Raw genomic sequence first — 113,221 nt, forward strand, 5'->3', positions numbered from 1 at the left:
AGTACTTTGATCCCACCCAAATTCCAATACCACTGTGCATACTTTGTCTGTCTTACTTTATGAATCACTCAATAAAACACACCCAGTTTCAGATATTATTGGCAATGCTACAGTGTATGTACATTAAATCTCATTTTAAACAGAAACCTTGGAACCTGGAAAGTTTCCAGTGCTTGAATCCAAGAAGAATTTGAAATGCATAATGTAAAGCTTCTTAATATATCCTTCTGACACCCTTCAACTGTTCCCACAGTTAAAAAATATTACAGCTTACATTTGTACCTCAACCAGGCACCCAGGAGGTCAAGCCCTATATGATGGTTAAAGAAAAGGAAATAATCATTTTTATATCAAGTGAGCAAAGCTGATTTGGAAATTATTGTAAGAATCAGCCTAGTCAGGAGCTGCTTTAGGGCTGTAATTGCTCTTTCACATCTTGGCTAATTTAATTAAACAGAGAAACTATTTTTGGACTAGACAGTTCTTTAAACTTTTGATACCTCCTATTACAAACCATCTGGCCCTGTACATAGTCAGATTTCTTAAGTCATACTTTTTCACTGTCTTCAGAAATTATACATGGGGTTTTGTGTGTATCTGTATCCCCTATAGTTCTGTGTACATTTATTTCAGATAAAACACTTAATTCTTTGCAGTCCCTCCCAGTTCAATAGCTGAAAATTTCAGTGTACGAACCAGAACATCTCAAGAACCATCATTCAGTTCTTCTCTGTATTTTGGGTAACTTTTTGGTGGTTGTTTCCTCTGTTATAGAATTCTTTCCTCATAGTCTGTAATCCTTTTCTAACACTGTAAATAAGATAAGCATTGAGTCTTTTCGGATATTGTCAGCCTTCACTTTAAGAGGAACAACAGTTTCAGTTTTAATTAATTCTTCAGTGAAAGGACCTCTGCTATATTTTGCATATGTTTTACTAGTCTCCAAGTGTCATGCCACAGTCTGTCCTTACCTCTGAGCTCAGTGCTACCTGGAGTGTAATTACACAGTTGCTGATTGAGGTGGACCAGAAGCAGAATGAGCTCACATCTGACCTCAGAAGACTGAACAAACACATCTGAAGGCTCCCTCCCCCAGAGGTCTAAAATACACGCGTGTAACTGACCCTGAAATTCAGTGTTCTTCCTGCAAGAGCCAGGGTTATCTAAACAAAGGATTCTTAGGAAGTAACCTCTTGACTTCTCCACCCCTCACATTTTTAAGGATTGACAGGTCCTAGCACTTGCACAGACCAGGATAACAAGCCGTGTCCCATAACAATCCTTCCCAAACAATGCTTCCCACTGGCACCTACCACCCTTCAGATCAGCAAAAAAAGAGCTTGGCTGCCTGCATAGGCATGTACCCAGTCCTCCCTGACTAAATGGATTACACACTTGTTGGCTGAATAGGGTGCCAAGGAGACTTCCAGCCAGCTCGTATTCACGTGGGTTATGAAAGAGTGATACTCCTGAGTCCAACCTAAGTCCAGTTAAAATATGACAAAGGTCTGCAGACAAGGTGCCATACTCCACTTTTGCCAGGATTTACGTTTTATTTCTGTTTTATTTTGGAAAAATGCAATGTAAGTATAAGAAAATAAGTAAGAAGGTTCAAAAACTGTCAAGAAGAGCAGAATTAAATGTGCTGTACACAGCAGCTTGCTGAGAGGAGTTTGGAATGGAGGAGAGTGGGGAGAGCTGATGCTGAAGCAAGAAGAGAAAGGATCTTAGGGAGAGACCAGTTGGAGGGATGTGAAACTCATGGAAAAGGAGGTTTGGAAGTAGTGACAATTCAATCCCATTTGTCCCTTTGAGATATGTTCTGCGATTTTGGTGACTCATCTCTGGTTCAGAAGAATGTGAGCCATCAGCTCGCATGTGTACATGTGCCAATATCTAAGCAGATCTAAAGAGATGCAAATTTAAACTCAGTAGACCAGGAAACAAAGGAGTGAATAAATGCAAATATATTAATCTGAATATCAGGTTAGGTATTTCCAGGCAGGGACTAGTTGGGTGGGGAGGTGAGACTGCGTGGGCTGAGGAAAGGCTGGAGAGTCCAAGGGCTAATCTAACAGGGAGTGTCTGTCCTGGCATACAACTGAGAGCTGGCACAGTAGGGGCCATGCATTGGATTGCTACTGTCGTATATGGAATAGCCTCAGATAGCAAAAAATAGCAAAGATTTTTTTTTTTTTTGGTGTATTTTATTTGATGCACTAATTGTCATCTCAGGCCTGAAGCAGTATCAAGCACATCACTTTGCTCCTTTTGTTCTCTGTTTCTTTACCCGTAAGATGACAATAATTTATTTTCTTTCAAAATGATGTGGAGATCTAGGATGAAAGGTTGGGGGATAAGTGTATTTTACTACAATGGTATCCCAGCTGCAAATATAGGTAGTTGCTGGAATTTCTTGAAATTGCCAAAATTCACCTTGTTTTCTCTTATCAAAGCAAACAAAACAAAACAAAACAAAAACACAAAGACAAACAAACAAATGGTTCCCTCCCCCCGCCCCCCCCCCCCCCCCAAATCAACAAATTTCCCCCCAGACAATTCAGTAAGGAGAAGATTCAGTAGCCTTGTTCCCTTCTGATACGACAGTGAGATAGACACCTCTGAGAACCAGGAAATCCAGAGCTAAGGTAGAGCAGTACAACGTGAACTCTGCATTGTTTGATCACTGATTCAGTCTTCCTGTAACACACATATGCATGACACCATGATTCCTGAAGCAGAACATCTCAGAGCTGCAGCACTTTAAGTGCTCTTAAAGGAAAGCTTCCTTTTAAGTGCTCTTAAAGGAAAACCTGTGTCCAGGTGAGTGCTACTACATGAGGAATCCTGCACATGTGCTGCAGTCAAACTCTGAGACCCATCTCCTCGAAACAGCCCCTGATGCAGTAATTCTTTGTGCTATTTCACCGTCAACTTCAGCACCTGAATGGTCAGATACAGACTTTCATTTTCCTGCTATTGAGATGACAGAGCACTCTTTCTTTGGTCTTTGGCCAAAGGAGTTGTGGATATCAACACTCCTGGTCATGGTCTGAATTGAAAAATGAGGCATCAGGACTTGTCTCCTGACTTGCATGCCTCTCTTCCTTTTGCCTACCCAGCTGCTATCTCCATGTCACCAGTGCAAGAGATTTACTTGAAAATTAATGCCAAAAGCCACTGCAAGCTCCAGGTGCAGCCTTAATTCCACACTAGGACGTACCTCAGGTGGGTATTTCCTAGTTTTAAGACATTCAAGCATCACTTGAACTTTCCACAGAATTTGCTGTTGACCTGGAATGACCTGAGAAGCCCACAAGGCAAACTTTATATTAACCAGGCTCTTTCTCAGCAAATGTCGGTGTTAATTTATTCATGGTTGGCATTTTGTGTGTGGCATTTTGTTGTGGCCTTCTCTGAGAGCAGTGGTAGCTGAACTTTAATGCTAAGGTTTGCCAGTAGTCACCAGCTCAAACTCTTGCCCAGGAAACAACAAAAATTAAACAAAACTGAGTGATGCACAGTTAAAAACTTTTGCAACCACAAGGAATACAGATATATGAAAAAACCCAAACCAAAACAAACAAAACACCACCCCTCTCCAGTATTTTTATTGGAGAGTTAAAAAAGGAGTAGGGAAAGGAAGAAGAGAAGGAAAAGGGAAAGGAGAAGAAAAGAAACATTTTATGATGAACACCTCTTTTTAGCAGAAATGCTTTACTACATTGTCAAATGCAAATTGACTGTAAATCCCAGGCTTCAGCCACTGGGTTTTCACATGTATCCTATGTATTAAAGGTATGTGTGTGCTTCTGTATGTACATGTATCTTGATCTGTATATTTACTGATGGGCCAAATTTGGTTAAACACTCTGTAAAGAACAAAACGATGGTCCAGAAAGCAGAGAGTGAATGGTTGAACCATCAAGGACAACACATGCAGGCAGATGGAATCCTGGGGGTGGGTGGCCAAGAAGACAATGAGTCAGGATTACTCAAGAGGGTAAGCAGTTGCCTTGGTGCACCAGCAGTCTAACCCTGATCCATTTCTTGATAGGCTTCACAGGAAAAGAGAGTTTCACAGAGGAATCCAAAGGAGGATAGGGAGATGGCTGCAGATATTTATGGGAAGCTCTTCCCACACATGAAGGTAGCCTGGGAGAAATGCAAAACAACTTAATATATGGACATTGAAAGCTGACACTATCTGATCCGACCTGCTTCTTCAAGCAAATGAGCAAAAATAGATAAAAATACCTTAGATAATAATTAAAATAACATGGGTGAGTTCCATGTGCAGCAGTGTTTTTGAGCCTGAGGTCCTTAGACCCGGAACAGTTTTAAAAGAAAAGATATCACTAATCAAACTATGGAATAACTTGTTGCAAGTATGTCTAGGTGGATGTTTGGTATCTTGTGTTTAACATGCAAGTTTGAAAGGATTTATGTCATACTTTATGTAAATACTACACTTTTGCTTTATGGAAATGTCTTGCTGACTGCTATGGACTTTTTTGAGACATATCCTGGAGATAACAATGCAGGTGTCTTTTATCATGTGCAAAGGATCTTGTCAAGGAGTCTTCCATTTGTATCCTTCCACCCCTATCTTGAAGCAGTGGTGTAGTGTTTGTAGTGTGTTTTTTCCTTGAGATAGGAGGGTGAGAATGTGAGTTTATCATTCTTCAGTTCTTTACTTCCTAGTGCCTGTAAGGGTACTTAAGCTGACTATGAACTCCAGCACAAAATCTGCTAGAACTTTTTTGGTGTTACATTACTTGCTCCTTATCAGGTCTCATCTAATAAAACAAGGCTGTCATGAAAATTTTCTTCCATGTGGTATGCTGGTTTGGAACGGCCACTCATCTGCCAGTCAGCATCTGTCCTACACTTACAAGGTTCTCTGTCTGCCTCATCCATGACCAGTGGCAGGGAATCTTACCATCAGCTTGAACTTTGGATCAGACCCTGAAGAAGTACTTCTGGATTTACTGAGGCCAACAAGTTTAGAAATACCTGGTTACTTATTCATTAAATGGAATTTTTCATTGAGTGTTGGCATTAAGCCTTTTAGTTTGTTTGTTTTAATTAAATTATTTCCCCCCTACCATAGTGTTGTCACTGTATGAACCAAAGGTTTTGCCAGAGTTCCTGCTCATGGAGGGAGAGACCTTTCCTGATGGCTCCTAGTGATGATGCTGGACCCAAGTGTGCCTGAGGAGCAAAGTCTGATGTTCTAGAGATAACACTAAGCACAAAACCCCCTGCAATTCCTGAACAATTATATTTTTTAACACACTGATCCTTGTTATCTGTGCTATTTAAATACCACACGGTCCTGCATACAGAGAAAGAACCAACAACCACTAAAGATCACAAGCACATAGGAAGATTCAAAATTAATTTATATGATCTTATGTTCAGTATGACTGCTTGCAATTGTCATTGCTTGATTCAATAAATTCCACTTCCTCTCTTTAAACAAATACACACATAGAAATTTAAAAAAATCCTAAATACTCTAGAGGCAATTATATATGGAGCAATAATTAATTGATGATAGTTAATGCTATTAATACACTTTTAAGAGCACTAATTCTGGTCATTGTAAACCCAGTTCTCATAGATGTATCTCATGCTCTCCTTATGATTATAACCCTAATAATGCTTAAGGTAGCTTTGGTGCTCTCAGACCACAGTAATCTGTGGTTTGTGAGCATTAGTGCCCTTTCCTAAATGGTTGAAAAAAGGAGTCAGACCCCTTGATTCATTCAGTAAAACTAAGTGCATCAAATTTTAGTTGTGAGAGACATTCTTAGATTCACTTCTGCTGAATTCAGTGGGAGCAAAACTGATTGTGGTGAACAATGCACAGGAGATGCAAGAAAACTTCCCAGAAATAACTTGCAGTAATAAAGATAATAAAATGAGGTCTTGAAGTACACCTAACTTTTCTGTTCTAAGTCTATTGCTATCACATGCAGCATTGCCAGGGATTTGTGATGTCAAATATTTCCCCTGAATCTCTTCTTAAATTACACTGGCAGAGAATAGCACGGTTCATATAACTTAGTCATGGTGAATTTACTTGATTTACTCAGCTTTTGAGGTTATATATCTGAACAAAAGAAAATGTAAGATAATCAGTATCCAGTAGGCCCTAGTGGCTCATCCAAAGATTGAACAGGTGTCAAATAGGACAGAGCTTGTTATAAAAGATTATAAGGAAAGGGAGGTATGGATTTTAAAAGAAGATTACACATTTTCATTCACCATGGCAAATAGAATGAATGACTATGGCAATTTAATCCTTGTACAATTCACCAAATAAAACCAAAAATTGTTAAAAAGCAGCTTGCAAGACATAATATCAAACACAGTTAAAAACAGTGCTAATGAAATCGCATCTTTTTTTACAAGCAAGAAATAATTTATTCTGCTTTTCTGTGTATTAACAACTTCATCAATTATTATGGAGGCTTAAAACAAGATTGTGGAAGAGTCTAGTAATATTACCAGGTAGCACTAGTACCAGTACTGGTCCTTTCTTCTATCAAATGCCCTGGTTATTAACTGAATAGAGCATTTGTTTCATCCAACGGTTTTAATATTCGAATTTACAGTGGAAAAAATCTATTAAAACAGTTGAAATGAGAACCATCAGCAGTGACCAAAAGGTACAGCCAAAAAAAGCCGAAAACCATGTGCACCTTTGTGTCTACGTACACCTAAATTGCCTGTTTCTAAAGCAAAAGTCAGAAGGCAGAGCAATGCAGTGGGGCAATATCCTGTGTGTTCAAGCCATGGGATCCCAGCTGCAGAAACTTGGCAATTCACATGAGGAGGATGCTTGTGGGCTACACAGTGGCGGTGGCACGGCTACCTGTCACAGAACCATTAGCTTTGGAAGGGACCTCTGGAGATCATCTGGTCCAAACCCCCTGCCAAGGCAGGGTCACCTAGAGCAGGTGAGGCAGGAACACACCCAGGTGAGGTTTGAATGTTTCCAGAGAGAGAGACTCCATGACAGCTTGCTCCACTGCCTGTCACGGGGAACCACTGAAAAGAGTCTGGAACCATCTTCCTACCACCTGCCTTTGAGATATTTATATGCATTAATGAGAACCCCTCTCAGTCTTCTCTTCTTCAGACTAAACATTGCCCAACTCCCACAGCCTCTCCTGTGACTCCAGACTCCCAATAATCTTTGTGGCCCTGCACTGAACCCTCTCTAGGAGCTCCTTGTCTTTCTTGTATTGAGGAGCCCAGAACTGCACACAGCACGGCAGATGCGGCTTCACCAGTGCCCAGCCGAGGAGGAGGATCACCTCTCCGGACCTGCTGGCCACACTCTGCTCTGCTAGATCACGAAACCTTCCTCCCCAGGTAACCCCACGACGTTACGGGGTCTGGGAGCGCCCCCACGGTGGAGCACCTTGGGGGCCCTTCCTCCAAGTGACCCCTCAAACTCCACGGCAGGGGAAGCTCGGTGGCCTCGCCTCAGCCCGTCGGCGGGCGGCAGGAGGAGCCCGAGCCCAAGCCCCGAGTTGGCGGAGCAGCGCGTAGGACAGGCGAGCGAGCCGGCGCGTGTGGCCGAGCCCGGGCGCTCCGCAGCCCCAGGGCCAGCCCGGGCGGCTCCGGCCGTGACTCAGAGCGCGGCGAGGGGAGGCGCGGCCGCCTCAGCGAGCGAGCGAGCAGCGAGAGCGGCTCCGCCGGGCGGAGGCGGGGGCAGCGTGTCCGGCCCAGACCCCTCCTCCCGCCTTCCTCCGCCCGCTCCCTCCTCCCTCCCTCCCTCCCTGCGCGGTTCTCCCGGGGACGCGGAGAGGCGCCGCCGGGCCCGGGGCCTGGACCGCACGGGTGCCCGCCCTCTCCCACCGCCGCTCCCACCGCCCGGGCGCGGGCTGGATGTAGCCGGGCGCCCCGCGGGGGCTGCAGCAGCAAGATGGCGGGTAGGCATCGCCCCCCTCCCCCTTCCCGCACACGCCGCCTCCCCGGCGAGGCGCCAGCCCTCCCTCCCCTATCCCCCCTCCTTCTCCTCTCCCCCGCCCCGGCTTCGGGAGCGCTGCCCGCCGCTGTCCGGGCTCGGAACGCAGGGGCTGCGGGGCGGGTCGCGTCGGGGGGGCGCAGCCCGCGGGCGGGGCAGGGTCACGCGTGGCCCCGAGGCTCGGCGGCGCAGTGGCACATGGTGCGTGTGTGTGTGTGTCTCCCCCACCGCAGATCTGTCGCTGCTCGAGGAGGACCTGCCGGAGGAGATCGACGGATGTGAGTGGGGACGGGGGGGAGCGGCGGGGCGGCTTTCGGGCGAGGAAGTGGCTTCCGCGGGGGAGCGCCCAGGGTGCATTGTGGGAGGCGGCGGGGAGGAGGAGGAGGAGGAGGAGGAGGAGGAGGAAGAAGCAGCCATGGCCGTGCTCCGCGCTTCCCGGTGTCCATGACCCGGTCCCGGTCGCGCGTGGGGCTGCGCCGGGCGGTCCCGCGGGGTGCGTTGGGCGGCGGGCGGGGCGGGGGCGCCGTTAGCGGCCGCCCCGGAGGGAGCGAGGGAGGGGGGGAAGGAGGGATGGAGGCAGGGGAGGCTCTGCTTGCAGGGCGGCGTCCCCTCATGGCCCGGGCACGGCAGGGCGCCGCCGGGGAGGAGCAGGAGGAGGCTAGGGCTGCTCCATCTGCAGCAGCATGTGGGTTGCTCGTTCCTTTTATATCTCTGTATTTTGTTTTTTTTTTTTTTTTTTTTTTTTTTTTGTGTCCCCCATCCTTCCCACCCCTCCCCCTCAAGCTCTCTCTGCCTTGTGCAGGGTCTGGAGCACATGTCCTGTGAGGAGCAGCTGTGGGAGCTGGAGATGTTTAGCCTGGAGAAAAGAGGCTCCAGGAGGAACCTTTCTGCTCTTTACAGCTGCCTGAGCGGAGCTTGTGGCCGGGTGGGGGTCGGTCTCTTCTCCCAGGCAACCAGCGATAGGAGAGAGGCCATGGCCTCAGGCTGCGCCGGGGGAGGCTCAGGCTGGACACCAGGAGGGAGTTGTTCTCAGGAAGGGTGCTTGGATATTGGAATTGACTGGCCAGGAGGTGGTGGAGTCAGGGTGCTTGGATATTGGAATTGACTGGCTTGAGGTGGTGGAGTCGCTGTCCCCGGAGGTGCTTACGGAGAGTGGACGTGGCACTCAGTGGCATGGTGCAATTGACAGGGTGGCATTTGGTCACAGGTTGGAGAGAGGATCTCAGAAGTGTTTTCACACCTAGCTGATTCTGTGAGTCCTGACCCCGCTGGAGAGATTTGTGCAGAAGAGTTGATGTCAGCGTGCAAAGTCGCAGAATTGTGGCTGGGATGATGCAAAAATTACTAACTCGGGGCTGAGAAGCCTTAGCATGGCAGACTAGGATGTTACTCAGATGAGAAGGTGTCTGTTGATCGTGTCGATACTGAGGAGTTTCTTGGAAGCAGAGGAGGATGAATTTTGGGTGGAAAGTGAAAATGGAGGTAGAGGCAGGCGCCTGCCGTGGGTGTGCAGACCCCTGGTTGCTGCCTGAAGGTGTTGTGTTGTCTGTGCAGTCTGCAGGATATCCTCTCACCAGGGCTGGAGTGCAGGAAAAAACCTTGTGTTTTGTGGCTTACATTTTTAGAGGAGAGCTATTTAAACTTTTCAGGATTTAACTGATACATCTTCTTTTTCACATTTGTTAGCTGACATTTAGAAGGCTCCTATTGTGCTTTGCCTTGCACAAAGAGGGAGCCTTTCCCTCAGGCTTTTTTTTTTTTTTTTAATTCAGTGTGATAAGTCACTGTTTGAAAACTCTCTGTGATTACAGAGGACTTTTTCAGAAGGGACACACAACCAAAAAATAAGGTGCATTCTTTAGTTCCCACTTAGATTATGGTTTTAGTTGACTGTAAGAAAGGAATTAAAGTTATCTGTAGTCATTGGAGGGGTGACAGAAGCTGTGGGTTCCTGGTGCTGGTCTTACTGTTATGGTCTTCAAAAATGAAAAAAAAAAAAAGCTTGGAGATATCACTCAGTCCAGATGAGAGCATCCTGAAGGCAGAAACCATAGAAATATAAAGATTTGAAACCTCATTAAAAATTACTGAGGTTTTGATGGAAGTAGATAAAAGCAAATGTCTCAATACTTATGCATGGTATTTTTGGAGGAGAAAAACAGGACTCTCTATGAATCAATATGTGCTGTTTGGATGTAGTTCAGTCACACAGTGGCTTTTATGGTTCTAAATTGTACATGATTTTTTTCTTGGGTGGTGTCTGTGTGCCAAAGAAAAATAATGCAGATCAAGGAGACTGTCCATATCTAATCAAAAGTGCTGTTTCTTGTGCACTATTTGAAATAGCTGTGTTTTGTACCCATATACAACATGTCTTACACAATTATGGAAGTGTTTCCAATTGATTGGTTGCACATATGAAAGAGACTATTAAAAATATAAGACACAAAGTTGCAGCTCCTGCCTGAACCCCACCCTACGCTATCCCTCTGTTGTAAATATTTCAAATGTTTGCAGCTCTTTCAAGTAGCAGAGTTAGACACTGGTTTACAGGTGTATTACTGAAGTAGTAGAATGCAATAGTGATAAAACTGGAAGTGCTGGCAGCTTTTATGTCTGTGTGATTCTGCCAGCTGCATTCTTGCTAAAAGTGTGCTAAGCTATACTTAAAGACAAATGCGAGAGAAATACGTGCAGGCGTACCTGTAGTCCTGGTTGTATAATTTAGGAGGAGGAATCAGATAAATGTAAAATAGTCTGATTGATTGGCTGTTTTGAAAAGTGAGCTATGTTTTCAGTAAAGTTTTGGGCTTTTAGCTGATCTGTTACCAAGCAGTAGCAGGACATCTGTGAGGATGTGCTAGGAGTGTTTAAGACTGGATGCATGTGTCAAGGTCTGGTTTGGACATCTGAAGCTGGTCTCTGATTGTGCATATGACTCAGGACATTTCACTAGATTAGGTATTCATCTGTAGCTCGTCAGTGAGCCTACATTTGAGTCTGAATCATGAACATTTTTTTGTTGTTGTAGTATTGTTTTGGGTTTTTTTCCCTTTGGTAATGAGAATTTCCAGTGGGATTCAGTGTTTCCTCCTAAAGGAGGAATCATTAAGGTGCCTTAAGAGCTGTCTTTTGTTGGTCATGTTCTAAAGCAGTAGGAGAAAGTCCTGGAGCTGAGCAAACAGCCGTGCACAGTTCCTGCTGAAAGTAGTGAACCAAGCATCTGTGCGTCTTTTGGATAGGCAGAGTGAAGAACAGCTGGGTTATGATCTTTGTCTTCTGAGGTTTCTGGAGTCAAGTGTTTTACTGGAAAGTTGGAGTTTAATCAACAACTTGCACAACTGTACAATTTGTTCTTCTCCTCATTCATTATGCCAACTTGTTGTAAGCTAATTAACCTGAAATATAGAAGAGTAAAATATTATCTCTTTGGAGTACTGTTTTAATGGCTGCTTGTGAAACAAAGTTTACCTTTTCTCTGAAGAAAACTTGATAAATATTTAAGCTAATGAAACATTCCTAGATTTCAACAGGGAGCAGTAAATCTGCTGTTGGAGTAGTGGAGACCTTCAGAATATATGCTGTGGAAGGCATCTATTAAAAAAAAAACAACCTTCCTTTTGTTGATTTGTTTAAGAGGTCAGAGATTAAAAAAGAGCTTTTATAAGAAAGGCTTTCAGAGAGTGGTTGATAAACCGGCTGGATTGACTTTTAAATAATTAATTTCAGCTTTGGTTTGCATTTCTATTTTGAAAGCTTCATATTATTTTTCTGCTCTTGGTTGCTTGGTAACCACTGGAAAGCTCTGATTTTTTTTTTTTTGAGGTGAATGCATACTTTACGCCTGGTACATTAAACAGATGATTGCTTTAAGTAGTTACATAGCTTGCAAATGAAATGGCATTTCAGTATTTTGATTTTAGCTGATATTTCACTTCTGTAGATATAGCTCCTGATGTCAAAGGCTGTGATAATAATTGAAGAAATTCTGGTTCTTCAGGAATTCTTTAGGCAGTGGCTTTTCCTTGTTTGTTTGTTTGAAGTAAAAGGAAAAATAACCCAAAACCAAGACAGTGAGTGTACCCTGGCTAAACATACTGAATGCTAGAAAAGAAAAATTAATTCCTAGATGTGAGTTCTTTCATGAAAGACAACTTAATTGACTCTAATCCCCCTAAATAAGGAACATACAATTGCATTTCATTTATGTAAAGATAAAGCTAAGAAGAATCCATGTGTGATATTATCCATTAAAGGACAAAAAGAATAAAGGCACCTCACTCTAAAGACAATAGAGTGAAAATTAAAAAAATTCAAAGTGGAAGCCTGAGGAAGAATCTCCATCCCACTACTTGGATTGTTGATTTCCTCACTCTTCTGTCTGAAATCTTGCACAGTGTACAAAAAGTCAGGGGAAATTTGGCTTTTATTCAAATCTTTTGTTTTGTACCTACAAAATCAAAACAGAGTAGTATAACTGTCTAAGATAAGTACAGAAAAGAAAAGAAAATAGGCAGCAAAAATGGTTGAGAAGCGAACGTGGGCTTGTGGAAAATGAGGTGTTCTTTATGGCTCTTGCCAGACAGTTGGTGTTCCCCCTCCCCTGGCTGTTTCTGGAGGCTGAGCTGATCAGTCCAGATAAATGAAATGAAATGAAATGTACCATGATGCTGATGGCTTTCAGTCTGACCATTGATGTGTGCAGGATGTGTGCTCTGAAAAATAGAGCCATCTGCAATTAGGATTCAGATTTGGGAAGGGATAGCTTTATTCAACTCGTTATTTTAATTGTGATTTAAATCAGGAGAGAAAAGAAATTTGGATCTGATAACTGCTTTTAATACTGTTTTACATTTGTTTTTGGAAAAAGTCTTTGTTAGTGGTAGCTGATAGCTGTATTTGCATGCAGTGGCAGGACTTCTGGTAGTTGCAAGTATATGTGTATGCTTTGGTGGTTATGTAGCTTACCCAAATTCTGAAACTTTAGCTTTTACCATGCTGATAATGGTGAATTTCCTTTTTCTGTACCCTTAGTTTCCAGATGTTTTAACTAAAAATGCATAAGATTGAGTTTTAATATCTACACATTGTTTAGACATTTCTTGTTTAGAACTGTTAAAGGGGTTTTTCATATACATACACATATACAAACTCTTGTGTGTAAACTTGTTTTCTATAGCGTTTATTGCTTTATTTCTTTAGCAATAAGGTAGTTCTTGCAATTGGCAAATCTAATGTTACTGTTTGGATTTTACTAGTGGATGAAACAGTTCTAAAAACTAAAAACAGAGTAGTGATGATCCAACATAGCTCTATTTTTGAGTTCTTTCCCATTGATTAAAAAGGGAGGACAGGTCTTCCTAGCTTCTCCTCCCAGCAGGCTTCTCAGTGAGTGAAACACTTTTTTAGCTGAACTGAAGAAAATTCTCTTTGTGCATCTGCAGATGTCAAAAGCTGTTTTATCATTGATGCTATGTTCTTTTTCCAGGTGATGAGCAAATCATCTGGCATTAGCAGTGAGCTTGTGTTGGTTGAATGCTTTTAATTAAATTATTCTCTTAGAGTTAGGGTCGGGCACAAATCTCTTTCCAAATGAAAGGTAATTTAAATTTTTTAACCTTTTAAATGATAATATAAGTTTAAAAAAAAGTTGTTTTTTCCTTTGTTGTTGTTTTGTTTTTATAAAATCAGTCTGTATTTCCCTGGGGTGTCAAATCACAGTCACAGCTTGATGCTGTGTAGTAGTTTTTATTCTCTGGTAGTGAATTATGCTGGCATAACACGCATTCAGCGTATTAAAATTCACCTTCCCTCTCCCACAGCTGTACATAGTAATATCAGAAGCTTTTGCTCTATGGCTTCTTTGTTCCTTCACCACAGAATAAGAACTAGCAGATTTTGTTGTGCTGGTAGTTGTTTTGTATAGGCTGCACATTGTGCCCTCTTAGACTTTATTCCAGCTTTGAGTACAGCTAAATTTCCAACATGAGGTTCAGATGCCCTGTTGCAGTACTGACCTTGTGGTCCCATCAGAGTCTGAGCTCTGGTGAGAGTGCTGAGATAGTTTGAGTTACTGGGTTGGCATTTAAGCACTGCAGAAAAGTAATAACAGAAATTACTGGCAGACTTTCTGTAGTGATTGGAATCAGTTCTGTGGTGTGACTGAGATTCTGCTCCTTTGGGAATCCAATAACGGTTCCTTAATGCTGATGAAGCATACTTGTTTTCCCTGGAGAGCAGGGTTTCATTCTCCCAACACTTCAGTTCATTTCTTTCTCTTTTAATGTGGTGATCGACCCTCATAGAAGCTGGGAGACTCAGGTGGATGGCTGTGTCCCCATGGAATTCTGGTGCTAGTGGGCTCAGGTGGGTAATGGTTAGCCTCTCTTTCTCCAGCTACCTCTTAGGATCCTAGAGAAAAGAAGATGATGTGAGGAAGGGATTGTGCTTGATTTGATGTAGGCTAACGAACCTTTCTCGTGCAGCTGCACATTTTTCCTCCATTACACCTAGTAGAGGATTGAAGAAGTAATTTTCTAGGCTTTCAGCTTTCTGAGGCCACTAGCATCACTTCTGATGTGGGAATGTGCTTTTCACCAGCCAACTTTTATTATCCCATCTCTGGCAGGGATCCTCAGTTAAGGTTGCCAGCTTTTTTTTTTTTTCATTGTCTTATGATTTATCTTCCAGGGCTTTGGATATTCTCCTCCTTCTCCCTCTCTCTCCCACTTGCAGCTAAAAAACAGAGGGACTGAAAGAGTCACGAAGGAGCTGGAAATGTTCAAAATCCTCGGCTTAAGATAGTGAAACCTTGGTGCTTGCATTTATTTCTGACTGCTGACCTATTGTGGAGCTGGCAGACTGCAGTGTGTTGAAGCTGAAATGCTTTTCTTTCCTGTGTATACCTTTTGCTGCTAAGGCTTTCCCTCTGTGTGGGCAGGAGGTTTTCATTGCAAGAGTTATTACATGAGCAGAACTGGATGAGAGGATAGCTTCTGCTCTGAGAGCTGGAGGAACAGTTCCCTCTTTGGAAGAGCAAGCCAGGGACAGCTGCTCCTAAAGGTTCCCAGAATATGAATTCTCCTCTATCTGCTTTAGAAGGTACAGTATAAGAGAAACTAATGTGGCTGTTCCTTGGTTAGAGGGATGCTGCAGCTCTTTCTGGCAGTAGGGTGTTAAAACCCTACTGGATAGGTTAAAAAAGTGTCAGAATATGTTTGTGAGGGGTGTTTGTTTGCAACAGTGGAACAACACCACTGACACTTGACACTACTGGTTTGGTGGTTTTTCTTACTGTATTTAAGGTAAAGAAAATAGAGAGGCAAATAGTAGCATAAATATGGGTTATTCTCTGTACAGTTTCTGGAAAAGCTAAATAGATTAATGTGTAAAATCGACATGGTATGTGAGTGATATTGCAGGCTGTTGAAACATTTTTCTCTGATAAACAAATCCGCTTAGGGAGTTTTTTTTGTGTTGTTGCCATAGTGCCTGAGCAGTTCCCAAATATTTGAATGGAGGAGAGACTACCTTTTCCTTCCTCTCTAGCCTACAGGAGGAACAGCTTGATTAGTCTGTAGGGATGCCTGCTTGTGCAAGTAATGTTAACATTAAATTGCATTTAAATGAGCACCCGTGAACACCCCAACCATGTTCATACTTTTTCTCTAAGAGTGAATCCACTGCATTCTGTCCTGCTCAACCTTCTCCCATAGACCAGTTTTAGAATTTATACTGAGCACAGACAGGAAGAGTGTGGAGAGTTGCAACAGAAATTTCTCTATGTCCCCAGGAAACACAGATGATTATCTCACCTAGGGTTTTAAAAGCTGTCAAGCAGTGTCTCAAGAACATTGTCTGGGATTTAAGCAGAGAGAGGAAAAGTGCAGTTAGAAAGTTGAAAGAGATTCATGTTGCAAAGCCATGTTTTATAGTTTATGGATGTCTCAGTTGTAGGGCTTGCCTTCTCTGCAGCTTTCAGCCCAAGTAAGGGTATTTTAGTTACTGCAGTGATGCTGTCAAAGTCCCTGCACAGTGGAACAGCACTTGGTAGCTGATGTATTGTAACTCAGGGTGTCACATCAAGCATTGCAAAGCTTGCACAACACTTTGGAGTGTTTGAGCTTCAGCTGCTTGCTTCACGTCTCTCTTCCTTTTAGTTGGTCCAGTGTTAAGGCACATATAGTTTGAACTTGGTGGTATTGTGTGTACCAGATACCCAGTTGTGTGGCAGAATTTGAGCATGGCCTGTAGTGCAGTGAATGCACGTGTCCCGTTGTGGTAGGACCAGAGAGAACGTGTTGGTTGAAGGTGAAAGTAGGATTTTCCTCCCAGTGCTACAAAATTCTTGGTCAGTCATGAGGTCAGTTAAAAATCCCATGTACAGCAGTGCTCTGCTGAGAGAAAAGGGATACCCTTCTTTCACAGCAATGACCTTGTAGAGGAGAAAAAAGTACCTTAGAGGAGCTTCCTGCTTGCAGTGGCTGGCTTTTTCTTCATTCCAACCTCATTCCACAATTCTTAAGTGCATGCAGTTGTTTGGAAGGGGTAGAAGACAGGGATTTAAATAGCAGGGAACTTGAGTGCCTTGGTGATGGGCGTGACATGCTCCCTACAGGAAATAGGCAGACAGAATATAAACTGTTGGTTGCTTTAACTGGTAGCTTGGATGTCCTTCTCTTTGTTTCAGTTTCCTCTGGAGCAGCATTTGTTGCAGGTCAAACTGTTAGTCTGTAGAAGGTGCATTCGAGCAATATGAGAGAGAACTATTCCTTTTGTTCCCAGCAAATCAGGATTTTCAATGCTGCTTCCACATGCCTGAAAGAAGCAAACTTGGTGTAGCTCCACCTTTTCTCCTTGCATAAAGAATTTTGTATTGCCCCTTGTTTCTTCTGATGCTTGATGAGAAATGCTGCTCCTGTGGCAGCTTGATAGCTATCTTTTTGTGAAGGCCTTTGCTGTGTCTGTGCTTCTAGCTGTTAGCAAACTCTGCTATCAAAGTGCTGCATAGGAGCTAATGTGGTAATTGCATCAGAGCTGCTTTGCATTTCCAGCTTTCTTACCTTCTTCCTTGCTCCTTCCTCTCTATTCCTTCTGCCCAGCCCCCAAACCCAGTCCTGCTAAACTTGGAGTTCAGACAACAAAGTCTGTGCATGCAGATGTGGTAACTTGACATTGATAAGAGGCTCAAGTCTGATAGTGCTCCATGGTTTGACGGGCTAATTTAGGGGAGAAACACAGAAGGAGAAGAACAGTGGTTCTTATTTCTGCTAATATGGTAGGTAGGCTGGAATCTAACATTATCACTTCCAGTGATGATATTTGCCTAGTAGAATCATACATCTTGTGGCTTCTCAGTTGCATTTTCAGTCTCAGACTACAGCAGGAGGAAAACAGAGAAAGTAGGTTTTAAGTGTCTCATGGGAAAAACAGCTCCTGCTTTGTGATGGTGGGTTCTGTGATGACCAGTGAGTGATGCCTGGATGGGGCAGGCAGCATGGTAGAATTCAGCATGACAAGCACATTTTGTAAAATTGGTGTGATTGCAATTGCAATAGCTGTTGGTTAATGTTACTGAAGCAGTGCAATAAATATGTGGCAGCAAATTAATCTGAAATAATATCACTGATGGGTCTGTGCTGTCATCACAGAACCAGAGCTGGGACCTTAGAACAGTTAGAGCACTCTTTGCTCAGAGCACTCTTTCCTTGTGCCCTAGGAAAGAGTTAAGAGTAGTGAGTTCAGCTGTGAGCAAATGCAGATGCTTAAGCATTAGTGCTCATGCTGAGCTGAATTTCTCTTTGCAGCACATCAGATACAAAATTATGTTTCTTATAGAAAGTTACATAGAAATGAATGTGTTTACAATATTGAAAGGCTGAGAATACTACTTGTGTTCTGCAGAAGTCTGAACCTAAGGTGGATTTATTCTCTTGTAGCATGGAAGGCAGTAATTTAGAATAAAACCTGCTGCTGTTATTTTGTGGTCATGGTATCAAATGTCTGGGCTCATAAGATTACAGTTCTTGCTTTACAGTTAAGCAGAAAAATTACTTGCCTGAACAGCAGAACAGAACTCAGTTCTTTCTGCACATAAGTGCTGTATTATCCTGAATGTCTATATGGTAACAGTTGATGTAGAGCATAATAAGTAGCTTATACTAAAATTGAATAAAAGTTTGTCCATTTTAGTAGATATGTCTACCACATAGTTTTTGCAATAGATCATGAGAACTCTTTGGGGATACAGAAGATAAAATGAGAGAACTGTTAATATTAGCTGGAAATCTTGAATCCTTAAAGCTGTTTGTTTTTCAGCTTTCAGAATTGAAAGTTGCTTATTTTTTTTAAATAGACTTCTTGTCACTGAGTTTCTATGCCAAAACAAAGAAGAATATATTTCTGCTATAGGGCTCATAGGAAATACAGAAGAACAAGAAGAATACATATAGGCCTCATTACTGAGCAGTCTGTGGCAGAGAATTGTTCCTGCATTATTAAATAAGAAAAAACAGTAGTTATGTTTTCCAAATGTGATTTTGTGCACCTCTCTGTAAAAGATTCAGCATGAGAGACCTTTGTGAAAGATACTATCAGGGAATATATGTAGTAGAAAAACCAACTCCCTTGAAAATTGGCCTAGAGGCTGTGGTTTTATAGGGGACTGAGTTTTAAATGGCCCTCTGTTTTGTTGTTGTATGCTCAGCCAAGCTTGGCAGTGGTTGACTAAGCACCCCTAAATGTAGTGTGCCTCAGCAAGATTGCTGTATAGTTCACATTAGTTAATAACTCTGTCACGTTATTGTGTCCTTGCCATAAAACTAGGGGAGCTTAAGGGAAACAGGAGAGCTTAAAGCAGGGAATGTTAATATATATTTTCACACAGTACAGTATGGACCAGATGCAAGATAGATAGACAAGCTTGAGCAGCTTCTACAAAAAAACACTCAAATGTTTTGATAGGAACATGACGGTGCACAGAGGAGAAGTTACTTGGCTTCTGTGATCCCACAGAAGTTAATGGCAGTCAGACATGGAGGCAAAAGGCAGTGCCTGTGTTGTTATATGGTGCTTCCTTGTGTTTGGCAGTCATTGTGTAGAGTTTTGAAGAGAAACTTGCAAACTTTGTCTAGATAAACTATGAGTGTATTTATTTTGCTCTGCATTGGTACTTGAATGTATGGAAATAGAAGCACTGTGGTTGCTTTTGACATCGTTGTGCAATTGACACCACTTGTGTCTTTGAACTCCTGGGATAGCGTGTTCTGATGGAAACTCCTGTTTTCTCTAGCTCTACTTTTGCATGCTTACATGTGAGCACGTAAGACCAGATTAGAAGGTAGTAAAGGCTCTGCACTAGCAATAGTTTTCAGTGGTGTCTTGTAGCATATATGCTTTCTGTGGATTTGGTCCAGACTTGTACCTGTTTGAAAAAGTGGAGAAAAATAAGAAAATTTACCCACCGTTTTTCTGCAGTAGATAAGTAGTACATGACCCTGTTACCTGCTCCTCACTCTGAAGTGGGAAGAAATTTGTGTGTTCTGCATTTGAATTAGGCAAAATTTTTATGGTTTTGACCAGCATAGAGTTAAATTTCTCTATAATACCTTATCTGGGACAATGTTTTGGATTTGTGCTGAAACTAGTGTTGATTAATCACTGATGTGCTAGTTACTGTTGAAGACAGGGCTTAAACACTGTCAGGACCTTTTCTATTCCTCATGATGTCCTCCCAGTGAATAGGTTGGAAATGTGCAAAGTATCCCCATATAAGGTACTGTGCAGAACTTTATTGCTGCCTCAGCCAAAATCAGTACACTTGTGTTGTCTAGGGGTGTGCCTTGCATTGGTAAAATTCACAGGAGGTCCTGTAGTACTTAGTCAAGTGCTCAAAGCTGGGTGGAAAGCAGAGTAGGGCTGAAGAGGCAATATTCAGTTAACAGCCTTTTTGGTCACTGTTTTGGTGTAATGTGGAGGGAAAAGCACAGTGACTTGGTTAATTGAATAATGCAAAATATGTCCTTCATGCATTTTAGGTGAGGAGTGGTCAGGTGTTGGTGATTGATGTTTGTGGTAACTCAAGACCAGCATCCACATGAGGGGCTTTGTTGGAATGGGAGTTCTTTGTTAGAATGGACTGTATCTTTTGGCTTGCACAGATTTTGTGAAATGAAAATAAGTATGTAATGTAACTGTAACAGCACTTTACTAGAACTGTAATACTTCATGTGCTGATTGATTTATTTTTACCACGCTTTTCTTCCCTGTATTATAGTTGTGTTAATCAAGATGCTGTCATTGGAATGATCTCTTCTGTGACTATGAGCTGAGATGCTGGAATTATTTAAATAATAAATGTTGTTTGGTAGCAGAGGCACATCAAGCTCAATGTAGTGCTAAGCCTAATTTTACAATTCATAAACTCAGCAAAGCAAAATTCACACCATTCACAGTATGAACTAGTAGGAGACATCAAACAGATAAATTGTAAGCAGATGTTTCTATTTTTTATCATTGGTATTTACATCTGATATAGAGTTGATTTAGAAGTTGGATTGACTTAACTGGTTTCATAAGACAAAAATTGTAGAAAAATAAATGTAGAGGGTACAAGGAGGAACATAGAACAAGACTGAGGTTTAGAACAGGGAAATTGAGTGAGTAAAATTGGTGGTGCGTGTAATGGTCAGCATTTTATTTTTTTGTATTCGTGAGTTTGATAGCTGAGTAACTATTGTCAGCAGTATAGTTATTTTATGTTGTTATTTTGACATAGTTTCTTTATGTTTTTAAATTTACAATATGATTAACAGACACTGAAATAGAAAAATAGGACCCTGTCATAGAAGTAATTTCACTGTCTGGTTTGGAGAGAAAGAGGCTGAGGGGTGACTTCATCACTTTCTGTAGATTCCTGAGAATGGGAAGTAGAGAAGGAAGTGATTTAATTTTTGGTCAGCCCTGAGGTGGTTGGGCAGTCAGACTGGATGATAGTTGAAGATCTCTTCCACTGAAATAGTCTAGGTGTGAGATGGCAGAACTAAAAACACAGAAAAATCCCTGCTTTCAGTTGGATTTGTAGGTTGAATTAAAGGCCTATGAGCCTGTGAAAGGATGGAGCCTGTTCCTTGTTAACTTAACCTGGCATAAAGTCCTAGCTTGCACTATGAGTTCATTTTTACTCGCCTCCCACTTCCTGCGAAAATAAAACAGATTCTTGCAAAAAGCCCAAACTAAACAACAAAAATTAAACCCAAACAAACCCACAAACCCAAACCAAACACAAGTTCAAACAGTTATGTAAACCTGGAGTTGCTAAACACTTTCCCTTTGTGTTGCAATAGCTTTTTGCAGCTGATCTTTCTTTTCAGCCTTCCCTTCCTCCCCCTGCAGTTTGTTATTCTATCCTCTACCTTACAAATATCTAACACCACTAATTCCCCTTCTCAGATTGCTCTTCCATTTCCTTTGGCTCCTAGTACACTTTCTTCCTTTCTCCCATCTCTTAGATTGTTCTTACTCTCTTGCTCTTTCCCCATCACTTTTTCTTTTGATTTCTGGCAAGAATTTCATGTCCTATCAGCAACTGCAAAGTCTGGTCTTTTGTGCAAGGACGGGATCAGTTGATGTCCATAGATTCCCTATACAGAAAATGGGATAATTACTTAGTTTTTAAAAGGGTGCCATTACCTTAGTTTATGTCTAAAAATATAACTGTCCCAGAGCTCAGTGTTTGTCTTTTGACATTTGAAGTGCAGTAAGGAAGATGTTCGGGCAGTGGTAGCTGTTTATGTATTCTGAATGTCGAAAATAATGACACACTATTTGGTAAGCAATTTATATAGCACAGCATAAATTTGTGGAAGGTAGAGGACAATAATGTTTTTTTCTTCCTTTTGTAGAGTTCATTTAAAAAAAGTTGTTGTTGGACTTCTAGGTCTGTTTTCTGTTCTTCTCTATTTGCAAGTTATGAAAAGGCATTGCAGGGAGACTGAAGAGTAGGGGTAGTGTAGTGTTGTATTTTCAGCACTTATGGAGGTGACCTTTCCAACAGGTGATCTCATTTGCAGCCAGAAGTGTGTGTTTGCTATGAGCCCGAGTTTTAGAGCAGTTTTGAAGGCATACAGAAACTAAAAAGGTGGTAATTCAAATCTTCATTCTCAAGCAGCTCTGCAGAACAGGATTGGATTTCCTTCCACTTCTTTGGTTCTATGTTGATAAATGTTGTATATGAAGTTCCCTGATGATTTGCTGGTTAATAATTATGCAGTAATTGAAGTGACTTGTGCCCATTTTATTTGGTAGCCAGATCTAGCAACATGCTCTGATTTTTTTTGACATGCTTAGTTTAGATTTTTCTGTTTTGGAACAAAGTCTTTTTGGTCTGTTAGATCACGTTGTGTAAACTTTGGGCTACCTGCAGCTATGATTTGAGTTTGTGTCTTCAAAAAAAAGCTGACTTTACAATTGGATAAAAGTAATTTGCTTGAGAAAAATACAAGGTATAAAAATACTCAGGAAGTTTAGTGATGAATCTTACTTGGGAACTTAGAGAAAATGACTCAATATTCATTTATACATCATCAGTCACACTTATAGAAAAGACTTCATGGGGGCTGGGGAAGCTGGTGGGAACAATGTGATGCAGTTACTAAATATGTTGTCAATGGGACCTTGCCTAGATTTCTGTATTTCAGACCAAAAACAGACATCATTTTAGTGTCAAACTACTGTGATTATAAGGAATATTTCTGATGTCTCTGATAGTTGGTGTGGATGACTACAGCTCAGAGTCTGATGTGATTATTATACCTTCAGCCCTGGACTTTGTCTCACAAGATGAGATGTTGACGCCTTTGGGAAGATTGGACAAGTACGCTGCAAGTGAGAACATATTTAACAGGTATGCTTTTTAAATGTCTGTCTGGCTAATGGTATGCAAACTATTCATCTGATTCAGATCTGACTGAAGCTAATTTGCATGGAATACAAATAATTTCAAAAAACCCAACACCTTTATGAAACTTCAGTTTCCACCCCTCCTTCTGTTTGCTCATGTACCTCCTATTTAAAAGGAGCAAAATATTAATGATAACACAAAAACATTAGTTCACCTTTTAAGCAACTGTAGCAAAGGACTTCTTGAACTTCTTCCTTAATTGGAGACATAATTTAGGTTCTTTTGCAGATGCTAACATTCCTGTTGGCACAGGACTGTAAGGTGATAGTAAACTCCATCCATAACTCTGTGTGAAAGTAAGTTTAAGAAAATACTTCATGAATGGTCAGGAGAGCATAATGAACAGCCAAGAGATTGCCAGGAGAAATCCAAGAACTTTATTTCAGAATCAAGCTCCTCTGTAGTTTACAGCTTGAGTATTGCTGCTTCTGGTTATTGAAAGTGAACTTGCCCAGTTAATACTGTGTTCTGCATTTTCCCCTTTTTATTTCTGTAATGAGATGCCACTGAGATGGTTGTTTCATTTAAAAGCACAAGTATTTCAGCATACTTCAGACAGACACACATCCCACCCCATCCTCTTGCACTCAGACGCTCTGCACTCAAATGGAGAAATTCAAGCCCATAGTTTATTTTAATTGGAACTGTAAATGGTAACATGATCACAGAAATGTATAAAATATGTTAACATTGAGATTTGCTGGTATTTTATTTGAACATGGTTTAGTTTGGGCTTCAAGTAAGCTTTTAATGAAGTGTGTTTGCTTTAATGCTGAATTCTTAATACAGTAATGTGCAGAAGCAAAGTCTGTGATCAACCACCCAATAGGATAGCCTCTGTTTTGTTGTTCATGGCTTGGGTTTGGAAAGGATTTAGCCCTGTTCTTAACTTAAGTCACGTGAACTGTACTTAAAATTGCTCACTACGTGTGTGAACATACCATTGACTCAAAGCTGAAAATTGCAGAATGGTTTCTCTTGTTATAACCTGCATAAACCTGTATGCACATATAACTTCTGAAATATGCATCATTTTCAAATTTTGTTTTTTCCTAAAATCCAAAATTGCTGTATTTTACAATTTGAGATGAAATGGACACTTATGCTACCAGGAGAGAGTTTTTGCATGTTTTGACTTTTCATGGGGAGGGAGGGAAGAGGAGCTTTCAGGTCTCCAGGTGACAATTATATAATAAAAGCCAGTAGGAAGGAGAACAAACTCAAAAACTCAAGTTGTGTATCTTCAGAAACTCAAGTTGTGTATCTTGAATTTTAACCAACAGTGCTGTTCCTAATATCTTACTTGCCCGCCTAAGAAAAAATGGTGATTTCTCAGTATGGATTGCATTGGATATGGGCATGCATAAACTGGGAATCCTTTTAATTGCTCTGTCCAGCTTTATGCATCCTGTGCTTTCCTACAGGGAAAGGTGGTTGGAGTAACTAGTTTTTCCTGATTTTTTTTCCCCTGTGTTTGCTTGTTTGGATTATTTTTGCTGGTACAAACATGTTTTTTAATCCTAGCTTTCTTTGTAGGCCTATTGTTATGTAGCATTAGAAAATACAGGAAATAGCAAATTATAATTATTAGTGGTATAACTGAGTAGCACTTAGATCACAATAAATGATAGTGACTACTGCAGTCAGTTTATGATGATTCAGCATTAGTCAGTCTCAGAATAATAGGAGGGATTTCTGCTAAGCAGAGGAACTGGAGCATTTAACATGAAAAAGATTAATTCAATTACATTTGTTTATTCCTATGTCTTAGTATGGTATCAGCACATCCAATTACTAATGAGTAGTTTAAAAGTTTTAAAATGCTATGATTGAGTTAATAATGTTTCAGTTGTTTCTGTGACCTTGAACCTGCATTTCTGTGGGAGCTTCATATTACACATTCCAAATTCTTGAAACATAATCATTGAATCTGGGTAAATTAGGGTCAGATGTTTTTCCCCCTTTAATTGAATGAATTTGCTTTTAGTATGGGAGGTTTTAATCTTTAAGTTTCATTTTAGGTATTATTTCTCTTTGCATTTGGTTTTATTATCCTTTTCTGTCTGGTTAATCGCCTACCTATGCAGCATATTTGCAGTCTGTGATTGTATTGAATGATTAAAGTGAAGGGATTTTTAACAACTGCTGCAAAAGTCTAGTCTCCTTTAAGTGGATTCCTTGAGTGCTCATGATTTTTCAGCCATTTGTTCTGAGATGGAAATGAATCAGTGTCTGTGTCCTAAAAAATTTGAGGAGATAAGGCTTGGAAATAGCAATGTCTTCTTTGTTTAAATATGTAAGATTTCTCATAGGGTTAACTGAAAGTGAGAGAGAAGCAGGGGATCCTTTAACAGCTTCCCAAGTGGTGGAAGGTTTTGCTTTGTGACAACTTTTGGTATGTTATGTTTTACATTTTTACTGGTTTAGGTGTTGCTCATGAGCACCACAGATGTTGCCTATGAGAATGGAGGGGAACCTAACAAATATTACAAAAAATTTTTTGTCTGCAAAATAAGGCAAGTGAGAGTCTGGCTGTGGTGTGACTATTGAAGAGGCAGCTTTTAGTTCAGATTTGAGAAGCATCTCTAGGATATGCCTTAATAATCCACCATCACATTGCAGCAAGAGTAGATGTTGAGCAGAAAGCCAAAGCCATCACCCTGGAACACAGAATCTTCTTGTGTCTGGTAGCACTGGTGTGTGTATATACATACAAGGATGATGATTCCTTTTTGCTACTTGCTTTAAAAACCAATTGCTAGTTGCTGGTGCAGTTTGGAGCTTAGCCTTTGTCTCTTTTTGGTTTTTTTGTGTTAAAATCACTTGTAGGTTTTTTAATCTTTATTGCCTTGAACTTGCTTCCATTCCTCATTAAGAAGGCTTGGAAGTGTAGAGCACTCACCAATAAATCTATTTGAATAGTGAGGCAGTTCCTGAACACAGATCCTTCATTTCATATGAGGAATTATTGCTGCTTTTTCTCTGCAGACCAAAGCACATCTTGGCAGTAGTGCTGTTCACTGTGGTTCCTCACTTGCTGAGACTCAGTGGGTTAGTTGACTTGTCTCTCACTTTGCAAGACTACATTAAATATGTAGGAGACACTTGTGCACACAGGCTGGTTTATGAGATTGCTTCATCTGTTCCTCTTCTCTTTTCAGAGGTGTCCAGCCCTTTAAAAAGACCAAGTCAACTCTGCTTCTAGGTTAGTGTGTCATGCAGTCTGTTTCCCTCCGTTAGGGTTTTTATGGCTGAATTTTATCTGCATATCAGGATCTCTGCTGAGAGATGTACTTCTGTTGAGTTGAAAAGAGTGAGGGAGAAGAAATTAATTAAAGGCAAATGGTTTCTTCAGTTTGTTAAGAAGATTTTATACATCTGTATGTCAAAACAGTTTAATTTAAAATAGTTCTGCAACTGGCCAATGTGCAATATTTAAATTACTGATTTTCAGTAGGAGAAAATGTGTGCTTAGCTTTGGGAATTCATGGAAACTTCCTGCCTTTCTCTGATTCCATGGAATTGTGAAGTTCTTGAGCTTCCCTTGTGCACTGGGAATGTAACCATCTGTTCTCTTGTAAGTTGTTGACCACTGCTCATGTTCAGTGCTTGTAGTGAACACAATAAAGTTTAGGTATGCCTCTGCTCTTTGTCTACAGCACTGCTGTTTGTCAACAGTGCTTCTACCTAGACTCCATCCTAGGTGTGTTTCTGTCCTTCAGTTATGGAAATACCTGGCACTTGACACTTGTTCCTTCAGTGTTTTGTTGAGTTGCTCCAGGGCATTACTAGATCTACCAGTGTCTTGGACACTCTTCCTTGCCCCATTCCCATTCCATTATCCAGGGATAATTCTGCTAGCTCTGAACTGACATTAACCCATGTTATCCAGTAGGGTAAGAAAAGAGTTATGCCATTGCAGGGTGTTTTTGAGGAGAAGGTTGATTGCCACACATTCCCAGCTGCATCCAGGGCTGTCTAGGTACCTGATGGGTATGACTTTGTAGCACAGGCTATGACAGAACCTTGGGGGACAAAAATCCCAAATCTGACTATATCTCATCACTCATAAATTAATCTACAGAAAATTTTCTTGTCCATTTGAAGTAGAACTGAGTTGATTATGACTTATTTCATATTTTCTTAATGTTTCTACTTTGCTTAATGTATGTCTCAGGTACACATGGGTTGGGTAATACGTGTTATTTTCACAGTATGTACCCACCATTCACAGTATATACCCATAGCATTCAAATGAAGTTTGACTTTTAAATGTCAACCACTGTTGGTTTAAATGTCAACTGTAGCACCATTGGTATGAAAATCTTTAGCTTGAGTGTTTATGCTTCTGTGAAATAAATTCAGAGTTCTGTTTAAAAACATTTTAATGATACTAGTGTTACTTTGCTTTGTATGGAACAAGTTAAGAACTTCATAGATGAGGATGGATGGAAGGCTGATTCTGACTTCCTGACATTCAGCTCCTGTTTGCCCACTTAGCAGATGATTATTATTTCTGTTCTTGGTGCCTGGTTTCTCTTATCCTTGTAAATGAAAGGGATACTTTTAATGTTATATTTAAAGCTTACAATTCTTTAGGATTATGCCAGGTATCAGAAGTAAGAATTCCCAAAGCAGGGCTAACTAAACTTACTACAATTTATAAATTAAATTTTAAGTGAATATATACAAAATTCTATTTGGTGTAAGAAACTTCTGTGATTCACAGCTTTTTGATTTAGCTGTATTTCTGGACACAAATAATGCTTATTTTTAATCTTTCTTGTAAACTAGGCAAATGGTGGCTCGAAGTTTGCTGGACACTTTGAAGGAAGTCAGTGATGATGAGAGAGATTGTATTGCTGTGTTGGAGAGAATCAGCAGATTAGCTGATGATTCAGGTAGGTAGCACTAAACATTTTACTGGGTTGATGTGGGAAAATCAGAGATGCTAAAGCTGTGTTTAGCACAGGAGCAGTATGTTCTTTCTCCAATATTCAAACTAGGCTTCTGCAAATTCAATAAAGTAGTGTAAAATTTATTTTTCTTAATCATTCCCCAAAGATGACTTTTTTACTATTTTCAGCAACAGATTTGCACCCCTTCAAAATGTAGGACTGTAGCTTTCCAACAGTACACTTTTTTGTAACTTTTATTATTTACTTTTGCTGCTCAAAAGATCTATATGATTACTTTGGATTTGTAGATCAAGATTAGTTTCTTGCCTTGAAAATAAACTTGGAAACCATCTGTACAACACTCTCATAAGTTTTGATAGAATTTAAATGCTGAAGTTGTTCCTTTGCACCTTTTTGGGCAACCAGGTGTGCAGGTAAGAGAAGCAGCAAGAATTGGTAAAGGTGCAAATATAGAATCAGAGAATGGTTTGGGTTGGAAGGGACCTACCATGGACAGGGACATCTTCCACAAAACCAGGTTGTTCAAAGGCCCATCCAGCCTGATCTTGAACACTTCCAGGGGTGAGGCATCCACAGCTTCAGGGTAACCTGTTCCTGTGCCTCACCATTCTCATAGTGAAGACTTTCTGCTACCTGCCTTCTTTCAGTTTGAAGCCATTACTGCTTATCAGGTCACTACCTGGCTTTGTAAGAAGTCCCTCTCCAGCTCTCTTTCAAGCCTCCTTGGGTACCAGAAGGCTGCAGTAAGGTCTCCCAAGAGCCTTCTCTTCTCCAGACTGAACAGCCCCAGCTCTGTCAGCCTTCTCTCATAGAACAGATTCTCAGTCTCTCTGATCAGTTCCATTACCCTCCACTGGACTCACTGCTACAGGTCTACGTCCTTCTTATCTTGAGATCCCCAGGGCTGGATGCAGCACTCCATATGGTGTCTCACCAGAGCAGGGGAGCAGAATCTCCTCCCTCGCCCTGCTAGCCAATGCTGCTTTTGATGCAGTTCAGGATGTGTTTGACATTCTGGGCTGCACGTTCCTGGGTCATGTGGAGCTTCTCATCAACCAACACCACTGACTCTTTCTCCTCAGAGCTGCTCTTAATCCATTCTCTACTAACCCTGCATTGGTACCAAGGTTTGTCCCAGCCACCCCAGGTGCAGGACCTTGTTCTTGGCCTTGTTGAAATTCATGAGGTTCACATGGATACACTTCTCAGTACATAAAGGTCCCTGTGGCTGCTGTCCCTTCCCTCCAGCATGTCAGTCCCACCACAGAGCTTGGTGTAGTGGGCAGACTTGCTGAGGGTGCTCTCCATCCCACTGTCCATGTCACCCACCAGGATGCTGAACCCAATATTGACCCCTGAGGAGCTCCAGTTGTCACTGCTCTCCCTGTGGACATCAAGCTGTTGACCACAACTGTTTAAGTGCAACCATCTAGCCAGCTGTTTATCCACTGAGTGGCCATCTCTCAAATCTGTGTCTCTCTGATTTAAAAACAAGAGCTTAAAAAGATAGTGTCAAATGTTTTGCATAAGTCCAGGTACATGAGGTCAGTTGCTCTTCCGTTATGCACCAACACTTTAACCCCATGGTAAAAAGCCAACAGATTTGCCAGGAGTGGTTTGGCCTTGGTGAAGTTGTGTTAGCTCTTACACATTACCTCCTTATTTTCCATGTGCCTTCTCACAGTTTCCAGGAGAAAACTTCTCTTTTTCTCTTTTTGAAAATGAGGGGTTTGTTTTCCCTTTTCAGGTTGGTGGGAACTTCAATGGACTGCCACAATTCCCAAATATAATGGATAGTGGCTTAGCCACTCCTTCTGCCAGTTCCCTCAGGATGCACTGCATCAGGTCCTGTGGACTTGTGCACCTTCAGGTTCCTGAGATGATCTTGAACCTGATCTTCCTTGGTGGAAGTTCCTCAGTTCTTCATTCTCCCAGTCCCCTCCTTCACCTTCTGGGACTCAGATGGAGAACTTGTAACTGAAGACTGAGGGAAAAACATCACTGAGTACCTCAGCCTTCTCATTGTTTGGGGTAATAACCAGGTCTCCCTCTTTCTTCTACAGAGGGCTCATATTTTCCCTTATCTTCCTTTTATCACTGGCGTACCTATAGAAACTTTTCTTGTTACCCTTGACATCCCTGACCAGTTTTAATTCTTTGAGGCTTTAGCTTTCCTAACCCAGTCCCTGGCAGCTTGGACATTTTTTTTGTATTCCCCCATGGCTACCAGTCCTTTCTTTGCACCCTCTGCAGGCTTCCTCTTTTTTGCTTGAGTTTGTCCAAGAGCTCCTTGTACATCCATGCAGGCCTCCCAGTGTTTTTGCCTGACTAGTTCTTTGTTGGGATGTATTGCTCATGATCTTGGAGGAGGTGATCCTTGAATATTAACTAACTTTCTTGTGTAGCTGTTCCCTCAGGCTTTATCCCATGGTACCTTCACCGAGCAGACCCCTGAAGATGCCAAAAGTCTGCTTGTGAAACCCAGTGTAGTGAGCTTGCTGGTGCACCCTCTCTGCAATGAGTAGGAGGGCTCTGTAGACCCAGTGTGTCTGTTGCTAATCAATATATTGAGACTGCTGAGTGTTTAGAATAAAAGGCAAAAGCAAGAGAAAAATTAAAAACAAATGTGAAAGAAAGGAAGTGCTTAAAAAGTCATGGGGAAGTGCATGAAGGGAAAAATTATGTGACCAGAGCTGTGGCAGAATTCTGGTTTAAAAATTATCTAGAAAGAATTAAGGGCTTGATTTCAGCATAGCTAGATACAGTTGACATGCCAGAAGGAAGAAAGTCTAGCAGCAGAACAACAGAAAAGATCTGGTCATTCTTTTTTAATTGTTGGTGTGTTATGAAGATAAATTTGTAATAAATCTTGAATGAGAAGAAAATGTTTCTTCTATTTAATGTCTGTTAGTTTTTCTTACTTCTTCTGGAACTGCAGAAGGTAATGCTTTCCAAGGGTAAAAATATATTCTGCTGATTTCTGTTATTCTGTCACTACTGTCTTAATTTAAAATGCATGGTTTTATTTTTCTGAGGGAATGTCCTTGTTTAGCCAGGAAAAGTAGCCTGTTGTAAGCATTACATAATTGTATTGAGTACCTCTCCAAGGATTCTTTAAAAAGGAAAAAAAAGTCACTGTTCACTTACAGTAAAATGTGTCTTTAATTGAGAACAGTGGCATGCTACTGTTTATAGAATGCTTTCCTAGCAAAGCTCTGCTTCTGAAATCTGCATTTACAGTTGCCTGTTTGTGTAGCCCTGTGAATAGTTTAGAGCATCAGATACTTTCTGAAGCTCCTCTTCAGTTTAGAAAATAGGACAGATGTGTCCAAGGGAATATGGCCTCTTGCAGCAACTTGTAGCCTTAGGCTTTTCATTGGTGACCAACTAAGTGTGTCAAATTGAAGTTTATTTAGGCAGAAGTGTAGTGGAAGCCAAGAGTTGAGCTCAAATCAGTTTGTTGCCTTTAACGAGGGTGGGGTACATATTTAGTCAGAGCTGATATTTTCTCAGCGTCAGTAAAAGCAGCAGTTCAGGCTTTTCCTGCACTGTAGAAGTTGTCTCAGATCTGCCAAACTAGTAGTGCTGGATTCTGCAGCTGCCCCACAAATTAAATTTCTGCAAACTGAACTGTGAGTCTTGTGCCTCGAGCAGTTGCAGTATTGGACTTGGCTGGTTTCGGTAAGACAGGTTATTAGAATAGCCTTGTGTTTTAAACCATGTGAAAATTCATTAGGGAGCTTCATCTGCTTTGTATCTTCTTAATATATGGGCTTGACTATTATTCATGCTGCAGCACAGTGGATTTTTTTTTGTTTTGTTTTGGCTTTTTTGTTTGTTTGCAGGGGTTTTGGTTTTTGTGTATGTTTAAGGTTGTTACTATTAGACTTGTTAATTTTTGTCTTGCTTCTTTCCATTTACAGTATTTATTTTTCCAATTTGTCCATAAAACATAAAAGCCCTTGGAATTTGGATAAGAAAATTGTAAACCATTGTTTTAACTTGCTTGGTTAGAGCAAGATATTTGTATGGGTAGAGCCCTCCTGGAGTCAAAACTTCACGTTTAAATGTTCAAATAAATAAAAATAAAAACAAACTTAGAAGTCAAACTAATCTGTGACTAAGTACAAGTCTTTTCATTTCTAACTGTTGATGCTTGTTAGTCTTATGCCAGTTCTTTTCACATTTGGAGCTCTTTGTCTTCTCTTGTCAAATCAAGTCACAGAAAGTGAGATACTTTTCCTATTTTTTCAGTAGTTGGTATAATGAGGTTGGAATTGAAGAATATACCCAGGATATGTAATATCTGTTCTCTCTGGGCTACTGATGCTGATTTCTAAAGTAGAGGTGCAGCAGTGAACTAGAAATACCAGCTATCCTAAAGTTGCCCAGAGAGTGCTCTGTCCTGTTAATACCTTGCATTTTCAGAAATCTTATAGTGGGGTTGATGTTTTTCAGACATGGTCTTTGCTTGAAAAACAATCAGTCTCAGGGTTTTTAAAAAATTCTTTGGGTTTGTGGTTTGTTGGTTTGGGGTTTTTTAGCTTTTTTCAGGTTTGTTTTGTTTTAATAAACTGGGGCTATGTTGAGACAGCTATTTCTGTGTTTAAAAGCAGGAGAATTTCCAATAATTTTCATTCCTCATCTACTGTGATAAAACTTTAAGAACCTAAATGTCATCTTGGTTGCACTAAATACTATTTAAATGCATAATAAAAATATTCTTTACTAGAAAAATATCTGGGTCTAAATATGATAGTAGGATGGAAGAAAATGATGTGAGTATGGTTTGCTATGATTGATACAAATGGGTAGCCAAGACACATTTTTTGAGGCATCATGGCAAAAGCAAATATCAGCTCTAAAACTGGTTTTATAAAAGCTTTTTGTAAAAAAAAATCTCAGAGAAAGTGCTTTTGATGGAAATTAATTTGGACCCTTTGAGTAGAGTTGTAGTGAATTGTATTTTGTGAAAGAGTGTTTTGATTATCATTGTGTCTGCACATACAAATGATATAAAGTGTGCCTTCTCCTGACAGAGTAGTTTGGACTCTTAGTAATGAATTAATTCCAGTTTATACTTGTAGCCTTTAAATCAATCACAACATCAAAATCTTGTGTTTCTACTGGGAAAAAATACCCACTTCAGGTGGTACTGGACATGAGCTGCTCCCAGTGCTGGCAGAACACAGGATTTGCTCTGCCCTGGTGTCATGTGCTGCTCTTGTATGTACATGGCAGTGCAGAACAGCTGTTCCAAGGAGGAAACCCATCAGTAGCATTTGGGGAATAATCCCCTGCCCCCCAGGCCCTTACTTGCTAAAGGAACCTATTCTCTGAATGTAAGTTATTTGTAAGACTTCAGTGTTTGTCTTCATTGCTGTAGTTGGGTGTTGCTGTTAAATCTGTGGTTCTGCTGTGGAACTTGGGTGTTTTCAGTCCTAAACTGAACTTTCCTGCTGTCTTTGGTACCAAGTTTCCTAGAGTAGTGACAGCAAAGAAAGAGATCTTCTACTGCTTTTGAATCTGCTGTTCAATCACTTTGTAATTTCTCTGTTTCTTTAGGGATGTTAGGTATGATTTCTCACTTAGATTTTTTTATGATGTCTTTGAATCTCTACAAGCCAAGAAGTAGTTTGACATATAAGCTCAGTGCTTGGCAAATGTTAAGTTATCCCCCATACACCCTTGTTAGATCAAAAATGCTTATCTTTGTATTAAGATAGCTGGGTCTTCTTCATTTTCAAATGTACACTGGTTACAGGCTTGTGAGACCTTGAACAAGGGCCTTATGTCTGAGTTATTGACTTAAGTAAATAAGCATAATTCAAATTTTTTTTTTGTACCAGCTTGTGAGTGGCTTAGATGATACAAGATTTCATCATTGTGTGCTGAAGTGCAGTTAACTGGCTTTGAAAGTTAGCCCCAGCCAGAATGACTGCATTATTGGCATTTTGCTTAGTGTGCAAGAGGCTCCAGAAGCTTTAAATTTTATTTTCTGAAGTTTCTTTAGATGTGAAGGTCTGTATCTTTGTTCCTAAAATGCCTGTGTAATGTAGCTTACTATGAAATAGATACACATAGGTGTCTTTTTAAATAAATGATGGGGGGAAAATAAAATGACATCCTGAAGGGCTGGTGCTTATTTGTCTAAATATAGCCAGCTAGGATGTTTTTCTTCTGAACAAAAAGTAATCTCTTTACTGCAAAGAATCAGTTGTAAATGCAGTTTCCAAAACAACCTGATTTTGAAAACAATTATTAGGCTAATTGGTCATTAAATTTTGAAGCTCTATAATCAGGCTTAATGTGGATGGCCTCACAGCCCTAATTACTTAATCGTGTGCTTGAATGGCTTTATTAATGTAGGTTCAATTACTGCTGTTGGTATTTTGAGACATGCCAGCATTACCTGTCAAACAGCACATAGTGCAGCATTTCATTTAACAAAAATCTTCATATGTAAGCAATATTAATGGGAATGCTAATATTTGCTTTTCTCCAGCTGCATTTTCTTCCCTTCCCCATCTTGATGTTCCAGGATTTTCCATACCTCATCTCCCACCTCGTGCTTTGCTAAGAATTTTCTCCTGAGCTTGATGTAAACTTCTTTTGCCTCTCCATGCATCTGATGGGGGACTAACGGTGACTTTACCCTCCCTCATTAGTCCATGTTCCACTCCTTGCTCTGCCAGTCAGGAATGAAATCCATTTCTGGTTAGTAGGAGCAAAGAGCCTGACTACTGAAGCAACACATGCATCAGCCTTTCTGCTGGACTCCTAAGCTAAAAGGGGTGGGCTCTGGCTGCAGTGTATTTCCACTTGTCTAGCTTTTATTTTATCTTCAAAAGAGGTAGGAAAGTCAGAGGGAAGGATGAAATGGAAAATGGTAGAAATCAAAAGGGAAAATACGAGTGTTTGTGGAAGGAAAAAAAGAGGGAAATGGAGGGTTACCTTTAGGGAAAAAGAGGATAGATAAAGCTGTGTCAGGGGATGTTTAGGTTGGATATTAGGAAAAGATTCTCCACCCAGAGGGTGGTTGGGCACTGGAACAGGTTCCCCAGGGAAGTGATCACAGCACAAGCCTGACAGAGTTCAAGAAGCATTTGGACAATGTTCTTAGGCACATGGTGTGACTCTTGGGGTGGCCCTCTGCAGGGCCAGGAGTTGGACTTTGATGATCCTTCTGGGTCCCCTCCAGCTCAGGATATTCTGTGATTCCGTGAAATATTCTTTTACTGAATGGAATTGTTAAGGCAAAGCCATGCACTTACACCCTTCCCTGTTGTTCACAACCCTTAATAAGAACAAAGGGCAATATTATTAATATTCAGGTGTACTTAAAACATCCATAAAAATTGTCAGTTAAAGCAGCTCTAACATCGTCAGTGGTTGTTCTTCATATACAATTTTACAACACAAAAACCTTCCAACTCTTCACAAGTGTAGTGGAAATTCATTGCTGCTTGTATTTCAGAATGGTCATAGTGGGGTAATGGAAGCACTCCAGACTTTTTCAAAAATACTCTACGTTGCTGCAGAATAAAGCATTGTGAAATAAATCAAGTTGTGGGGTGGCTCTGAGTAATGACTTGATTTATAAATAGCTGGTCTGAAGCAATTAGTTGGTATTACACTGTGCAGTTCTAAAATAATCCCTTTATAATTTCCATTATGCAGCTGATGGTGGTGCTTTACTTGCTTATAGCTGAAGTGGAATAGAGAGTGAACTGAAGCCTCAGCAGGGCTGAAATAAACATTAGACATTTATACGTCCAAGCTGAGTGTATGTTCTAGGAGTAGCCAGATGAGCATGCTGGCACTTTACATGATAGATGGTGTCAGATTTTAGGGGAAATGGGTTTTTTCATGGATGAAGAAGAAATAGTTCATTACTTCTATGATTTTAGAGTCAGTTTAGGATGTTGATTGGAATGGTCATTTGTGAAATAGCTAAAACAGAGGATTTGTTTATGCAGAAAAAAGTCTGGCCAGGTTCTGTAGATGCTGATTTGAACACATTGATGGTTTTGTGTGATCTGGAAATGAAGAGAAGTAGAACTGTGTCATTTAATCTGGAAACTTCTTTTCCAAATTGTTTAATGAACAGAAGAAATGGAAGCTATTTTCGGTGTCTTCTGTCATTCTCTTAATTTTTCTTGATTCCTAAAACTCGGTTCAATGTAATTCTGTATCTAGATAACACACTAGATATGATAGACTGAAATAAAATGCTAATGAGTAAGGGAATCTAGTATTTTATATTAATATTTATTTTCAAAGGTTTTGTTTTAACAGATTGCAGGGTTTCTTTTTAGTAGATTGCTACTTTAAGGAATAGATAGACTTTGTACTTTCAAGAGGTAGTTTGAAAAGATCATTTAAAAATACTTCCTCTGCTGAACAGAAAAATACTGTTCCAGCAAATGTTATGTAGAACCTAGCTGTACACAGAGATTTTTCCAGACTGCCTAAAATAGAAACTTGACATGAAGCAAAATTCTCCTGGTTTGTTTATACTGTGTGAAAGTATAAAGCCTGGTCCCTGTGCAGGCTTTATATTGTGCAGTGCAAAAAAACACAGAGTGCAAGCGTATTCCCCAGCTGGATGAGCTCATGCTTTACAAAGCAACTTGTACCTGCTGTGCACTGTTCACTTTGTTGATAACTGCTGGCTTTGGCAGAGGTAGAGTTAATTGTGTTCATAGTAACTAATATTGGGCCATGTTTGAATTTGTGCTGGAAACAACGTTTAAGATGCCTTCTTCTCTGCAAATGTGAGAGGAATTCATACACCACTCCCATGGGCAGGCAGCTATTGAGCCATCCCCAGATGAAGGGGCTCTGTCCCACCTGACAGTGACTTGGGAGCATAAAAACCACCATTCCAAACTTCCCCCATTCCTCCTTCTCCCTCAGCTCTGTATGATCAGCATGACACCATGGTCTGGGGTGTCCCTGTGGTCAGTAGGGATCAGCTGTTCTGGCTGCATCCCCACTTTGTGTGTCTCCTGCTGATTGCTGGTGAGGTGAGGTGAGAGGCAGAAGAGGCCCTTGCTCTGTGTAAGTGTTGCTCAGCAATAACTAAAACATCCCTTATCAACCCTATTTCCTGCAAAAATCAAAAACATGGCCCCATACCAGCTACCATGAAGAAAATTAATTCTGGCCAAAACTAACACAATGACCAAGCTGTAAATTTGGTTTTAAACAACAGGGAGGTTTAAACTGAAGTGGCAGACGCTGTTATGTCTTGAAGCCTTCTGGAATTCCTGCTTGGAGCTGCCACCTGTTCAAGCTAAAGACAAAGCTGAGGAATAGATGAAGGGAATAAGAAAGCACTCTGACTTCAGTGGATTTTTTTTGGCATTGTTGCCTGGGTCTTAAGGAAACGTAATACAAAAAAAAGCTCTACTGTAACTGCATCAGACTGCAAGATTAGGCTCTATTCAGTACACACTGGAACATATGCCTCAGCCTTTGGAAGAATTGAGCTCTTATCTAAATTGGTAAGCTTAAGGTTCAGGTCCTTGCATAGCAGCAGTAATTCCCCAGAACAGCACAAACGTCTTTTGATGGCGAATTACGGTGTTGTGTTACACAGCCAGTTCCCTACACAGCCCTCCTTGTTTGCTGCTTTGAATCGACCTTACAAAGATCCCAGAGCCGGGTACTTAAAAGTTAGGGAATGTAAGAACTAAGGTGACTTTACAGTTCTAATTCACTCCTGGGCATGAATGTTTCAAATCTTTAATTGCATCGTCTCATCTACCCGTGTTCTTCACAACGCCAGAGCTGACTTGGTAGCTCATGAAGCAAGGGGCTCACTTTACATCTGCAGGTCGTTAGTATTGTTAGGCAGATGACATAAGTGCTGCATAATAGATGAGCCCTGTTCTGAAGGAAAAGGATCTCGTGGTTTTGGTACATCCTGCACTCTTGCTGGAGTGCTTCATAAAGAAATGTATAAATCCTGTTTCACAGCAAACCTTATCAATTTAGGGAAAGGGAGTGTTGCCATTGCTTTATCAGTGGGTGGGCAAACTTTGAAGGTGTCAAAGAGGTGTGGAAACAGTCTCCCCATTTTGAGTGCCTGGTGTCCAAAGTGTGTACACAGCTCTTGATATACTTAATGCAGAGTTTTTGTTGTCTTTGATTGCAGAGCTATTTCTTCAGCATCAAGACAGAGTTCAGATGGCAATCAAATGAGTAGTGTGCAGTTACTCTGTGAAGAGCCTGGCTTGAACATTTTGCACAGCTTCCCACTAGAAGGAGGAATAAATTTGCTTTCCCAATATTTTGCTTCTTTCCCTCAGTTCTAGCACCTTCTTTTACCATTGCTTGCTTTCATCATCAGACAATTCTGCTACTTGAGGGAATTATGTGATTGCACAGGGAGATCAATATTAAGTGCCAGTTCTTGCTGTTTAATTATGCTGCTGTGGTGAGGCAAAAGCTGCATCAGCTAGATCAGTTCTTTGATAGGATTTATTGTCTGGCTGCATGAACAGTAGCATTGGCATAAATGGAAGCTGCAGGTTTTGTGTCTGGGAGGGTGGGAACTGCCTGAAGCAAATTTAGAAGCCATTTAAGAAGAACTGCTGCCGTGCATGCAGCCTCAGTCAGATTGATTTTGCTTACTCTCCATCCCCTTTAACCTGGGAAAGGTGAGTTCCTCCAGCCTTGGCTTTGGGCACTGGTTCCTATTTCTTGACCATCACGTTCCTGTCCTCCTTGCCCAGCCTGATGGTTCCTCATCTTGCTCTGTTTGCCACCTTCACCCTTTTCAAACAAATTGCTCTTGGGAGCAATTTGCTCAGGTGTACAGCCTGTTTGCCAAGACAATCTGCTTTCAGTGGATACTGGGCAGTTGCAAATGGAGAGTGCAAGGCTTCTTTAACTCAGCCACCTTTGAGCAGGTTGTCACACAGGTGGAAAAAAAACACATTGATGTGTCAAAGTTGGCATGTGAAAGGACCCCTTTCTCAGGCACACTTCAAGCCCATCTTCCAGAACTGAAGAAGCCAGGCCTTGTCACATAAAAGAACCAGAACTGAATTAAATGTCGGAATAAAATAGATGTTTTTGCCGACTTGACTCTTGAAAGCACCCAATCTACTTTGGTTGACTCCCCCCAACACCACCTCATCCTAATGAACAATTGCACCTTCTCATCCTTGTGTTCTAAGGACTGCTCTGGCAAATTTTTATAAGGAAGCAAAAGATGAGTTACAACAATAGAAATATTTTCTTTCTTTGCATTAGTATAATATGGAGACTCCAACTTTCAGAATTAATAATCTCATCAACTATTAGTTTGTCCTAGTTACAGGTGCATATTTTGGTCAGCTGTTGCATTTAGTGCTACAAATGGAGTGTTTGATCACGAGACTAGAGTTCAGCATTTTGTTAAGGTGTGAATTTTTGTTAGATCTGCTAAAGCTTGCACGTAGTTTGTATAGTGTTCTTCAGGATCTGACTTCTTCAATATGAACCTCAGGATGCCAGTATTGCTTATGGAGTTTAACCTGCACATGTTAAAGTTTAAAAAAAAAATGTTTTTCTCCTGTGCACTCCTGATAACATTTGAGAAGAGATACAGAAGAAATTGGAAGACTTTTTAACTTTATTGTCATGAACAGCAAACCTATACGATATTGATTTGTCTGAGACTTCATTTTGTATTTTGCAACTTGTTCAGCAACTCATAAACTTTCCAGAGTATCCCTGAAAGTGTTCAAGGCCAGGTTGGATACGGCTTTGAGCAACCTGTGGAACCCCAACCCGCAGGGGTTGGAACTAGATGTTCTATAAGGTCCCTTCCAACTCTGATTTTGGTATGTTTTTCTATAGGAAAAGTAATTTAAGTCTGTAGTGAAGGAACTGGACCCCATAGGCATTTAATTACTTTGTGTGCAGTGATCTTTTCTGTTCTCATTGTTCTCAGTGAAGAAAAGACTGCACACAGCAGGGGACTTGCTTTGTCTTTGTTATGTTTTATTCAGACCTGAGTTTACACTTGTAGCCAGTGTTCAAGAAATCCAAGTGCTGCACACACTCGCCATGTTAAATACAAATGCATGTTGCATGCTTCTGTTTAACAAAAGGTTGTATTTTTAATGAATCATGTTAATTACAAGTATTCCAAAGAGGATGGTTCAGGTTATACCATTTTTGCCTGAACAACTTTTAGATAAAAATTTAGTAAGGCATATGTATCTATCCTGTGACACATATATCTTATTATTTAAAATATTCTAAATCAAATCAGTATAGTTTGAGAGTAACTGATGTTATGCCCTTTTGTAAGTAATCAGTAGACCAGTGGTAACTGCATATATCAGCAAATCCTGAAAAGGCAGAGGTACTCAGTTCAGATTTTTTTTTATCCCCAGGGGGAAGTTAGGCACGTAATAAGGTCCTGCTTCTTAAATTGAATCTGTTTTTCTAATAGTTGGAATTGAATCTACATCTGTATTGTTTCTTTTGCTTCTTCTCTCATCCCCCAGATATATGTGCATATTCTGCGGGGATTAGGATTCATCCAGGCAGTGTGGCATTTCTTGAATTTAAAAATTTAATTAAATATTTATTAAATAATCACCAACTTTGGTGAGAAACTCATCTCAAAGGTTTAGCAGAAGCAGCTGGAAAGATGCTTTCGTTTTCCATCTGACAATTACATCAGTAGCCTTAAAAAGCAAAGAATGAAGAACAGCGTCTGTGCTTATGGCTGGTTGTCCTGCTCAGTGAGATCTTTCCTGAGAGGCCATGGCCCAGACTCCCACTCAGTTCCTTTCTTCTCACAGTGGTGCCAGTTCTGGGCTGACTTGCTTTCAGCATGGAGGTTTCTGTGAAGTAGGTGATGCTTGTAGGGAGTTTGGAAAACTCTGATGTAGCCATGATATTTTCTGAAAAATCCTTTCCTTAGGATTTTTTTCTCCTGAGAAGCTGAGAGGCCTCAGGAACAAAATGTAGACAATGGTTATCTGCTGCTGTGGGATGCAACAGGTGGATCTGTGATTGGCCCTTGTTGGTTGTTTCTAATTAATGGCCAATCACAGTCCAGCTGTCCAGAATGTCTCAGTCAGTCACAAGCCTTTGTTATCATTCCTTTTCTATTCTTAGCTAGCCTTCTGATGAAATCCTTTCTTCTATTCTTTTAGTATAGTTTTAATATAATATATATAATAAAATAATAAATCAAGCCTTCTGAAACATGAAGTCATTATTCTTGTCTCTTCCCTCATCTTAAGACCTCTGTGAACACCATCGCATTCTGATACTCATAATGTTTGATGACTGTCTTACACCTCTTCTTTTTTATTACTAAGAATGTGAGATGTGACTTTTTAGTAGTTCAGCAGCAGAGAGTGTACTATCTGGTTTTGTAAAAAGATGTCAAAATGAAGCTTGACAAACACACTGACGTGAACACCTGAGACCATACTTTGTAGGGTACTGTAAGAAGCTTACTCTTGCAGGATCTGGGAGCATGCTTGTAAACATATATTGTGCCAATTTTTTGGTTTTGTTTTGACCCTTACAGAGCCAACAGTGCGGGCAGAACTGATGGAGCAGGTGCCTCATATTGCCATGTTCTGTCAAGAAAACAGACCTTCAATCCCTTATGCTTTTTCCAAATACCTGCTACCGATTGTGGTGCGATACCTCGCCGACCAGAATAACCAGGTACGTTTCTGGTAGCTGGTGAAATACTGTTGTGATGCCAAATTATTTAAATTTAGCGTGGTACAAGTGTGTTATATTTTGGGATATAAGGATTTGGAATGGACATGAAATACATGGTACTATAAATTTACTTAAATATTAAAGAAAATCTTTTAAAGAAAATGTAATTACAATTTTTTACATCTAATGTGATCTGTCCTGATTTGGGGCCTTTTATCTGATATTGTATTCATATGGACAAAATTAGTAATTTAGACAAGCTTGCATAATTAAAATTCTGGCAAAAAGGAATGGTAGTAATGAAAAATTGAGTCCTTTGTATAATTCAGTTTTTAATACCATGATGTGCCTTCATTACCAGTTATTGTATATCAATCCAATAAACATTTTGGATTGAATTCATGGTTGGTCTCTCTGCATATATAAGTTTGCTTGTCCAAAGCTTTCTTGAGGCTTTTCCAGTCATTTCAGACTAGACTAATGCTAGTTGAGGCATTATTTTCAATATTTTAGGCCTCTTGAGTTTGTTACTTTTTTCCTTGCCCTTTTCAAAATTTACAGAGTTAAAAATAACTGCCCAACTGCTATTTTTCTTAGTAGTTGTTTTGCTAATTCATGTATAATACAACAACTCTACTTTTGTTTGATGTTCGCCTGCTAGAAGATTCGGTGATTGTTTTCATTGTGTTAACCTCTCTTGAATAGTTCATTGGGCTGTGGATCTCTGAAACAAAGAGCTCAAAGGTGTTTCCAAAATTGCTGCATTGCAGTATATGTAGTCTCTTGCTGTATGTAATGTTTTCTCTTCTGGTGAAATTACTTCTTTTTGGAGGTAGGGGTTAGCAAGCTATGACGTCAATAATGGGTATCTTATTTTTGCACTTTTTTTAATTGGGACTAAGCAGAATTGTGTCTCAGAATTTAAAGGCATTGGAAATAAATGCAGTTTCTCCTTGCCAGCCTATTTCTTGTTAATCTCAGAAAAAGAGGATTTGTTCAGTATTAGAAATTTGTTACTCTCCATTAATTGCGCTGCTTTTTCTTTGCGCGTTTCCTTCAAATTTGCCATGACTGCTCTTTTTGACATTAAAACAAATTGTGTGTGAACCCAAGAAACACTTGCACATTGTCAGCTACAGCAGGTATCCACCTCCATACTTCCCAAAACACAGGACAGCAAACATGAAGTGCTTGCAGAAGCACTTGTGGAGCACTTGTCCTGTCACTGTGTGCAGTTAGTACTGCTGTGTGTTGGTATATAGGTACACCTTCCAAAATACAGCACACATGTATTTCAAAAAATAAAACTGTCTTGGAATTGCTTGGTTCAATTTTGTCTTTTTGTGGCAGGTCAGAAAGACAAGCCAGGCAGCGTTGTTAGTGCTGTTGGAGCAAGAACTCATTGAGAGATACGATGTGGAGACCAAAGTGTGCCCTGTGCTGATAGATCTGACAGCTCCAGACAGCAACGACGATGTGAAGACAGAAGCTGTGGCTGTAAGTAACAGCAGTGCCAAATCACACAGCCAAAAGCTTGCCTGAATGCTTGATAGTGCAATGGTGGTGGTGCGTTTCCAAGTTGCACAGCCATTACTAAAAAGAAAATGTTATATTCCCTCTCCGTAACAAATCTGTAACAACTTCTGTGCTGCGTCAGTGCTGTACACTCTGGTCAAGTTAAGATTTAAATTCAAAAACTTACATATGCTATTTAAAAAAACCCCAGCTGAACAAGACAGTGCAGGGGATTAATTGTATTGACTCCTAAAGCATCTGCTGTGTTGGCTTTTTAGTTTTTTGAATGTTTGTCTGTTTATTTTATGGAAGTTTAAATTGCCTGTGTGGAAAATTTCCATCAGTTCAAAAGCTTTAATGCCTCAGTTCTTTTGCTCCTTGCTGTATGTCTATTCACTTTATTGATTTTGTGGTGTTTTATTGGAAAAAAGTAATAAGCATCTGAGTTGATTAACTCATGGTTGGTTGGTTGGTGGCCATTTTTTTGCATTAGACACAACCTTCGTAATTAAAATGTATGTGTTGAATTAAAATAGTTAGTAGATTAGTTAACTTATAATGGAGAAATGGCAGATGGAGGCCCTTTTGTTTCCTTTTTTTATTGCAATTTATCTTGCTGCTTTCTGCTGGGTGATTTTTTTTCTGTTCTTTTTGCTTGAGAGAGACCTCATTTAATATTTTACTTTCCTACAGTGGCTGGACTGATAAACAATAAAAAGTCTGAATCACTGTTGGATTTGGCACCAAATTTCTAGTGCTTCTTGATGAAGCTTACAACTACATAAGGGAATAAAGTATAAGCAGATTAGTTTTATCTGTCTTGATGGTTTTGAAGGTATCGAAACTTGACAGAAATTTCTGTACCTCATCAACCCCCTAGAGGTTAGAAAAGCCATCATTTGTTATTATAGAGGAATGAATGTAAGTAGTTCTACTGACGTGATGGGGAATGGTAAATGTAAAATTCTTTTTGCTTTTTAAAGCTTTTTTAAGTTTCAGTACAAATTAGAATGAAGGAGCAGTTAGAGGGGAAGAGGGTTTTTTTTGATGTAATACATTTCTTTGGGAATTTTATGTTTGGGAGTTGCATGTATGCAGTGTGGTGTTGTATTTAATTTTAAACCATACAGGACTCAGAAGTCTCTTAAGCATATTAATTGTCAATAATTTTCTGTTAATTGTACATATATACATTTTGTATTGAAGTAGTAAAAGAATCATGTACTTTTTTTTTAAGATCTGTTGGGTAACATAGGAGAATAATTTCTAAGAGTCTAATTATCTTTGTTAGCTAGGAATTTTATTCAGTTTATTGGAGGATCAATGTTATCTCCTACACCTCTGTTGTGTCATGACAAAGAAATGGGAAACAGTTCTTTGCAAAAGTGGCCAAACCTTTTCAATTCAAATGGGATTTTGTTTTCAATATTTTTCACAGTTTTTAGTATAGTTATGTTCATCAGAATAGAGAGTAGATGTAAAAAGCCTCTGCTGACACAGAATGCTGGGTTATGCAAGCATCACTGATTAAATGTCTGTCTTGCCATTAGATTATGTGCAAAATGGCCTCCATGGTTGGGAAGGACATCACGGAAAGACTTGTGCTTCCCAGGTTCTGCGAGATGTGCTGTGACTGCAGGATGTTTCATGTTCGTAAGGTATGAATTACGAGCATCTGGTCTGGATTATCTGTGAAAAAATGTGTCATGTGCTTGGAACTTGCATGTGACTAAGAAACTTCCCTGGTAGATCTCATTTGTGACATGTGTAAGTGAAAGCTGTGGGGGTTTTTGTATCTCGCATTTCCACAAATTTCAATGTTTGACACTGAGATTTTTTTCCAGAATCACTACCCTTATTACTAGAAACAAAGAAAGAATCTGCTTGTCCTTACGCCATAGGTGGCTGCAGTGTGGTTGGGCATTTGTCCTTACGGTTGTGTTGGTAGCCAGGAAAACATGGAGCAACTGTGGCTGATGCTGCATCAGCCACCTGAGCTCATATCTCTGTGCACAGATGGAATTCAAGATGCTCATCTTCATCAAAGATGAAGTAAACCAGTATTCCATCATGATGTTTAGGTGTGGAGTTATAAGCTATCCAGTGGCAGTGTTTTCTCATCCTGCCACTGGATAGCTTATTTCCCTTTATAGCTGCATGTGTTCTTTAATTTGACAGCACCTCAAATACATTTTATCCTCTTTTATTTTCTTTTAAGTTCTGGGGTTCTTCTGTGATTAAAAAAGACTGACTAATTTTTAAGAAAATAAAATTATTTGTCTTTTAAAAAACGTAGAAAATGATGGAATGGGAAAGTAGCTCATAATGAGTTTGCACCAAAACATATTTTTCTGATTTTAAAAGTTGCTGATTTTTTTCTCCTTGGATTTTGCTGTATTAAAGCCGTGGTCTAAGTCTTTATTTCTTCCATTCTGTCTGCAAGGTATGTGCAGCCAATTTTGGAGATATCTGCAGTGTGGTTGGACAGCAAGCCACTGAAGAAATGCTGGTAAGCCATTTCTTAAAGGGTTTTTCTTCTTAATATAATTCAGGAGTGGAGCCAGACAAGCTACAGAAGAAGGGCAGTTCATGAGAGATTGCAGACACAGGGGAGTGTGGCAGGGGGAATAAAGTGCTGGGGATGCTGAGGCTTATGTATTGATTTAATCTCTTCAAGTCAGTTTTCCTGCCTCAAATAGCCTCCTGGAAAGGAGGGAAAGAGAAAGTAAAGTAAAGGAAATAAGTGAATCTCAGAAATAAAAAATGAAATAAAGAGAAGAGAGACAAATTCAAAATGGAAGAGCAGGGAACTGGATGGAGTGGTGAGAGCAGGATCCTTAACTGTGCACGCTTTCCCATGGTGGGGGTGGAGAGCTAGGGGATGTTGATGGATTTGGAGATGTGACAAGGCTAGGGAGGAGAAATTATCATGGCAGGCTCTGGAGCTCTGAAAGCTCTTCAGGCTTTCTCCTCTTGGCAATATGGACAGTGAGCTTGTTGAGGGCCAGCAGAGGCTGATGAATCAATGCCCTGAATTAGCGAGGGACTTACATGGACATAGTGTAAATGCAGGCGTGACTTCAGCCAGAGACTCTGCAACTTTTTGCAGTTGTGGTGTTGGGACAGGTAGGCCTATTGTGGATCTCAGGTCATTTCTTGTACTCTTAAAGCATTTTCTACATTTTTCTCTAGCTATTGAATGATTCAAGTCATTTGGTAGTGAAGTTTAGTTGTGTGGATTTGCATCCCATATGCTTCCTGATTTGGGATGTAAATTGATTTCTCTCACATAACTGCCTTTTTAGTGATTAGCGTAATGAATTTGGATTAAAACTTTGTAGAGGGTGCACTTAAACTACTATGCAATAAAAAGTGATGATTATTTCATTTGAAAGCAGTAATGTGTGACAGGACAGCTGGGGTTCTCTTTCTATAACAGAAAATGCCGTTTTCTGCTCTTCTTGGATTATTGTTAGAAAAAAGGAGGAGTGTAAAAAGCTGAATGATAAAACTTCATTTTCTAATCTAAAAGCTTTTTTAAATTAGAGGCAAAGTCCGGGATACTTGGCTGCAGAGAGTAGGGACAGTTGAACATTAATAAATGTGAACAAGGCTGTAGCAACAGCCATTGGATTATTAGTCATGTTTTGTTACTGTGCCTGTTGCAAAGCCAAGGCAGCTGTGCCTCACTTGCACTCTGTCCACCCTTGCCATTACTGTGTCCAAAAAGCCCAAGCACCTGAGCACCTTCAAAATGCTTCAGTTATTTAAGTAAAACCACTGCTCTGTTCAAACATGTTATCTCTTGAGCAAATGCAGTCTTTCTCTCATTCCTCTGTTCTTCTTTGCTGTTGCATTGTAGGATAGAGGGTGGCAGAGGTTGATAAATCTAACAATGAGAAGTGTAGGTAGAAAAGGAAGTTTTTTCTTTCTGAAGATGCTGTTTGTTATTTCAGCAAAAATCTCACAAAAAATCTGAAGTGATCTCTGATAGGTAAAATGCTAATCATAGAATCAAAAAATGTTAAGATTTGGAAGGGACCTTAAAGATCACCTAGTTCCAACCTCCCTTGTCATGGGCAGGGATGCCTTCCTCTAGATCAGGTTATTCAAGACCTTAGCCACCTTGCCTTGAACACTTCCAGGCTTGGGGCATCCACAGTCTACCTGGGCAGTGTGTTCCAGTGCCTTACCACCCTTGCAGTAAAGAATTGCTTCCTAATAATGCACCAGTATTATTTTTCTTGTCCCTGCTTTAAAAGAATGGTGTGGACATGAATGGTGTAGACATGTAGACTTGTCTTACAATAGGTTTCTTGGTCTTGGGGGTATTTTTGAAGTTGGTCTTTTGGGGGACGTTTTTGGAATATAAATCATTCTTAAGAGTTAGTACTTCCTTGCAATTCTTCAAACAGGTGAATTTTCCTTATCTGTATCCATAAGTAATATGAAAGCAGCAGATTAGAGGCATGGTGCTACTGCATATGTGTTCTTTGTCTTGCAAATGTTAAACTGTGCATCTAAGTATGAAGGTGGACAACCAGGTGAAGAAAAATGAATGTGAAAAGAGAACTTGTTTTGAAACAAGTGCTGCTTATTAAGACTTGCAAACTCACTCACTGTATTCCTAACAGCTGCCAAGGTTTTTCCAGCTCTGCTCTGATAATGTGTGGGGAGTTAGGAAAGCCTGTGCTGAGTGCTTCATGGCAGTTTCTTGTGCAACATCACAGGAAGTCCGGAGGACAAAATTGTCAACCCTTTTTATTAATTTGATTAGTGATCCTTCGCGATGGGTAAGAATTGCTTTTTATTTTTTGAATAGCTGTTGTATTTGAAGGATTTTACTGCAATGCTCTATGTAGAACTTCTCATGGGTGTGGGTAATCTAACCTATTCCATGCACCTCAAGCAAAATTGTTCTTAAACTGGTTAGTTCATTGATGGGTGTAGAGAGTCCCTCACATTTTTACAGCAGCATGTAAGAAAAACTCTGCCAGTGAAGTAGCTTTTTTGAGCTACAGAATTGCCTGTGATTAACATAGCTGAGAATCATTAACAAAACTGGAAAATAAATTATGATATACTTATTCTTCTTCAGGTTCCCTACCACCATGTTGTTTTTTGATGGAGGGTGTGGTGGAGTTTGTGGTTGGTTTGGAGGTTGATTAGTTTTGGGTTTTGTGGATGTTTTTGATGTTGATGGTGGGGAGTTTCTTATTAATTAAAATTGTATTGTTTCTTAGGTGATGGCTTTTTGTTTGCGGGTTTTTTTAGGGGGGTTGGGTGGGATTTTTTTGTTCTTGTTGGGAGGGTAGGTTGTTTTTTTGTTTGGTTGGGGTTTTTTATTTTTTGCCATCTTGAAGATTTACTCTTAAACCTTAAGTTTGTTACTAAGCAGACAACTTCCGGGAGCAAAGGATCATCTGCACAGAAGCATGAGTTCATGGACCTTGGAAAGTCATACAAGTTGTAGCCCAGCAGAAATAATCAAATAACAAAAATTGAGTTAGAGAATTGTTGAGAAAAGGAGAATAAACAGTAGGAGAAAGGAGGAGCAAATGCATGGCGTAGCCAAATAGGAAAGGGAAAGAAATATAATGCTTATCAGTCAGATTTCTGAAACTGAAATGTCTGCTTTCTGTACATGATGTTTTTTTCCTTTCAAGTTGTTAAAATTCTGAGCTCTCGAATTTACCTGCTTCTATTATCTAAACAGATTGTTCCTCCTTTGGCTGTGGGGAATAAGCCTGTCAGTTTGGTAACCTGTGATTTAACTAGTTTCACTGTGCTTTTTCATTTTTCTTAACTTTTTTTTTAAACTTGGCATTCTGTAGACATCTGGCTGATTCTTTCCAGACAAGAGCCTCTGCTCTTGATTTCTTTAGTAGGCTTATGACCCTTTCAATTCCTAGTAGCAGGCATTTTATGTTTTCTAGGACAGCAAGATTTATATATATATATATATATATATATATATATATATATATAATAATGTTTTTTCACCTTGGACCCTTTCCCCTAGGTTCGCCAAGCAGCTTTTCAGTCTCTGGGGCCTTTCATATCAACTTTTGCTAATCCATCCAGCAGTGGCCAGTACTTTAAAGAAGAAGATGGTAAAAACCCAGAAGATTGTGATTCTGCACAGGAGAACAGGTAAATTTGCTAAATCTACAAATTGCTTTTGCCTCCTTGGTCTTCTTCTCCATGAACTATTAGAAAAGCTAACTTTCCTGGATAAGTTAAATATTTGTAAATGGAAAGATATGGATCTTCTCATCTCCATAGACCAGAATTAGGATATATGTTCTGTGATGAGATGACTGACTTGACAGACAAGGGAGAGCAGTGTATACTGTGTACCTGGATTTTTTTTTTGGCATGGTCTCCTGTAAGATCTTTATGGAGAAGCTGCTGAAGTTGGGTTGGATGAGGAGATAATGAGATGGGCTGAGGGCCTGGCTGGGCCCATGGCACTAGTCAGCAGCGTGTAGTTGAAGGTCACTGACGGTGTGTCAAGAGGGGTCAGCACTGGTTGGGTCCAGTCCTTTTAACATCCTCTAGTGATCTGAAAGGATCAGGGTGTAGCCTCAGCAGGTCTGCTGATGACACAAAACTGGCAGGAGTGGCTGCTTCACCCTCAGGGTCGTGCTGCCATCCAGAGGGAGTCATGGAGAGGCACACTGGAGAGGGTGCAGTGGAGGGCCACAAAGTGACAGATTGTGGGATCTCTCCTGTCGGGAGAGTCTGAGTGAGCTGGGACTTCAGCCTGAGAAGAGAGGGCTCACTGAGGCGTCTTACCAATGTTCATAAACACCTGAGGGGAGAGTGAAAAGAGAATGGAGCTGGACTTTTTTCAGTGATGCTCAGTGACACCACCAGAGTCAACGGCCACAACTCCAAACAGGAGGTCCCCTCTGAACATCAAAACCTACTTTTTTTTTTACTGTGAGGATAACCAAGCACTGGCAAAGGTTGTCCATGAAGGCTGTGGAGTATCCATCCTCTGAAGTACTCAAAACCTGTCTGGACGCAAGTCCTGGGCAAGTGGTTCTGGTTGTTCCTACTTGAGCAAGGAGGTTGGCCCACTTGGCTTCTAGAGATCCCTTCCAACCTTGACTCTTTTGTGATTCTATGACTTCTGTTTTGTTATGGTGTAAATAAATGTACTTTGACAAATAGCAAGTTGATAGCATGTGTGTTATCAAGAAAGAGCATAACAAGTCTATTTTGGTTTTTTAATGTCCGTTTTCTTTGGCATTCAGCTGTGAGCAAGTCAGGACCACAGAAGATGGCACAACAGATGAAGAGCACAACAGGACAGAGGATCTTTCTTCACATTGTGATGATAGGGATGATTTTGCAACAAAACTTGAAAATGTCGTAGAAGATCAAAATACAGTGTCAAATAACTCCAAGAGGGAAAGTGATTTCCAGACTGAATCATCCTTCCATTGCACTTTGCCTTCAGAATCTTGTGGGGAAATGGCAGATGAGAACGAGCAAAGTTCTCATTGCTGTACAACAGCTGTGCAGGAGGCTGGGCTGAATTCACAGGAAACCTCTCTTTCAGAGCAGGAATTATACAACTCTTTCCATTTCTGGAGGACTCCACTTCCTGAAATAGATATTGACTTTGAGCTTCAGCAGACTTCTGATATAAAACTCGATAGAGAAATTCAGGAACTCACTATGCCAGTGTCTCCAAGCATTCCTATGGCAACAAGGAAAGAATTAGAAGAAATGATAGAAAATTTGGAACCCCATATAGATGATCCAGATGTTAAAGGTATGGTAAAGATACTGAAGCATTTTTAATGTTTGGAGATATGTGTATGTTGCTTCAGCAGTTTGTGCTTTAACCTCTTAGTTGTTTTAAAAGTCAGAAGTACTGTTTTCTCCTGGTCCTCAAAGGGATTGAGGAAAATTGATATATCGTCGGCTAAAAGGGAATTTGCATTTGTGTAAAGATGTTTAAAGGAGTATAATTCCTTTTATAAACTGAATGCATGTGCAGTTAGGCAGTATAAAGTTCTGACTGCCTGTTTTGACATTATAATCAAATAGATGGTTCAAAGGCATGAGCTGTTCATGAGCAGGTTTATTCCTAATTAGCATACATGCAAAATAAGGCAGATTAAGAGGGTTTTATTTTTTTAATTATCAGTGTGAATTATGGTTTTCTTTTTACTCATTATCCATTTGATTTTGGATTAATTAGTCTCCATTTTTTCTGCAAGGGCTTTTTTATTGCAGTCACATGTTTACAGCTTTAATGCGACAAGTTTGTCAGATCAGGCTGATAATTGATCCAGGCTGAGTTCTTGAAGTGAGCACACATTCTCCATTTTAAAAGCTCTTGAAGAATGGAGAAGGGTTTCATAAGTGTGACGAGGTGGTGGAGCAGCACTTCAGAGACACCTCCTCAGCTAAAAGGACTTGGCTCTTCTACACATACTTACTGGAAATAGTTTTTTCTTGGTATTCATATGCTGAATAAATTCTAAGACACATTGGGCTTGAGTGTCACAGTCAGAAAGTTTGGAGGTACCACTAAGGAGGCAGCCATGTTATTTTGGAGCTGAAGAATCTCTAAGGGGGGAAGCATGGCTCTATACCAGAAAAAGTAGGAGGAAAAGGAGGGGCATGTTGGGGGGGAGATATTTTAGAATAAACCGATAGTGCTTTCAACTTCATTTTATTGTTAGTCAGTTGATATGCTAATAACTTTTTTTAAATCCATTTTGTACTTTTATCTAATCACTTGTGAAGTCAGCAGATAAAACTTTGCTTTAGGAGTGCTTTGGGCACTAAGGAGAGAGGTAAGAAAAAAATTTCACCCTTGCTAATGACTTCAGTCTTCATATAACCCATCTTTGAAGCCAACTGCAGAAGCTTTGCACTGCTGTTCAGGTTTACTTTGTTAAGCTGTTCTGTCTATAGTTACAGAACATACCTTAATGCATAAATTACAGTGGTTTATGTAAGCATGTAGTTGTACATCCAGAATTTTCCTGTGTTATGGGTTTATCATATGTGTTCATGTCTTGTTTCAGAGCAGGTTTTTGGAATTCTTTTTGTTTGTTTGTAGGTCTCTTGACTGGGTGTCAGGAGCTTTTCTGTGGAGTTGTTGACCAACATTTGCACATTTAAGTAGAAGAAAACTGTTCCTAGGTTGTCAACACAATGGGTTTCCCCACTCTGACTTGGTCAAGGCTGTGAAATGAAGCCCCATAAAACATTCCTCCTAAATCTTCTACTCTTTTTCCTCTTGCCTGTGCTCTTGTTATTCAGTCTAAGTGCTCAAGAAGCTGGAATTTAACAACATGCCTGTTTCAATTTAGTAACATTGCAATTTAAATTTTGCACAAAGTGCAAGTAGTATTAATTTTGCATGCTTGTCTCAAACACTGTGGCAGACATAGAAGTGGTAGATATCCAGACTTTAGTCTGAGTAGCTGACTTAATACATGTCTTTTGAATCTTATGCTTCCTAAATTGTGACAAAAGGTAGGCTTGCTCTGGGGGTAATCCAGAAGATCAGAGCCCTGTCTCCTTGCTCATGGCAATATAATCTAAAATGGTTGTTGCAAACTGATGGTATTAGTATTCAGTCAAAAGTATATCTTAATCTGTTTTCATGGAAATTTGATGAAACTACCTAATTTCACAGAAAATTTTGTCTCCAGTATACATGGCTTACAAATGTATGCCAAATAGCCCTGGTCCCAAATGCTCCATAGGGCCTTACCCTGCCTGCACTTCCCTCTCTGCAAAGCTGGCCATTGTGTTTTTGAGTCTTGTACTGTGAGTAGGCTTTGCTTTGACAGCAATGACTGAGCAAGCTAGGAGGGTTTTTTTTTTCCTCTCTTTATTTCTTTTTAAATCCCTGTGATCTTTTTCTTGCACTTATTTTCTTCATTGGCTTGCTGTCACCTAAGTCCTGGACTCCTGCTTCCATGCTGTGCTCCTGTCTTTATTGCTGCATTCCCAGCCAAGGGATGGGAGTGGAAGATGCTGTGTTCTCTGTGGTGGGTAAGTGGAGGCCTGCCATACTGGAGAGCTTCCATGGGTACACATCTTCTGGCTTCTGTAGCACATTGGCCAAGGATCCTGAAGGCGTGACAAGATGAATTGATGAAGTGTGGTTTGGGAATGAGACTGCAGTTTATGATGTTTTGCATGTGTCAGTAAGATAAAGTTGTTCAGGTGACCTTGTCTCTGGCTCTGCCTTGCCTCTCTATGCTTAACTGTACAAATGCAGCAGCCTTCTTTGACATGGGTTTTTTGTTGTTTCTTTTTTCTTTTTCAAAAGTTTTAAAATTTTTTTTAACATTTTAGAAATTTATGAGAAGAAAAAAATTTATTCCTGTTGTGTGGAATCATAATGGCACAGGGTTTTTGCAGTTTCTTAAGATCACACTGAATTTTTATTATTTGACTCAGCAGGATGTATAGTGATGGTAATTGGGTGCTGTTCTTCACTGGTCACTTGGAGGAGGTTGATGATTTCTATTTTGCTAGTTGGTTTCAGAGCCCATCCCTGACAGCTGAGGCAGATATGGAGATTTGGTGCTGAAATTCAGCCAGCAATTACTCTGAGTCAGAAAAATATGGTTTAGTTGGGGTTTTCTTAGTGGTTTTTTTTTGTTGTTGTTTCTTCCTCCCATCACCCTCTGCTTTGCACTGGATGTTCATCCCTAGCAGCATACCTTTGTACCTTCCCTCCACATGTATTCCCCCTCCTATTTCCTTTTTTATTTTAATTTCTCTTTCTTTCTGGGTTTGGCATTCCTCTGCTTCACATGTCTCATTTAACCCTTGTGTCTTGTGTGAGTTGCTTCTCCCCTCACCTGCTTGCATCATTATAGCAGAAGTATTGAGAAAGAATAACTCAATTTTTATCTGAGGAGTACCTGAGTGTACCATGCCAATGGGAAGAGTCAAAAGAAAGGCATCACCAGGTCATGCAGCCCAGAGTATGGCATGTTCAGTGCATATCCCCATCTTCCAGATGCCTTGGATGCCAAACTCTAAGGGGTTGCTGTTTACATTCACACTGGTCATGGTTGTGTGGTTTTGGTTTGGTGTTTTGTGTTGGGGTTTTTTTGGGTGGGGAGGGTGGGTGGTATTGATTTGTTGGGATTTTCTCAGTGCACCTCAATAAAGCAGTTCCTGTTTCAAGCCTTAGATCTTTGCTTCAAGGCGTGGAGACTGATGAGATCTCCAGCAAAAACAGTTTTTTAACAGTAATCAGTAACCATCATAGAATATTTTTTTCCCTAGTCTCATTCTCAAAAAAAGGATAAACTGCTTCACCTGAATCTCACTCTTTACCCTGGGGTTTTCCTTCCAGAACTAGCATATTGCCAAAGTGATAAATCTGAGCAATAGTTGGTTGAGCATTCAGCAACCAGGATAAAGAGAGCCTGTCTTCTCACAGGCAAACTGCTGGCTAGCAGAGCTGCACAGGCTGTGCAGAGTTAAGCACTGCTGTTGTAATCCCTCTTGAAAGGACCTTTCCAGTCCACTGGCCAGACATCTGGAAGGTCTCAGGCTGGGAGATGGGAACCTGCACGTTCCTGTGAAGTATGCCAGCTTTTTAAAAATCATCACAGGTCTTTTTTCAGGTCACGTTTTTCCAGTTCCCTGAGGCTGCTGCTGTCTTCACTTCCTTCAGAGATTGCTTTTCTTTCCTCAGATGTTTTTATTTCTTTGTTTTTCTTTCCAGTGACATTTTCTTCAACTGGATTTATCTTATGATCTGTATAGAAAGGGCTAAATCATGTAATGTCAGCTTTCCTTAATATTATTTGGGGGAATAGAGGAAACCTGACTTGCAGGCTACTAAGGCTAACTGTGCCCTAAGTCACTTAGTTACAAGCTGCTTTGCCAAAAGGAGACCTAATGTGGACAAACCAGCCCAAATTTGGGGTTAATTGATCCCATTCCCTTATAAGAACTGTAAGTTAGGTTACTGCACTGCCTGCAATAAAAGTCTGAAACATAATGTTAATGGAACAGGTGAGGAGTAAGTGGAGAAGAAGCTGTTCTTATGTTTCAGTTACTTCATCTCTGTACCCATTGCAGCCCATAGCTTTTGCCTCTGAGTAAGAAGTAAGGGTAGGGAAGGCAGATGCTTTAGAAAAAAGAAAGCAAAAAGAAGAAAAAAATAAATGAAACATCAATGTCTTCTAGTGAAACATCAGGAGAAACAGAAAACAACAGTAAGGTTTATTAAAAGGACAGAAACTCCTGAAAACCAGGAAATTAAGTAAGACGGATAAAATGTGATTTAGAATTTCTAGATTGTACTAGTTATTTTAGGATGCAGGTACAGTAGCCAAGACTAAATACTTTTTTGTTTAAAAATACATCTCACCTGAAACAAATGTTGAAGAAAGAGTTAATTAATGGTCTAAGATCCAGTGAACATTGACTTTATCTGAGCAATGCAATTACCTGAGTTCTATGCTATGTGCAAAACTGACCTTTATACTCCAGTTTTTACCAATTGTATTTGTGAAAACTGGTTAGCCAGAGACTCCCTTCTTGAAGAACTTCTCTGTCATTCACACGAGAACCTTATCCTTTACTTGAATTTGAAATGATTGTCTGCAAACCATTGCCTGTCTCATGTCAGTAGGAAATCTCTTCATGAGAGATAAGGAGCAGCAACGATCCTTGGCTCTTCTTTTACCAAGGACCTTAAGATGTTTGTGGACTTCAGGACATTCACCTTTCAGTGAATGGCAGCACTGAAGTCACAGATAAGCACTGAAAGAAGGCACTTGCCAGTCAATGAAATCCTTGGGAGTTTGGCTGCTCCTGTCCTTCACCACCACATCTTGAGATTGTAGAATTGACAAGAAGCTGAGGAAATGCACATTCTTGTCATATTTCTTCTAGGGCAGGCAGAGGAAATCAGGACAGGTGTTGTCTCCATCCTGTTAAAGCCCCTAAGCAAGGGCAGTCCAGGTATGCAGGCTGACAGTGGGGCATGGGTGGGGAATATGTCTTGGAAGATATAGATACTGTAGATACTTTTGTTGCTATAAGTAATCTTTGTTAGCTCTGTGTGGATTTTTCAGAAAATACATAAACAGTATTGAAGCAGTATGTGTTTACCTAGTCGGGGTAAGCTTTCTTCACTTTTCAGTGAAGGTGAGAGAAATGCACATTTTTCATGAAGTTGTCCTTCATGAAAGGCATCTTCAAGAAAAATGTCTCAATGTGCAGCAGAATATAATTATTTTCCATTTTCTTGTTTGATTTCTCTAAATTAAAATAGTTTGGAAATAAGCCAGGCATTTCTTGCCCTAGCATAGCCACTTTGCCTGGTATTGGGGATTATTTATATAACATTTAAGTTTTGGGAAAATTTATTAACCTTGATCTTTTTTATTCTTATGGGTCTTAGAGTATACAAGTTTATTGCCAGTGAAGTAATACTTGAAGAGTAAGGTTGTAGCAGTTTTATTAATGTTAGAAACAGTAAATTTCCTTATTTTTATATATTTATATGTAAATTATAATATATATATTTAAACTATATTTTTCACATGTTTTATAGTGGAAGTATTAGTATTATGTTGATTATACTTTAAGTTTTTAACAATTTGTTTTTCCTGTTTCATGTTGAGGAATAGAGTAATACAGCAAGAATATATTTGGGGTATTTTATCAGAAATAGGACAGAGTTAGAGAGTTAGCATTGCATATTTTAAAAAATTGTCTTTATTCCTGTTCATGTAAACCCACAGTGTGTTTTCCAATTTTTGCTGGATTTTGATAATGCTTCTAATCTAAGATTTTGCTGAGTTAACAATTTTTGTTTCTTGTAACAGCTGTATATCTGTGTATCTGTTTCTTCTATCTACAAATGAGTCCAACTTTCTTTATTTAGTACTTGTTAACAACCATATTGAAAATGCTGGAGGGGGTAATTCAGAATTCTGTAGTTTAGTATGGCAGTGTGGGATTAAAAAGAAGCATATGGGTTGTCATGTAATTTCGCAGTGAACATTTAAGAAACCTTGGAAAAGACAAAATCTATGATGAACAGATCTTCTGGATGGCTGGATAAATTTAATAAGTGAGGAGATAATTCCTCCCTGCCTTCTTGGAAAGAAGAGGAGGAGGAGAGTGGCAGGGTGGATTAATCTGCACTGAATTCTGTGTCACTTGCAACTGAGATTGCCCCTGATATCTGATCTCAGGTCAGGCTATAGCCAAGGAGCATTGCTCAACAAAGCTTTTTCTAATTGGCAGTAAACAGAGGGATGGAAAGCAGAGCAGCCTCAGAACTGCTGGATCTTTTCCAAAAGAGTGGATAGCAGAATATGAAGTGCTAATGCCTTTTTTAGATGAATAAGAGAACATCACACAGTGTGACCTTCTTATTTGTTTGGAGGATCCAAGAATGCTGAAGTATTGGGTCTGGCATCTTTCTATATAGGTCTTGCTTTGTAGTTGCTATTAAAATGTAAGATTTTAATGAACATATATAGAGGGAGAAAACAACCTCTCAGAACTGAAATCCTTTGTGTATTACAAAAACTGTTCTCAATCTTTGTTTGAATTATTTCATGTCTCTGTCTCTTAGTCCCACCTCCCACAAACAGCCCAGTCTGTAGTATTCATGGGCTATCCTGCCCCAAAAAACCATTTGCACTATTAATATTACTAAAATTGTTAAAGAGCTGATCCTGCCATAACAGCAGTCTCCTTATTTGTCTTGAATTATGGGGTTTGTTTGTTTATTTCAGCTTTAGGGACAAATTTCATTGGACTGTGGTTTGGTTGAGTACCCTAGAAAAAGAGTGGGGTGTTAATCTAGCACTTAAATGGTCCCTAGTTTGGGATTTACCAATATGATCTTAAGTTGGTGTACCTCTCCTGTAGTTCCTCTGCCATCTTTCAGTTAATTAGTCTCTGTCTAAAAGTTGAATCTGTGCACTTGCTAAAAGTGCAGTTTAGTCTCTCATGTATTTCTCTTTCGTGTACTGCAGCACAAGTGGAGGTGTTGTCTGCTGCACTCAGAGCATCCAGTTTGCATCCTCAAGAAGAGACAATGGCCAGTGTTGGCAAGGGAACAGATTCACAGACTGAACTAAACATCAATGACCAACAAAGTTTTAAACCTATACTGAGTGATATTGTGCCTTTAATTCGTGACACTGTTGAGGTAAGAAGAGAGTTTTGTACTTTATTTTTTTCCATTAAGATTTTCAGGGCTCCAGTAACAGAGCAGTAATTTGCATTCATGTGATGATTGCAGCCAAGTGCTTTCTACTTTTGGCTGGTGTGACATTCCCTTTTGTTGGATGGTATTGAAATGCTAGCTACTAAAATAAAATTACTGGTATTGGGTGCCTTTGTTTTTGCCAATTCTGTGCTTGTCCATGTAAATTCTTTAAACTGTTTCTGTTAAAATCTCTGTTGCAGAATTTCTGTTAAAATCTCTGTGACTGTTGCATTTGCAGATGTTTTAATGCTACCACATTTTATTAATGTGAAAGTGCCTTGCTTAAAATAGATTCCCTACTCATAATGAGTGAATCTTCTCCAGTGCCCTTCCCTGAGCCTGTAGAATGGGATACTTTGTTCTCATTCTCTTTGCTCCCTGTGAGTTGATTCATTATGGTTTACTGGTCTGCATCAGAAAAGTTGAGGACCTGCAACTGACATGTTGTGCGGACTGCTGAAGGATTCTAGCAATCAGTAACATCTTGAAGTTTTTTGCATTTAATTCTTCAGCCCTTCTCCCCATTCCCTGGCTGACTGTAGTTCTGGCATTTGATACTCTTTTCTGTTCTTTGCTCTGTCAGGCCAAACCCACTACATTCACTGCATGTAATGCCACAAGCTGAGGTATTAAATGTTGTTGTGTTGCAGATAGCAATGGTTCCAAAATAGGCTCCATAAAACCAGAGCAAGTGATTTGTTGAATCATTCTACTGAAATTGTATTTTCCAGGTGAAATTTTGACAAGCATCTTTGAAATGGCTAGTAGTTAATACCAGTTCAGTATAAAATATTTTCATCCTTCTTGAATTAGAGCAGTGTTTCTTGATGGCATTTAATTAACTATTCTCTAAGCTGTTGGACCACCATCTAGACCAAAAACATACAAGGGGTTCAGGAATATGACATTTACATGGTTACTGCTGATGATACACAATCATAATTTAACTATACAAATGTGGTTTGTTTCAAAAACACCAGCCTGCCTCAAATTCCTTTATGTCAGGCTCAAAATGCTTTTTTTATTCTAGAATCTCTTCTTTCTATTGCTTACCTGAAATTACAGTTTTCCTCCATTCTTAAGAATTTTGGGAGGTGATGTTTGTGCAGAGGGACTTGTCCTGTGTTTTATGTTTTTGTATACAGAGTATAATGCTGATAGAAAATTTAAGAAGCAGTCACATTGCTGGTATATGTTGATTTTGCATGTTTCAGTTTTATGCTTTAAGAGGATGCTCTTAATCTGTCAGTTTCTTGTTTGTTACTGGCACTGAATCAAGCCCTCATTTTACAAGTGAGCAGATATTCTAGAGGTGACCTAGAATTCTGAGAATCAAGCTGTGATCTGTTGAGTAAGTAGACTGTTGCCCCTAGCAGTGAAGAGACCTCTGATTTTCACAGGTGGTTGTTGGGGTTTTTTACTTTGGTCGGGGTTTTGTTGTGGTGGTGGTTTTTTTTCTTCTTGACTTTTCTTGCAGTTTTTAAGTCTCAGCATAGCAGTGTGTCAGTAGGGTACCAGACTCTTGAGGGAAGTGAAGCTGTCCAGCATTTTATATTTGAATGCAGCCTGCACAGTTCTGCACATACTCCAGTAAGCAAAACCACAGTGTGCTTGTCCTTTGGCAGCTGTACTGGTTCATGAGGGAGTTAATGCTGCATGTTTAAGAGAGATTCTCTATTCAATTAAAATAAATGATGTAAAAGAGTGGACCAGTAAGATTTTTGGGACATGATGAAGCTTGTTTGTTGAGGGCAGCTGTTTATTTTTTCTCAGGAGGCACTGTTTTTATTTTTTTTTTTTTTTAGGTTTTATGTTCTTTATAAGGTTTGATAAGGGGATGTGTATTGAAATCTGTTTTTATTTCGAGGTAGAGGGTGAAAGGAAACTGGGCTAAAACATTCTCACTCCTGTCTGGCACAAGTACCTCTTTCTAATAAGAATAGCATGGATGCCAGGAGGAGATGGACCCCTGACATTGGCCTCTTCTTTGTTTGGGCCAGCTGCTCCATCAGGAAGCACCAGCACTGCCTGTCCTGGTGTGCTACCCTCGACATAGAGCAGAGATCTTTGGAGCACAACCCCAGAGCTCTTGTTATGCAGCCAAGGGAAGCTTAGCCTTAGAGATTTTAGAGGCCATGGCAAAGATTTTGTGTTTGAGGTACACAAGAATGCATTAAGGCCATGGCAAAAGATTTGCATTCTTGGTACACAAGAAGCTTTCAGGCTAAACCCTGCTGAATTTTCATGTTCTGGCTCTCTGCAATGCTTAGTTTGGTGTGTGCATGGAAAAAGATGGAACTTCATTTTCAGGAGTGGGGATACTGCATAACCTAAATACTGACTGATGGCTGGCCTTCTCTACTGAAACTCTTCCTCTCAGGAATGAATATCTGACTTTGAAAGTGGCTGAGTGAAAATATTCCCATCTGTGACACCCTCCATTATATTTGGTTGTTTGACTGGTTCAGTCCATAAAGTATGATTTTTTGAAGCTTAAGCTTTTGGAGCTGAGCAGGGAATGTGAGATGGAGTCCTTTACTTTTATTGTAACAGAATAGCTGACCAACCTCTGGTCCCATGCAGACTGGCACCTCATGGAATGTACTGTGGCTAGAGTGTACTGGCTGCCTCATAATTCCATGATTTGCCAGACATCAAAGCTGGTGACTGGCAATGCTGAAAATAATCTCTTTTTAAGGGGGAGAAACCCCCAGACAAACAAAAGGCTGAAAAAGAGTGAAGGGGGAATTGACTGTCAAGCTAAAAATCCTGCAGAGATAGTTTTCAGAGCCTCTGGAGGTTTTACAGTTGGAGCTGTGTGCTGCTGGACACATTTAGTTATGGAGTTGCTTGCAAATCTCTTCTTTCCTTGGGTCTTTAACACCTTCTTGCTGCTGCTTCCTAAGCCTGACAGGTGACATGGACTGCTGTGCCAGAGATATGCAATTGCCTCACAGCTCTGCCTGTTCTTTATCACCTGTAATTGTACCTCAGCAGCTAAAATTGCAGCCCAGTGCTTAGATGAAAGTAGCTTGTGGAGAAGGAAAAAGCAACTGTCTGAAGTCATACCAAGGAAGACAGATTGTATCCTGGAGGCTTTTTTTGGAAGAAGTTTGTAGTTTGCTGGAAAATTCTCGTTGTCAAAATGATCTGAGCAGCTGGTGGAAGTAGGCACGTTCTTGTTGCTTTTGTTGACCCTAGGAGCTCACCCTGCAGCATTTGTGAATAGATGGATACCTTGGCTCAAATCTAGCAAAAATGCCTTTGTCCTGTTCCAGCACACAGCAGCCTGATGTACTTTTCAGATATTCATTGCATACTGCTTGAAATTCATGGTTTGTTACATGAAGCCATTGTATGTGGAGAGCTGCACTTGGAAGGAAAGTGTTGGTGCATCCCCCCAGCCGCACAGCTCACTGCAGCCCTCACACCTCTGCCACTCCCAAAGGCTCAGATGTGTGGCCAAGGTGCTAAAATGATTGCTGAAAATTATTTTATTAGAACTGCTGAGAGAAGTTACGACTCTTGTCAGCAGCTGTGGCCAAGTAGGACTCAGTTCTATAAGGTGAAGCTTGTCCAGAGAAGGTTATAGAATAATCACCTCCAGGAAGGGTGCAACAGCATGAGTCTCATGAGGTTCTGCTCTTCAGCGTGAGGGTGGCTTTGTTTTAACCATTTTCTAGCACAAATCCAAAGCAACAAATCCATCAAAATCAGCTACAGGTGTTTTCTTACTTTCCATTCAGGGGAGAAGCAATGGGACCCATATGTTAGTTATATTTTCCTTAATGCAGTCTCAAAAGTACTTCTCTCCTGTGATTTTCATTCCATAAGAGCCAAAATGGAGCAGAGTAAGAGGAGCTTCTGTTTGAAATTGAAAGCAGATTTATCTTGCAGACCTTTTGATTTTGGGCTGCAGCAAAATTATATTTGATATTAAAACATATAGTCCTTTAATCTAAGAAATAGACTCTGAGGCAAGGACAGCACTTCTTGATGTTGGTATTTCTTTTGTGTTTAATCTTAGAGTGTGTTTTATGTGACCTTTTATTTTCTTTTTGTCACAGGGTATGGATTCTCCACTTCACTATATTCATAATGATTCAGATTTGAGTACCAACAGTAGTTTCAGCCCTGAAGAAGAAAGAAAATCCAAAGTACAGGTAAATGATAGTGAATTCTGGTTTTCTTATATGTGGCAGATAAGTGAAATTTTTTTTAATATATATGGGTATTTCTTTTATCCCCTTGATAAGTGACATTTTTAAAAATATATATGGGTATTTCCTTTATCCCTTTTTTTCATTCAGTAATTTCTGATATGATCTAGTTTCTATTAAATACCTCTTAATTAAGTAGTTTTAAATTAGTCCTTGTTTCCAGAGTCAATGGCTTCATTTAGCAATTGTTTCTGTTACATTTATGCATGAGAGGTAACAATATTATTTTGACATGAGATAACAGTTGTCACAGATCTTCAGGCTCTGTTTAATTTGGTTTAGTTTTCAATGGGAACCATGCTGTAGTGGGACTTAGGTTATTGAGGAAACAGGATAGGTTTTTTATTACATGTTTTGAGAGGAACCACCCCCACCCCTTGATAGCTTTTTGCAGAACAGTTTTGAAAGTGTTTCATTAAACTGGAACTGCCTCTGTTTTTTTTTCCAAAAGGAATCAAGTGTCTGTTGTTCCATAGTCTGGAACAACATTACATTGCCACTGTGCATCAGTGTGACTCCTTGAGTGAGAATCTCAGTCCCTGGCTTGTTCTTGTCCATGGATCTGTTCAGCAGCTGTGTTAGGCAAATGCTCTTGTGCACCCCTTCATAGAGTCAGTCCCTGACACAGCTGAAGCAAAGGCAGTAGTAAAGAGATTCTCACAGAATTTTGGTTCAGATGCTTTGATTCCTCAGTGGACAGAAGGATAGTTCTTCACCACAGATCTCTTTGTCTCCGGAGAAGCCTCTTTCTCCCTGTTGAGTGTCCAAGGAGTTTGCACGCAGTTTTGAACACACTGTAGTCTGCTCCCTCCATTTCCCTGCCTCCCAAGGCACTTTAATTTAGTTTTCTTCTCTCCACCTTTTCAAGATTTTGAGAGAATTAGGAAAGGTTTTTCTGAGCAAGTCACATCATTTGCTGTTTTACCTGTCTTTATGAATGACACAAAATGGCCAATTTGCACAACATGTGAGCCTGAATGTTTGCAAAGGGTAGAATGCAGTCTTTCCTTTTCCTAGATTCCCTAAGGAGACTTGTCCACTTGCTCCTCCCTTGAGCTGGTCTGTGTATTTTCAAATAGCCCCTAGTCATGTTATTGTTCCTTTGGAACCTTTTGGTGGAACTTAGCACATACAAAACTGTTGTGTGTCAGAATAGGACACAGAATGAATGACACACAGAAACTGAAAAGTCTAAGGTAAAAAGAGCGTAGTTTATTTCTGACTCCAGTATTTATAGACTTTCAAGAGTGACCATGGATTGGAGGATGAAATTGCCACCTCTCCAGCCACACTGGTCAAACCAACAGTCCATCAAATTTCTCTTCCTCTAGAAAAGAATGCAAAACAATCATTATTTACGTGAAAAGTGCATGAGAAACTCCATTACAAAAATGTAAACATCAGAAGGCTTAGAAGAACAGGGTTGTGCTCTTATTAAGACACTGTAATTAAATAATATTCTGTAGTTGTGGGGGAAAAAGAGTGCCGTGGAATGACAGTGAGCCTCATGAGGAGTAAGTGAAAATGGTGTGTATGCTGTGCCTTTCTCCTGCTGCAGGATGTTGTACCTCAAGCCTTGCTGGATCAGTACCTGTCCATGACTGATCCGTCCCGCGCACAAACAGTGGACACCGAGATTGCCAAGCACTGCGCCTACAGCCTGCCCGGCGTGGCTCTGACCCTGGGCAGGCAGAACTGGCACTGCCTGAAGGACACCTATGAGACTCTGGCCTCTGACATGCAGGTGAGCTCAAGCAGTGAACAGTTTGAAGTTGTGAGATGTGACAAAGACTAATTGCAACCTCTGTAGTGGTTTCTCTTGTTCGCTGGATGTTGGGCTGCTGTGCTTTCTACACAGAGCTTTCCATCTCTGGTGTTATCCTATAAGGAATGATGGTGCAGTAGTTGTTTTAGAGGAAGCAGAGGGTGTGGTGCTCAGGTAGTAAAGAAATGGGCAGGTTAGAGTGGGAGATGGATCTCCAGTAGGAAAATGAGGACAGGTTTCTGATTTTCTGTGCATGCTTGAGATCTTATGGCAGTGTCTGGGAGCTTCCTAGGTTTGAGAATTTGAGCTGTGCTGCTGTGTGAGCAGACATGCCCCTGCAGGCATGTCTGGAGCTCGGTGAGTCAGCCTCACACCAGGCCTTGGTGCCACATCCAGTTAGTCATACAGGAATAACATCGCTATCTCCATGCAGCAGCACTGCTGCTGTAAAAACAAATCAGCATTTTCCTTGTTGTCAGCTGGTAAGGAGGTGGCTTTCTGCATTTTGTGGTTTACAGTTGTTTCCCAGACCTCCTTTGTTTCCTTTTTTGGAGATGCTCTTTTTATTTTTTTAAATATTCTCAGACTGCTTCACCTCCCTTGAACTTGCTGCTTGCTCTGTCAGAGCAGCAGTTCTCAGTGATACATTGTGAGTAATTTTATACATGGCTATTGCTCATGTTTTCCAGGCCCCTTTACAGCCATTAAAAACAACCAGCTAATAATTTAAAACACAAGTAAAAACAAATTGCCCTGTGTGCAGAAGTGTCCAGAAGTTATCACCAGTCTAATCTGAATTATGATAGGATCACCAAACCAGGGCAAAAGAGCAGTGCCCATGCTAATTGGAAAGTGCTGGCTAAAGAATAGATACTATTTTATTTTTAAAAGACTTTTTTTGAAATAATTACTCGAATTAAACAATGTGCCCTCATTTTAGGGTGTCTGATAGCTCCACTGGTCCTTGGGCTGCTGGGCACCAAGTGTGGAAGAAATGTTACCTATTATGGAAGCTAAAATATCCCAGCTGAAATATTGTGGGATATATGTCTTACTCTTTTAATTTTAAAAATAGAATGAGACAATAGTAGCATGAAACTAATTTATGCTGAAGAATTTAAAGCAATAAGTAATGTGTGCAAGAGCACTCATGTCAGGAATACTATTTTGCTTCCTGGCAGCAGGAAAATTAAAATATTTTGATTACTTATATTTGAATAGTTCCTTGATATGGAGGTGGAAGAAATGATACCTTGTAATTTGACTTCTCTTCAATTTTCCTTTTTTTCCCCCATTTTAAATTTCCAGTGTAATATTCAGTTGTTATGTGAGGCACTGTAAGGATATTTGTAAGTAGTGGAATTTGCTGGGAGTCCAGCTTGGATACTGACCCTCAGGTTTGCCTGGAGCCCTTTGGATCAATAACATTGATTTGTTTGTGTTGCAGTGGAAGGTTCGGCGGACACTGGCATTTTCCATACATGAGCTTGCTGTCATCCTTGGAGACCAGCTTACAGCTGGAGATTTAGTTCCTGTCTTCAATGGCTTTTTGAAGGACCTAGATGAAGTGAGGATAGGTGTGCTTAAGCACTTGCATGACTTCCTGAAGGTATGTCTGTGTCCTACCCATGTAACTCTGTGGGAGTTAGGGATCTGTTGAATACTGGGATGTATGTTGCAAGAGATCTGTGTTGCTGCTGCTTGATTTTCTCTGAAGAGTTTGTTCATGTTTATTCAGTATATGATTTTTTTTTTGCTCTAATCTGCCTACATGACTTACTTGTCAAATTTCTGTAGAGGTTTCTTTGTAACTGCCTCATTTCTGGAGCTGAGAGACACAAATCCTAAAACTGTCTTTACTATTTACACCTTCTTTCTTAGTAAAAGAAGAGACTTGTCATATTTTCCTTTCAGTAGTGCCCCATGTGATTTTACAGTCTTAAGTATTACACAGTTTAGCCCAGGAAAGCAACACTGTTGCTGAAGATTTAAGGTTTTTTAAATAAACAGAGTGTTTCATTACTTGTATTTAAAGCTCTTATTCTGTCTGCTGATTGTAGCCTGTAGCTCTTTAGGTAAGTTTGTATTTACTGTTTCAGCTTCTTCATGTTGACAAAAGACGAGAGTATCTTTATCAGCTTCAGGAATTCCTGGTGACTGATAACAGCAGGAACTGGCGTTTCCGTGCTGAGCTGGCTGAGTATGTGCTTTTCAGAATGATTATTTTTATTTTCGTGGATATTTAAAAATGTGAAAATCATATTATAGATGCTTTTCAGTGTTATTCCTAATTTCATTTTTGATTAGTAGATGATCCTTCTCCTCCTCCATATGTCTCCCTTGCTTAAAAATTCCCAGCAGTTGTATTGTTAGTTTGATATTTGCAAGTTACCCACATTCAAGATGATGGCACTAAAAAATAGATTTTGCTTCCCAGTAACTTCATTATGTCCACATTGCATATTTGATAAATGTTGTCCTATAAATGATGGTACTCAGTTCAGCTGCCTTTTTTCTTACTGTGACACACTGTCTTTGGTTGTTCTTCCATCTTGTAGGCAGCTGATTTTGCTCCTGGACCTGTACAGTGCCAGGGACATCTATGACTACCTGCGGCCCATTGCGTTCAACCTCTGTGCAGACAAAGTGTCCTCTGTCCGCTGGATTTCCTACAAGCTGGTAAAGCAATCTAAATAAATTTAGGGTGTCAGACTTCTGACTGTTGGTGGGGGTAATTTTTTAATTTACTTTTTTATTCCTTCTCATTTCTTCAAGGTTAGTGAAATGGTAAAAAAGCTGTACATGGCTTCAACACCAACCTTTGTGATAGACCTCATGAATGAACTTGTTGAAAAGTTCTGTAGATGCCACAAATGGTCTGGTCGGCAGACTTTTGTCTTTATTTGCCAGGTGAAATGTCTTCTCATTTCTATTCTGGGGGTTTTGGGAAAGTTGATTTGTTTGTTTGCTTTTTGTTTTTGTTTGAGTGGTGGTGGTGGTGATCAGAATTAAGGGGACTGGAACTCTCCAGCTGTCCATTGGCATTATACTGGTGAATATTTGAGAGCGTTGTTTCCAAGGGAATAGTTTCATGGCTGTTTTTTTCTCTGTTTCTCCATAGGCGAGCTTGACTGCAACTTTAGCTCAGCAAATTAGCACCAGGTCATCAAATCTGATATTGAATATAGAGCACAAGTGTAGCAAAATAATCTCTGAGTTGGGAAGCTACTTTGTTGCTCAGCATGAAATGAGATTGGTGTAATAAATCTTTAGAAATGAATGAGTAGATGCTGCCTGTACCTCTTCAATCAGCTTGTGCAGCTTGGTGAAAGCGAATGCATTCTCAGCAAAACAAACAGGAGTTGAAACTAGGTGGGATCCCAAGGAAATGGTCAAATTTGGAGGCTGTAGTAGAGGTGTACACTGGGAGCCACTGTGGCTCCTGCCCAGGTGGACAGTTCTTTGAAGTGTTTGGAGAAATGTGAGCTTTGAGCTTATTTAGAGAAATGTTTTGGTATAAGAGGTGTTTATTGATATTAACCATTTTTGTCTGAATAGAGTGTCTAGTTTAAACAAAGACTAAATTAACTGTGAGAAGGATTGTAAAGGTCTTCTCCTTTTCTCTCCGGTTCTCAAGTGGTACAGTGATTAAAAAAATAATAAAAGGAAAAAAAAGGAGTTCCAGGTTTCTGATTATGTGTTGAGATTTCATCCTCCCTGTGCTGAAATGTAATGAAGTTGCCTCTGTGTTCTTGCCAGAGTATCAGTGAAGATGACTGCCTGCCCATGGACCAGTTTGCTGTGCATCTGTTGCCACATTTACTGCACTTGGCATCTGACAAGGTTCCAAATGTTCGAGTCCTACTCGCAAAAACATTGAAGCAAACCCTTTTGGAGAAAGGTTAGTGGCAGAAAGAGTTGCAATGGGCTGACTGCACAGGCGTTTTTTGTCCCTCGGTTTTCCTAAATTCAACTGGGAAAGAAGAAGCAACATCAGATGTGGGCTGATGTTGCTTTTACTGTCTCTTTGATGTGAGATGTTACCTTGGCTGACATGAAGCTATGACCCTGTTGTGGTGTACAACCTGCTGTTGTGTAGTGCTGAGGAAATGAGTTCTTGCTCATATGCCAGCCTGTTCCTTTGGTGTCATTTTCCATGAATAAACTACTTGGTAGAGGTGTCATCAGAAAGCACAAGTGAGCAACTAGCATCTGTGAAATTGTTGAACAGTGCCCTTTATTTAGTTTAGAAAATAAAAGTTGATGTTCTGTGTAATAAGATAGAAAAATATATACAAACTACCATTTATTTTTTCTCACTGGGGAAGAAGAGATGGCTGTTGTTTGGGCTTGATATTTTATGGTAGCAGTGGGAAGAAAGCTTCTCTGAATTCTCTTCAGGGAAATAAGACATGCAACTCTCAAATTGCAGAGTGTGCTTAGGAAAGCATCCCCAGTGCATTGCAGGTGCCAGAAGAGTCAGCAGTGCTCAGAGCCCAAAGCACTGTTAAGGAAAGCAAAGGAAATCAGCATTAGAAGTATTAGGCTATTTTCTAAGACAGCTGAGTGTCCATTTTGGAATACTTCATCCATTTCTGGTCACTTCCACTCTCAACACCATACACTGGCTTGAGGACTGCTGAGCTGTTGGGAGCTGCCTTGTGCATGCTGACTGAGGAAGCATATGGAGGCAGCTGAGGTGGATCAGCTGATGGGCAGATTTATCTTCTGTGCCAAGGATGTCACTGTTCTTCCTGCTCTCACGTGGCATTGGTGTTTTTGTGTCCCCCACATGGATAGTGCACCTCCATTCTGCATTGCCACTACTTAAACTTATGGCAGGTAGTCTCTGCCTCAAAGGTGTTCTGTGTATGATTAGGGAGGGTGGATAGGTTGGGGAAGGCAGGTTGAAAAAAATCAGTTCAGGAGTTTTTAAACCTCAGATCTCAACTAATCTTCCTGTGAGCCATTTTTAGTTACATTGCTTTTTTGCACCTTATGTCGAATGTTGGAACTTCTTCCACTCTTATTTCATATTATTTTAGATCTATCATTTGATGATTATTTGGCAGGGCTGGCAGGGAAATGGAGTGGCATGGCCATGGGTTGATGGTATCTTTCCTCTGTCACAAATACAAGCACTCTCATCTGGAGTTGTACCAGGCTTTTCCGTCCTCTTTGTCCATGGAGTCTGGCACCCTTTTATACTGAAGGGCTGTGGAAATCCTGTACTTGTGCAACATCATTAGAGCAACTGTGCTCTGAAACATTAAATGATTTTTTTTAAGGTGAATTCATAGATATATTTGGAAATGTCTTGTGTGCCTGTTCAGATATTCCAGGACTGGAAGAGGGCACTGTCCTCTGAAATTTTGTATCTCACGGGGTGCGCTGAGGCTGGCATTGAAGTATCTGCTGCCCTTTCCTCCCATAAGTTTTGTGCATTTTGTCTTACAGAGTATTTCCTGAATTCTGCCAACTCTCACCAAGAAGCTGTGGAACAAACAATTATGGCTCTTCAAATGGATGGTGACAGTGATGTCAAGTATTTTGCAAGCATCCACCCTGCCAGTACCAAAATTGCAGATGATGCCATGAGCACTGCTTCATCAACTTACTAAGTTCCCAATGTTGCTATAATTAAAAAAAAAATTAAACCAACTGTCCTCAAATGCTTCTAAAATGGTTGATTTAGAGCAACCTCTTTGGAAGGAGGGATTTCTTGCCAGGTTTAACAGGTGGATGTTATCTAAACCTGATAACCAGGGATTTTAAGTCAAGGCAAAGTAAAGATACCTGTGTCAGCTTGACTTTAGAAAAACACTGCTCAGAGGATTATTTTTGCCACCGAAGCCTTAAATCTTCTGTCTTCCTGAACAAATGAAACTTGAATTGGCAGATCATTTTCATTGTAGAAAGGATGTGATGATTTCCAGAGACCTGCATTGTTTCTCCTGAGGAGTTAACTTAGCAAGTATTTTCTGTAGCAGCTGATGGGCAGGATGGCCAGAGAGGCGAGTTTGTACAGGGACTGAGACCTCCAGTATTAGAGCTAAAGTTTATATCAGTCAAGGACTTGATTTGTGTGCAGCTGGGCACACCCTTAAGTGGGAATAGCTTTGATGTTTGTAAATGGGAAAAGTAGAAATTTGGATTTCTCTTAAGGGCTCAGTGCTAACACTAAACTAGAATCTGATTTTAATCCTTAAATGCAGCATATTGCTGTATCCATTAGCAGAAAACTTTGCTGAGTACCTGTGTCCTAATTATTTTCATGCTGGTCATGACCTAAAGGAAATTTATTAGCACATGTACTTTAAGTCAGGTATTTTTAACTTGATCATGATCAGCTCTGAAGGTGCAACTTTTTTCTTCGTATACTGTACATATCTGTGAGCCTCCTTGGAGTGCTGCAGTCTAATCATGTTGTTTAAAAGCTGTTGTGATACAAGTTGTTCTCTACTTGTCCAAATAAAATTTATTAATAAGATGGAAAGAAATCTTGTGACCTTTTTAAGACATTAAAAAAATAAGTTTGAAATTTAAGTGGACTTTTTCTTTCAGTTTTCTACATTTGGTGGCTATTTCAGGGGCAAGGGGTTTGCTTAATGATCCTGAAGAATTCTGCATTTTGAGATGGAATTTGCTACAGCACAGATGTACTTTGACCATATTGTTGAGGTTTTGCTGGATTCTTCCAAGTGTCCCTTTTGCTTGGGAGCCTGTTGCCTCCAGCCTGAAATGTCATCTTGGCTGGAAGTAAGTCTGAACATGCACCTCAGTCAGATTTACAGAAAACTGTGAGTCTAGACTGCCCTTAACCTGCCTGCAGTCCATTGACTGCTTTCCTTTCCTCTCATTTAAAATTACTGATCCAGTATCTCCTTCTGTGTCTTCCAGGGAGAACTTCCTTAAATCACCTTTCTTCCAGCCTGCAGAACCCAAAGTGTGTGAAGCTTTTTTTCCCCCGAGGAACTAGAAATGGCTGTGGCAGCTTATCTTTGATGTATTTTACCAGAACATTTTCACTTATCAGTCAAGTACCTGATGCCCTGGCAGTTGAGCCTTAGGGGGATATCTTTTTTTCACCTCCTGTTTTTTTGGAAAATAGATTATTCTGCAGTTTCTTCTCTTGTAAACAGAAAGTTGCCATTTGCTCCCCAGAGGCTGTTTTTGTACTCCTTAGCACAGCCATGGAGGTGGTTAAGATGCAGAGCCATCTCTGTCTGCCTTGAAATGTGGTGAATTTGGAGTTTTTTTGGGTAAGTTTGATTTTCTAAGTTGAAGAGTTTTTTTCTTTTATGCTTGAGGATTTTTGCAGGATTTCTTTATTTATTACTTTTTGTAGATGTGTGTTTTTCATCTGTTTTTTTTTTGGTGTAGATTTTTAATACATTTTTTTTCTTTTTTTTTTTTTTCTTTTTTTTTTTTTTTTTTGCTATGCATATCCCTTTTCAAAATTGGCAAAATCCCTGGAGGAGTAGGCAGGGTGACAGTGCTGTGGATGGCAGCAGGCTGTGTGGAAGCAGGGAGCAGTGCTGCTCTCCCTGCTGCCCCAAGGAGAGCACCTGAGAGTGACTCATCTTCTCCCAGGCCAGGTGGTTCCCATTTCAGCAATATGCACTGAAGTGCAGTTGATTTCTCAGTTTTGTTCAGAGAACATAAATCTCATCATCTGAGGGTTTTTTTGCCTTGTGTGTGGCGATTAAGTTGCAGATGAATTGTGTGTGAACAGGACCTGTTGAGACCAGAGGATGGTCCAGGCCATGCTCTTGACTGTGAATGGAGCACAGTGTTCACTGGGGGAGTATTGGGGTTTAAATCCCAGTGTTTGGAGTCTGAAATTAACATGGCCCAACCTATTTCCATCACACCACTCATGTACTCTTCCACTAGTCCAGTAAAATGGATTATGTCTGATCCCTTTATTTTCTAGTTACTTCAAGGTAAAACACTTCTATGTTGAAAAATGAGACAGAACTTCTGGATGCTTTATTTATGCAGTAGTGGCTCAGGCCTAGGAATCAGAGTGTTTGAAGCTTTTCCTAAGGAAGACTTAAGTGTTTTCAGTTTCAGAGTGCCTGAGTTTCCCTTTCATGTAACAGCTACAGATCATCTCCAGTGAAGAGGAGAAATGGCTTTGTCCTTTCTCCTCCACCCAGCCTGTCATGAATCCATCCCTTTCTTTTCTGCTCTGTTTGATGATTCCCAAGAAGCAGAGGGGAAGGAAAGCCTTGCTTTATTGTCAGCATTTCCCTGGAGCATTTGATCTACAGCCTGAGGGATGTGGACTCTCTTGCTGAACTCTGATAAAGGATTTTCTCATGCCAGCAGTGTTAGCAGTGCCAATAATTCAATCTTCATTGTTTCCCTGAGGATATGGGGTTTGGGGAAGTGTGCATCCTTGTTCTGAGCACTGCTAAGGGGTGCTGGTTCTTCTGTGGAGCAGTGTCAGGGGATGCTGCCAGACATCCTGCTGAATTATCTCCTGGGTGCCTTTCCTGAGGAAAGATTTGAGCTCTGTACCTCAGTTCATTTCTCTTTTGGTCAGGATTTCCTGAGCAGAAAGGGAGGTGGCTCCTAAGTTGCCATCTGTTGGTTCATGGTTTTCAAAAGCTGTATCATCACTCAACTTTCACCTGCTTGCTGGAATACCAGATTGGTTCTTCACAGGCAATTTTCATTGTTTGCCATTTAATCTTTTGGCTCACTCATCTTGCATCTTCTTCATGAGAATTCTTCACAGGAAACTCCTTTTATTCCCATGTCCTGCTTGCAGTGCTGCCTTACTCCCACTTGCTGTTTTCCACAGCAGCTTCTCTCCCTTCAGTTGTTTCTCTCCCCCAGGGACCCATCAGTTTGGTATGGCTGTTTCCTCACCACACTTGCCTGCAGATTTCATGCCAATAAAACTGGCAAATGTCTGCAACTCTGTAGAGGGGGGGGTTTATTTATAACCAAGACATGAGCAAGGCTTGGAAACTGTTTTTTTTTCTGCTCTGAATGTCCCAGATGGCTGCTGCACAAGCTCCTGGCCCCGTGGGTTCATTAGGACAACAGAACAGCAGGGTCCTTGTTACAGCCTTGTTAGTGCTCGGCCCCTTGTCCCTGTACTGCCAGAGGTCAGGCTGCAGAGGTGCTGATTGGGAGTGGAGGGGCAGGAGGGCAGAGTCTGTCCCATGGCTCAGGCACTCTCTGATTGAGCTCCCTCCTGCTGGCAAAGGCTCCTGTTAGTCCCTTGTCTTTTGCTGGGGAAGCTGGTGAGCACCTCACGTTTTCTGACCTGCTTTCAGGAAGGATAAGAAGATTCTGAGTCAGGCAGATGGGCAAAAGCTGGTTCTGTATTCCACTTACTCTGTCCTCCCTGATACTGATGGGAAGGGTTTGTCTCCCTGTCTGTGCCAGCATGGAAAGGATGTTTGAAGTGATTAATCATTTCTGTATGTGCAGAGTTAGGACTTACTGAGAGACTGCCTTAAAATATGAGAGTATGACAGAAAACCTCATTTTGCATGATCTTCTCCTCCGGCCCGAGTGCCTTCAGATTCCGCCTGTTAGTTTTAATTAACATTCTGTTTAGATCAGAAAATAAATAAAGAGCCCAAGTTAATGGGATTATTTTAGGGTTCAGTTGCTGTTGAGGTTGGGCTACATCTAGCTGATTAGAATACCCTGTCACTTAGCAGAAATAAATAACCAAATGTTTAAACATCTTACAGCTCTCTGATCATTGTCTGCTTGAAATTCCGTGACCTATTTCTGCAGACATATAGTAACGTCTCTGTGTGGGAAATGCTTAAAGAGATTACCTGCAGGTGCTTTGGGATTGTGACTGTGACAAGTGAAGGTACTGAGCACACTTCTCTGCATGTTTTTTAGCAAGGCTGAGAGGAGGAGAGATGCACTGTTTGAACATCAAAAGGAATTTCATTTATTTTTCAGTCAGTCTGGGTTTGCGGTGTAAGAAAAACCCAAATAAACTCAATTTGAGTAAGGTACTGACAAAGGCAAAAATGGGGCCAGAACATTTTTCTTGTACTGGTCATTGATCTCATGGTTTCTTCTGGTCTCTTGGCTGAGGGTTTTGGGTTTTTTTAAAGTTTTTTCCAGTCACCTCCTGGATCTTTGTGCCTGACACTGTTTCCTGTAGGCAGTGCTGTCAGCAGAAATGTCCTGCCCCCATCTCCCTCAGGGCCCTGCACTGGGATAAGCCCAGGCAGTGACTCTCAGTAGTGGGAGTGTGCAGCAGCAGGAGCTCATTGGGACTCCCAGGCACATCCCCTGTGTGGCAGCAAGTGGTGTTCATTGGTGCAGAAATGTGGGCTGCAGTATTCCCATCTCAAATACAAAATGCTGGGATTGCAGACTGCCATGGTGATCTGTGGAGCTGTAGAGAACAAGGCTATGGCTGTGCTCACAGCTCCCTTCCCCCTCCAGGGACCAGCTGTGGTTCTTCTCCTGGGCCAGGGGGCTCAGAGGGAAGAGGGATTTGGGAAGGGGAAAAGTCCATGCAGAGCAGCCCAGTTTGCAGGGTTGGTCTGAGAACTCTCATGGTTTGGATGGGGAATTTTCCAGGCTGTGGGAGTGGGGTTGTCTGGTTTAGAATCATATGTTTGTGCAGTGTCATCCTTTGGCAAAGCTTCCAGCTCACGCTGTTAAGGCAGCAACACAAGAAACTCCAGAGGAAATGTGGCAGCAAGTCCTTTGTGTCAGCAGTGACAGTGCCAATGCAGAGTGCCGTGGGAGGGGCCTGTCCTGACAGGTGCTGTGCCCCTCTGGGAGAGGGTGGGGCAGCAGCCGAGGGCTTCCTCCGAGGGACAGGAAGGACAGACAGCCATGCTCTGGCACAGGGCACCGTGCTGTGCCTTCTGCTGTTGGAGTGTGTTTTAAAGAGCACAGTGGAGAACTTGTGCTGTTGGATATAAGCCATGTTATATAGGTCTGGATGAGGCATTTTTCCCTGTGCAGATGAAGCACTGGGAGTAAGAGCTGCTTGTTGAGAAATGGAAACCTTGACAGATGAAGCTTGGTCAGACCTCTTTGGCAGAGGTTCAGGTTGAGGTTTTAATTGTCATCTATTTTTTTTAATTGAAAAAAATTAGCTTTACATGGTCAGGTATCAAATTCTTGGCTTCAGTACATAGATTTTAAAAATTGCTACTTAACTCATTAATCTGAGGGGACAGAGAAATAAAAGTCCCCCCAGTGCTAGTGTAGGAACAGGGAATAGAGGTGGAAACCTTCTGTACAGGAGTCCTTCGTGTCCATTGTAAAGGACAATGAATTTCTGGAGGCCCATCTAACATTTTATTTTTTTGTTATCTTTCAGAAAAAAAACCTAAACAACCCCAGTTCTTTTTAGCTGTTCAGACAATACAAGTTCACTTCAGGCTGCTGCTTTTCAGGTAAAAAGAGGGAGGGAAAAATCTTGCTTGGTGTGCCAGATGTGTGAGGCTGTTCCAAGTACAGCTGCAGTATTTCAATGGGTATAAAAGCTGTTGTGATTTCAGTAACCTGTGGGCAACCCCCCTCTTTGTGTCCTGCCTCACTGGCACAGGAATCCCAATGATTTGTTGATATGGTGCTTCCTGATCCCTTGGGCTTCTGACTGTCGGATGTGACCGATCTGTTCCGGGCCTCTGTTGGAAGGGGGTGTCAGAACAAGCCAGGTGTGTCGTTGTCACCCATCCCATCACCTGGGCCACCTCCAGTGGAAGTACTCAGATTTTAAGAAGGAAGCCAAGGGCCAATCACTCAGAAATGTTAAGTCCAGAACAGTGGGAATAATGTTGTGAGGCTGTTCCTGCCTCTTTTCAGTAAATGTAAATCAGTCTGGTATTTTGTCCAAAGGGTTTGACAGAGATGCTGCTGCTGCACTTGGCACACACAGGCTCTGAGGTGTTGCAAAGAGGCTCATTTTAAGTCAGCTCAAATGACACTTTGATTTATATAACCTGGTCCTTTAGGACATGGATGTGCTTCACGTAGGTGCCCAGGCTGCTCAGGTATTTTTCTGTGGGCCTTGGGATTGAGAAGTTTATAATGTGATCTGAACAGCACACTCAGATTATTGTGCTGTAGTCACTTTCCACTTTATTTGAAATTAGCTTTGGCTTTTTTTGGCTACTGATTCATAGCTGCCAGGTGCAGGCTTTCCGTGGCCTTTTCACTGCAGGCAGTGGGGTGAGGAAGCTGCTTCGGTGCTTGGGGCAGCCAGGGCCCTCGGCAGGGAGGAGCAGGAGCGCAGCCCCAGCCTCACCTGTGCTGAGGCACAGAACAATTCAAACATCTCTCAGGTCCTTTGACACCTGGTTTCTGCTTACAGGAGCTGTGCTGCTGCACGGGCAACAGCTCCACCTCTTTCAGGCCTTAAGAGAAATTTTTCATAGAAAATTCTCAGCTGCAGGCACCCACCTGAGAAGAGTAACTGTGATCTGCATTATGAAGTAGATGAAGGAGAAACTACTTTCAAATGGCTGTTGAATTTATTTGCTTGATAAATACAATCCTAACAAAATAAAAGTTAACCAATATTAAGAGATTTGTCTGAAGAACATTAGAAAAATCCATGACAATTCAATAGGAATTAGTGTGAATTAAACAAACAAAAAGTTTAAATATTGCCAGCAAATATAAAATGCATGTAACGAAGGCAAGGGAGAATGCTTTAGTTTACATTTGTAATCTGATCACATTTTCTGTGTTTATAAACTTTTTTCCAAATTTTAAAAAAATACTATGCTGTTTTTTCCTATAACATATCAAAGCATTATTTGTACAAAAATCAAATCATGGCCAATGATTCACAACAGTGCAATAGATAAAGAATAAAACCACATCCAACAGGTGCTGAAAATAAATATCCAGATTAAAAAATAAGATAGCCTATATGCACTCTGTGGAGTTTCTGTCTATCTATGGATTGAGGGCTGAGTCCAATGAGCGTATCCAAAACATTAAAGGGCCCTTAAATGCCAGTGTGGGTGGAGGATTTTGAAGGGCAGAAGCATTAAAAACAGCCAAACCCAAACCAAGTCCCAGGGAGGGGTGGTTGGTTTGTTAAACACCAACAAAAGGAGGCGATTGCTGAACCCCCGGTGCCTCCTGTTGGCGTGGCTCTGTGGGCTCCTTTGGAATCCCAAGTGCCTGGCATTTGTGCAGGGGCAATGCTGTATTGCTTGGTCAGGCAGATACGTCCCAAAGACACGACCACTCCCATCCCTGCCTACAAGCAGTGGCTTTTTCCAAGAGATGGAAACATTTAAAATGGATGAAGACAAAGCGCTTGGCTACACAGCAGCAGTGTGATCAGGGCCTGTCTCAAACAGGAGTGATGAGGGTGGTTAATGATGAGTCAGTGAGTTACCTACACCGCTAAAGGACACGGACATTTCCACCGTTCGGGGACATAAATAACATCTCTCAAGTTTTTACACTTATTCAGTACATCTCAGAACAGAAATGAAGCTTAAGGGCATGTTAGGTAAACATGATACCCCACAGTCTCCCACCGTTTCAGCCAACCCAGAATAAATTTAAAGCTCCCTTGTATATAATCTGCATCAGAAAGGTATCAAAGGCACAAGCAAGAAGTGACTAGGTTAATAAGCAGAGATAATGGTGAATGAGGATGAACAGATCCACAAGGCAAATCATTAGTAAGTGTGGGTGGGTCTTGTTTTCCTGAAAAGGAGATCTTCCAATTCTGCTCCAGTGAATGTAAATAATGATTTTGGTTTGAAATAAAACTGTTACTGAATTATTTTGAATCACCTGAAGGAAATCAGTCTTAAAATAATCTGATACTAACTGGAAAACTCTTCTGGCCTCTCCAAACTCACCTGAGTCTGATGAGTAGAAGCCACAAGTATTAGAGACAAAAGTCTCCAGGGCTTAAAAGAAAAGTTTCTTTACAGAATGTACACAGCCACCAATAAGTTGTGCAGTTTGACTCAAATTACAGTAATTTGCACAGTTCAGTTGATTTCGTGCATAGCCAAGGAGCCGGATCAAATGGGAGTTTCTTTCCTGTCTTTACTTGGGGATGGCTTGACTTGCTGCTCCTTGCTTGCTTTTGGCTGCTCTTTGGCTGCTTTTGTCTCCAGGACAGTGTCTCTCTGCTGCTGGGAAACGCCCCCGCGCTTTTCCGGCTCCTCTTCCTCCTGGCCCTGCTGCTCGGATTTTGCACGCTGCAGCAGGCGGAGCTGCACCCGCAGCTCGATGATGGCCTCGCGCTCCTCGTGAATCGCTTGGTTCAGGTGGTTGTTCTTGATCTTTTAGGGAAGGGAAACAAATGTCAGGGAATGACAATATGTTCCTGTGCTGTAGCTCAGGGGTGTTGTTTAGCACTGCTGGCCCAGGCAGCAACAGGGACTCGCACACAGCAGTGATTTAAAAGCTGCGTGTGGGTCACAAGCCTGGGCAAAACTGATGCACACAACCAGTTTGCACCTGTGCAATCACATAAGCACCACAGGAGAGAACCAGTGAATGCTAAGAACCAAATCCTACCTCCAGTTCCTCGTTCTGTCTCTGCAGATCCTCCAGGATGACCTGCAGCTCCTCCTCATCTTCACTCTCACTTTCACTCTCGGAAGAGTATTCCTCGGTTTCGCTGCGGCCGTGCTGCTGGCGACTGAAAGAGCAAGGGCAAATTCCACTTTAAACGCTTCCTTGAGTCTGCCAGAACTGTAGCAACACAAGAGACTTAACTTTCATCCCCTCAATCATCTGCCAGTGGTTTAAAGAGCAAAATCAGACTTCCCTTTCAAAGCTTAATTAATAAAAAAAAATAAAGCAGTGATTTTACAGGGGGATTTTTTTAGTGCACAGGGTCAAGTTTCCTTTAGATCATAATTCCATTGTTAAAACAATAGAAAATATCCTGCAAGATTCAAATTTGTCAAGACTTCAACAAAAACAAGTGGCTTTCAACTGTGATGTTCACTGGGTGAGCTTTTAAGTGTGGTCTGGAGTATTCTTTCAGCAAGGCATTTATGCACTTTCAATCCCAGCATGCTGTCCTGGCTGGGCTCTGCTGTGAGCTGGCCCCTTACCTTTGTATTTCAGCTATTTCTGCTCGGAGCCGATCTATTTCTTCCTTCTCGGAGGCGATCTGTCTCCGCAGAAACTGCTCCATGGCCAGCAGCTCTTCTTGTTCTGTTAAAATCTCATTCTCCTGCAATGATCAGTTAGTTCACTTAAAGCCTTGACTTTATTTCCTACAGGAGCATACAATAAGTATGAGATGATGCTGTTCTCTGAAATACTTTCAGTGGCAGTGGTTAGCATGTCTGCTTTGAACTTTGATCCATCAAGACCTCAAAGCAAATAAAAAGTTCAAACCCAACAATGTCTGTTCTAAATCCTCAAGATAATCACTATACTGAATAGTTGTGGAGATGACACACCAAATCCTGGCATGTTTGGCTGCCTTTCCTTAAATCACAGGAGAAAACTCTGGCCAGCCAGTAAAATAACTAGAAAAACTGAATTACATGTCTTTGATCTTCTCTCCTCTGTACTTTCCTCCTTATATTCATTTTCAAAGCTACTGGGGGAAGCAACAGAAGGCAAAAAAGCCAAAAGAGTTGCCTTATTTCCTTTGATCAGCAGGAAAGCAGTTAACAGTACTGAACCTGGCTACACTGGGAAGTGGTGCTTTCTATGTACATGAACAACAAAGGCCACTTTTTTTCTTTCACAGTTTCTGCTGTTACCAAGAGTCTCCTCAGCTCTGGGCTGACTCCTGCAGTCAGCATTCCTTCCCTGCTTCACTGGCCATTAAAACAAAGCCTTGTGGTTTTAATGTACACAGAGACCCCTCTGAGTCTGCAATGTCCCCTCTGCATCAGAAGGGACAAAGAAGTGTTTAATAGATCTGAAATATAAAATACCATTACCAGGCAAACAGGTAAGTGCCTGCCAGCTACCTGTGCAAGCAGAATATTTATAACTTCTTCATTCTCATTCATTTCTTCTTTGGAGACATCCTCCTTTGAAAGGCTAGCAATTTCTTGTGCAATCTTTGTTTCACACTCCTGCCAGAGAAAGAAAACAACATTTAAAGGGACAGCTTCCCTGGTCAGTGTATTTACTCTAAAAAATATTTTTTTGAATGCATTATTTTCCAAATTTAGAACCACCATCACAGTTGTCTTCCAAATTTTGAGCACGGTCTGTCCCATCTGTGGGACATAAAATAGTTTAAAAAATACTTCTCAGATTTGTTAACCTCAAGTCCTCCAGTAATTCCTCTTGGTACTCTAGGACTCAATGCAATGAGCATGTTCCCTAGCAAACATTAAGGTTTTCATCACATACACATTTTTTGTGAACAGCTGTGAAGATCTCCCTGTCCCTATGAGAGCCAGCTAAGCAGAAAACACAATTGCTCATCAGGCATGTAAAGTTAAAATGAGAAAATCTGCAGCAAAGAAGACTGAAAGGTGTTTTGATCTGCCTAGGTGTCTCTGCACTGTTATGGATTAGGATCCCTGCTTTAGCTGTCTGGCCAATGAAGAGGAAAGTTACCCACCTGTCTCTTAGCTTCTCTTAGTTTCCTTTTAAGAGCTGTTAAGATTCTCTGCACCTCCCAGAGTCTCTCTTCTTTGGATAAGTCTTTTATCCCTGCCTGCAAGTCTCTGTGTAAACAGTTCAGAAGGAACTCCTAGAAAGATTGCCAAAGAAATCATCTTTAAATATATTGTACCAGAGCAGACTGAAAAGGAAGATCTTTCTTGCTTTGTGGCAATGGGCTGGGAGTTCTGGTTTCAAACCTTGGCATGTCCATGAACAAGTGTTAACACAAGCCCAGCATGGATCCAGAGCCAGCTGAAGAGCAGTACTAAAGAAACCACCCTCCCTAATGGGCTCCCCTGACCCTCCTCCCACAGCCAAAGTACATAGCAAAGCACTCCATGGGTGACACAGCTATGAGCATCACAAGACCATAACAACTTTCCACACATGAAAAAGGAAAGGAAAGCATCAAGCTCTTCCCAGTGGTCTCACCAACAGGATAATTGTGATGGACTTAAAGTGCATGTTACAAACTTAGGAGAATTTTCTGCTGAATGTATAAAAGCCAGGGCAAAGATAAACAGAAAAACACTCAAGTAATTGCCAACCTGCCGCCTGATTTCTTCTTTGATGCTCTCTTGTGTTTCTGGAAGTGCTGGCATTGTTGCCATATTTGACCAGCGAAGAGGTTTTGTCACCTGCTTGAGGGTCACATTTCCAAAGAACTCTTGAACATGTGTAAAAAACACGTACAGGACACGGTTGCTGATCTGAAAAGGACAGGATATTGGTTAAGATGATTTATTCACATCATCTTTATCTACAAAGCACAGTGTCCTCCAGAAACAGCAGCCTTCAGTAAACCTTTCTGTGAGCCACAGTCCTGTCAGTGTGTCTTGAGATTAAAATCTGGATTTAAAACTATCTTTACTTTCAACAATGCAGTGTTGGCCTCAAGAGATCACTGTTTCTCTTACCTGTGCATCTGAGACACTTTCATACTAAACTCAGCATCTTCACATCTCTTAACCTACCAGAATTATTTCCATCACTGATAGACGTAGAAATGCATTCAATCTCTTTGTGCTCACATAAAGACAGATAGTAAGAGGGAACATCAAGCCTACTGTGTTATACCTGATGGCTGGCTACACCTTCTCTCTCTTCCCCCAACCTTTAAGTATTCTCTACAGCTTCTCTCTCAGATGACTTAATATAGTAGGAAAAGGTAGTATGAAAGTATCTTTCACTATATTCCTTGTTCTAACCTTAGACAGAAGCAAGTATATTTACTTTGATACTTTATCTTCCACTGACATTTAAAAAACTATCCTGAAACAAATGTTAGAGTTGTGTCATTACCTGCACTTCAATTGCTAAGATTTAGTTACCAACAAAACATGATTGGGCCTGCATTGTTTTACCCTCATTGTTACTTCTTTTCCTAGCTAGAGAGGTGTCTGGCACAGCAAAAAAGCCAGGAATAACAGCTGGCCCTTCTGCTACTGGGCCTCCACCTGAACTCTAATTATAAAGTCAGGCTTTTCTAACTTGTGGGGTTGCTCTAGAAGATCCACACCCAGTAATGCCACGTTTTCATCATGCACAGGACTAATTCTGAGCTGTATTTAATTAAATATTTCCAAGATGTCTATTAAGGAATCAAGCAATCCAGAAACCACAAAATCTTACTGGAAAACCAAGTCAGTTGTTAATCCCCAGCCATTTGGCTGCAGACAACAAAGCCATTTTACCTAAGTCACTACTGCACCAGGAAGATCTATGTGCAGGACAGGGTTCATTAGCCTGATATTAAAATTAAGCAACAATATCTTAACTAAACTATCACTTAATCAAAACCCCACAGAAATTGTGTATCTGTATGAATTATTGAATCAAATCAACATTAAATTACTTCTCCTTATGACAGAATTGAAAGACAGCAGTCTTTGTAATACTCTGATAATAACCCAAATATCAGAGCCACAGTATGCAAGCCCACATGCAGAAAGACTTTTGTTCCCCTTTTCCCAGCATTTTGGGTTCCTGAGGCATAAAGAGGAGCTGTAAATTAGCTAAACTGTATCAGACAATACCCAATTCCCACCTGCAAAAGAATTCCTACAAAGAAATCTTTCTTGGGCTGCAGTTCCTCTCTAAGCCCTGCAGTGTGGAGCACATACCTGAACAGTAGGGCTGAGCACTATAGAAATATTCTGGATGTTCATTTTTGTTTCTAGTTCCTTTGCAATAACATGGTCCATATGCACAATCAGCCATGAAATCAGGAGATGGTTACACTCTGGCAGCTCTTTGAGCAGCTTCTGGCACTCCTGAACTTTCTCAGCTTCTGTGCTCTTTCCACAAGCATCCTCAAAGCGGGGCATGAGCTCTTTGGTAAGCAGATTTTCGGGCAGTTCCCGCAGGTACTGTTTGAGCAAGCTGGCGACTGTGTTGGGCTCATATTCCTCCAGGTTTGGAGATTCTTCGCGATCATAGGCTGCCTTCAGCTCGTCAACTTTTGATTTTATTCCTTAAAATAGTTAGATCAAGAATTAAGAGAAAATTTGACTGTAAATGTGTAACAGTTATATTTAAATTTTTGTTTTTGGAGATGCCTTTATTTGACCTCTCCTTACAATTTCAGATAATTGAGAAGGACCTTTTAAAAGTTATGCACATGTAACAAAGTGAAAATCGTGACTCAAAATTACATGGTCACTGGTTCTAAAAGCACTGACTATTTCTATGAAGCAAAACCAAAGCACTGACAGAGCTCTGAATCAGAACTGGTGCCAGCATTCCCTTTCATCAAGGAACATAAAATAGGGTGAGGAAAGGCTGGGAACTCGAGATCAATTGTGTATTTGCATTAAGCTTCTTTCTGGCTGTTCAATTACCCATCCCTAACCCAGGCAGCAAATATGTTTTTAGTTCAGATGCTGTGCAATGAGCTCTGCCTATAACAGCTTTCCTTTGTCAAAACAAACCCCACACTTTTTAGTTTCCAGATTTCCAGCTGGCCCTCCTCAGCAGAGGAATCTCACACAGGATCCTTGATCTGAGGCACCACATGATTAAAAGTGTGTTCACAATTACTCAACCCAGCCAAGATTTTCTACAAGGTGTTTGTATAAACTCAGCGACATTCCAATCTTCCTAAGCTTGGGGAAATTTCATTCTTGCAGCTGAAACACCCACTCGGGTTACAACAGTTTGGTGCACAGCCCTGGCTTGGCTCATACTCAATGAGCACAACTGGGCACATTCAGCCCCTGGAAAATGCCAGGAAAACATGCTCAGTTTCATGGCCAAAATGAGCCACCACAACAGCTGCAGGCCACTAAGGCATGGCTCTCTCTGAGCTCTCAATTTAGACAACGCTACACGCACAAGAGGGAGCTGTTGCACTGGAGAACATGTACAAAGGACACAGCAGAAATTAAGGAAAACACACCTGTGAAAAATCCCAACACATTGTGAGTAAAAAAACAAGGAACCAAAATGTGTCACTAGGCAGAACTAAGCAACTGCTTAAGGTGCTGCAGTATTTCTGCATGCCCACCAAACACCATGCAGATGGACAGCATGAAGAAGCTAACGAAGCCTTGAAAATAATTTCATTACTGGTTTACAGCAATAGGAAACTTGATTCAAAATGCTTTTCCTGAAATTCATTTCCTTGCTTGTTCTTGTCCCCTCCAATGTAGCCACAAAGTACTTACAGGAGCTGCATTTGTGGTGCAGCTCACAAATAAAGGGACTGTTTTGTCTAACATGACTTAAACTGAGATTTCACTTATGTAAGCTGGTGTTACACAACTACCACAGTTAATTAGCTGCTGTTGCTAACCTTAGTGAAACTTGCATTTTCTGCTTATTAGCAAATTTGCTGAAAGAAAAGTTTTCAAGGAAAAAATATACAATGGGACTAACCGGCAAAAGCAACTTAGTGGGAAGCATAAACAATGAAATGGTTATAGCTCATGTTTGCTTTTGCTATCAGCTACCATTATATTTCTAAAGCAGAAGAAAAAATACAACATACTAACACATTTTATTCACTGCTACCATCCCATGACAAAAGGCCAAAACAGGTGTGTTTTTACTGCCATTAAGTAGTACCATGACATTACCAATTTTTTCTGGTACTTCAGACCTACAAGTTTGCTTAACTTTGACTACCTGATTAATTAACCTTCTGGATAATTAATGGAACTATAAACAGTGTACCTAGATGTTGGAAATGATAAAATAATAAATTTGCAAGTGAAGACCGTAGGAACCTGGATGTCAGGGTGGCCAGAGTACCTGAAACTCTGTAGATGCCTTCACATTTCATGCCATACTTCTCTACGTAATCTATACATTCACGGAAAACTGCTGGCAGGCGGATGCCATCGTACATCATGGTCCTGTCTACTGCGTCAGACAAAGGAATGCCAAACACGGGTCTGTGACTTGGAACATCCACTTGAGGTATCTCTGTCTCTTGAATTGGCTTTTTCTTTTTCTTCTTCTCTTTCCATTGTTTTACAACATCTGCTGCAGTTAAGTCTTTTGACTTTTTCTCTTTGTGTTTGTCTTCCTTATGTTTTTCTTCCTTGTGTTTTTCATCTTTGGGTTTCTCTTTTATTTTAAAATCCTTCTCCTTCTTTTTGGAAAAGCTGGGTTTCTTGAAGACGTGTATTCCCTTGGAGCGCTTCAACTTGGAAGGACTTTCAGCTTCGTCACCGGAACTGTCCTCTTGAAACGCAGCGTAGCCTTCCGCTGTTGGGCAAAGCAGGACAAGGGAAGGGGACAGCTGTCAGTCTGTTTACTTTCCAGACAGCAACAACAAGAAGTTGCACGTAAGGAGGAGAGGGAAGAAGCAACAAGAATTAAAAAACAGTGCCCGTCTGACTCGTCGGAAGGTTTTCTTTAGTTACACACTTGAGTGGATAAGGATTAAATCAAGTTGTATAATTATATCAAAGATAAGCCACAGAGCTCCTGAACGATCTAAACAATGAATACTTTATATACTTACTCATAATGGCTATGTCCATCTTATGGGCTAGATTCCCATCTAATAGTCAAGGAAATGCAAAATAAAAACAACTGTCTGGCAACTTCTCTATGTTCCTGCAATCAACAGTGTAAGAGTTGCTGTTAAGGATCATCTACTGCATACATAGAAGTCTAACAAATTTCAATTAACAACAAACTAAACTCCAGCCACTTAAAGTCCCAATCCTTTTCCAAAATATTATGAATTTAAAGACAAGTATGAAGTTAATAAAGTTTCAGCCTCAAATAAAATACAAAAGACCCCACCCCAAACATAAACCAAAAAAACACTAGCACTTACTTTTTACTAGATGAATAACACAATTCCAGTAACGCTAGAACAATACCTGCCCATGAAAGTGCAGATTTGCCTTAAAAAGAACATGGGAGAGATTCAAACAAGTCCCTGGGCTGAGCACACCACTCCAGCAGCAAACATCCAAGTGCTGTCTAAAACATGCACCAGGTGCTTTTAAGTTGCTACGCCTCTGCAGCTGGCCCTGCCTCACCTTCAGGCAAGAACACAGGAGTCTTTAAAGATGGATTACAAAAAAACCTCAACAAACATAGCAACAAAAAAAACCAACCCACAAACAAACCCAGCAACATGCAATCCAACACAACTTTCAAGTCCACTAATTCTAATTTTACATACCCAGTACCCTATATAAGAAAAGTAAGCCTGAAACCTGGTCAACAAAGGTGACATTGGACACGCCATCTGCACCAGCCAGGTCCCCCAAGGCAGTGGGCAGCAAGCCCCCATTAGGAGCCCTTTGAGGCTCTTCCACTACCCACAGGCAGAGCCTCTGCTCGAGTGAGGCAGCACTGACAGCCAAGTGCTCCTGCTGCCTGAATAGTTTTGGGCAGAGGAAAATTACCCTCTTGATAATATCCGAGCATATCACGCACAAGACTATAGCTGAATTTTTTCCAAGTGGAATATCTGCAGAACCAGGGGGCATTTAGTCTGTCCTCCTTCCAATTCTGAACTACACCAGACTGCAGAGTCTCTCAGCATTTTTTCAGCATATAAAAGAACTGTCTCTATTTTGAAGCCTCCTTGACTGCTCTGTAGAAGATAGCTTGTAATAGTCAAACAAATATAAGAAATGTATTGAAGCACGGAACTACCATAAGATAATTGCAATTGTTGAATCAGCTCAGTCTTTGCAGCTGATACTCTTCCCTAGGACTACCAAACACACACTTTCCTAGAAGACTGAAAAAGACTGTAAGAACTGTTCCTGTCGAAGGGGAATTTAACATAAAAATGCAAACATTAACTGAAGGCCAACCAGCAGCCAGGTCTTCTCCTCCCTGCTTACTCATTATGTCACTTACTGGTTTTTGTAAACTAAATCCAGACATGGGCAAGGATTCAAATCTCACTCTGGTACAGAAGCAACTGTGGATCCACCAGCTACAGGAGCACCCATCTTCACTGTGTTTTATGAGAATGAGATGGGGCTGGCACCAAGGTTCCAGATGAACTTCAGAGATGTTATTTCCAAACAGAGAGCCAGGTGTCCCCCAGAGAGAGCCCGGAACAATCTGCCCTCAGTGTTTCCTCCTGGGTAGCTGTGACGGCTCCCAGTCACACAGCGTGGGGTTCCCACATGCACACCAGCAAGTGCCAGCACTGGAACGCAGCCTGGGAGGTTGGTGCCACCAAGAGAGCACTGCTCACACATCCCAACACTGCACTCTGCAACACAACCCCAGTGCCTTCCTAGGTCTGTGGTAATGTAACACAGCAAGAGAACATTACTGAAACTGGTATTTCTTGAATTCATGGGAAGACATGAAGGTGCAAGTTAAATACAAACCCAGCCTTTTAAAATTTGTCTCAGTAACATAAGTCAACAAAGTTTAGAAACATAAACTAATACAGATTCACACAGAATATCCCAAGAGAGGATTTGCATGTCTCTCAAGAATAGCCTGATTTTCTTTACTATACTTGTGGTTATAAAATTGCTGTACCTTTCACCAGTGATACAATAGATTGAAATATAAACAACTAAAGTTAAAAATTACCAAAAGTGCTTGAAAAATCAGGTAATTTTAAATATGGAAAGAGCATTACCCAGGGTATAGTAAACTGGTATTTCTGTCTACTGTTTCCTCAAGACTTCCAGTACTAATAGTCCCCATTTTCCCATCACTCTGCTCTATGCCACTGACATTTTCCTCCATCTAAATGAGAACAGTACTAATGTAATAAATACTCCAATTTCACCAGCACAATGACACAGCATAATCTGCCAGTTCCTTTTGTTAGACCTTCCTTCCACGAGCATGCCTTCATTGCAGTTATTTTAAATGCAATGCTTCAAGTTACATTACATGTAATGTAATGCTTGAAGTTCCCTTATCTTACTGAGAATTATAAAAACCCATTATTATTATTATTATTATTATTATTATTATTATTATTATTATTATTATTATTATTATTATTATTATTATTATTATTATTAACAACAGCAACAACAATAAATTCCAGTGTTATTCTGGAAAAATCTAGTTTACAGGCTTATAATCTTTGTCATGCAGCAAGTCCAATGTCTCTATCAGTCTGCATACTTGGGAATACTTCTGTGTTCTCATAACAAAGCACTAAAGTCATGCTGTAGTATTTATTGTTAACTCCAAGGGTGGCATTATTCAGAACTACCACTTATCAAACCTACTGCAAGAGACATTTTGTTCATTGGGTCTCTGATGGGATTTTTTAAAGTAAATTACAACTCTACAGCTGATTTGGCTCCCCAGGGAAATCTGCAGCATCTGTAATTAATTAATTGAAAGAAAACATGGATGGCTTTTACATATGAAAGAATTAGTAGGTCAAATATGACTGAAGTGCAGTGCAAGCATGAGTTACCTAATGCCAGTTTGTCAGAGAGACTGTCATCAGATTGTACAGCATTTCTAAGTACAGCATTTCTAAGTAAAACTAAAACACACAAATGCACAATGAGCTTGAATAGATGGGTTCTATTTTTATTATCAACAGAAACTTCTACCTTACAGACACTACCAACACTCACTATCCAACTTTCAATTAGATCAGTTTGTCTTTAATATTCACTTGATTCACTGATGTCAGCACAACACTCCCAAACAAATTCTGCATGCTAATTACTCTGCAGCACCGTGCCAGCAGAGCAAATGAAGCTGAAATAAGAAATTTGTCTTACTTTATTTTGATTTAAAATAATCACTGGCATTGAAAGGCAGACCTTTATCTGCAAATGGTGCTTTGCTAGATAAACACACAGTGGTACATAGAAATATACAGTGATTTGTCAGCAGAACAGGATGCAGCAACACACCCTATTTATCCCAAAGATAAATCCTGATATGAAGAGCCTCTAATCTTTATCAGGTGTAGAAAATTCTAATAACCTTTTAGTCTGTAGATCTGAAAACTGTATTCAGAGCTTCTCCACACACTGGACAGTAAAAATGTTTTGTTTGCAATAGCAGTGGTTTGGTTTTAGTCTTCATCTACATTCCAAAGGAACACAGAGGAGCCCTGTCCAACACATCAAGGATCTGTCTTTCAAAAATATTCTCTGAAATTTTCAGAAGAGTTCATATCAATGATCCTACTAACCTTTCACATGACAGTTTAGTACAATTCTAATAATTCTCCATTTTCTTGGAATTGTACAAAGAAAATCCAGATTCTTGTAAACAAAAAAAAATCCTAGCTGTATATTGAACGCATTCTGCCCATCAGCATCAATCTTCAGAAGTAAATGAATAAGCAGAGTAAGATCTACTCCATACAGACTCTTTATCTACAGAAATTCTAATGGGAAGAAGAGCTTCTTCAGAGGTATTTTACCATAACATTTGTCTTCTGCAAGAAACTGCATATTTTATGGCTTTATCAACATGTGATTAGTGACAGGTGGTTAAACATTTTCAAAAATCAATTACAGTGGTTGCTGTTTCACATAATCCATTGCTGCTTAACACAGATCCATTTTTGCTCTCCTGCTGTTACAGGACAAGTTCTGTTTGAGTCAGGGAACAGATGTGATTTAAAACTATGCCAGTAAAAAGAAAATTCCTTTTAATCCCTAGTAAGTCTCCTAATCTAACTCGCTCTACAGCCAACCAACACCCAGTCTATCAAAAGAGAGGGGAGACTAAAAATTAGTGGCTGAAACATTTCTCCAGTAGCCAACATTCCACATAAAAAACAATATTAAATTGAATTTTCTATTACCTCCAAAACATTTTTAGCACTTTTCTCCCAGAATAATTGCTGTGTATCATTAGGTTACTGACACTAACATGAAAAATTCAAATCATTAAATAACTATATCTATATACAAAAATATGGAAAAGGGTATTTTGCTAGCACACAAAAATGCTTTTTTATATAGGTGATAATAATGAAGCTAAGAATACATTACTCTTGCAGAAATTATTTACCTGAAAAACCAAACTGAGTAACTTTGGGGTATTTAACCTTCCCTGCTGCTCTTCAAGCACTTCTGAAGTTTACATTTAGAGTATCACTAAAATAGCTCAAGATTTTGTGGGATTAAACTTAGATAGAGTTTCAGGTGTTAGAATGACTTTGTCATTAATTCACTAATATTGCAAGTTCAATAAACACTCACTCTGTCATAATGTAATGTTCAATTTTTTTCACTGACACGTTCAGTTATATTTGTTTATATCCCAAACAGCATCATCATGGCAGGTTGTGCACTACTCAAAACCAAGGCAGGTAGCCAGAAAAAATGAAAAGAAACAATCTGAAGACATACAACAAAATTAAAAAGGTGAAATAAAATGAAGAACCGAAAGGATGGGAGGAATAACAAAGGCCAAATCTGGAAGGAAAAATCTTAAAATCTACCATGATAAGCAACTGTACAGTACACTTGCAATTTAGACAGTTAAAGTCTATGTTGAGGGTATATTTACAATATTGATTATTTTTGTAGTGTATGAGATGTACTGAAAGCATGGTATGTAAATTACTCTTCTATCTGACTGGCAATTATATGACAGACATATATTAGGGCCAAGAAATGCTGAATGCCCTTTACATTAGTGCTGCAAGATATTATTTTGTTCCTCCCATTTTTTACATTTTTGTGTTCTTTGAGGACTTTTTCATACCTTTAAAGGTTCTTTTAAGTAACAGAGATTGCTTTACATCAGCTATAAAATCCGCTATAAAATGTGTTGCAATCTCTTGTGGAAAAAAACAGTTGCAGTGCCAATGTGCACAGACCCGTGTGAATTTGCTGAAGCAGCATTTCTCCTCCTAAACAACAGACTCCAGCTACACTATCACCATGAGACATCCTGAATTCCACACAAAGAGATCCATACGATGAAAAATGTTGGCATCTACCCATTTCAGATTTAGAGGTGTGCAATACAGAGCTTCAACAGAAAGCTGGACAGTAAAAAAGGAACTACTGCTAGCCTGAATTTAGACCAATCAATACCAAATTTTCAATGCCAATCCAGTAATCTGTATTAGGTCAATATGGTTTACATTACAGAAAATCACTAATGAATCACTTTTCTAAAAACCTGTTTCAACCGTTGGTTTAAACTTGAGGATGCATCTTTGAGTTACAGTATTCCTTAGGCAAACAGTTTTTAGTTAAAATAGCCATAGCCCTTCTTAACTGTGGTAGAAACAATTCCTGCATACCAGGAAACTGGTTTGATTAAAAGCAGTGCAGTGACAGCAGATTCTTAAGGAGTGATTATTTAAATATGTGCATGCATATTACAAATAGTGCCCATATTAATTCTAACAGAATACTGTCTCACTGTTTCTGATCTTCCAAATTCCACATGTAAGAAACAGCAGGATACACTGTATCAGAGATTCAGACATTTTGAGATTTTGCTAAAACAAATATCACAAAGTACTAGCACTTGGGCTGTGGTATTTAGGTTTCAGAGACTTGGACAGGAAGAGTCATTCTGGTATTGAGAGTGCTCAGTATCAGCTTAGTATTTCCAAGTGCTTTGTTCTTTCAGAATATGCAGAAAAACTTTCTTGAATAAAAACTATTTCATGTTTTGAAAATTTTTTGCTCAAATCTAAAGGTGGGAAGTAATAGTTCTGTTGTTTTGGAGGATGGGTAAGCATTTAAGAAATTTCCACTCTGGATACTGATACACTGACAAAGGATTCTGTAGTCAAAGCTTTACCTTCTTCTAACCTTTGCTCAGTGAGTTCTGGAAAATTCAGATCTCAGTGTTGGTTTCCACATTTTTGACCTCTGCAATAATACTTTGGCACTGCGGGAGGAAACTGCGTGATCAGACTAAACTGAGCAACTAGAGAAAAAAAAACAACAGAGATTTTATGACTGCTCGAATAATGGTGCAGTGTGCACATGAAAACGTGGGATGGTACACTGAATAAGGCAAACACAGAAGAAGGCAGACACATGGGAAAAGGGCTACAGTTGTTGAAACTGCTTCTTCCAAATGCACAAGTGTACAATTCAGATCAGACATACACTTTTATTCTAGCTGGCACCTCAGCTATGATTAAAAATGGATATATTTGGAAACACATTTGAAAACCTCCACTTAGAACATGAAGAACCACTCCATGCCAGAATTTACCAATGCATCATGAAAGGTTTTGGATAAATGCATTTATTAGTAATTCTGGGCACATGCTTGGCACCTGTATCTCACAACAAAAGAAAATTAAGGTGTGGAGTTTTTTTGCAAGAGAAACAGGTGCTCCACAAAGTCTGCTTGTAGCAAACTAAATTAACTTCCTCCACACTGAAACACATTTAAAAAGAACCCACTGGGAATACTTAGCAATTTTGAGAGAGAAAAAAGGAAAGAGAACTTGAAAGCATTGAACTAAAAAGAGAAGTTGTCTACTCACTTCTTTTTTCTTTTTTCTTAAATTTTCCTTTCTTCTTCCCATGCTCCTTTTCATCATCAGACACTATATCTGGAGGCTCATGCAAGCTGTCGTGAGGCGGCGAGGGCTCCCCGGTGCGGTACAACCCGGGGAATTTTGTGGGACTGATCTCTTCAGAGCTGGGAGTACGAGCGAGTCCCCCGCTGTGCTCTACCCGCCGGTGTTCACTGGGGCTGCTCGTGGGAGGCAGGAAGCACTCGGTCATTCTGATACCCAGATAGCACACTGAAATCTTCTGCTACCTGTCCATCACACCTGCAGCAGAAGAAAACAAAAAGAGAACCCACACAATTTTAAGCAATGGGTTTCAGAACACTTGGTTTACAGCTTTACCCTGAAATCATAAACAGCAATACCTTCTATAACGAGAGCTCCAACTTCTGCCAAGACAGAGTAACACAACATCAGGTCTTCAACTCAGTGTTTGCAGAATTTGTGCATTAACTCCAGAGCCATATTAACATGAGATCTGCCATTTTAGTCATTTCTACTCTATGATATATAAAACATATATATTAAGTATCTGAATATTTTAACTGTTGAAATAATTCTTACAAAATTCATAGGCAGCTTGCATACTGATTGGTAGTATTTACTACAAATTAGTTTCCTAACTTTAACTTTTTTGGACATGAAATAGATTTGCCTGGAAGCTCAGAGTGTTTGTGAGCACTGCCCTTAAGGCAAAAATCATTTTCTTCTTTCCCAAGCATATTTTATAGATGCAAATAAGAACTCACCTAGCCTCTTGCAATAAGGGGGAAAATAAAATAAATACAGCTAAAGCAAATCCATCTTTTAATTATGCTGCTGCAAATTAAAGAAGGTAAAAAAATAATGATTATGCTTTACTGGTATACAACAATTTCCCCTCTGAACAGGCTGGATCAGGTTATCTGCATCCAGATGCTGGTACATTGTTTGCTTGGGAGCTATGGCCAAATAAAAGTTTATACAAAAATTGCTAAAGGAAGCCAATGCATAAATTCTCAGCAGTGGAACACATAAGCAAAATCTCCTCCTAGTACAGATAAATTTCAGAAATACCACAGAATGGATATCCTGTATGGGACACCGCACCTCTGGAGTCCACTTGGCCGGATTTGATCCCTTGTGTCTAAATGGTCACAAAGGACACATCCCACAACACTCTTCAGCAGTAGCACTCAACTTCAGGGCTTTTATTTACAGATTGGTAGCATACAGAAAAAATACGACATGCTGTTGTATTCTGCCCATGTTCTTTCTGCCCCGTTAACAATTATAGATCAGTCTAGCTAAGTGGGTTTTGGGGAGGGTGATTTGTTCACTTTTTTGGGGTTAGAATTGTAAGTTTTTTTTTTTAAATCTCATCTTTCAGCTCTCTGTATGCAGATCAGAGTGAAGTTTTAGAGTATGTATGCAACAGTATCTCCCTACAGGAGATCACTCACAATGCTTATGGAAATTACCAGTTACTCAGATCAGAATTTGAATAGGGCACAGTAAGACACTGAATTATGATGAGAAAATATTAATGAAATCTTTACTTAATACTGTTCATTCCTTATTCTAGCTAAAACAGAGGCACTGGCTAAAAATTAAGACAATGAGGTGTACTTGCAAGTGCAATAAATTAAGACAGTACTTATGTTTCTTATTTTTTTATTTTACAGCTTCAAGAAAGCATTACTTTCCTATATGTAACATTGCCTAGGCCTTTACATAAGGGAGAAATTTTATGATGCTCAAATTATATCAAGACCTATCAGCAGAAGAGAGCTTTTAAGCTTACTGAAAAAACCTCTTCCACTTTACTAATGGATGCTAATGTTCTACTGCCATATAAATCTTTACATTTCCTTTGGCTTTTACCATTTTCTTCCGACAGCAATAAAAGACTGAAAAAACCATGGACTTTCTAGGCATTTTGAGAAGGAACATTTCTAACAGGCTTGCTCTTCTGCCAGTTTCTCCCTCTCAAGACTTTTTCTTCCCAATCTGTTACTGCTTCAGTCCTGCCTCCCCTCTGCAGCAGGTCCCTCCCCTCAAACTGCTTCTCTTCACCTGGGCAGTTCTCCTGTGGCAGGGGATTCAATAACTCACTGCTGCCACATGAGGAAGGTCACACTACTCCCCCATTAACTCTCCTCTGCCTCCAATTGCAGCAGTGAGATGATTCAAGTTCCTAGCTGCTCCAACAGGCTTCTGCTGCTGAGCTGGCCTGTGGAAAAGCTCAACAAGCACCAGCAATGAAAAACAGAGAAGTGGCAGAACCACCATGACAGGAGTGCAATCCCTGTCTTTGGGCACCTCTGTTTTATCATACCACACACAGAGCTACATCTCCTCAGATTTCAGTTATTTCTTAGTATTTATAACTTAAAACTTTGATTTCTTTACCACCAAGTGTCAGTACTCCCATAGCTCTTGTCTTGACTTACCACTCTGTTTCACCTTCAATGTATCACAGACAATCTGATCTTCATCTGCTTTGGTCTCTGTGACTCAAGCTCAGCTTCCAACTTTCCCCTCATCTTGTTTTTTATTTGGGCAGTTCCTACTTTCCTGCTGCACACCACTTTCTTGCAGATAAAATTCTCTCCCTTCTTCCTCTGTTTCTTCTACCAATTAGTTGCCAGTCCCCACTTCTTCCTGAATGTTCTCTCCTGCTGTTTTCTGTTACTTCATCTTTTCACCTTGTCCTCATTTCTCCCACTGGCTCTCAGTCTCTCCCCAGTACCACAAGAAGGCCCTTCTTACCTCCCTGCCAACAGCAGGCTCCTTGACTCCCACCACTTCTCCTTCACTTGACATTTGACTCCTTCCACAGGAGCCACAAATGCTGCTACATTACAGGATCAGAGAGCTTCTCGCAGTTCTGGCACCTTCCCAGACCTAGCTACTTTTTTCAGTACTCCCAAAATGCAGTTTCTTGAGCCACCTTCCTGCTCAACACTGAGTTAGTCCTTCAGAATAACTGAATGTCAAGTAGAAGCCTTCACTGAACATGGGCAGAATCGTGACGTCTCCTCCATCCAAGGAAAGACTAAATTACAGGAGACTTTAAACATGGAAAGAAAGTTTTTAACACAAAATCTCCTCTATCATGCCATCACCATCTTTCTAGACCACAGATTAAGCACAGGAAAGTAGGTTGGGGAAAGGAAGGAAGATGCCTGCACAGGCAAAATAATGTGGTTTTTCAAGTCTCATTTTTGAAAATAACCAAATTCTTTCCCAAAAAAATCTGTTTGAGCTGCATATTTAGTAAGTAAAGATGAGATTTGGAAAAAAAACATAAAAAAGAGAAGACAGAGAGACATGACAGCCAGCTTTAATAGATCTCATTTTAATAGTGTATCATCCAAGTTGGTATGAACACATTAAAAAGAAACATAGTCTGAAAGACCAAATTCAGCTCTTTCATTCAGTACAGAAGGCTCCATTATTTCTGTTTTGCACGGAGTCTGTACTGTGACTTTGTGCTTTGTACCAATTGCAACAGCAGAAGCAAATTAGAGCAGGTGATTGCATGCACAGATGTTATTTTGTAAAGCTTCTGGGTGGAATGAAGGATGTGGATTTTTTCTGCAACAAGTATTATGCAAGACCACATCTGAAGCACAGTGGGTGTCCTCTGGTCATTCCATTTTGCCACAAACAGACACCTTCTGAATACCTGGGTGTTACACTGAAAATAGTCCCAAGAAGTCACTAATCAAAGGATGGAGGCAGAGTGAGGACATTCACTCAGCTACCAGTACCTGCTCCACCATAATTATCCAAAAGCAAGACAGAGAGCACAGCACTCCCTCACTCATCACCACAGACCTTCAGTCCAAAATATTTGCATATGTGTGAAGGACCTGATTCTTGCAGAAATGAAGCACACCATTTTTGGACAAAAATACACTAGTAACAAACACATCTCCATTTTGGAAAGCAATCAACCACAAGAAGAATAAAAACTATCACTTGTGGGCTAAGTATGTCAAAACACTTCAGAAACCATGAGTGGTACTCATATAACTGTTGAGACTCTGGAATAAGATGAGAAGATCCAATTAGAATTTATTTACCAAGACTATACAAGGTCTGCATCACATCTAAGTTCTGTATCTACTGCATTTTTCATAACATACTGAAAAGCTTAATACAAATCTCTGTTTTCATTTGAACACTTCTTAGATGACCTCTGATGTAATCTTGACATTTGACTGTATGGCAGCATTTCGGTCTTTCATGTAATAAGCAGTGGCCAGGTATAAAATCAGTGCCTTTTCCTTTCTTTAATAAGGCAACACAGCCATGAAAGGAGAAGGAATAGGGAAGTACTTCATGTAGACAGGCAAAGCAAGTTTAAAATTTCACAAGTCACAAGTAATCACACAAACACAGCATTAAGTAACTCCCTTGTGAGTCATGCACTCTTCATAGCTGGCAAAAATTAAAGCATCAAGAAGGGACTTCACAGAATTTTTTTTATAAAAAGGATGAAATACAAATTGTTTAGCAGAATTCAGCTCCTCAACCTCAGATTAGTTTACAGGATATGTGATGCCATGAGAATGTTGGAAAATTTACTTCAAAGGAGGGTGTACAATCATACATTTGAAGTCACACAGGAGCAAGCTGTACATTTTCCAAATAATGCCAGCATCGGATCACCTCTAAAAGTAACAAAAGTAGATTTTGTGTGGGCTCTCATTTACCTGTAGATGGATAAAGTCTGGCAGCTACAGCACCATCCAAGGCATTTCAAGTTCGGCTCTGAGAGTCCATTCCAGCTCAGGAGTGATATACAAACAGACAAAACTACTTATCTCTCAACAACCAGGGAGCTACAGACCACATCCACACCTGAGTGGGCTCTTGGAGGAGCCAGCTCACATTTAGAATATGCAGCTGTATCCAGAATACTCCTTGTTACTCAGGGTATTCCAGCTCTTCAATAATCTAATCAGTAGGGAGCCAGCCTTAAAATAAATAATTAATAATATCGTAGACATTTTAGAAATATCGAAAAGAAGGTTTCCAATCCCATTATGATAAAGTCTTGCAATTGCATGAAGATAAAATCTCCAGATATGTGGAAGCACATGCTTTCCACTTTGGTTCACTTCAGGGAAAACAGTATTATAGCCCCTAGCCTACAAAATTCTATAGAGCTCCATCAGGATGGAATTCACAGGCTGCTTCCAAGACACACATTTTGGAAAAAACAAAAACGGGATCCCTGGAAGGGGATGGATGGTTGAATGCTCTGCTCCAGGAGAGAGCACATTGGAAAGAGATGGACCAGAGCTGCCTAGGAAAAGCCCCTGTCCCATGGTGCTGCCTCCAGCACTGGCTATACTGTCACACTCCTATTTCACTGTAACATCCCACTTCCCAGAAGAGGCAGGTATCCCACTACCTCTCCAAAGCAAGTAGTCTACAAGGAAAGTCTGGGCACAGATCTTTGTTACAGGGTAACGACCAAAGCCCTACACAGAGGGTACACAAACTATGCCCCACAAGTGGCTCCCCCTGCCCTCCCCACCATGTGGCTCATTCCATCCTTCAGGGATATCAGAGCAAGTCCTCCCATATCTTTCCTCAGCTGAACCAATGGTCATGGAAGCAGTTTCAAAGCAGTGCACTACATTATGATCACAACCAAATATTTAAGAGGCATTCTTGCAAATAACTGTCCAGCTAACAAGCTGTTGAATTGCTTTGCATGGCAGCTTTCTCAAGTAACAAGCAGAAGGCCTAAATTCTGCACCGCAAGGCAGACAGGCACTGCACCCAGGCCAGAATTCTGCTTGACTAATCAGCCACCTGCACTGCAACTGCTACTGCCCACCCTGAGAATAATTTCTCATTCTCCAAACTTCTTGGCAATGTGCTACTCCACTGTTTGGGATTCTCTGTTTTTAACCCCAGCAAATCCTGGTCTTGGTTCCTTGTGGTCTTGTCAGCACAAAGTAATCCAATACCTCCAGTAACAGCACTCAAGCCTGGTACATTAGTTTCTCACTCGTGGTTTAGTCACACTCTTCCCCAGATTATCTCCATTTGCTTCCTTGTCCCCTTTCCTGCAGTGCAGCTCCTCCACAATCAGGACTGCACCTTGTCTATCTCACAATCTTTTCCTCACCAAGCAGGTGTTCACAGCCTGGACCTGTGCAAGCCCAGTTTCACCATTCCTGTTCTCCACACCCAGTGTCTCATCTAACCTCACCTCTTGGCTGCTCGCTGTTTCCCAGGTTTCCCTCACCACCTTCTATTTCTCCCACACTCAGTTCTCATTAAAACTTCTGCAAATTATGGGCCACACATAAGCAAGGCAATCTGGGAGGTCTTCTCCAGCCAAATACAGGTTCCCCCTCTAAATTACAAATAGCACTAAAAAGATTTGCCTGATTAGCAAAATATTCATTAGAAAATATTCGTTATTACAGAAAATATATTTTCTTGCTAGCTGAATTCTCAGAAACAGTTTGAGGAATGTAGTTAGTGCTTTTAAAAAAAAATAAAATTGAAGTACCAGCCTCTGATACAAAACTTTTCAGCACAAATTAAAAAATGGTAGCTTTTGATAAGAGCTAATTGCTGAGAGTTGAATTGAATACTACAACTGTATTGAACCCTCCTATACTTCTGAAAACTGCCACACTGTACAACATATCTAATACCCACTATTGTTTAGACTGGCTTTAGAATTATTCCTGGTGTGACAACCCCGCCCCTTCTCTCTTGTCCACCTCTCCAAATTCCCACTTGTACCACCAAGAGAACAGAAAGTTTTACTTTCAATACTTAACAAAGGAAGGCAGGAAAATACAACAAAAGGTGTGCAGTTTACTTTCTTAACAATCACTATAAACAGTATCACCATGGGTTTTGTCTGCCCTTGGAACTGTATCCAAGTCTTCTTACAATTCACATTTTCTGACAAGTTCTTCAAAGAGCAGTCTAGTACCCAAAGGTCTGCAACAAGTTGTACAGAGATTATGATTTTGCAAATTAATACTAATTGTTATACTTTAATCAGTTCCTGGGCTGGATCTATTTAATGACAAATTCCCCTGATCAGAGATTTAAATTACAGCATTGCTCAGTCACACTCCAGTACCTGAATGCAGCCAGCCTGAGAACAGCTGTCAATTCAGTGGAGTCAGGGGAAAAAACCAAACATCCTAAACCCATGACTGGTCGAGCTGAATGTACTACAAATGATGTTTAAAAAGCAAGTGCTATTCAGAGTAAAAAATGCAAAATGAAGCAGAAGAAAAACCAATAGATTTGGCATGAAGTATTTTACAGGAGTTTTAAGCACTTCTGCTGTTCTTTCAACAGCATCTGCAGACTACCCGTGACAGATCAAACAAGACAGAACAGAATCTAGTTTTCCAGAGAGGCCAGAGCTCTACACACTCAGTTCCAACACCCAGCAAAAAACAACTAGGCCTATAAAAACTATATTTTTGTGTTTTGTGGGGATTTTTTTTTAAGTGTCTTAGCTAACACATGCTAAAATACTAGAAATGGCAAGGGTAAACAGCAATTACCAAAGACTCTTTGCTTTGGATTTAACAGTGGCAGCAAATCTGGGAATGCCCACACACCAGAAATGCACACTGTGATGCCCTGGCCTTCCTGTAACAGCAGCAATTCACCTGGCAAATCCAACAGCAGCAGTGGAGAGGCACTGTGAGGCTCCTGGCAGCAGTGGAGCTCAGGCTCTGTGGCACTCTTGGGAACACATTCAGCTGGCATGTGCAGGCAGGTGCCACTGCTGCTGCAGCACCATCACCTTTTGTACCTGCACCAACTGCAGCGAAAGCAGGACTGGTGTGTGCCCCTCTGCCAACACCACTGCACTGGGGTGTCTGCTGGTTTGTCCTTCGAGAGGCACCTGCTGCCACCCCCAGACACAGAGAGCCACAGAGAGCCTTGCACACTCCATAAACCTGCTTCACACGCAGAGGGAACGGCAGAGCGTGGTGCTGCACGCAGAACTGCACGCTGAGTCCCGACTGCGGGGCTTTATAATCCAGTATTCAAATACCATCTTTCAGACTGGATATAGAAAAAAAATCAATTAGAAGCACCATGCTTCTTCACTGAGTTGGGTGGATTGTGATCGTTATTTTATTCATAGAATTTTCAAACAGCATTAACTTTGCAGAAGTCACTTCATAATCCTTTAACTGGGAGGGCAGTACAAACAATCCTTACCAAAGGCAAAGAATATTCAATTCTATGGCCTTATCATACCCAGAAAGAAGCAATTTCTGAAAGTATATTAATGACACACAAACCTTTAGGGCTTGAACTGTGAAAATTAACTTTCTTATGCTTTACATTGCATTTTTGCCACCATCTATTGAGCATAGATGAAAAGATCTATCAATTACAGGATGTCACTTGAACTGACAACTCTGTAGCAGAAGAGGAAGCAAAAAACAGCTTTGCTTGGATCTCTTCATAGTGTGATACAGGACATAGATTATAAATTTCCATGTATGATTCTTTTCATGTTTAAAACCCTGCATGTTCCAGTGCAACAATAGCAAAACATGTTCAGCTTCTAGTGAATATTAAATGGAACTATGGTGGTTGAGATAAAACCCATTCTACCATAACAGCAGAAAGGAAAAGTAAAAGAAGACTTTGATCCAGAAACAGTTTATTTTTAGTGATTATTTAATAACTGTTTCTATCAGCTGATTATTCTTAGTGATTATTTGATATCTATGTCTATCACCTTTGTTTTTGGCTTAAAAGCCCTGTTTATTATCAAGCTAACATCAGTGGCTATTCACCTGAAAATCAGCCTTCACTGGTTGCTTTATTAAGTCCAATTTGAGTAGAATCAAGCACAGACTGGGCTGCACACAAATGTTTTCCCAACTTAACAATAATGGATTGATGTGTAACATTTCTGTGCTCCCAGCACAGCAGTTTTTAGCACAGCATTATTGTAGATGCAGTTCTACCCACCAAAAGGTTTTTTTCTGATGTAGCTTGTTTTATTTTGAGATCTGTTTTGAGACATGCCAACAAAATAATTGTTTTGCTGATCCATGTTATGTCTGCAGCAGGAACCTGTGGGAATAGATGTCAATGTCTTTCAAACTCATGATATATTAAAAAAAAAAGAAAAATTTAGCATGGTATGTTACCTTTCCATACAAGAGTAGGGCTATACCATCTCTTCTTCCCAGACATATTTCCATTAATGCCAGTGACAGCTCTTCATTAACACCACATGAAGGATTTAGCCTTTCAGCAAATTTCTGAATTTTTAGTTATTTTTTTCAGTACCATACGTAGAGATGGGATTAACAAGTTCTGCTTTCCATGTCTGCCCCAGATTCACTCAATACCCAAGGGGCAAGTCAATTTAAATATTTACAAGCTCAGCAGATTATTAATTATGATTAACATCATCACCTCCAGGGCTGAGATGTTGCAAAATGTCACGCATGTGAACACAGAAAGCATTCAGAAATACATGTAAGGCAAGGTGTGGCACCACCCACCCCACCATGGGGCAGCTGTTGGTCTCTGCAGGGAAAGCAGGAATCTGCCATCCATTAAAGTGCCAGTTACTGGGACAGCAGCAAGACCCACAAGTTCACACTATTTGCCTTATCTTCTATGCCAATTTAGTCAGCCTTAGAAGAAAACTTACATGAAACACCTGCCTTCTAGAAAAATGTATAAATATCCTTAGAATTTAAAATTAAATTCACATATACTTTCTAAAACAGGCTTCATTTAGCTCAGCCTGTAGCATCTACTGCAGAAATTTTCAGCAATCCTACATCTTGACAATACCACAAAAAACCTCCCATACCTTAAGAAATTCACTGATTGATGTTTTCAACCTACTAGTCCAAAATAATAAAAATTAACTGAATAATAACACAAATACAACACTAAAAATACTGTATGCTTCAGAGATGGAGGAAAGGTTTGGTATTTGATAGCACAGGACCAAAGAAGATCTGATTGCCTTTCTAAATCTGTTGTGTTGCCTTGTCTAAACATAAGTCATGCTGCTTTAATTAAAATTAGAGCAGATAGTTTAATGGAAGCCTGAAAATACTAAGACCAAAGATGGCCTCTGTCCTATCCCTCCCTCAAAAGAAGATAAACTGCCTCCATCAGTGTAAGGCAATTTTAAGAGTGGTGAAATCCTTGCACATAAGTATGAAAACCCACCAAATGTAATAAACCTACCTGTCAAAATATTCACCAAAACTGACTGTTCTAATGATACATACCAACTGCAAACTTCTTTTACATGCTTGTGTATGATGTGTTTTTAGATGTGTTTGCAGTTTGACTGAAGTAACATTAAAACCTTACTTACTAAAGGATTTATCAAAAATGAGCAACCAAAAGAAGCACAGAAAACTGCAAAGAAATTTGATCATAGACCAAATAAAATATCATAAAATTGCAGCACACAAAATTAATGACATAGGTAAAACTGATGTGCCTTCTCCACTGCTTTTTGGGGTTGTATACAGGTTCTGGCATATTCAAAGGTACATTTTGAAAGCCATTGCCAGAAAATCAGTTCTTATTTATCTTTGTGAAGGAAGATGTATTTAAATATACATCCTAGTATATCAATCCCACTAATATACTATAGCAGCAAAGAACTCCACAGGTTCATCACTTCCTCTTTCAGCTGGAAAGTTGAAATTTGTTTCCTCCAACCATGTTTCAAAACCTGTCTGCTTAAAAGGCATCTGCTCCCCAGTGGTGCAAACTGCATGAATTTTGGAGAACTGCAACCCCAAATTTCAGAATGAAAACTTTAGAAGCATGACCTGTGAAAGATCTCTGCATCTAGAATTAACAAGTGGCCAGCATGTAGAAAACCTAGAGAATTTGTCAAGATTAAAACATCTAAAGAACAAGAAAAGCTGAAACCACTGGACTGAAATAATCCAAAGAGTTTCTGGGTAAATCTGTTCAATCACTTGGTATTTTTGCCCCCAAGGTTTTAGTCCATTCAATCAATTAAAATGTCCCATAAAATATAAAAAGCTCCTTAGGCTATCTTAAAGGAATGGTATCTCCTTTAAAGCCCCCACAACTGAAATGCAGAAAAGGAAATTACTCTTTTCTTTGAATCCAGTTAAAAAACAAAAGGTATTTTGGGTTCTTTACAGTTTAGCATTACACTTTTATATACAGCATTTGGTTCACAGTATTAAAATCTACTGGAGCAGTACAAATACAGTAAAATATCTGTCAACTTAATTACCTTTTATCAGTAATTATACACTACATTAACACACTCAGCATTAAGTATGTGAAAGCAGTATACTGGATATAGGAAAACAATACCAGAGAATTATGAACTTCCAGAGTATTCATGGTAGAAAACCACTACTACTAGCATGAAATGAGAGAGTTTAATTGCTGGCATGTTTAGCACTAGAATCTACATTCAGCACTCAATTTAATTAATGCTAATAAAACTCACTGAAAATTTATTTTCATGGCAACATCCAGAAAAATTCTGCACCTGACTGCTGATCCTTGTATTTACAAAACACAACAGGGCAGGCTAGAAATGTTAAAGTAGCAACAAGCTTCATCACCAGGGTAAGATAAATGTTAAACTTCACAAAAGCCATTAGAGGATAAACATTAAATTATAGCTTCAAGCTCATAGGTGTAAGTAAAATAGGTGTAAGTCCTATTTTACAAGTTAGATATGATTTTAAAGAGAAGTAATACCCTTGGAATTTTCTAACTTATTTTTTTATGAGAAAGAGAAGCTGCAATTTTTGCCACTGTGATATCCTTTTTCTACTAGTGTCAAGTTAAGAATTATCATCATATATTGTGTTTTCAAAAATCATTCTTCAAGCTCTGGTAGTAGAGTTCTATGATCAGTTCCAAGAGCTCCTTTCTGCCAGATGTCTTGTCCTTTAGTGACAGGAAAAGCCCAGAGATCCTACTGAACTGAGAAACAGGAAGAAAACCTGTTTCACAGGTTTTATGAGCTGCCTTCACCTAGATAACAGAAACCTGGGAAATTTTCATACTAGAGAAGATGAAAATGTACAAAAATACATTTTATCTATACATAACTATTGGAATTGACTCAAGAATTAGTCACTGCTAAGAAATGTACAAAGCAACGAACACGAAACTAAATTTATTCTCCTTAAAATAAATTTCAGTTTGGTCCAAACCTGCATTCTGATATGGAATGTCAAACCTTACTACCCAGCACTCGCTCCTCTTTCTTCCTCTCCAGCAACCATCTGGCCCTTCCCACCTCATGCAAACAGCCATCACTCATCCCCTGCTTTCCTTGTGTGCCTCCAGAGACCAGAATAGCCAGCCTAAAAAAGCTCTGTGCCTTGTGGGTGAGAAAGAGAATAAAGATGGCAGAGTGGATATGAGGAACCTGTTTGGGCAGCTGACCCTTCCACTGCCCTGAAGGGGGGCCTATCCCTATGACAAAGTAGGGATCTGTGCACCTGCACAGGCCCTGCCCCAGCGCTGGCTCCTGTCGCGCTGCAGCTGGCACCGATCGTGAACCATGCCCTGCTTCCTCCAGGGAGCACAGGCAAGGCAGGGATCACCTACAAGCTCATATCATACATTAATGGGCACCACCAAGGATCATCTGCCTTCTTTTAAAGAAATTTTCTCTTTGCATTGATTGCATAAGGTCTGTATTCCTGCATACCTCCCTAGCACTTATAACAAATGGATAGACAGCAAGCTATTAACAATTAAGGGCACACCAGGATAGATGAAGTGACTTACATCACATTCTTCAATTATTAGTATTATATCAGAATAGTTGCACTATTTTATTCTGCACTATTTCCTATTCCAATACTAAATTTGCTAATTTAAAATACAACATTTCCTCTATAAATATGTTTTTAGACTCTGCTAAATATAACATTACTATTAATACACATTAACAATTCACTGTACGTACTGATTTATATTATTACTGTTTTAGCATCTGGCAAGCACTTTTTCATTATTATTATAAAATTATGTGTTTAGTAAATAATTAGTTGCTATTTCTTAGTCAGGATCCTACACCAAGCTGCTTCTGCAAGAAACTAGGACATCTTCATTATCTGTACTTTTATTTACTGAGCATCACAGGAGCTAGACAAGGAAAAAAATACCAAATCATGTTCTCTATTTAAACACACCTTAATTAGTTATCAAAGGAAATACTGCTTGTGGGTAGTGAACTGATTGCTCTAAATGCTGTGATCTCATGGCTTTGAATTTGCAGATCTCTGATGAATACGTGGAATTCATCATTAGATTAGAAAAAGAGATGCTTTCTGTGCTTTTTTAATGATAATAATAAATTATCATTAATAATAAGAAACACTAAGGACCCTATTACACATTCCAAATATTTTTGGTCAGACATACTTTGTTCAGGTATTAAATGTTGTTTTTACCTTCCTATTATCCACTGAAGTCACTGTACCTGATATTTATCTTTTTCACAAATTCTTCCCTACTAGTTCAAAATTGTCACAGCACTTTACTGATGAAACCTAAATAAATGTTTCCTAGTACATTATCCACTAGTAACAGGACAGAATGAACTAGAAACTCCTTGGACATATCTGAGCCAACTTACTGTGTGAGCCAACTTACTGGATCACCACTCCTTCCTTGGGTAATACCACATAAATCCTCCACTTCCCAGCAGCTGCCCCAAGGAAGCTGCCATTCCCCAGTTTTTACTGCAGCCTAAAGACAAACTGCAATCAGGGAGCACTGCATCTCTGCTGCTATTCAGCTTTGCAAACTTGCTGTTGCTGCCACCATCAAAGTCTGTTTCACTCTGCTGTACCCCCACACCTTCAAGCGAGTTTGTATTCCCTGATGTCAAGCCCAAATGGCGAGGGATGGTTGGGATGAGAAGGGTAAGTATGGACAGGAATGGAGTCACACCCTTCCTTTTTCTAAACTCAGCCTGCATCCTTACCCTTCTGGTTTTGGCCATGGCAAGCAGAAGATGTGAACCTCATCTGGACAGCAGTCACCCCCCAACACCTCCACCTCTGGGGGTGCAGCCTAAGCAAAACTTCCTACTCCATAAGGTACTTCCAGCCCAGCTCTGGGCCCATTTGATATACTTTTTTTTTTGTTTTTATTTGAGCAACAATTTGAAAACTACCCTCCATGAGGCTCTGAGGAACAGCAGGAGGAGTTGATGAAGGATAGCACACCATGCACATAGCAAACCATGACTAGTGGTAAGGGTAGCAAAACATTCAGTGATTCCACATAATCAGATACATTAGTTCAGAGACAAGCTTGATAGATTATGCTACACTACACTCCTATAAACTGAAGGTAAATATCATCCTATATTATGACATTTTGGGGCTAGCTACATGATACCAAGCTCTACCCAAGGAAAGTAAATTAGCATTTGGTGATATTTATTGCTGAACAGCAGCATCTTCCATATTAGTCTAAGAACTGCCCATAGGAAACAGCAGTGTTTACTCAGGAAATATGCAAACCTTTTCTGCAAGAAAATACAGCTAAAACTCACTGGGAAGAGTGCCTGAAGGGAGCAGTGGAGATGAGAACCCTAAAGAGTCAGATGCAGGGCTTGTGCATGTCAGCTTTGCTTTAAGCACATCTGCAGAACCGAGCCGTGCAGTTCTGAAGCAGGAACGCAGTTATGGCAATTCCAGGACAATTTATTCCAGTGCAGACATATAGAAATGGAAATAATCTGCCCTACAGAAAAAGAACTTTCTTCCCCACATAACTACAATCACACCAGTGATTTCACTGTGAAATCCTTACTCTGGGGAAAAGCCCCACCAATCCAAAGTACAAAATATGCCCTCCTACCCCTGAACACACCTGAACTAAGACACAACAATGCAGAAGTTGCACGTGGAGTATTAAGATTTGAAGGCAGCTATTCCCATGTTACATTTCAGATGTGGGAAGACTAAAGTAAATTTATTATCTCCAACCTAGAAATGAGATCTGTAGGACTGGGAATGTAAAGTTCCCTACTTCAACAAACTAGACATTCTATTCTTGTAGTTAGCTAGAACATTATAGCAAAAGGGTTAATTAATTTCACACACTTAGAAGTACTAAATGCTCAAAAATACAACAGTTTGGAAGGGCTTTTTAAAATTTCTGTTTATTTCTTGTTTATTTCTCTGTAGAAAAGAGCCCCCCAAGAGCTTGTCACACCGACCGTAGGGATTATTCCCAGACTGAGCTGAAATGAACTGAAGCACAGCACCATCCACCACGAGCTGTATGCGGCACCTCAAGTTACATCAAACCCCAAAGTTTGATGTTACCTCAAGTAACATCAAACCCCAAATCTAAGGGATCCCCCTGCCATTCCCCTGTAAGCTCATTAATAAATTTACATGCATTACCATCCTGCATCATATCCAACAAAACCTTAACACCGCCCCTGAAAGGGTGGGTGGGCTATGGCAGTGCAGAGCACTCATGGCAAGCACTTCAAGCTGTCTCCAGATCAGAAACCTGTGTAAGGGCACAGTTAGGGCTCTTTTCCTGTGCTGAAACAAGGGACTTGCACAAATCACCCTGGTTTATGCAACTGGCAAAAAGGCCTTAGCCTGGGGTTTTAGAAATTATTATTTTCTATCAACAATTATCATTAACCTCAGGGACACTGGGGTGGAGTAAATCCAAACCACACCATTCTCATTCTCATGAACAGATAGTTTCAGTGTGGATTGCTGGCATTATCTTTGTCACTCATTTAAACATGTTAGCACTTAAAAATAAGATGTATTTGCTCATGCATCACCCACTAAGATATCCTTGGAAGCATTCAAGGCCGTCTGGGATGGGGCTCAGAGCAACCTGGTCTAGTGAAAGGTGTCCCTGCTCATGGCAGAAGGGTTGGAAGTAGATGGTCTCTGAGGCCCCTTCCAAACCATTCTGTGATTCTATGATGAACACTAACACACACTTTCTAAACCATATTATCAGGTAGGAAACATGACATCCATAGAACCTGCTAGATGCAGAAAAATTACAATAACAGTAAATTTTCTTTTACTGTGTTAAGATGAGACCTCTAGGTGAAGGCAAAAGAATATAAATCCCTGACCTCTCCCTCCCCACAACCTCCCCTCCCTCTCCCAACTAAAAACGACCTTGCAAAGAGCCCAGACTGAGCTGCAGCGAACCCCGCACGACCCAAAGGGAGCAAACCCCCAAGGAAACAGAGCGCACAAGGTGCCCGTAAGGGCAGGAGGGACAGCACGGCCCGTAAGTATCGCACAGGGGCCGGACACTGGCGGGGAACGGAAAGCAAGGGAAGGAGAAAAGCAAGGAAAGAGAGGAGAGAGGGAGGGAAGGAGGCAGGGAAGGCAAAGGAGGGAGGGCGAGAGGCGACCCGAGGGAAAATGGGCGGAGCCTCCCGAGGCCCCGCCCCTCGCTCTCGCACGAGCAGCCCGCGCCGGCCCCTCCCCCACCCGGCAGCCGCTCGCGCCGCGGGGCGGTGGCGGCTCGCGCCGCCAGTTGTGCGCCCCCCCCCCCCCCCCTTCCTCCGCCCCCGCCCGCCTACCCGGACCCGGAACGGCCCCGCGGCCCTCACCGGGGTGTCGGGCCGGACCGCCCGCCCCCGGCGCCCCGCACTGACCGTTGGGGGGTCCCGCTCGGCCGCGCAGCGGCTCCGCCTCGGCCTCAGGCGCGGCGGGCACGCCCCGCCTCGCGCCCCATCCCGCCGCCGCCCGGCGCTCGCAGGGACGGGCGGGGAGCGGCGCGAGCTCACGCCACCGCGCACGCGCCGCTGCCTCGCTCCGCGCGGCCGTGAGGGCGGGGAGGTGAGGCGGGCGGGCCCGGTGTCCCCCCACCCACGCGCGCAGAGCACAACGGGAGTTGTAGTTCCCCTGGGGGACGCTGCCGGCAAGGGCACTACAGGTCGTTGCAGGCCGCCGCACTACAACTCCCAGGGGCCAGCACGTCGCGGGCGTGCTTCCGGCTTCTCTGCCCCCCACGGCTGTTGAAGCCCCCAGGCCCGTGGGAGCGGGGTCCGGCGGCCTGAGGGGACCCCGGCCTCCGTCCCGGCGACGGACCTCGGCGAGATATATGTGAAGCTCCCTCAACAGCCGCCTAGAGCCGGCAGGCAGCAGGTCCATCTCTCCTCTGGGAACACGAGGAACGTAAGCGTCCCTGAGCCATGGGCAGGCAGTGGCCTTTGTGGCCAAGAACGCCGATGATACCTGGGCTGCAGTAGGAAGAGCGTTGCCAGCACGTCGGGGGAGGTGATCCTGCCCCGCTGTTCAGCACTGGTGAGGCCGCATCTGGAGTGCTGGGTCCAGTTTTGGGCTCCTCAGTACAAGAGAGACATGGAGCTCCTGGAGCAGACCCAGTGGAGGGCAACAGAGATAATTAAGGGGCCGGAGCATGTCTGTTACGAGGGAAGACTGAGGGAGCTGGATCTGTTCAGCCTTGGGAAGGGACAACTGGGAGGGGACCTCATCAATATCTGTAAGTATCTGAAGGAGGGAGGATGCCAAGAGGATGCAGCCAGGCTCTTCTCAGTGGTGTCAAGCAATAGGGTAAGAGGCAACAGGCAGAAACGGATTCACAGGAAGTTCCACTTGTATATATGGAAGAACTTCACTGTGCAGGTGACCATGCACTGAAACAGACTGTCCAGAGAGGTTGTGGAGTCTCCCTTGCTGGAGATATTCAAGCACCATCTGGACACAGATGTGTGCTGTGTGCTCTGGAATGATCCTCCTTGAGCAGAGAGGTTGGACCAGGTGACCCACTGTGTTCCCTTCCAACCTGACCCATTTTGTGATTTTGTGATTCTTTTGGCAGTGATTAAAGATGGGTATGGCCAGAGGAGTTGTGAGATTACACTAGTCAGAGTGAGAGGTCAGCAAATACCACAAGCCATCAGTCTCGGTGCAGGAGCTGACACAGCCCCATAGTGGGGGCACCTGGGCCACCTGCCATGTGATGTTACTGCTGACAGAACTCCTCAATTCACATGAGAACAGCCACTGGCTTTGGCTTCATCCCACATAATAAATCTGACCTCCTGAGAGGAGTTACCCACTTCTCTCTAGCGCTTTCTGGAATGCGAGGGAAATGAAGAAAGGCTCTGGATGCTGCTTGAGGTGACCTGTGCCAAGGAACACATCCCCATCTCAAAATGCATCCTGTTTACGGTGGTGTTATAAGCAATGTTGTGGGGGTTTTTTTGCCTCTTACAATGCAAGTTTCTGTTACGTTGAGCACCTGCGTAATTTGAATCCCTTTCAGGACTGCTCATCAACAGGGGAATTTGTTTCAGTCAGAAGCAGAGCCGATTCATTCCCACAGCCTCAAGCATAATCCCCGGCCTATTGGACACATTAACACTGTGGCAGCGTGCCACCTGCTCCATTTATTCACTTGGGACTCAATGCTGCTTAGTCCCTGTCGAATGAGCTCTTTGTGCCACCTCCTGCGGCAATGTAAAAGGTCCCCCACAGGAATTTGTGCTATTCAGTGGACGCTACAAAAGGGAGGGTTGTAAACACTCCGATTAGTGTTGGAGCACAGCGGTATTGTCTCCAGCACCTATTACACAACCTCGCAACTTCCAGGCTCCCTCCTCCTCTCCAGAAGAAACAGTGTAACAGCAAGGGCTCACCAGGCTATTTAACTTAACATCACAGCTCATGTGTTTCTTTTTTTGTTACATATAAAGGCCACCTTGCTCCTGGCAGGAGAAGAGAGAAGGGTCAGTTCTGTAACATCCCGTAGTAATTGGAGATGGTTGCCCGTGAGGATCTCCACTTGAAGCGACAGTGGCCAGAGGCTCTCAGCTCTGAAGAATGTGTATTATTAGAGGCCACTGCCAACAAAAGTTCATGCACAATGGGCTCATCAGCTAATGAACCCAGAATGAATTTTCTCCCAGATTTTGAGGACAAACAAGGGATTGTGTGCAGTGCTGACTGTACCAATTTACTGCCATGTGAAACAGATTTGGATGATTTCTGACTTGCAAAATTTCTTGTGGTCTGGGGCCAACTTACACAGACTGAGGCACTTTCTTACATCCTCATCTTGCCCCACATTCACTCAGTAAACTCTTACTGCTTTAAAGACAAAGAGAAGCAAGGATTCTGAGGTGGCAAGCTCTCTGCTTGGAAAATCAGTCTCACTGATGTACCTGAGCTTCATAAAAGTAATAAAACAATAATGGAGGGGAGCTTCAGAAAGCATTTGGTCAGGGAAAGAAAAGGGAAAAGGCATAGCTGTGTTAATGAATAATTCCTTCCTCCTCCTACTACTTCAAGAAAGCCAGTTCTGGAGTTGAGTTTGTCTTGGATAGATGGGAGTCTGCATGGGCTGCACCATTCTGGGATAACTTCAGACATGCTGTGTAATTCTCCTTAGCAATAAAGGAATACACAGCATGCATAAAAATATTAAGGTTAGGAAAGAAACTAGTTGGCCACATACTGAAACAATGAGAGCCTGAAGATACAACAGGAAAACCTGGAAGTTTTAATTGGAATTAGTTTTAACCTGGAATTAGTTAATGCCTTTGGGGGAGGAAGTAAGTTGTTCATAGAAATTACCACAGAGCAGGAGAACAGAGCCAATAAAGGTGTATGATGCTCAACTCTGCCTAAGCAACTCCTGTGAGCAGTATTAGGGAGCCATAGAATCACAGAATGCTTTGGGATGGAAGGGCCCTTAAAGACCATCTGTTTGCAACCCCTCTGCCCTGGGCAGGAACAGCTTTCCCTAGAACAGGTTGGTCAAAGCCAAATAATTCCAAGTTTTCTGTGGTAGGAAGAAAATTTATAAATACTTAAGCAATAAGAAGGATACAAGAAAACTTGAGTCTTGGCCACCTTTACATCCTAGATGTACTTGTCTGAATCAGGTTAGCTCTGTTTCTAGGAAGATTTTGTATCTAAGTATGTTTTCCCAAGTGAGTAGCACAAATTTTAATGATGTACTGGTGATTTGGTGAAAGATCTCGTGCCAAGGGAATGTGTCAAATCTTGGTAAAGGTGTTCCTTTTGCCAAGCCCAACAGACATTACCATCCAACAGGAAAATGTTAGCTTGTTGTTTGGCTCTGCAGGTACCCCATCAGCACGGTCTGGCCTATCTTCTCATTAAAATCCTCCCAGGCTGAGTCTCCAGGCTTTGCCCATGAAGGTGGAAGTGCCAGCCATAGGACAGGGCACCGTGGGTCACGGGGCTGGAGAGAGCGCAGCGTATCTGTGTGGGGTGGGTCTGTGTGTCACTGTGCAAGTGCCAGCAAACCTCACCTCACTCCAGCCAGCAGCACAAGGGGCTTGGGAGCCAGCTATCAGAACAGCCTTAATTTGGGAGGGACACTGGAGTGACCATAGATATATTAT

General features: G+C 40.8%; 2 protein-coding genes across 12 annotated transcripts; one reads left to right on the forward strand and one right to left on the reverse strand.

The window, feature by feature from the left end:
* Positions 1–7,806: 7,806 nt before the first annotated feature.
* Positions 7,807–70,844, forward strand: PPP4R1 (protein phosphatase 4 regulatory subunit 1). 5 transcript variants are annotated; one of them, XM_059474174.1, is made up of 20 exons: positions 7,807–7,949; positions 8,218–8,262; positions 22,802–22,886; positions 27,738–27,844; positions 41,412–41,554; positions 42,905–43,051; positions 44,620–44,727; positions 45,513–45,578; positions 47,704–47,862; positions 49,092–49,222; positions 50,332–50,855; positions 58,078–58,253; positions 62,381–62,476; positions 64,092–64,277; positions 65,746–65,907; positions 66,398–66,498; positions 66,857–66,977; positions 67,074–67,208; positions 68,058–68,199; positions 69,756–70,844. In XM_059474174.1, exons 1-20 carry the CDS (start codon positions 7,943–7,945, stop codon positions 69,917–69,919), a joined length of 2,805 nt encoding a protein of 934 aa, XP_059330157.1. In that variant the 5' UTR covers positions 7,807–7,942; the 3' UTR covers positions 69,920–70,844. The 5 variants fall into 5 exon arrangements, with proteins under 5 accessions (XP_059330157.1, XP_059330142.1, XP_059330176.1 ...); XM_059474159.1 differs by having other exon boundaries at positions 7,816–7,949; positions 22,751–22,886; XM_059474184.1 differs by lacking the exon at positions 7,807–7,949 and adding an exon at positions 26,105–26,148 and having other exon boundaries at positions 8,238–8,262; positions 22,751–22,886.
* A 5,920-nt stretch (positions 70,845–76,764) lies between these two features.
* RALBP1 (ralA binding protein 1) lies at positions 76,765–109,615 on the reverse strand. 7 transcript variants are annotated; one of them, XM_059470419.1, is made up of 10 exons: positions 109,478–109,615; positions 92,779–93,072; positions 85,131–85,589; positions 83,003–83,352; positions 81,428–81,589; positions 80,836–80,967; positions 80,231–80,338; positions 79,355–79,476; positions 78,810–78,933; positions 76,765–78,571 (listed from the first exon to the last, which is right to left on the reverse strand). In XM_059470419.1, exons 2-10 carry the CDS (start codon positions 93,020–93,022, stop codon positions 78,308–78,310), a joined length of 1,965 nt encoding a protein of 654 aa, XP_059326402.1. In that variant the 5' UTR covers positions 93,023–93,072; positions 109,478–109,615; the 3' UTR covers positions 76,765–78,307. The 7 variants fall into 7 exon arrangements, with proteins under 7 accessions (XP_059326402.1, XP_059326419.1, XP_059326410.1 ...); XM_059470436.1 differs by lacking the exon at positions 109,478–109,615 and adding an exon at positions 109,433–109,449; XM_059470427.1 differs by lacking the exon at positions 109,478–109,615 and adding an exon at positions 109,403–109,419.
* Positions 109,616–113,221: the final 3,606 nt, after the last annotated feature.

The sequence above is a fragment of the Ammospiza nelsoni genome, chromosome 1 (assembly GCF_027579445.1).
Source record: "Ammospiza nelsoni isolate bAmmNel1 chromosome 1, bAmmNel1.pri, whole genome shotgun sequence".
In the NCBI taxonomy this organism is placed as follows: Eukaryota; Metazoa; Chordata; class Aves; order Passeriformes; family Passerellidae; genus Ammospiza; species Ammospiza nelsoni.

Coding starts and splice junctions, on each gene's coding strand:
- PPP4R1 (XM_059474159.1), top strand. Junction 50,856..58,077: donor AGATGATCCAGATGTTAAAG/GTATGGTAAAGA, acceptor CGTGTACTGCAG/CACAAGTGGAGGTGTTGTCT. Junction 66,978..67,073: donor GCTGGATTTCCTACAAGCTG/GTAAAGCAATCT, acceptor CATTTCTTCAAG/GTTAGTGAAATGGTAAAAAA.
- RALBP1 (XM_059470419.1), bottom strand. CDS start 93,022: ATGACCGAGTGCTTCCTGCCTCCCACGAGCAGCCCCAGTGAACACCGG. Junction 79,477..80,230: donor TAAATATTCTGCTTGCACAG/GTAGCTGGCAGG, acceptor TGATCATTGCAG/GAGAATGAGATTTTAACAGA. Junction 78,934..79,354: donor GAAATAGCTGAAATACAAAG/GTAAGGGGCCAG, acceptor TTGCTCTTTCAG/TCGCCAGCAGCACGGCCGCA.